The sequence below is a fragment of the Cetorhinus maximus genome, chromosome 9 (assembly GCF_964194155.1).
Source record: "Cetorhinus maximus chromosome 9, sCetMax3.hap1.1, whole genome shotgun sequence".
NCBI lineage: Eukaryota > Metazoa > Chordata > Chondrichthyes > Lamniformes > Cetorhinidae > Cetorhinus > Cetorhinus maximus.
In genome coordinates this window covers 37,458,120-37,602,298 of record NC_135887.1, presented here as the reverse complement: position 1 = coordinate 37,602,298, position 144,179 = coordinate 37,458,120, and the positions used below count along the sequence as shown (strand labels likewise).

Below are 144,179 nucleotides of genomic sequence, written 5' to 3'. Positions count from 1 at the left end.
AGGGACAATGGTTAGATTCTCCCTTGTTGAAGATGGTCATTGCCTGGCACTTGTGTGGCGCAAATGTTACTTGCTACTTGTCAGCACAAGCCTGGATATTGTACTCTCTGCCTCTATTTGTAAAGCAAGCAGAAATGGCCAGAATTGGACAGTCTGTATACAAATATGCCAAGATTTTCCTCTGTTGTGTCCTGGCTCAGTTTCTCCTTTCTGTCTTTCAACTGCAAGGACTCCTGTTGAGAGGAATGTACGTTTCTCAATACAATTCTTGTGGACATGCAATATAAATCTAAAAACATAATTAACGATAAAGGCTTCATTCAGAAATGTCATTTACAGGGAGGTGGTGGCATAGTGGTATTGTCAATGGGCTAGTCCATAGATCCTAGAGATCCTAGATCCTCTAGATCCTAGAGATAACAAAAGATATTCACTTAACAGAGCTGTTAGAAAGCATGCTTCAGAATCGCCGGTTCTATGTTGAACTAGGTGGGAAGCGCAGCAGGTGGCGTATTCAGTAGAATGGTCTTCCTCAGGGAAGCGTGCTTGCACCGCTGCTGTACAACATCTACACGGATGACCAACCTATAGACGGTCTCACACGCCGGTTTATATATGCTGATGACTTATGTGTCACTGCCCAAAGTACTGTTTTCAACACCGTGAAGAAAACGCTTTCTGAAGCCTTGGAGGGACTAACATCCTACTATGAAGAAAATCACCTTCGCGCAAACCCATTAAAGACACAAGTTTGTGCATTCCACCTCAGAAACCGTGAAGCCAAACGCCTGCTTAAAGTAACCTGGTGTGGAGCAACTCTGACGCATTGCGAGCATCCTATCTACTTAGGAGTCACCCTTGACAGATGCCTCACCTTCAAGAACCACATCGAAAAGACAAAAGCAAAAGTGAACGCACGAAACAACATCCTGAATAAGCTCACTAACACAAAATGGGGAGCAAGCTCGAAAACATTGCAAACCAGTGCACTTGCTCTTCGCTATTCCACTGCCAAATACGCCTGCCCTGCATGGGAAAGATCTACTCATGCTAAGAAGATGGATGCCATTCTGAATGCAAGCTGCCGATTTATCACAGGTTGTTTAAAACCAACAACCACCAACAGCCTATATATCCTGGCGGGTATCGCTCCCCCTGATGTAAGAAGAACGGTAGCCAGCAAGAAAGAGCGACTCCGTCAAACATCAGATGAGAGGCACACTCTACATGGTCATACACCTACACCCAGCCGTCTAAAGTCAAGGAAGAGCTTCATGAACAGTGTTGTTCCATTACAATCAACCCCATCTGAAGCCCGCATCGCCTTGTGGAAAGACCGGCTCGCCAGTCTCGAACAACCCCCAGCGATGGAAATTCTACTGGATGAAAGCCTTCTCCCAGGAACTAATTGCAACTGGGCAACCTGGAAGTGCCTGAACAGACTTAGGACTGGTGTAGGTCATTCAAAGGTGTCACTAAGCAAATGGGGATATACAACCTGCCCCACAACCTGTGAATGCGGAACTGAGCCACAGACTATGCAACATCTCCTGCAATGCCTATCGCTAGAGGAAACCTGCACTATTGCAGATCTTGCCGAATTCAACAACAAAGCGCAAAAATGCATCCAGTTCAGGCTGGGCCATGTATAGACTGTCTGTGGACACGATAAGAAGAATGGGCTAGTATTTCAGAGACCCAGAATAATGGTCTGGGGATCTGGCTTTGAATTCCACCATAGCAGATGGTGAAATTTGAATTCAATAAGAATCTGGAATTAAAAGTCTGATGATGACCATTGCTGATCATTGTAAAAACCCACCTGGTTCACTAATGCCTTTTAGGGAAGGAAATCTGCTGTCCTTACCTGGTTTGGCCTACACATTGCTCCAAACCTGCATTTAGGGAAGGGCAATAAATGCTGGCCTAGAATGAATTAAAAATTTAGCTGGCGTGCTAAACTTTTCTGACATAGATACTTTCCAAGTACTTTTCTGACATTGGCATTCACCCCAAAACATTGACACAAATCTTCCAATCAGCATCGGAACCACTGCATCCCACTTACCTGGATACCCTTAAAAAGGCCAAACCTCCAACGCAGGATCCCCTCAGCACAGGAATCCACGGAGGGACCTGTGAAGAGAATCAGTGCAGAGAACACACCTTCTTTTCATGACATCAATTCCCATATTCAGGTAAGTATTTCAAGATCCCAAAGCTTTTCGGTGTGTTAGGAAATGAGCTTGTGAGTGAAAAGATGCATGAATGGGTGAATGAATGAATGAGTAAAAGGGGGAGTAAGTGAATGCATAGGTGGGTGAGGTCTTAAGGTGGGTAGGTGGATGAGTGGGTAACTGGGTCAGGCAGGTTTTCCGGTGGTTGGAGGTCAATCAGTTAGCCAGGAGGGCAGCAAGGTGGTTGGGGAGGAGAGCATTGATAGGGAGGAGTGGGGGTGCGGTGTTGGTTATGGAGTTAACCAGCTGTTAGACCAGCTTTTAAACAGTCTAACATTTTCTGGGGTACTATTAAGGTAAGTCATGCAGAGCTGTCTAAAATCTCCAACTGCATCTCAGAGTCAGAGGCATTAATGCAGGGTTCCAAGCAGCAGGAATTGCCCATCAAAAGTTTAAACTTCCTGGGCAATTTCCACGTAAATCGGCATGTCAAGACCTCTGAAGGGTCCTGACATGCATCTTCGGTCTCCGATGATCCAAGACCAGTAGATTTGGGCTAATGTTATGATACTCAGGAGAAACTTTAGTCCAATTTAAACCATGTTATATTTAACTTGAAAGTGTTCACGGCTGACACTGGGTTGAAAAGTCAAAACATTTACGTTCCTCAATGTTGATGACATTCAATTGAAGACAAATTCTCCAAGCATGTAAAGTTAACAGTCTTGTTTAATTATTTAACAGTTTTCCTAATGTAAAAATGACTAGAAGATTGTTTATGATGAAACTTTCTGTTATTATTCTTTGCTGTAGCCCCCATTAAATATGCACTGGTGAAGACCATTGTTTTGCATTGCACGGACCAACTGTGATCTGGATACTGACTGGGGTCATTTTGACTTTGCGTGCTAATGTGGAATGGGTGATAGTGTATGGAGAGATGTAAAATGGACTGCCAATTCACTATAAACCAGCCCAACAAGTCAAAACTTCCTCTAATGAGTTCCAATTCAATGCTGGTAAAATGAAATGTTTCCTTCTTTGAAATTCTGTTGACTTTTCTTCCTCATATAGAACTATAAATAAAACAACTAATGAAGCAGCTTATGTTTGAACCTGACATATCATTCATAACATTCCTTACCAGAAACATCTGAAAATCCCACGAGATAAAAATAAATCTTTTATACTCTCACAATATTCACCTAAGGAATGTAACATGTTGAGATTTTTAATCAAGTCCATCTCTTTACCTTCATTATGTTTTCATTTTCGTGTGTGGAATGTTAATCACAATAAGAGGTTGTGGTGGAAGAATTAATCCAGGCTGGTCTCTTGGTGAAAGCTGGTTTACTTCCTAGTAGCTTTCACACAAAGTGTTCCAGCTGTACCTTTTTATTCTATTTAGATGGGATAATTATTGCCCATCACCTGTTTAACTAACAATTGGTTTTAACAAGATGATTGCCATATTAACATGGAACACACCTTGTAGTTTTGTGACAATGGTGCAAATCAATTAGGAAGAATTTTCTCTCTGCTTCTGTTCTTTTAGAAACAAATTCAAAAGTCATTTTTCACACCTAAAGGCACAGTAAATGGCAAAGAGTAGAGAAATGACCAGTTAGTGGCCCAAAATGTAATAATGTGGCAAAATATAGACAGGAGTTACGTTGCCATGGTGCAGAGTTAAGATGTGCCATGTGAAAACACCACAGGCAACATCTACATAGCTTTCTACCTGCCTATACCTATCATTGCTGTGTGTGTCCTTGTTATTGTTGGTTGCAAGTACGGAGGGGAAAGCCAACATTGGGAGGCCAGTTGAAGACCACCAGCACCTGTTAAAGGGCAGTGTATTCTGCTGGGAAGAGCTGTAGTGTTACCTCATAAGCCAATAGCTGAAGCAGGGACAGAGCAAGCACCAAGGTTCACTGGCACAACACTAAAGACATTGGTGCAGGAAGTAGAGAGGAGAGCATCATCCTTTTTGCTAGGAGCTTGGGGAAGGCAGAAATGGCACACAAGGTGCCAGTTTGCTGGACGGTGAGGTTGCAGAGGACTCAAATATGGACTGTGGTCAGCCAAGATGCCAAAAAAGCCGATGGACATCCACCAGAGATTGCTGGTACACTGGACAGTCTGCCAGATTGTTTGCCCACAATGTGGTGGAGCATAGAGGAGTTTATTTCCAACTTGGCACTTCAAGCTTGCTCTGTCATTCAATAAGATCAAGGCTGATCTTTTATCTCAACCTCCACTTTCCTGCTCTATCCCCATATCCCTTGATTCCCTTAGAGATTAATCAAATCTATTGACCTCAGTCTTGAATTTACCTAATCAGTGAACACCCTCAGTCCATGAACCAAATGATGTGAGGAAGGAAACACTAAGTGAAAGAAGTCATTGAGATGGAGGTTGTAAGAAGCTGTGGATTTTTGGAACTTGGTGAATGGGGAATGGGAGATTTGACAGAGGAACAGTTCTTTGATTAGTTGGCCTCTGAGAGCTCGGCAGATACGGGCTTTCTTGGTTGCTGACACTCTTCCCGCTCTTCTTATTCACACTTTTCATCCTCTTCCTATTCCTCCTCCTGAATTTCTTGTTTCAGGGATGATTATAAGGGCTAAACCCTGATGATAGTGAAGTTGTTGAACTCAGGATATGATGAACTATCTGAATGACAGCAGTCTGGGCTTCCATCAGAACTGTAACCACAGATTCCATAACTGAGGACCCTGTTTACTGAGTACTGATCAACCATGATCAAACAGGCTGAATGGCCTATTCCCTTTCTTATTCTATTTTCCAACCTCCTCTCCAAGATACCTGCCAGAGTTTCCTGTACTGTGGGACAGACATGTACCCAAGATGCATGTGATGTAGGTGTTTGCCAGGCATATGGAAAAAAGGTGCCCAACCATTGGCCCCACAAACTCCAGCTTGGCTTAGTTCTCCTGCACATTGCCTCCCCACAGGTTTCAGTATGGCTAGTGGAAGGCTATTGATCCACTCACCCTATATCTTTACTTCTTGTCCATCAGCAAACTTTCTACACATGCTGCTATATTTGCTCATATCCTTAGCTGGATTAAGAATTGTGACCCTGCCACCTGGGCATTAAAAACATTCTGGGCTCTCAGCATAACCCCACTCCATAATGTCCCATGGCCCATTAAAACACAAACATATAGTAAAACGCATGAAGTAACAGACCCATAGGGCGGAATCATCGCAGATTCACACTAAGTGCGGAAGCAGGCGGGTAAAACACGCCAGCCACAGTGGCATGTTTCACACTATATCATTCCAAACCTGTCGGATTAATTATGCGTTCCTGGCAAACACGCTATTTCCATGGCAGGCGGGCTCTCATTTGTCCACCACACCATCACCTCACTGCTTCATCATACCGGGCACTATATTTAAAGTGCAGCCACGCACACACATCTCAGTGCTTCCAGCCCACAACTACTGCAGGGAAGATGTCCACGAAAGGCAAAAAGACTGCAGCCCCCAGGTTTAGTGACACGTCAATGGAATGCCATTTGGATGCTGTGGAGGCCCACCATGATGTCCTCTATCCCTGCTCTCGCCACAGGATGGGCAATGGCGTGATCAACTAGGCTTGGGAGATGGTGGCAGTGGTGGTCAGTGCCAATGCTGCACAGAAGAGGTTGGCCATCCAATGCAGATAGAGGATGAATGATCTCATCCATGCAGCCAGGGTAAGGCAACCATCTCAGCACTCTAAACTTTCACACTCAAGCCCATCACACATTCACTGGCATCTCACTCACTGCCAGCTCAAGGGACATCGCCACCCATTCTCACACACACACCCTCACATCTCCATCTAGCCTCATCTCCTCTGGAGACTGCCTCCTCAGCCCTCACCATCTTGAGGCCACTTGCACAGATCAATATGTACCCCCCACGCACACCCTGGGATACCCTCCTTCCCCAGTACAGCCCTCGTCCTTCAGCCTCTTCCCTTGCCTGAGGCCACTTCTCCCCCTTCACCAAGCAAGAGCTTGCCGTGCAGCCGTTGCTGATCTGGTAGGTAGAGTCCTGCCGTGAGTCCCCCTAAATGTGATGTGGTGCTGTCTGCGAAGCCTGGCGCTGATGACTGCGAGTACTGAATGGAGTGAGGTATGCAAACAAACCTTGAAGTCCCGAGCAAAGTGAAGCCCACCAGGTGCACGTCGCTTATGTGCTGTTGTGAAACACATTGGTGTGTTTTCCTGCCAGCGTGGGCAGACGATTCAAGGGGGTGGAGCAGGAGGGGTAGGATGGTGGCAGGAGGGTGCAATTCCGGCAGGCGGGCCTAATAATGATATGCTCATGTATTACAATGAGGTTCCCGACATCTGATGGCGGAGAACACGGCCCGCCATGCGTGGGCTGAGCGGACAATCGCGAACTGTTTTCACACCATTGTGAAACCAAACACACCATCTTGTCCGCTAACGCCACCGAAGACGCCTGACGCCAGCAGGCACGGAAAATCTGAATGCTTACACAGCATTAATAATAAAGCACATCAAATCAGAATATACTGTGCTCCATATTTTCACAGAGGCGAACAGGGGGAAACCCTGGACACTGACCCAGTAGGTCTTTCTGATAATTTAATCCTGTTTATAATATTTCCTGCAAATTTTCAACAAGTCTATCATAGTACACTTTATTCAGCACCAGAAAAGTCCATAGAACACCTTGTATTCAGAACCATTGCCCTTGTATTCACACTCAGTCCTTGTCTTGTGGATCACCGTCATTGTGCTCATACTCCGGCTTATTGTTGAGGCTTGCCAGCCTTGTATTGAAATCACCACATTTGTATTCAAACTATTTTTTGTACTAGAAAATCAACTCCCTTGTACTCACACTGTCTGTTCACAGCTTCTGATTTTGTTTTTCTTCTCGTGTTACATAAGCTGGGGTGTTGAGCGTTTGAAGAAAATGAAAATCGTATCACATATGGAACTGGTAAACTGCCCATTAACTCTGTGTCTTTTTTTACAAAAGCAATATATTAATAAATATGGATGACACACATTAAGGCATAACAACATAGAAACCAGATTAAATTAGCCTATCTATCTTGCCTTCAATTTACCCTGTATTAGAATTGTATTCATGTTGCTCTCTTCTCTACTCAAACTTAATCATTGATTCCTTGTGCGACATGATGATCTTTTTCATATGTCAATGACTCCAGAGCAAAGGAATCAAGTGATATAAAGTTGTAAAGTTCTCAGTTATAATCACATCACTGCATCACTGGTTTTCTTCCTCTAATACTCCATGAGGGTTATTTTTGCCACATATTCAGGCACTAAATGGGTGCAGTGTTAATATGACGAATGTTTGAAAGTTGGGATTTAACACGTGATTTGGTCCTAATTGCAGATTTGAACTTGCCTGGGAGTGCTAACCAGAAACCTGCAGGTTTAGTACTCAAATGCTGACAAGGCATAGTTTACTTGGAGTATCTGTACTGCTTTATCTGACACACAGCAGCAGGTTGCCAGTTTAGCTCAGTGGCCGAGGGAGAGGGCGAACAGGTTCTTGGATGCTGCACTGGAGGCCCTGGTGGAGATAGTCCAGAGAAGAGGAGATCCCTTATACTTGCGGTGGGGTGACAGATGCCACCACATCCTTCAGCCCTCTCTCCTGCAGCAACTGTTCTGTTGACCTCATGTCCTCCTCCCATTCCTCATCCAGACCAAAGGGGACCGACCCCAAGCAAAATGCTCTTGACCAAGTACTCACTTTCTCCTGGTGACTCCCATGAGGTGTCCAATAAGGTAGAATAACACACCACTAACTCTTTTTTAGGTAAGGTACTCACAGAACATCCAGAATAAATGTTGTGCGAACGTTGGTGAAGTTTTGAATAAAGTGTCCCAGTAAATCTCCCGATGGGTTGCAGAGGTTCTCTACACAGCTCCAGCTGTGAGCGAATATGAAATGGTGAGTGCCCCTTTAAGTAGCACTTGGAAATCAACATTGATACTGTGTTCACTCCCAACCAGCAGGTCACTGTGAGGAGAGCATTAGATCATAAGACCATAAGACCACAAGATTATTTTTAGTGGAAACTACCAAAATGCCACGTATCCTCTTTAATGGATTCCAGCAGCATTTCAAGTGGCAATCAGCTATTTAATAAGCCTCTGGATGGCTGTCCGCATCCCTGATATAAACGGCTTTATAAAGATGGCCCCTTGTGCCAAATACAGGCTAAACCAGCATTTCAGCTCAAGACCCCATCTCGGCTACCTAGTTACTTCTTTAATTCCTAAAGTATTGAGTGATGATTTCCACCAGGGATCCAACCGTATGCTTCCCAAACTATTTATTCCAATAAGGGATTTCACTTCTTAGTCATCTGTGTGTGACGGCAGAAGATGTCTGGTACCCTGAAGCTGAGCAAATATCAGCCAGAGATAAAGAGAAGAGTGGGAAAATATAGTAATCATGACTGCAGTGCTTAAATGGTTAATCAGGCATTCTAGTTAAAAAAAAATGTTTAGCATGTTCTGTCCCAGTGTCAATATCAAATTACCAAATATCTCAAGCATGTGCATTGAGCAGGCTGCTGGAAGTACTGTGTAGGTGTGTCTATGCAAATACATTGGTCTCAGTCAGCATAAATGCAGAGGCTTCAGCGAGAGTTTAATCTGCGCTGTTTGAGGCAAGATGGCAACCAAACTGGGTGAGTCTGAGTTTCTACGTGTTCTCCTAAACAAAAGTATTCTGAAAATTGAGTTTATTTTGTTTCCAGTTTTCTCCTTTCCCAAGATGCTGACTCTTGTGGGCTGCATTTCTCCAGGTCCCAGTGCTCCTCAGTGTCTCACCCCAAGGGGATATGTTCCCTGTGTCAGTCTATATAATGAATGACAACAGATCATTTGAGTGTACAGTGCATCAGTCAACACCAATCATATCCTCACCAACATCCCCACGATCCATGACCACGACCATCTGGAAGGACAAGGGCAGCAGACAAATGGGAATATCGTTAGCTGGAAGTTCCCCTCCAAGCCACACACCATCCTGACTTGGAAATATATCACCTTTCCTTCACTGTACTGGGTGAAAATCCTGGAGCTCCCTCCCTAACAGCACTGTGGGTGTACCTACACTACATAGACTGCAGGGGTTCAAGAAGGCAGCTCACCACCACCCTCTCAAGGGCAACCAGCGATGGGCAATAAATGCTGCCAGCGATGCCCACATCCCATGAATGAAAAAAAAAATGTGCAAGCACATTGTAACATAGCAATCAGAAACAAGGAACCTAGATGACATTAAGTGCTGTAAATAGGTCCAAATGTCACTGGGTTAGAAAGTCCAGAATCAGCTGTCCCTGTACTTGTGATCTAACTGGTAAGTAAATGTAAATGTCAATGAGGACAGATTCAGGAAGGACTTAGGTGCCCACAATGAATAACCTATTGAACTCACTCTCCAAGCTCAGATATAAAGGATGACAATTTGGGCAAGATAATAGAAGGTGACAGGTGCTTGTGAGTGTATAACACCTTCAGGAGAGCAGCAAGGGAGGCGGGACGTGGCAGAAATAAGGGACCTTCACCCAAACTGTTAACGGATGAGAGTAGGGAAATTACTACCACTGTATCTGACCAGCCTTCTCTGCTGCTCAGAATGAAACTGCCTGAGACCAATGAAAGCTGTTCAATACGAGCATAATGTGCAGACCACATCTTTGTGTTTAAAATTTAAATTTAAGATTTTTCAGCAAAAAAGGAGAATTGATTTAATCTAACCGACATATTTAATTTAGCATGTTATTCTACAAACCAATTCCTTAAACTCCATACTCTCTCAAGCTGTCTGACGTGTACTTCACTATCTCACTCCACTCTTTCTGCCTGACTCTCCTCCTTTCTTTCTGACATGCAATATTTCTTTCTCTCTCTCCTGGCCTCAATATTTACTGAGGCAGGAGTTTGAAGCAGAGGGAGGAGTTATTGTTGGAAACCTGGAAGGGCAGGTTTCCTCAAACGCTGTGGAGTTTTAGCTCCAGGGCTTGTTTAACTTTGTTCCTCCAGGTTTCCTGCTCAAATGCCAGCCTGGCTGACAGGCAAAGGACTGCAGCTGCCAAGCAGGTACGTGTATCGGTGATATATAGGCAGAGATTGAAGGGAATGGGGAGGGAACAGATCAACGGTGGGAGCGGAGAAGGAGACTCTGGGAGGAGATCGTCATTTGTAAGGTGTGGGGCGGGGGGGTGGTGGGGATCATAGGTGGGAGAGATCATGGGAGAACCAGAGAGATCTTAGGGGGAGTGGAAAGATCACCTTAGACTAGAGGGACATGGGAGGAGAAGATAGTGGAGGAGGTCTGGTTTGGGGAGATGGTAGAAATTGGGTAGGAGTCGGTTTACAGGCTAGCTTAGGAACATTAGAAATAGGAATGGACCAATATGGCCCCTCAAACCCTCTCCCCCACCTCCCTCCTCTGCTATTCAATAAGATCATGGCTGATCAGATCTTGATCTCAACTTCACTTTCCTGCCTGTTCGCCATAACCTTTGACGCCCTTATAATTCAAGAAACTGTTTATCTCAGCCTTGAATATATTCAATGACTCAGCCTCCACAGCTCTCTGGGTACAGAATTCCAAAGATTCACAACTCTCTGAGAGAAGAAATTCCTCTTCATCTTTGTCTTAAAAGCATGATCAGTCCTTTAGCAACCCCCCGGAAACCAGCACATAATTCTCCATATAAATAAAATTTTCCTTTTCTATTCTTCCTACTTCACATTTTCCTACATTAAATTCCATTCACCAAAATTTTTGACCACTCACTTAATCTATCCTTTGGAGACTCTTTGCGCTAAATCTTCCAATGCCAACCATGGTGAATGTTGAGATATTCACTGCTGCTGCACACTGGGTTCCTTTGGAAGTCCTGACCTGTGCACCGATGCAGTAAATGCCCAGAGTATCAAAGGCTTGGGCCTTCTTTGTGATACTTACCCGGACACTTATCCTAATATTGTCCCGCTGTTAATTTCTGATATAGTTCAGTGACCATCTGCAGAGCCCACCCCACCACACCACCTGCACGCATCCCCCTCCCCACCACACATACCCAACCACCCCGCCAAACCCCAACCTGACTATCCATCCACCTAACTAGGCTGCAAGGACAAAAAACATTATGGCCCTAATTATGCGATATTAACAGGGGTGGGTTTTCTGAGCAGGGATGCAAGTTTTCTATCTGGAAGCCCAAAAGACCAGGTTTCCCCGCATGCTGCCAAGCCTCGAAGCCACAATGTGAATATTCTTTTGTCAGGAATCCCTGCTCAGAAGTTAGGATGATTGATGGGCGAATACGAACACACAAGTGGACATATGAATTAGGAATAGGATTAGTCCTTTCGGCCACTCGAGCCTTCTCCGCCATTTGATAAGATCATGGCTGATCTGATTGTGGCCTCAATTGTACTTTCCTGTTACTCTATATCCTGTTACTCCCATGTCAATCAAGAATCTATCTTACACTGTCTTAATTTAAACATTGCAGTGAGACAGGGAGCCCTCCAGAGCAAGCCACAGTTGCAGGTATGGAGTCTGCAGCTGCTCATGGGAGTTTTGGGGGAGGTCGATCTCATCATTTGGAATACTGTCTCATTATTTGTAATGCTGTTTGTTTTGTAAATCACAGGTTGTGCTTTGACTGCAATCATTTTTCTTGCATTGGGTGCTGTAAAATGTGAAGAGGAAATTGCTAACATGCATATGTTAGATAACGAAGAAAGGTTCACCCGAGCTCTCACACCAACACCTGGATATGGTTAGTATTTGAGGTCAATATTTTCCCTTATGATCTCTGGTAAGAGTTAATCACCAAACTTGGCTGGCTTGATCCAAAAAGTAGTTGTGAGAATAGAGTCAGGCTCCATCCCTCTCCCTGGCAACAGCCTGAGGTTAACCCAGTTTGTTTGCAATATTAGTGTCACTTTTGACCCCAATATGAGATTCTGACCTCATATTCATGCCATCGCTGAGACCATCTATTTCCACCTCAGTAACACTGCCTGACTTGGCCCTTGTCTCAGCTCATCTGCTGCGCAAACTCTTAGTCACAGTGTTACCCCTAGACTTGACAATTACAACGTACTCATGCTGGTCTATCCTCCATAAACTTGAGTTCATCCAAAACTCTGCTGCCCGTGTCTTAATTAATACCAAGTCTTGATGTTAAAATTCTCATCAAATTTCCTCTAAGTCTGGCCTTGAGCATCGCCAGTTTTAATCGCCCCATCATTGGCTGCCATGTCTCCAGTTGCCTAGGCCCTAAGCTCTGGAATTCCCTCCCTACACTTCTTTGCCCCTCTACATCGCTTTCCTCCTTTAAGACATTCCTTAACTCCTATCTCTTTGGCCAAGTTTTTGGTCATCTGTCCCGAAATCTCCTTAAGTGGCTCAGTGTCATACATTATTTTATAATGCTTCTGTGAAGAACTTTGGGACATTTCATTACGTTAAAAGAAATATATGAGTATAAGTTGTTGGTGTTGCTGAATAGATCAGAGCTACATTGCTAATAGCTCTACTACTGCAAGGCATTAGAATTACACCACAGGATAACATCGTAGGAAAACAACACAATTGAAATCCCTGTCCTCCACTATTAGCCAGGATATAACCCATGCATTTTAAATAGGTTAATACCTCTATTAAAATAGTGAATGAAGACATTCAAACAAATGCAAAAAGCTTTTCTACTTAATTATCCAACATTTCAAAGTTGACTCTTCAAAAGACATTACCAGACGACAGTGACTCTTTGAAGGCTGCACTGCCATGTGTATTACACTAAATAGCTGCAGCTGCCATACATGCCAGTGAATGCTGCAGTGCTGGTGTCTCATACTAAATGGAGCAGAAGAAATTAGAGAGATAGACCATCACTAGCAAATGTCAATATCTTTCTCAAATGGTTGAAAATTACAGTGACTATAGCAAAATCTCGAGTACTTAGGCTCCCTCCAGTTCTCTTTGAAATAAAGGACAAGAACAGGAATGCACTGCACCCAAAAAGATCACTGCTGTACACATAGAGTGATCCCAACATTCAGAAAATTGGATCCTATCCTTTAACTTTTATACACTCAATCACTCACCAAAACCTGTTAATTGATCACACTATAAGAGAGAGAGGAGTGATTATCGAAATGTTCTCCAAATTGAGGAATGTGACAGTGAGTTTCCCTTGGATGAAGGAATAGAGTTGGTTATCCAAGTTTGCAAATGGCCCTAAGCTATGTGAAACAGATTGCAGCCACTGTGAAAGATCCCTGGAACTTGAAAAAAACATCAACCATAGTGAAACCCTTGGCCAGAGGTGGGTTTGTGAATATGAAACCATGGCGTCCCCCATTGGTGATGCACAAATTGGGTCCTAGCCCTTCAGTGAAATCGTTCACTGGCACCCATCTCCCTACTGAGGTCCAAACTAATACTGGCAGCCTCTTCCCCTTTAATTAAATAGGCTGCAGATTGTTGCTGAGGTAGACTCTCCCTTTCCACTTTCACCTCTCCTCCCTTGGTCACCTCCTACATGCTCTTGCCCTCTCCTTTCCATTTCAACTCACCTTTCTTCTCATTTTCCCCATTCCATACTCCTTTCTGCCCATTCCTTTGCTCAGCCGTCCTTTCACCTCACCATTCTTTGTTATTCCTTTCTCCTGTTTTTGCCTCCTTATCCCCGTCCCGCATCTCCCCATTCTTTCCCCAATCCCTGTTCTTCCCTCCTGTCTTGGTTCCAGCCAACTGCTCACCCTATCCCCTTTACTCTTCCCCATTCCTCATTCCCTTAATTCTGCCCTCATTTCCCCTTCTACAGTTTTCCTACCCTTCATGTGCTACCTGTCTCCCTCCACCCTGATCCTGTCCCTCTTTCTGTACACCCATCCTCTTCATTTACCATTCCTCTCCCCACCCCATTTTTCTTCCTCTTTCTCCCTTCCTTGGTCATCTTTCCCTATCCCTTCCACCTCTTAGTCTGTCCCCATTCCTCCTCCTTTTCTCCCACACTTTGTGTCTTTCTCACCCTCCCCAACAGCAACACCCCCACTCCCGACCCCAGGCTTTGCCTTTTCTTCCTCCTTACCTTGTCCCAGTCATCTCCAGTCGCGCACTTCCATCCATTCCTCTGCACTCTCCTCCTCATCATCTTCCCACCACCCTTTCTCCTTTCAGCATCAAATCAATAAAACAATCTTACATATTGCAGGTTATCCTAAGGATTGCAATGGTGTCAGTGGTAAAAGCGGACTTCATGTTATCAAACCTAAAGGATCCCCCCCACTTGTTGTGTATTGCGACATGAGTACAGACGGTGGTGGATGGACCATGATTCAAAGGAACAATCGGATTACAGAAATTAACTGGGCAGAATACTGGACAGCCTACAAGTATGGTTTTGGCAATATCCTTCGGGATCACTGGCTGGGAAATGAATATATATACAAGATCATAAGGCAGGGAAATTACAAAATAAAGTTCTTGCTGAGGGATAGGTACAATAAACCGCGTTTTGCTAATTATGACTCATTCGCTATCGGAAATGAAGCAAGTGGTTACAGATTGAGCTTAGGTCGATACTCAGGAAATGCAGGCAATGCTATGGTAGGAAATCCGAACACTGTTGTACATGATAATATGAAGTTTTCAACATTGGACCGGGACCAGGATAGGTCATCGTCAAACTGTGCAAAATCTTGCAGGGGCGGCTTCTGGTTTAATAATTGTTACAGGGTTAACCTGAATGTAAAGACATCAATCTACTGGTATGGCTTGTGCAATGGCAACTGCAAGTCTTCTCAGATTCTGATCAAGCCTGACAATGTGTGTAAGCGGTATAATTAACACAAGTGACATAGAACTGATGAGTTCCAGGTGATCCTTCATCCTGACGAATGGAAAGAAGTCCTGAGTGCCTTATACAGGCATGGCTCTCAACTCTATGTCTGTGCATCACTCTGGCCCACCTCGGTGCTCTCCGTTTGAAAATTATTTCTGACCTGTCTTCAAAACAAGAAAGCAAAATAATTGGGTAGATTTTTCTTGTATTGGGATTTACCTAAAGTCTCTTCTGGGGAGCTGAATTTGTGTGTGAAATGCCTGATTTAGAATGAAGTGAAATCAAACCTGTGAACTGACAGCTAGCTGTAACTACAATTGCTCAAAAAATCAGAAATCATCACAAACAAAACAAACTCGAAGGCCACTCTCAGGTTTCTACCAGTTTGGATCTTTGTTATAAATGTAAATCTGTAATTTCTCAAAACTATCTTCAAATGTTTTGACACATTCAATGAGCAGTGTAATTTTGTGATGGTTGTTTGACTGTGTTCATTTTTGTCACCGTAAATACCAACTGTGGGCAGGAATAAGACCCAGGATTGAAAATCAGACGATGTGTGAATATGTAGAGCTACAAGTCTGACTATTTACAGAAATTGGTGTTTCATTCTGTATTTAATACTGATTAAAATGCTTATGGTTACAATAAAATTGACTTCAATATCCGCTGATGAATTGAGTGTAATTTCCGCAGGACTGGGGTACACGGATTAACTAGTTAAAACTAGTTAAAAACCATTCATTAAAAAATTCTTTCGAGTTATCAACAGTCACAGATTGCAACTCTTCCGAGTACAATCACAGTTCTTGGTTTCCGGGAGTGGGACATGAACCCACAACCCTCTGATTCAAAGGTGAGGGTGCTATGAACTGAGCCACAGTTGACACCTCAAACCATTCATTAAAAGAGTGCACCTTTCTTTTGGCATTAAATTGGCAATCCCACTCAAAGAAGGCATTGAATAGCTGATGTGAGAACTGGAAACAAATCACATTCAGAGACAGCCTTGGGATTTTTGTGATGCCAAGTGGGATTAGACATGCGATGTCCCAGGTGACTGTGTGGAGTTTGAATGTTCCCCCTGTGTCTGTGTGAGTTTCCATCGGGTGCTCCGGTTTCCTCCCACTGTCCAAAGTCGCGCTGGTTCAGTGGATTGGCTACAGTAAATTGTCCCCCACTGTGTGCGTGTGAGTGTGTGCCCTGTGATGGACTGGCGTCCCGCCCTGCGTGTACCCTGCCTAGCATCCATTGCCTGTCAGGATAGGCTCCGACTCCCCGTGACCCTGAATTGGATAAAACGGTTCTGGAAAAGCGAGTGAGTGTCCCAGGTGAACACTGCCCAATTCCATTCTGTCACGCAAATTATTTTTACGCAACTCAACATACAACACCACACCAAATACTGGACATATATTCATCCGCTAACGGGAAAGTAGTGGAAAAGGTGCTGGAGATATAAGCAACATCTCACAGTTTGCAATGCACTGCTAAATAAGGGAGGTCACTGAGGTTCTCTCAAAGAGACACAGCTTTCTCTCATTCCCTCTTTCCAGAGACAAGCATGCAAAACAAGCACCAGAGTTTGCAGATTGCAGGCTTTTCAATTGTGTGTGGGACCACTGACTGCATGCACAATGCATGCACCCTGTATCATTAACTGGAAGGGATTCTATTCCCTCAATGTGCAGCTGGTGAGTGACCACAGGCATTGCATCATGCCCGTTATACTGAAGTCACAATGCCCCCATTTTGTGATCGTCCTCTGTGCCAGTTGCATTTGAAGCACCACAACAAGTCAAATCCTGGCTACTGAATGACAAGGGTTACTCCTGATGATAAGGCTCATGATTCTGGTCCAGAATCCACACACAAATATAATGAAACTTCCCTCACTTGTATCCTGGAAATCTACACCATGTACAAAAGAAGTGGAAATCTTGCATTCGAGCTTCTATTCCTCTTTTCCCATGCACTTTCACCTCATGAATTGGTGTACATTGGCATAAGGACACAAAGTGACGGTTGAACTCTGGACTGCACTGAGATATCATTTGTTCGCATCTCACAGGTCAACCAAGAGACAAGCCTTACTATTTCACATACAATTCTTTTCTATTTTTCTATATGACTTCTTGTGAATCAATTCTAATTTCATTTTTTACATAGCTGCTACTCAGCATGCTAATCCATCCTTTTTGCTTACCCACATTATGTCTTCTGTAAATTAACTCACCCTTGTACCCTGCACCAATTGGCTTTTTTTTGCAGATTTCAAAAGACATGTGTGGGCAGTTTGTCCCATATGCATCAAATCTAATGAATCAAGATTGTTAAACTTGGGCACATATCCCAAATATGGTATAGAAATGGTTGCTGGTTTCCTTCACAGCAGACTTGGACTGTTTATGAACATTACTTTTACTGCGACTACGAGACAGAAACATTTGAAAAAGCTACAAGACTTTCAACAAGCCTTGGCCTTGTCCTGCAGGTTGATTTGAGTAGGAACAGATTTGGCCCGAGAGGAAGAAGTTGGTCTTGATTTTCCTCGATCTGAATTATTTCCCTCTCACTCATTTTGGCGTAAATTTGGTGCAGTAAACAGAGTAAAATATGTACTTAAAGACAACCATCTTGAATTTTTTCCCAGCCCAAAAAAATTGCAACCATATTCTCGCCACAAATTCCTTTAAGGCCCTCTGGGTGCCAATTCTACCTTTAAATGAGGCCAAGAGTAACTCCTTCATCCCATTTCCTTCCACTTGCATCCCAAACCATTACGACTACTATATCACTTATCCCTGAGGCAGACACCATGTTAAGGAGGCTGTTTCAGTTGCTGCTGTTGAAGGTTGGTGTTTCTTTGCCTGCATAGTGATATTTTAGGCATTAAGTCAGTACTTTTGCAGCTATCTTTACTCAGTTCTACTCAAAGTAGTGCTTTGTACCTTATTCATGGATTTTTCAATGGAAATAAGATTACTTTGATGTTATGCAGAGGAGAGAAAAATGCATGGAACAGACAATTTTAGATACTCAGAATCATGCGCTACCGAAGTTCTGTCCTCCCTACATGCAGAACCTCATATATCATGGCTTATAGACCAAATAATTCTTACCTGGGCATGCTTACAGTTTAATAAAGGAGCACAAGCAAGGGAAGAAGTGGAAATGAAGAGTCAGTACAACTTATAGTCAGGTTTTCAAGAGATAAATGTTGACAAACCAAATAAAGTCACTTCCCTCATGCATGTGCTTCTCTCCGCTCCCTTGAACAAGCTCATATACTCCAACTGTGTGTGATCAAGCTTCCTTCATGTGAAAGCATTGGAAGGGGCACTATGGAAGATAGTCAATTGCCACACTTTGGAGAGACAGCTAAATCTGCACCCACTCCTTTTAGTCCATTTATGATGGACACAGGTTCAGAGATTCAAGTGGCTGAATTATCACAGACCAAATTTTCCCATTCAGGCCTTGGAAGTCCTTTGCAGGTGAAGCTATCCCTCACCCATAAGGCACCTACTGAAGAATTGGTAACTATCTCTCTGGAAATGAATAATGTTCCTTGAAGTTTTTCCTGCCATCTTGATGCTGCAACAATTTCTCAGACTGTCAGCATCTCAAGGAGGCCTGCATGTCCTGAGGACCATGGAGCAATGTGCTGTGGATACATGTAGGAGACTCCTCCTATTTGTCCATATACGTGGGAATTGTAAGAGGTTCCCGTTCCTTCTTTACAAACAGTTCTTATGCCCACTAAATCCCTAGTACAGATACCTCTACAATTCGTTGAAATAACACAGAAACCACACCCTCCATAAAAATAAACAACCCCTCCCCAAAACACCCTGGGGTTTGATTGTCAGACCACAAGCTCACAAAAAAAAAGACCTTATACAAAAATTCCCCAAAATTAATGCAAGTACCCCATTTCAAATCCTCCTGCAGCTAGTGGAGTTAGCACCTTCAATTCCCAGCTGAAACCTTCTGCGAGTTGACTGCTATCCCCCTTTAGCAAAAACGAAGTCACTACGATTTGTTTAAATCTGGTAAAATGCAGACAAAAATGCTACACTTTTGCCCCAAAACCTTTCAAAACCCTCAGACCAATATCACTATGATTTGGGTGCAATAAAACAACAAACTTATGGTTGAGCAAAATCTTGTGTCTGTGTATTTTTGTTCTTCGTAAATCCTAAAGTCCAAGAACTGCGTGTCAGGAGGAATAGGGACCTCTTACAGAAAACTCTCCGCTGCTTCCACAAGAAATCAATGTTCCCAATTCATGGACCTTTTGAAGATTGAGCACTGAATACTGGGTCCACTGGCACCCCAGCTGAGGGAAGTTGTTTCTCCCCGCTTGTGGAGGAACACTCTCTCCTTACACTCACTGTGCTCACTCATCCACAACAACTCCTCTGACTAATTCCTCACTAGTGGGTGTTGCTGTGCTGATCCTTGGCAAGGTAAAATGCCAGGACAGAATTGGTGAGGACATGGCAGCAACTTTGAAGCTGGAAGTGCTTGGGCAGTAATTGGAGTGGTTGGCCTCTTGATCTGAAAGACAGGAAAGTTTGTTTAGCTAAGTAAGCAGGGACATTTCCCCTTGAATAAACAGCAGGTTTATTTGTAAGGGCATCATAATTCTTCAAGGTAGGCCATGAGGCTGAAACTACGTAGGAGTATTTTCAAACTGTACCAACTGTTTCTTGCCAGCACACCTTCAACAAGTCAACAAATGCCAAGTGAACTGGGAGAGTGAACTGATTGGAGGAGATGTGCAAGTTTTTGGAGAGATGGCCCTTTGCAGAGTTGGGTTTCCCTGACACCCAAAACTGAGATAGAAAGTTGTTTTTTCATTCTTTCACAGGATATGAGTATCACTGGCAAGGCCAGCATTTAATGCCCATCCCGAATTGTCCTGGAGGTGGTGGAGATGAGTCACCTTCTTGAACCACTGTACTTCATGTGGTGTAGGTAGACCCACAGTGCTGTTAGGTAAGAACCTCTAGGATCTTGACCAGGTGGTGATGAAGGAACAATGATACTTTTCTAAGCCAGGATAGTTGCAACTTGGACCGAAACTTGCAGGTGGAGGTTTCTCCATTCAACAGCTGCCCTTGTTTATCTAGGCTGTGAAGGTCACAAGTTCAAAAGGTACTGTTGCTGCTGCGCATCTTGAAGATGGTACACACTGATGTGATTGCCCCAGTCCTGGAGGGGGTGAAAGCTTAACCTGGTGGATGGGGTGCCAATTAAGCAGGATGCTTTGTCCTGAATGGTGTCAAGATTCTAGAGTCTTGTTGGGGCTTCATTCATCCAGGCAAGTGGGGAGGAACTGGATTAACGTGCCCCTATCAGGCCTGTTTTCCAAGGGGTGGGGGGCAGGTTAGATAGGGCAGGTGCCTACACCAACACTTGCCCGCGCATCCCTGAGCTCTCCCCCATAACACAGTATGTGGACGGGCACTGAAATTGGCAGCCCATCTGTCATATTTAAATAAATAATCAAGGGTTAATTGAGTTTGTTAACAAGCCAATTGAGCCCGATAATATGCTGCCCACATTATAATATGGTTGGCATGGACATCGGGTTGGAGTGGGCAGGGCATTTTTATTAAAAAGTTTATAAAAGGATGGGAAAGAAGGAGCGGGTACTATATTTGGGTGTTGCCCTTTGTGCATTGGAGGGGAAGTGGGGGCAGCCCTTCTAAGATAGTATACCGCTTTCTATCCTACCCACCTGCTCTCTAAAACCCAACCCCCAAACCTCCGTCCCCTCCCTAAACTGGCAATCACTCCTCACCCTGTACCCTGGACTTACCTCATTCTGGGATCCATTGGGTCTTTATCTTGGAACTGGTTGTAGTCCCGGCCACGCCCACTGCTGAGTATTGGCACTGCTGGAACTGCTGGAGATGTTGGACACTCGGATAGGCCAGCAGCTCCTGAGGCCAGGGCTTCCTCCCCACTGAGGGGCAGAAGTCCCACTGTGAGGCAATGTAGGCCACCCACAATGCGTAATGGCTGTGTGGCAGGCTAGCGTGGAGGGAGTCAGCCTCCAGCCAACTTTACTTCCAGGTGGTCAAGTCGTCACACCTCCCCGTGTAATATACAGCCTGGGGAGTTAGGAATTGATTAATTCACTGCAGAGTTCCCAGCCTCTGTCCTGCTCTTGTAGCCACAGTATTTAAATGACTGTTCTAGTTAAGGTTCTGGCCAATGGTGATCCTCAGAATGCTAATGGCAGGGAATCCAGTGGTGGCAACACCGTGAAAGTCAATGGGAGCTGTTTAGACTCTCTCTCATTACAGGTGACCATTACTTGGCACCTGTGTGGTGCAAATCTCACTTTCTATTTATCAGCCCAAGCCTGGATGTTGCTCAGGTCTTGCTGCAAGTGCACACAAACTGCTTCATTCTCTGAAAAGTTGGAAATGGAGCTAAACCTCATAACATCTGACTTTCTGACAGAGACAAAGCCATTGATGAAACAGCTGAAGATTGTTGAGCCTAGGACACTGCCTGAATTCCTACAGTAACGTCCTTGAGTTGAGATAATTGGCCTCAAGCATCTTCTCCAAACATCTTCCTTTGTGCCAGGCATGATTCCAACCTGTGGGCAGTTTCCCCTGGTTCCCAGTGACTTCAAGTTTACCAGGGCCTCTTGATGCCACATTCAGTCAAATGCTGCCTTGATGTCAAAGACGGCCACTCTCACAGTTGGAATTCAGCTCTTTTATCCATGTTTGAACCAAGACTGTAATGAGGTCTGAAGCTATGTGGTCTTGGTGGAACCCAAACCCAGCAGTAATGAGCAGGTTTTCACACAGCTGCTGTTTGATAGCTCTGTCAACAACATCACTTTGCTGATGATTCACAGTAGATTGATGGGGTGGAAATTGACCAGATTGGATTTGCCCTGCTTTTTGTGGCAGGACAGAACTGGGCACCCACATTGTCAGGTTGATGCCAGTGATGCTGTCCTGGCTAAAAGCGGGACTTATTTGTTTTTTATTCATTGATGGGATGTGGGCATCGCTGACTAGGCCAGATTTATTGTCCATCCCTAATTGCCCTTAAAAAGCTGGTGGTGATCTGCCTTCTTGAACCACTGCAGTTCCTGAGGTGTAAGTACACCCACAGTGTTGTTAGGGAGGGAATTCCAGGAGTTTGATCCAGTGACAGCAAAGAATGGCACTATGTTTCCAAGTCAGGATGGTGAGTGACTTAGAGAGGAACTTCTAGGTGATAGTGTTCCCATGTTCCTGCTGCCCTTGTCCTTCTAGATGGTAGTGGTCGTGGGTTTGTAAGGTACTGTCTAAGGAGGCTTGGTAAGTTCTTGCACTGCATCTTGTAGGTGGCACATGCGTCGGTGGGGGAGGGAGTGAATGTTTGTGGATGGGATGCCAATCAAGCTGGCTGCTTTGTCCTGGATGGTGTCAAGCTTCTTGAGTCTTGTAGGAGCTGCATTCATCCAGGCAAGTGGAGACCATTTCATCACACTCCTGGTGGACAGGCTTTGCGGAGTCAGGAGGCGAGTTACTTGCCACAGGATTCCTAGCTTCTGACCTGCTCTTGTAGCCATAGTGTTTATATGGCTAGTCCAGTTCAGTATCTGGTCAATGGTAACCCCCAGGATGTTGATAGTGGGGGATTCAGTAATGGTAATGCCATTGAACATCAAGGGGCGATGGTTAGATTCTCGGTTGTTGGAGATGGTCATTGCCTGGCACTGGTGTGGCGCCAATGTTACTTGCCACTTGTCAGCCAAAGCCTGGATACTGTCCAGGTCTAGCTGAATTTGGACATGGATTGCTTCAGCATCTGAAGGGTCATGAATGGTGCTGAACATTGTTCAATCATTAGTGAACATCCCCACTTCTGACTTTATGATGGAAGGAAGGTCATTGATGAAGCAGCTGAAGATGGTTGGGCAGAGGATACCACCCTGAGGACCTCCTGCAGTGATATTTTGGGATTGAGATGATTGACCTCCAACAACCACAATCATCTTCCTCTGTGCTGGGTATGATTCCAACCAGCAGACAGATTACCCCCTGATTCCCATTGACTGCAGTTTTGCTAGGCTCCTTGATGCCACACTCGGTCAAATGCTGCCTTGGTGTCAAGGACAGTCACTCTCACCTCACTTCTGGAGTACAGTTCTTTGGTCCATGTTTGAACCAAGGTTGTAATGAGGTCAGAAGCTGAATTACCCTGGCAGAGCATAAACTTAGCGCCAGTGAGCAGGCTATTGCTAAGCAAGTGCCACTTGATAGCACTGTTGATGACCCCTTCCATCACTTTACCGATGATGGAGAGTAGACTGATGGGGCGGTAATTGGCTAGGTTGGATTTGTACTGCTTTTTGCGTATAGGACATACATTGGCAATTTTCCACATAGCCGGGTAGATGCCAGTGTTGTAGCTGTACTGGAACAACTTGGCTAGGGGCGCGGCAAGTTCTGGAGCACAAGTCTTCAGTAATATTGCCAGGATATTGTCAGGGTCTGATCCATTGGTTGTGGAATCACTTAGCTCTGTCCATCACTTTACTGTCGGTAATCAGTACTATCGTCAGAATATTGCCAGGGCCCATAGCCTTTGCAGCATCCAGTGCTTTCAGCCATTTCTTGATATCACGTGGAGTGAATCAAATTGGCTGAAGACACCTTGAGGGGACCTCTTGAGGAGGCCAAGATGGATCATCCATTCGACACTTCTGGCTGAAGATTGTTGCAAATGCTTCAGCCTTATCTTTTGCACTGATGCGCTGGCCTCCACGATCATAGAGGATGGGGATATTGGTGGAGCCTTCTCCTCCAGTGGGTTATTTAATTGTCTACCACCATTCACGACTGGATGTAGCCAGACGGCAGAGCTTAGGCCTGATCTGTAGGTTGTGGAATTGATTAGCTCTGTCTACTACTTGCTGCTTATGTTGTTTGGCACGCAAGTAGTCCTGAATTTTAGCTTCACCACGTTGACACCTCATTCTTAGGTATGTCTGGTGCTGCTCCTGGCATGCCCTCCTGCACTCTCCATTGAACCAGGGTTGATCCCCTGGCCTGGTGGTAATGTTAGAGTGGGGGATGTGCCGGGCCATGAGGTTACAGATTGTGGTCGAGTGCAATTCTGCTGCTGCTGATAGTCCACAGCACCTCGTGATTGCCCATTCTTGAGTTGCTAGATCTGTTCAAAATCTATCCCATCTAGCACAGTGGCTGTGCCACACAGCACGATGGAGGGTATCCTCAATGTAAAGATGGGACTTGGTCTCCACAAGCGCTGTGTGGTGGTCACTCCTACTGATACTGCCATGGACAGATGCATCTGCGGCAGGCAGGTTAGTGAGGATGAGGTCAAGTGTGTTTTTCCCTCTTGTTGGTTCCCTCACCACCTGCTGCAGACACAGTCTAGCAGTTCTGTCCTTTAGGACTCAGCCCACTCAGTCTCTGGTGGTGCTATCGGGCCATCCTTGGTGATGGACATTGAAGTTCCCCACCCAGTGTACATTTTGCATCCTTGCCGCCCTCAGTGCTTCCTCCAAGTGGTATTCAATGTGAAGATGTATTGATTCATCAGCTAAGGGAGGGCAGTAGGTGGAAATCAGCAGGAGGTTTCCTCATCCATGTTTGACCTGATACCATGGCACTTAATGAGCTCCCAGGGCCACTCCCACCTGTATGTACACGCTGGGCTGCCATTTCTGGCGGGGCTCTCCCGCCAGTGGGACAGGACATAACTAGGGATGATGATGGAAGAATCTTGGATATTGATTTGAGAAGCTTGATGCTGTGGGTATGAATATGTCAGGCTGTTGCTTGACTGATCTGTGCGGGAGCCTTCCCAATGTTGGCACAAACTTGCAGATGTTAAATGAGGAAACTTTGTAGGGTCAGCTGGGCTGGGCATCCCTTTGTCATATCTGGTGCCTAGGTCAAGGCGGGGTGTTCCATCTTTTTTTTAGAGTTTGTTTAATAGTTTGACACAACAGCTCGGCCATTAGAGGAACCACACAGGCCTAAAGTCACTGAAAATCCAGGGGAAGGGCGGCAAATCTCCTTTCCTAAAGGACATTCGTGAACTAGGTGAGCTTTTGTAACAATTCTGTCGTCTGTATTCTTGCAGCTGCTGCTACTCACAGCTGTTTCTCCTTCAGCCATCTTGCTGAGAAGTGATGCTGCTCGTTAATCAGCGAGGATTCTGGGAGGAAATTGCCGTTTCACATTGGTGAATTTCAGGATTATTCCCCCAGTGAGGTGAATCTAGTTAGATATTGTTGTGATGAAGCTCTATGTGATAGTAGGTGACTGGCATCATCTCATGTTGCAGGCTTCAGATTTTAGATTATAAGAATTGATAGGGGAACACTGGGACTGTGAGACAAGGAAAGGGTCCAGTGTCCATGGCAGAAAGCAGGCTGCAAGATGCGGTTGTATCTTGGCAGGTGAAGGATTATAGACGAACAATTTGGGAGTTAGGATATTGACCCAGGTAGCTTTTTTTTCTCAAGAGCAGGATAAAAGTACATCTGAGGTAGGACAAAGTTAGAGGTGAGAGAGAAAAGTTCAAGATAGTAGGGGGTGGATTATTGTAGAATAGTACAGTAGGATTGGCCACACTGCTACAATCAGTGACACTGATATGGTAAATCCAATGAGAGGAGAGCTGGGAAAAATGGAAATGGAGGAGGAGAAGAAGAGAAGTGAAAGAGAAAGAGAAGGGCAGAGAAGAGAAGTAGAGAACAGAACAAGAAGGAAGAGGGGGAAGGTACAAAAAGGGTGTGGGGGGCGGTGGGGGGGAGGGGGGGGTGAAAGAGGGCTAAATGACATAGGTAAATGTATAGATTAGGTGTGGCCAGGGTGAACATGTGTACAAGGGTACCAAGGCCTAATGCAGCCAGCTGAGGGACTGGGAGCAGGGGAGGGGGAGTTACATGGAAACCAAAACCACAGCGCCAGCTGCTCCCTTAGTTTTCAGCACTTTCTATTTCTGATCATTGCAGCAACACCAATGGAGAAAGGTCTTACATCAACACAATGATAAGCAACTGGTTCCATGGTAAGTCGTTAATGTTTGCAAATCAGGAAACAGTTAAAGGTATTAGATACAGCAAAGGCCATGGGCCTTCACAACATCCCAGCTGTGGTACTGAACACTTGTGTGCCAAAACTACACTCAACTGTAGCCAAGCTGTTCGCGTACAGCTTTAAAACCAGCATCTGCCTGACATTGCCCATGTATGTACTGTCCATTAAAAGAATAAATCCAACATGGGGAATTACTGCCCAAGCTGTCAACTATCAATCATCAGTAAAGTGACGGAAGGTTCTGTCAACAGTGCTATCAAGCAGCATTTACACAACAAACCTGCTCATTGATGCTCTATTTGGATTCTGCCAGGGCTGTCCAGCTCCAGACCTCATTACAGCCTTGATCCAAGCACAGACAAAAGAGCAGAATTCAAATGGTTATGTGAAAGTTACTGCCCTTGACATCAAGGCAGCACTTGACTGAGTTTAACACAAAGAAGCACTAGCAAAATTGAAGTCAATGGGAATCTGGGACAAAACTCTCTACTCTACTGGTTGGTGTCATACCCAACACAAAAGAAGATGATTGTGGTTGTGGAAGGCCAATCGCCTCAACCTGAGGACTTTGCTCCAGAAGTTCCTAAGGCTGGTGTTTGAGTTCCACACATCTTCAGCTGCTGCATCAATGACCTTATCCCCATCATAAGGTCAGAAGTGGGGATGTTCACTGATGATTGCACAATGTTCAATACCTTATTCACAATACCTTAGACAGTGAAGCAGTCAGTGTCCGCATGCAGCAAGACTTGGACATTGTTCAGGCTTGGGCTGTTAGTGGCAAATAACATTCACATCACACGGTGCCAGGCAATGACCATATACAGAAAGAATCTAGCCATGTCCTTTTGGCATTCAATGGCATTACCATTGCTGAATCCCACCCCCACTCCACCACTGCCAACCAACCCCCACACCAAACTATATCCTGGGAGATACCATTGACCAGATACTGGACCAACTGAGGTGCCGCGCATTCAGGCGAGAGCACGGGGAAGTTGCTTTTTCCCGACTGGCTGGCAATGCAGTGCCGGGCCAAGGGCTGCCCTGTGGTTGGTGAGTTGGGAGGGGGTAAGGCCTGCACGCCGGTTGAGGGGATGAGGATGGTGAGGAGGACTTCGACGGGGATGAGGGTGAGGAGGTCCTCGAAGGTGACGATGATGGTGACGAGGCCATCGCACTGGCCAGATGAGGCAGGCATAATTGGGAAGCCCTCAGACCTGCTAGATTCGTGGAGGATGATGACAACATGCAGTGAGGACCCCTCCATAGATCTTCACATAGCCCCTGTGAATGTCTGACTCCTGTCTGGCTGAGAGCAGCTCACTTGTGCTTCATGATCAGGGCCATCTCAGAGACGCATCCATGAAACTTTAGATGCACCTGATGCTGTGTCCACATGCAGCACCTCTGTCCTTCAGGAGCTGGTGGATAGCATCACTGGTCGCAGATGCTGGTGTGATGGGGGCCAGCCCCACCTTAAATGTACCGAGAGCACACAGAGAGTATGAGAGAACTCTGTGGCGCCTACCCACTACATTCTGGCAGGAATGACCGAGATGCAGGCATTAATAATGTTTCCAGGGAGTGTAAGGCTGGACCATCACTGTGGTCTGAAGGCCTCACAGAGCACAGGGAAGAGGCCCTGGACTGAGACACCTGCCTTTATCTTGTGCAGAAAGATTTCACATCTGAGTAACAAGAACACTGCTCATCAGAACAAGGGGCCATAGTCAGGGAGGAGGTTGTTGGGATTGGTTCTACGCGAGCCGGGCATCGTGGTGGTCCTTTTGGCTTACGCCGATGACGTGCTCCTTATGTCTAGTGACCTGGCTGACCTGCAGAGGATGCACGAGTGCCAAGATGTCTACTCTGCCGCATCTTCTGCCAGGATCAACTGGGGTAAATGTTCTGGATTCCTAGTTGGACAGTGGCAGATGGATCCCCCACCCGAGGAGCTCAGGCCTTTCACTTGGAGCAGGACCAGCCTCCTCTACCTGGGGGTCCATCTCTGCCCTGCTGAGGAATCCTGGCCGGCGAACTGGCAGGAACTGGAGACGAAAGTCACCACTCGCCTGCGGCGCTGGACAGGACTGCTCCGAGTGCTGTCTTACCGGGGTCGAGTTCTGGTCATAAACCAGCTGATTGCCGCCATGTTGTGGTGCTGGCTTGTCATTTTGACCCCTCCCCCGGATTTTGTCACGAGAATCCAGAGAATGCTTGTCGACTTCTTCTGGGACAAAAGGCTGCACTGAGTCGCTGCTGAGGTTCTGAGTCTTCCGCTTAGGGAGGGCAGTCAGGTGCTGGTGTGCCTACGCACCCAGGTGGTGACTTTGCGCCTTCAGGCCCTGCAGCGATACCTTTACATTGAGCCCCCTCCGAGATGGTGTGCCCTGGCGACGTATTTCTTCCGCCAGGTGCACGGCCTGAATTATGAAGTGCAGCTCCTGTTTATAGAGCTGAGGGGCCTTCGTAACTCCTTACAGGTATTGCCCGTCTTTTACCAGGACCTGATCAAAGTCTGGAACATGGTCGCCTCGCGACGCAGCTCTCCCCCGTCAGGAGTAGCGGCTATCATCAGAGAGCCGCTGCTCAGGAATCCGCCCCTCCGTCCTTTTCAGTGTCTGGCAGAGAGGAGGGCTATGGCTGCCGTGGTGACCAGGATCGGGGATGTGCTGGGTGGCGGAGGAGTGGGCTGGATGCTTCCGCAGGAGGTGGCGCGTTGCGCATCCGTGGACTTCCGGCTCGCGGCCATTGCCATTCAAGATCTTAGGACAGTTGTGCTCGGCCCCGATGTTATATTGGGTCTCGAGGTGGCTCAGGTGTATGGTGGTCTTCCGCCTGAACGTTCCCCTGTTCGGACAGAATTCCACATTGGCCCCAAGCCCCGAACCCTCCCTCGGGTGCCGGTGCCCCGCAATATGAGCTGCCTCACTGAAATGCCCTCCGTGTCCTTTAGCACGGCACGGAGGAGTTTCCTGTACGGGTTGCTGCCGCACTCCCTTCACTTCCTTGCCCTCGCCGCCGCCCGGACACGCCCTGGCGTGCCTTGTTGCCGTCCGGTGGTGGAGGTCCCCAATGGGAGGCCCTCTACGGAGGTGTCCTCCCGCTTTCCATCGGGGACCTGGGGTGGAGGGTGCTGCATGCAGCAGTCCCCTAAAATCGTAGAATGTGTCGGTTCACAGACTCCCAGGATACCTGCCCTTTTTGCGGTCTTGTGGAGTCCGTGGACCATGTTTATATAGGGTGTCTTAGGCTGCATTCCCTTTTCAGTTATTTAAAAAACCTTTTGTTACTGTTTTGTTTGCACTTCAGTCCCACGCTCCTGATCTACGGACACCCGGTGCGGAGGGGGGCCAGGAGGGAGGAGGACCTCCTCGTGAAACTGCTCCTGGGCCTGGCCAAGTTGGCCATTAACAGGTCCAGGCAGCGGGCGATCAAGGGGGTTGTCCAACCCACCTGTCTGCCCCTCTTCCACGGCTACGTTCGCAGCCGGGTGTCCCTGGAGAGGGAACACGCGGTGTCTGCCGGCACCCTCGAGGCCTTCTGTGCCCGGTGGGCACCGGGGGGGACTGGGGTGCTTTATCGACTCCCTTAACCACATTTTGATTTGATGTATGTAAGTTTTCTTTAAACTTTGTCTTTGGTTTTACAGCTAACCTAACTTAGGGGCTGTGTTTACTTTATCCCTTATTTTGTTAATTTAGTTTATTTGTTTGACTCTGATAGAGTTACACCTTCTTAATCCGTCTGGTGTGGGCGGAACTCGTTCCATCCTGCGCTCGGACGGGGTCCGCGTACTGGTACTTTAACAACCTGCAGCTGGAGGACGAGTGGTTCCTGGACTTGGTCTGTCATTTCTGGGCTGGCTGGAGAAGGAAGCGGGGAGGTTTCCCCTCCTCGAGGCTATGGTGGGACGTGGGCAAGGCTCACATCCGCGGCTTCTGTCAGGAGTACGCGAGGGAATCGACAAAGAGGCAGAAATCCAGGGTCGAGGAGTTGGAGAAGGAGGTGCTCGATCTGGAGTCAGGTCTCCGTCAGCCCGACGCGGACCCGGCCCTGCGGCTGGTGTACGATGAGAAGAAGGGCGCGCTGCGGGACCTGCAACTCGCCAGATCCCGGGGCGCGTACGTGAGGTCGCGGATCCGGTTCCTCCGGGATCTGGACCATGGCTCCCCCTTCTTCTACTCACTGGAAAAAAGGCACGGGGTCCGTCAGCAGCTCCTTACGCTGCTGGCCGACGACGGATCCCTTGTCTCGGATCCGGAGAGCATCAGGGCCATTGCCTGAGACTGTTACACTGCCCTGTTCTCTCCGGATCCGTCCAGCGAGGACGCTTGCAGAGTTTTGTGGGAGGACCTGCCGCAGGTCGGCCCGGAGGGCGCTGGAAAGATTAACTCTCCTATAAGTCTGGGGGAGCTGACCGGCGCCCTCGACAACCTCTCCAGGGGCAAATCCCCGGAGCTGGACGGGCTGATCGTGGAGTTCTTCAGGACGTTCTGGGATGTCCTGGGGAACGACTATGCGGGGGTCCTGGGGGAGAGTATCGCAACCAGGGAGATACTCTTTTCATGGCGCAGGGCGGTCATTGCCCTGCTGCCAAAGAAGGAGGATATCCACCAACCTAAGAACTGGCGCCTGGTCTCCCTCCTCAGCACGGATTACAAAATCTTTGCCAGGGTCATGTCTTCTTGCCTTGGCTCCGTGCTGGACCACATGATCCACCCTGACCAGTCCTACACTGTCCCGGGCTGCACTATTTTTGATAACATCCATCTGGTCTGGGACATTATCCATTATTCCCAGAGGGCTGATCTGTCGAGCGCCTTCCTGTCTCTTGACCAGGAGAAGGCGTTCGACAGGGTGGATCACGAGTATTTATTCAGGACTCTGCGAACATTCGGGTTTGGGACACATTTTGTCGCCCCAATCCACCTTCTGTACACTGCCGCAGAGTGTCTAGTTAAAGTTAACGGGTCCCTATGGCGCCCCTTCACTTTGGGAGAGGAGTGCGTCAGGGCTGCCCCCTGTCTGGCCAATTGTATTCTATCTGCGTGGAGCCTTTCCTGCGTCTCTTGCGGAGGAGGTTGTCGGGATTGGTTCTGCGCGGGCCGGGCATTGGGGTGGTCCTCTCGGCTTACGCCGATGACGTGCTCCTAATGTTTAGCGACCCGGCTGACCTGTGGAGGATGCACGAGTGCCAAGAGGTCTACTCTGCCGCGTCGTCTACCAGGATCACCTGGGGCAAGCGTTCTGGACTCCTGATTGGACAGTGGCAGATGGATCCCTCCACCTGAGGAGCTCAGGCCTTTCACCTGGGGCAGGACCAGCCTCCTTTCCCTGGGGTTCCACCTCTGCCCTGCTGAGGAATCCTGGCCGGCAAACTGGCAGGAACTGGGAAAGTCACCGCTCGCCTGCGGCGCTGGACAGGACTGCTCCGAGTGCTGTCTTACTGAGGTTGAGTTCTGGTCATAAACCAGCTGATTGCCGCCATGTTGTGGTACCGGCTGGTCACGTTGACCCCTCCCCCAGACTTCGTCACGAGAATCCAGAGAATGCTTGTCGACTTCTTCTGGGACAAAATGCTGCACTGGGTCGCTGCTGAGGTTCTGAGTCTCCCGTTTAGGGAGGGCAGTCAGGTGCTGGTGTGCCTACGCACCCAGGTGGCGACTTTCCGCCTTCAGGCCCTGCAGCGATACCTTTACACCGAGCCCCCTCCGAGATGGTGTGCCCTGGTGACATATTTCTTCCGACAGGTGCACGGCCTGAATTATTAAGTGCAGCTCCTGTTTACAGAGCAGAGGGGCCTTCGTGGCTCCTTACAGGCATTCCTTGTCTTTTACCAGGACTGATCAAAGTCTGGAACATGGTCGCCTCGCGGTGCAGCTCTCCCCCATCAGGAGTAGCGGCTATCGTTAGAGAGCCACTGCTCAGGAATCAGCCCGTCCGTCTGTTTCAGTGGCTGGCGGAGAGGAGGGCTGTGGCTGCCGGGGTGACCAGGATCGGGGATGTGCTGGGTGGCGGAGGAGTGGGCTGGATGCTTCCACAGGAGTTGGCGCGTCGCTTGTCGTAGATGTCCGGCTCGCAGCCAGTGCCATTCAAGAACTTAGGACAGTCGTGCTCGGCCCCGACGTTATACTGGGTCTCGAGGTGGCCCAGGTGCATTGTGGTCTTCCGTCTGAGCGTTTCCCTGTTTGGACAGAATTCCACATTGGCCCCAAGCCCCGAACCCTCCCTCAGGTGCTGGTGCCCCGCAATATGAGCCGCCTCGGGGAAATGCCCTCCATGTCCTTTAGCACGGCGCGGAGGGGTTTCCTGTACGGGCTGCTGCTGCACACCCTTCACTTCCTTGCCCTCGCCCGCTGCCCGGACACGCCCTGGTGTGCCTTGTTGCCGTCTGGCGGCGGAGGTCCCCGTTGGGGGGCCCTCTACGGAGGTGTCCTCCCGCTTTCCACCGGGGACCTGGGGTGGAGGGTGCTGCACGCAGCAGTTCCCTATAATCGTAGGATATTTCGGTTCACGGACTCCCAAGATGCCTGCCCTTTTTGTGGTCTTGTGGAGTCCGTGGACCATGTCTATGTTAATTGTTGTAGGCTGCACTCCCTTTTCAGTTATTTGAAAAACCTTTTGTTACTGTTTTGTTTGCACTTCAGTCCCACGCTATTGATCTACAGACACCCGGTGCGGAGGGGGGCCGGGAGGGAGGAGGACCTCCTCGTGAACCTGCTCCTGGGCTTTGCCAAGTTAGCCACTAACAGGTCCAGGCAGCGGGCGATCGAGGGGGTTGTCCCACCTGACTGTTTGGCCCTCTTCCGCGGCTACGTTCGCGGCCGGGTGTCCCTGGAGAGGAAGCACGTGGTGTCTGCCGACACCGTCGAGGCCTTCTGTGCCCGGTGGGCACCGGGGGGGCTGGGGTGCTTTATAGACTCCCTTAACCACATTTTGATTTGATGTTTGTAAGTTTTCTTTAAAGTTTGTCTTTGGTTTTACAGCTAACCTAACTTAGGGGCTATGTTTCCTTTATCCCTCATTTTGTTGATTTAGTTTATTAGGTTGGCTTTAAAAGAGCTACACCTTCTTAACTTTCCTAACCTTGCTGCTATATCTTGGTGCTCCCTGGACATCCACAGCAGAGGTGGAGGCAGCCTGCTGACTGCAACGCCCTGTCTGTGATGACCTTGGCGGGCATCCTATAGAGGGCCGAGACCTGGAGGGCCCTGACCTTCTTTAGGGGTCTTGCTGTGTGGCAGTGGCACCTCCTTGGCCAGTGGAGCTGGAGCTGCTGGGGTCACAGGGAAAGGGGCCGGACACTCTGAGAGTCACTTGGGTGGATGGCCCCGGGATGTGCAACTGCTGATCCTCCTCCCTATGGGTGCCCGAGGGCCCCTGGCTGATTCCTTGAGGAGAAGGGGAAGCTGGAGTGGGATCGAGCTGCCCCACACCCCTCTCACATTGACAATGTTGGAGGCTAACTATGGCGTCAGCGATGGAGTTAAGCCCGAGCAGCGGTGCAGGACCGATGTCCTGGACCAATGTCTCCAGGGCGGCCTCCATTTCACCAGTGTTGACCTCAGTGTGTTGGCATGCCGGCGCTATCACCTCAATCTGAAGGCAGGCGGACTCCTCCATTGTGCCTTGCAATCTGAGGAGTGCAGCGGACATCCCTTCCTGATGTTCCCGAGCTTGCCTTTGCAGCTCCAGCAACTGTGACATGACCGAGTCCAGAGGCTCGTCATCTGTCTCAGATTTCTGGCATCCAGCAGTCCTCAGAGTGCCAGAAACCTGAGAGGTCCCTGCTGCTACCTGCTGTGCATCAGAAAGTGCGATGTACTCACCAGGTTGTGGTCCCGAGGCTACTCTAGAACTAGGTCCCACCGAGGTGTGTGTCTCTGCACTGGTGGAGGGTGTGGGTGAGCGCTGTGACGGGACTTCAAATGGAGTTTCAGCAGATTCATCTTCCAAGGTGTACTTGGGGCTTGATTGGAGGCCTGCGTCGTGGGCTCAGTCGACTGTTTCCCAGATGTGCCTGCAAAAGCAAGGGGAGATAATTAGTGCATGGCAGTGGCCTGTGAAACAGGACACATCACCCACAGCATGGTAAAAGCAAAATACTGCGAATGATGGAAATCTGAAACAAAAACAGAAAATGCTGGAAAAACTCAGCAGGTCTGACAGCATCTGTGGAGAGAAACACAGAGTTAATGTTTCGAGTCTGTATGACTCTTCTTCAGAGCTCTGAAGGACTCGGAACGTTAACTCTGTGTTTCTCTCCACAGATGCTGTCACACCTGCTGAGTTTTTCCAGCATTTTCTGTTTCTGTTTCACCCACAGCATGGCTGTCTGATGGATGTTGCACTGCTGGATTCTCACTTCGTAGTACCCTGCCGTCAGCACAGGAACAGTCCAGATCTTTGCTGGCAAGCAGTATGACTCTATTTTCAAAGTGTGTTAGAACCTTGATGTCGGGCATTCCTCCATCAGTCTGCGACCTCTCCTTCTTTTTGTGTTGCAGCTTGTCCTGCATGAATACAGATAGAGAGAGTGTAAGCAGGACACATGCCAGGTCAGATGATAAGTATGCCTGGCGTGTGTGGGTGGTGAGTGGTGCCATGGATGGGATGAGGACAATGAACATGTGTGTGAGAGAGTGAATAGTGATGTCCCTTGAATCGGCAGTGAGTGAGATCTCTGTTGATATGTGATGAGTTTGTGAGTGTGTGAGTTGAGAGTGATGAGAAGAGTGACTTACCCTGGCGGAATGGAGGAGATCATTCATCCTCTTTCGGCACTGGGTGGCTGTCCTCCTTTGCAAGGCATTGGCAATGACCACCTCTGCCATCATCTCCCAAGGCAGTTTGGTCATGTTGTTGCCCCTCCTGTGGCCAGAGTGGGGGTAGAGAACATCATGGCGGGCCTCCACAGTGTCCAAAAGGCGCTCGAGGGATGCATCACTGAATCGAGGGGCTGCAGTCTTCTTGCCTTTTGGGGCCATGTCTTCTGTGTGGCAATACTGGGCTGGAAGCGCTGAGAGGTGCGCGCGTGGCTGCACCTTAGATATGGCGCCCGGCATGAGGAAGCGGCGAGGGGCGGTGTGGCGGGCAAAAGAGAGCCTGCACACCATAGAAACGGCGTGTTTCCCGGGAATGCATGATTAATGAGGCAGGTTTGGAATGATACGGCGCGAAAAGCCGTCATTGCAACCAGCGGGTAAAACATTCTTTTTCCCGCCCACTACTGCACAGAGACTGAGCAGTGACCAGATTTGCACTTTCTGGCTTCTGAGTTTTGTGCCGATTCCTATGCTGCATTGCTGCCCTCTGCTGGCTGTGTGGATATTATCACCTTGTCACTAGCAGCAACTTGTATTTGTCTACCCTCTTTAACATAATATAATGTCCCAAGGTGTCTCACAGAGACATTATTTTTTTTTAAATGACAACAAACCACATAAGGAGATATTAGGGCAGAAGCTTGGTCAAAAAGTTAGGTTTATGGAATTCTTTAAAGGTGGAAAGTGCAGTAGAGACTTGTAGGGGTAGTATGTCAGAACTTAGTGCCTAAGCAACTGAAGGCACAACCACCAATGGTGGAGCAATGCTGGAGATGCTCAACAGGCCAGAATTAGAGGAGTACAGATATCTTGGACAGTTTCAGCAGCAGGAGAGTTGGGGCAGGGGTGAAGTCAGGCGATGCTACAGAGGTGGAAATAGACAGTCTTGATGATGGCATGAATAGGTGGTTACAAGCTCAGCTCAGGTTCAGATATAACACCAAGGATGGGAGCTGTCTGGTTTGGTCTCAGATAGTTGTCTGGGGGAGGGATGGAATCAGTGGCGAAATAACAAAGTTTGCAGCAGGGATTGAAGACAATGTCTCAGTCTTTCCAATATTTAATTGGAGGAAATTTCCTCTCATCTAGTACCGGTAAATGTAGAAACTGACCTTGTGTTTTCGGGTGATGTCACCGAGGGGCAACATGTCAATGAGAAATAGCTAGAGGCCAAGGATAGATTCTTGGGGGATGCCAGAGGTAACAGTGTGGGAATGGGAACCAAGAGGATTTCACTGCACCACCTCCTGGTTCTGCATCCCTAATATTCATTCTGTTTCTCCATCTTCGTACGTGTTCTAGCCTCACTTCCCACCGCTGTCTGATTCCCCATTTCTTTCATCATTTGTGCCCAATCTTACTCTCTACAACTTTTGTTACCTACCTGGCCTTTATACATCCCTCCTCCGTCACACAGAAACTATTTTTCACGGCCTTCTGTTGTGCTGCAATACTGGGCCATTTGCAGTGTCTCCTCTGTCCTTTAGTATCTCCATTTACCCCTTTCATATCAATCATTGCTCCTATTCAGCCTGATTGTTAGCTTCATCAATGTTCGACAATCCATTCATTGTGCTGGCTCATGGCCTTCTCAATTCCAACATTTCTCTTCGTCACTATTCTCAGCCTTCTCCTGCATCCTACAATCTTCATTTAACAGCTTATCATCTTGATCCCTGCCTCTTCCTGTCCTTTTTAATTCTTTCCCATCCATCTTTCTCCTCCAAGCTTCATCTTTTCCCACAGTTTATAACCCATCCCTACTTCCCCTCTTTCTATGTGAAGATATATGTTATGACCAGGAGATAATGAAAGACTTGGTTTGCTTTTACTATTCAGCTCATTTGTTCTTGTTTAAAAAGAAAGTGAAATTAGAACATAAGAGTAGGAGGAGGAGTAGATCATACGGCCTCTCAAACCTGCTCTTGATCATGGCTGATCTTGGGTTTCAAATCCACTTTCCCATCCAATCCCCATTTCCGTTGATTCCCTGAGAGACCAAAAATCTGTCCTTCCCAGCTTTAAATGTACTCAACGACGGAACATTCACAACCCTCTGGGGTAGAGAATTCCAAAGATTCACAATGCTTTGAGTGAAGAAATTTCTCCTCAACTCAGTCCTAAATGATCAGTCCCTTATCCTGAGACTGTGTCCCCTTGTTCTAGGTTCCCCAGCCAGAGTAAACAATGTCTCAGTGTCTACCCTGTCAAGTCCCTTCATAATCGTCAATGTTGCAATAAGATTATCTCTCATCCTTCTATCCCCCAGAGAATATAGGTCCAATTTACTCAGCCTCTCATCTCAGGACAATCCTTTCATCCCAGGGCGCAATCTAGTGCAAGGGTTGCCAACCTTTTCTTTAATGAGAGCTGCTTCTGATGAATGAAAAATATCCCGAGCTACTAAAACATATATTGAGAATATACTGATTGATAAGGGTACATATTAGGCCAGGGATCACCAACACTGCTTCTGGAGAGCCCCAGTGTGGCAGGTTTTATAGGTCACCAATTTAAGACTTGGATTAATTTCATTGTGATCAATTAAACAGATGATTTGTTAAATTAAGTAATTTAAAGATCATTTGGGACCAAAATCTGATTGGGAACACCTGTAAGTTCAGCCGTCAAGGACCAGAGTTCCCTTAATTGAACAGATTACTTGCTTCATTGAGCAATAACTGACAGGTGTCCGCAGTCTTTAGACACAGGGGACCTATACGATGAACTGGATTGGGGTTCTATATTATTAAGGTATTAAGCTATTACAGTTGAATTACAAAAATGTATATTTAAAATGAAGAAAATTGATACTTAACCTTTATTTCAATGTGAAACTTGACACTGCATGGTGTCCGCCAGTGCTGTGTAATCTGGTGTGTATCCTGAGAGGGCAACTCTGATGGAGTCACTCAGATGCTCGTCGGTCAGACGCATTCGAAATTTGGATTTGATGAAGTTCATGTTGGCAAAGATAAGCAGAACCAAACAGGGAAGCCACTTTCATTGCTGCTGTGCAGATGTTACTGTACTCCTTGGTATCCACAAGACTCCAGAAATTAGTGGCAGGTTGCCTTGATTTCAGCTGAATGTCACTTTAAAGGCTGACAGTCTCCATTTCCATAGTGACACAATCAAGGTTAAACAGCACACTAGTTTGTTCAGAAATGTCACTAACGTCAACTTCCATGAAGGGGTTTGAGGTAGATATCACGCAGGGCTCCAGTACTAAATCTGTCATTGAACTCTTGGCTAAGCCTGGTTAGGAGGTCACTGTATTTGTCATTGTCCAGGAGCCTAATAGCAGCTTCATTTTCTGCCAGTGTTTGGAGCACAGAAGGAAAATGTTGCATTTTCCTCTTGTGCACCTGCTGTACCAAAAGGTTAAGTTTCAACTTGAAAACTTTCACTGCACTAATCATGTCAGCAATTGTCTTTCCTTTCCCTTGCAATTCACAGTTCAGGGTGTTCAATTTCTCTGTCACTTCTGTTAGAAATGCCAAATCAAGCAGCCACGCAATGCTTGATAATTGGGTGGTATCTTCATTTCTTGGCTTCATAAAAGCTTTGATTTCTGGCAAAAGTGAAAGAAATTGACACAGTCTGTCTCCTCTGTTAAGCCACAGTCAATGTGCAGCAAAAGATGGCCATACTCAGCTGACAGTTTGTCGAGGGATGACTTGAAGCTTCGGTGCTGTATGGCCTTTGCACAAATCGAGTTAATGATTCTAACAGGAGACATCACATGATCAACCCCATTACTCTGGCACAAGTTGCCTGTTGATGGATGATGCAGTGGTAGTTCAAGAAACGAGGGAAATCAGGGTCTGCTTTACAACTTGCAGTGAAACGGGCATGACGCCCAGTCTTTGCTGGTGCGCCATCGGTTATTGCCACTAACTTCTCCAATGGCACATTCTTTTTTGCAAAATAATTCTTGACCTCATTGCAGATATCAACTCCCCTGGTTGTGGATTTCAGAGGCAGCAATGTCAAGAATTCCTCTTTAATGGCGAAGTCTTCAAGCACCATTTGAATGAACACTGCCAACATACTGAAGCAGTATTGCTTGATTCATCCCATTGAATAGAAAACCACTTGCACATACTTAAATCCCTCTCTAGCTGCTCCATCATGTCGGCCCATAATGCAGATACCCTTCTTGCCATGATGTTTGTTCCTAACTGCATGTCTGAAGTGGCAGACATAGGGCTGAATTTTGCACCCCGTCTGGGGCGGTTGTGCGGGGGCGGGCGGCAGCGAGCGCGAACCCGATCGGCGCCCCCAATCAGGTGCGCGCCGCCATTTTACGCGGGTGGGCCAATTAAGGCCCGCCCAGCGTGACGCTCGCCTGGAAGTGCTGAGCGCTCCCTGAGTCGAGAGTGCGCTCTTTCAAGCATGCGCGAGAAAGAGCACAGAAATCCCTGAGGTGCCTCAGGGAGATTTGTTTAAGTTTAAAATTTCTAAATAAAGTATTTGAAAACGTTTAAAACAGTTTTATGACAGTGTCACATGAGCAGGGACATATCAATGATTTTTTAAAATGTTTTATTGACTTTTTAAACACTTCATGAAACCTCATCCCACCCATGGATGAGGTTCCATGAAAAATGCGAAGGCCGCCTGGTCTCTTCACCTGCCCGGCAACCTTAAGGTGGGGCGGGCAGCCCATTTAATTATTTAAATTAGTTTTTAACTGGCCTTAATAGGCCTTTGACAGTTCGGTGGGAACACAGCCAAGTCGGCTGTGCGCCCGCCGAACTGAAAATCTAAATGACATGCGGTGACGTCAGGACGCCCGCCCAACATCACCGCGCGTCATTTTACGCATCGGCGAGCAGGCCCTGCCCCCACTTGCCGACCGGAGATTTCAGCCCATAATTTCGAGGCTGTTTTTAAAATCTTTGAATAAGGACTCGGCCATCAGGGTCATCGCACCCTTCACAATCACACCGTCTATAAATGTTGCCTTGTTCTTGGTCAAATAATGAGCAGCTTGAAAGGTGCCTCTGTTGCCACATTCACTTCCTTGGCTGGTTTCGTAAAAATAGGTTGCTGTCTCTGCACTACATCTTTTAGTTCAGTTACGTTTTGTGACCATAGACTGTTTCCTGTAGGAAAATCCCTCTCAAAATGCTTGCGCACTGTTGCAAAATGCCTCCCGACATTTGCTCTTTTATCACACTGCAACTCTGACACTGCAGATTAAACAGGCGCGCTCGTCTTTAATGCTCGAAAACAAAAAATCATTCTCTCACTCTTGATGGAAATAGTACGTCTTTTGCCTTTTATCGGATGGACCTGCCTCTGGACCCATGATGTCAAAAAGGGTAGATTATTTTTCCTGCCGCACATGAGCCAGCAGGGCTGTGCTAGTACAGATGGTCCTGGACTTATATCGATCCTCACTTACAGCAGGTCGCAATTGCCACCCATGTTATTACTTACAGTAGTCGGACTGGCACTTACGGCATGATGCTGACTCAGGCACCAGTGTCCTTTACAAAAGTTGGCAAACTAGTTAGCTTGTGGTGGAAATATAATTATACGACTTGAATCTTTTAATACTATTGGTTATTTTTCCAAATCTTAATGCGTGCTACTCTTTGCAGGTGGTGAGCTATCAGTCCCTCATGAATGATGTGTTGGTGGCCCTGCTAAACTGCCTCCAATGCAAGTATATCCTCCCTTAAGTATGGAGATCAAATTGGCATGCAATATTCCAGGTGTAGTCTCACCAAAGCCCTGTACAATTGTAACAAGACTTTCTTTGTTCTTGTACTCCAAACCCTTTGCAATAAAGGCCAAATGCCATTTGCTTTACTAATTGATTGCTGTATCAGCATGTTAACTCTCTGTGTCCCTTCTACAAGCATGCCAAAGTCTCTCTAAACATCAATATTTAAAAGATTCACACCTTTTAAAAAATATTCTGCTTTTCTCTTCTTATGATCAAAGTGAATAACCTCACACTTGCCCACATCACACTCCATCTGCCACCTTGCTGCCCGCTCACTTTGCCTGTCTATATCTCTTTGCAGCCTCGTGGTGTCCTCCTCACAGCTTGCATTGCCACCTAGCTTTGTATTTTCAGCAAACTTAGATACATTACTCTGTCCTTTCATCAGGTTGTTGCTTGATGATTCTGTGGGACAGCTCTCCCAATTTTAGCCCCCAGATGTTATTAAGGAGGTCTTTGCAGGGTCGACAGGGCTGGGTGTGTCGTTGTCATTTCTGGTGCACACAGGCTAGTCAAGCAGCAGCCTGACGCACAATGTACATTACAGGCAATGTCGCAGACACCACCATCATCATCCCTGTGTACATCCTGTCCCACCCACAGGACAGACCTACCAGAGGTTTCAGCACAGTGGTATATGGTCAGTGGGGGAGCTGCCATAGCAGTCCTCAACATTGACTCTGGACCTCATGAAGTCTCGCGGCATCAGATCAAACATAGGCAAGGAAGCCTCCTGCTGGTTACCACCTACATCCACCATCCACCCCCCTCCCCCCTTTTCCCCCCTCCCCCCGCCACCCACCCCCCACCCCCCCACCCCCCCGCCCCCCCAGTGCTCCTCCATGTTGAACACCAGATGGAAGAAGCACCCGAGGGTGGCAAGGGTGCAGAATGTACTCTGAGTGGGGAACTTTAATGTCTATCACCAGGGGTGGCTCAGTAGCACCACTACTGACTGAGCTGGTCAAGCCCTAGAGGATGTACCTGCTAGTCTGGGTCTGCAGCAGGTGGCAAGGGAACCAACAAAAGGGAAAAGCATACTTGACCTCATCCTCACCAATCTACTTGTCGCAAATGCATTTGTCCATGACAGTATTGGTAGGAGTGGCCATCACACGGTCCTTGTGGAGACAAAGACCTGTCATCACATTGAGGATATCCTCCATCATGTTGTGTGGCACCACCACTGTGCTGAATGGGATAGATTTTGAACATATTTAGCAACCTACAACTGGGCATCCATGAAGCACTATGGGCCAACAGTAGCAACAGCATTGTACTCAACCACAATCTGTAATCTCATGGCCCGGCATAACCTCCACTATACCATTACCAACAAGCCGGGTAGGGGGGATCAACCCTGGTTTAATGAAGTGTGCAGGAGGCCATACCAGGAGCAGCACCAGGTATACCTAAAAATGAGGTGTCAACTTGGTGAAGCTCCAATACGGGACTACTTGCGTGCCAAACAGCATTAGCAGCAAGTGATAGACAGAGCTAAGCGATCCCACAACCAACGGATCAGGTCTAAGCTCTGCAGTTCTGCCACATCCAGTCAAGGATGGTGGTGGACAATTAAACAACTAACTGGAGGAGGAGGGTCCACAAATATCCCTATCTTCAATGATGGGGGAGCCCAGCACATAAGCGCAAAAGGCTAAAGCATTTACAACCATCTTGAGCCAGAAGTTCCGGCCGGATGCTTCATCTCATATAAGACCCTGAGGGGTCATGACATGGTGGATGTGGAAAAGATGTTTCCTCTTTTGGGAGAATCTAGAAGAAGGGGTCACAGTTTAAAAATAAGGGGTCACTCATTTAAGACAGAGATGATGAAAAACATTTTCTACATTTTCTCTCAGAGGTTTTTGAGTCTTTGGAACTCTCTTCCTCAAAAGGTGGCAGAGGCAGAGGTATATCTTTAAGGTAGAGGTAAATAGATTCTTGATAAGCACAAGGCTGAAAGGTTATCAGGGCTAGGTAGGAATGTGGGGTTGAGGTTAAAATCAGATCATCCATGATCTTATTGAGTGGCGGAACAGGCTCGAAGGGCCGAGTGGCGTACTTCTGCTCCTAAACTATATGTTCATATCACAGCCTCCTCCTGAGGCCCCCAGCATCACAAATGCCAGTTTTAAGCCAAGTCGGTTCACTCCACGAGATATCAAGAAACGGCTGAAGGCACTAGATACTGCAAATGCTATGGGCCCTGACAACATTCCAGCAATAGTACTGAAGACTTGCACTTCAGGACTAGCTGTGCCCCTAGCCAAGCTGTTCCAGCACAGCTTCACCACTGGCATCTACCCGGCTATGTGGAAAATTGCTCATCTATGTCCTGTCCACAAAAAGCAGGACAAATCCAACCCAGCCAATTACCACCCATCAGTCTACTCTCAAACATCAGCAAAGTGATGGAAGGTGTCGTTGACAGTGCTATCAAGTGGCACTTACACAGCAATAACCTGCTCACTCATACTTAGTTTAGGTTCTGTCAGGGCCACTCAGCTCCTGACCTCATTACAGCCTTGGTTTAAACATGGACAAAAGAGCTGAATTCCAGAGGTGAGGTGAGAGTGACTGCCCTTGACATCAAGGCAGCATTTGACCAAGCGTAGCATCAAGGAGCCATAGCAAAACTGAAGACAATGGGAATCAGGGGGAGAACTTTCCACTGGTTGGAGTCATATCTAGCATAAAAGAAGATGGTTGTGGTTGTGGGAGGTCAATCATCTCAGGCCTGGAACATCGCTGCAGGAGTTAATCAGGGTAGTGTCCTAGGCCCAACCATCTTCAGCTGCTTCAGCAATAACTTTCCCGTCAACTAATGTCAGAAGTGGGGATGTTCGCTGATGATTGCAAAACATTCAGCACCATTTACGACTCCTCAGAAACTGAAGCAGTCCATGTCCATATGCAGCAAGATCTGGACAACATTCAGGCTTAGGCTGATAAGTGGCAAGTAATATTCACGTCACACAGGTAATGAGCATCTCCAACAAGAGAGAATCTAACCATCTTCTTATTCAAAGGTGTTCCCATTGACCATCGCTGAATCCCCCACTATCACCAACCTGGGGGTTATCATTGACCATAAACTGTACTGTGTAGTATAACATGTTAATAGATGGGATATGCTAATATATGACGTAAATGATGACGTATTATCGACATTAGTCAGTCATGCAATAGAGCAGGCTTATCCAACCCATGGCCTGCTAGCCGGATGCAGCCTGCAAAGCCACTCAATGTGGCTCCTGGAGCCAGTTTTCAAAATGCCGGTAAGTGGAATGGAAGATTCTGAAAGGAGTTGCTTCTCTAATCACAGGTTGTTCCTCTCCCGCGTTTACTGCTGATCGACTCACAAGTGAGCCAAGTCTTCATTCTCCTTGCAGTTCAATCATCCTGCAACCTACATGCTGCTACCAGGTGCTAAAGAAAGCTCTCATGTCTCCAAGACGTCTCCCCTAAGGGTTGACAATACTGTGGGAGATTGAATCCTCCAGGGCTGTGACTTGGGGAGGGGAAGAGGAGAAGTTGGAGTTAGCTAGAATCTGTAGTTGTAAGAAGGGGAGTTACAGAAAAATAATGTAAATAGTTAAAGATATAGTTTCATGTTGTTAAAAAGTAGGATAGTATATTGTACTTGGGATGAGGTGTAGTATAAAGGGTTAACAGATGGGATATGCTAATGTATGATGTAGATGATGATGTTTCACTGTCACTAGTCAGTCATGTGTTAGACGCTCAAGAGAGAGGTTGGTATCATGCCTAGGAGCAACATGCCTACTTTGTAACCTGTTTAGATGTAGTCCTAATAAACAAATGTTGAGCAGATACCAGAGTATGTCTACAGCCTGTCCAAGAATCAAGTCCTATGCCTAGAGTCTAAGACAGAAGGACCCAACTCAGAACAAACTGGACCAGCCATATAAATACTGTGGCTACAAGAGCAGGTCAGAGGCTAGGAATCCTGCAGCAAGTAATTCACCACCTGACTCCCCAAAGCCTGTCCACCATCTACAAGGCACAAGTCAGGAGAGTGATGGAATACTCTCCACTTGCCTGGATGAGTGCAGCTGAGCAACATTCAAGAAGCTTGACACCATCCAGGATAAAGCAGTCTGCTTGATTGGCACCACATCCATCACCCTAAACATTCTCTCCCTACACCAGCAATACTTTGTGGCAGCAGAGTGTACCATCTACAAGATGCACTGCTGCAACTCACCAGGACTCCTTCGATACTACCTTCCAAACCTGTGACCTCTACCACCTAGAAGGACAAGGGCAGTCGATGCATGGGAACACCACCACCTGCAAGTTCTCCTCCAAGTCACTCGCCATCCTGATTTAGAGCTATGACCCCTAATTTCCGTGGAATGGCACTCAGAGTCGGATTGCGGATTGCCACTCCGCTCCTAGTTTTTTACCTTGAAATCCAGTCACTCCTTTCTCTCCCAACCTTCCGACTCAAGCTGGGCGAGAACTGTCTCATGCAGTGAGTTCCCAAGGCCTTCTGTTGAGGGCAGCAGACTCAGAGGTAGGAAGCCGCGACGCTAACTGCTACAAAGCAGGTAAGGTTAAAGGTCCGATCATTTTGAGAAGACAGGGGGAGGGTAAGTGTGTATGGTAAGTGGGTAAGATTGGGGGCTGGGGAGTGGGTTGAGGGGGGTGGGGGTGCTTGGATGGATCAGGTGGTCATTGGGAGGTAGGGTGGACAGTGGGGAAGGGTTGGCTGGTTGGGTGGTCAGTGCTGGGTGTCAGGCGGTTAGATGGTCAGTAGGGGGTGGTCGTGTGGTCAGTTGCAGGGGTCAGGTGGTCAGTGGGGTGGGGTCAGGTGGTGCAGGGGTCAGGTGGTCAGTGGGGGCTTTGGGTGGTCAGGAGAGGTGTCAGGCGGTCAGTGGGGGGGTCAGGTGGTTGAGAGGGGGTTGTCAGCGTGGGAGGTCAGGTGGTCGGGTATTCAGTTGTGGTATGGGGGTCAGGTGGGTCAGGTGGTCGGGGGTGGTCAGCGGAGGGGGTGGGAGGGAGCAGTCAGGGGGTCCTGTGGGGAATCGGGGGAGTGGAAGAGGGTCCTGTAGAGGGTCAGGGGCGTGGGGGGGTCTGTGGGGGGTTGGAGGGAGTGGGTCAATACTATAATTACCTAGAAATTCAAAGTAGTTTTAATTCTTCTAACTTTTCCTGGGTAACTATTACTGTAAGACAGTCGGAACCATCTGAAGTTTGTGATTTAAATCGAGTATCGGATGGTTCCCATTGCAGGGCAATTACCAAACGGAACTTCCCGGGCAATAGCTGTGCAATTCTTACCTGTGGATTTCTGGGTCGGGTGGGTGGGGGGTGATATTGGTGGCGGAGGAGGCTCCCTAGCGCATCTTTGGAGTATCGCCCAGTTATGACAGCCCGGAGCTCAGAAGTTACAGGTCTATATCACCAGTAGTACATTGTCGCTGGGTCAAAATCTTGGAACTCCCTCCCTAACAGCACAGTGGGTGTACCTACACAACATGGATTGCAGCAGTTCAAGAAGGTGGTTCACCTCCACCTTCTCAAGGGCAATTAGGGATGTGCAATAAATGTTGGTCTAGCCAGTGGTGTCCACGTCCCATGAAACAATAATTATTTTAAAAGTCATTAATATTGATTGTAAATAGCTGAGGCCCCAGTGCTGACCCTTGATGCATTCCACTAGTCCCAGCCTGTCAACTTGAAAATGCCCCATTTATCCATACTTTTTGCTTCCTGCCCATTAACTAATTCTCTTTCCATGCTAATATGTTACCCCCAACTTCAGGAACTCTTGTGTATTAACTTTTTGTGAGGTACCTTAATCAATGAGGAAAGGCAAGTGTGAAATTGGACTTTTAGGTGCTACAAGGCCTTTTAAACTACCAAAATGGAATCCAGGTGCACACTTCCAATGGCAAGTGTGATGAACCCCCAATTTGTAAAGCACTTTGCGACGCAAACCCAATGACTGCTGGGAGCATAACACATCATTATGTCAATCAGCATGCAATATGATTTGATGCCGATGCTGCCACCAGCTGCTTCCAGGCATGGAGGGCCTAGTAGGCCTCTTAGCATTGAGGATGACTGGGAAAATGAGCAGAGGCTACATAGAGCCTGAGAAGCTGTTAGAAGAGGAAGGATGAGGAAGCAGAGGAACAGGAAGAGAGAGAGGAAAGAAGGCTGCAACCTAGATTGCCCCTTTCTGCCCAGGCTGTACATGAACAAATAATTAATGAGAGATACAGGTAACCTCAACCTCAATTTCCCCATTAACCAATATCCATATTCCTTATCCTTCCTCTATCATTGACCAAAACATCGGCCTAACTCCCACAAAGAGACCACAAAACACACTCCCATCAAAATTTATAAAATTAAGTAATGTCAGAGTGCATAGAGAAATAAATTAAGCCCCCTTGTGCATTCCCTTAGTGCCTCTTCTGTATGCCTTTGCCTGTACTTGTGCTTCTGCAAGGTGCTTCACCAAGGGCTACAGTGTAGCTGGTGGAAGATTTCTGACTTTCACAGGGGTAGACTGCAGATGGTCTTGGAGGGCAACCTTGAGTAACTCTGAGCTTAGAAGGCTCAGCTTCAGACTACACCATCTCGACATGAGCTGCAGTAGCCTAGGCTGGCTGGCTAATGGGAAATAGCATGGTACTGGTGGAGTGGCAGGGTGGGAGCACAAACGCTGTCATCCTGGGAGAGGGTAGCATGTTCGTATTCCATGGGACCTCTGCTACTCCCCCAGGGCAGCAGCTCAGCAATCTTAGTAATGTGCTGATTGCTGGAGTGCTATGACACCCTGGAAGCTTCTTTGAAAAGTGGTTTCCAGAGCCATGATGATAGCAGTCTGAGTTTCTTTGGCAGAGCTCAGACATTAGGTGGGTGCTGTTTTTGCTGCAATGGAAGTTGAGCTATCACTCATCAGACACTACTACATGCTGCTGAAGGACGATGTTTGTTCCATGCTGGAGAGAATGAAAATGCAGTTTTGTGCAATAGCCCTGTGCCAAGCTGGGGCTGAATTCCTCCACACCTCTTGGCATTGAACATAAAATGCTGTAAAAATTCAACATTTCTGGCAGCATCTGTGCAGAGAGAAACAGGATTAAACTTTTGAGTCCGTATGATGCTTTTGGAGTTTGCTGATGGGGCGGTGTTTCTGGAGTTCACCGATGGGACAGTGTTTCTGGAATTTGCTGATGGGGCGGTGTTTCTGGAGTTTGCTGATGGGGGGCAGTGTTTCTGGAGTTTGCTGATGGGGCAGTATTTCTGGAGTTTGCTGATGGGGCAGTATTTCTGGAGTTTGCTGATGGGGAAGTGTTTCTGGAGTTTGCTGATGGGGCGGTGTTTCTGGAGTTTGCTGATGGGGCAGTATTTCTGGAGTTTGCTGATGGGGAAGTGTTTCTGGAGTTTGCTGATGGGGGCAGTGTTTCTGGAGATGGTGATGGGGCAGTGTTTCTGGAGTTTGCTGATGGGGGCAGTGTTTCTGGAGTTTGCTGATGGGGCAGTGTTTCTGGAGTTTGCTGATGGGGCAGTGTTTCTGGAGTTTGCTGATGGGGCGGTGTTTCTGGAGTTTGCTGATGGGGGCAGTGTTTCTGGAGTTTGCTGATGGGGCGGTGTTTCTGGAGTTTGCTGATGGGGGCAGTGTTTCTGGAGTTTGCTGATGGGGCGGTGTTTCTGGAGTTTGCTGATGGGGCGGTGTTTCTGGAGTTTGCTGATGGGGGCAGTGTTTCTGGAGTTTGCTGATGGGGCAGTGTTTCTGGAGTTTGCTGATGGGGGCAGTGTTTCTGGGGTTTACCGATGGGCCGGTGTTTCTGGAGTTTGCTGATGGGCGGTGTTTCTGGAGTTTGCTGATGGGCGGTGTTTCTGGAGTTTGCTGATGGGCGGTGTTTCTGGAGTTTGCTGATGGGTGGTGTTTCTGGAGTTTGCTGTTGGGGCGGTGTTTCTGGAGTTTGCTGATGGGCAGTGTTTCTGGAGTTTGCTGATGGGCAGTGTTTCTGGAGTTTGCTGATGTGACGGTGTTTCTGGAGTTTGCTGATGGGGCGGTGTTTCTGGAGCTTGCTGATGGGGGCAGTGTTTCTGGAGTTTGCTGATAGGGGCAGTGTTTCTGGGGTTTACCGATGGGGTGATGTCTCTGGAGTTTGCTGATGGGCGGTGTTTCTGGAGTTTGCTGATGGGGGCGGTGTTTCTGGAGTTTGCCGATGGGGGCGGTGTTTCTGGAGTTTGCTGATGGGCGGTGTTTCTGGAGTTTGCTGATGGGACAGTGTTTCTGGAGTTTGCTGATGGGCGGTGTTCCTGGAGTTTGCTGATGGGCGGTGTTTCTGGAGTTTGCTGTTGGGGCGGTGTTTCTGGAGTTTGCTGATGGGCAGTGGTTCTGGAGTTTGCTGATGGAGGCTGTGTTTCTGGAGTTTGCTGATGTGACGGTGTTTCTGCAGTATGCTGATGGGGCGGTGTTTCTGAAGTTTGCTGATGGGGGCAGTGTTTCTGGAGTTTGCTGATGGGTGGTGTTTCTGGAGTTTGCTGATGTGACGGTGTTTCTGCAGTATGCTGATGGGGCGGTGTTTCTGAAGTTTGCTGATGGGGGCAGTGTTTCTGGAGTTTGCTGATGGGCGGTGTTTCTGGAGTTTGCTGATGGGGCTGTGTTTCTGGAGTTTGCTGATGTGGCGGTGTTTCTGGAGTTTGCTGATGTGGCGGTGTTTCTGGAGTTTGCCGATGGGGCGATGTTCCTGGAGTTTACCGATGGGGCGGTGTTTCTGGAGTTTGCTGATGGGCGGTGTTTCTGGAGTTTGCTGATGTGGCGGTGTTTCTGGAGTTTGCCGATGGGGCAGTGTTCCTGGAGTTTACCGATGGGGCAGTGTTCCTGGAGTTTGCTGATGGGGCAGTGTTTCTGGAGTTTGCTGATGGGGCTGTGTTTCTGGAGTTTGCTGATGGGGGCAGTGTTTCTGGAGTTTGCTGATGGGGGCAGTGTTTCTGGGGTTTACCGATGGGGCGGTGTTTCTGGAGTTTGCTGATGGGCGGTGTTTCTGGAGTTTGCTGATGGGCAGTGTTTCTGGAGTTTGCTGTTGGGGGCGGTGTTTCTGGAGTTTGCTGTTGGGGCGGGGTTTCTGGGGTTTGCTGATGGGCAGTCTTTCTGGAGTTTGCTGTTGGGGGCGGTGTTTCTGGAGTTTGCTGTTGGGGCGGGGTTTCTGGAGTTTGCCGATGGGGGAGCGGTGTTTACCGGGTTTGCTGATGGAGGCAGCGTTTCTGGAGTTCGCCAGTGGGGGCGGTATTTCTGGAGTTTACCAAAGGGGGCAGTGTTTCTGGAGTTTACCGGTGGGGGTGGTGTTTCCGGAGTTTGCCGGTGGGGGCGGTGTTTCCCGCCTGTGTAGAGGGTCTCGCGCTGGGTTTGAATACCGCGGCTGCGCCGGGAGACGGTTGAAGGGAGTGGAAGCGGAGCAGGGGCAGGCGGGATAACCGGAATAGCACATTTACCGAGGGTAGAAGTGCGCCTGTGAGTACCCGAGAGAGGGGGTGAATGTCACAAATATCATAATGTTGGGGAAATGACAGGCAAGTGAATGCAAAGCGGCAAGTTCTGGAAATGCCGGTATGGTGGGAACAGCTGAGACCAGGTCCCTAAATGAAGGTTCCCTGTCTGCCCCCGGCCTAATGCATGTGTATTTGTATCTCAGTAAGTGGCTGCCAGGAGGTGTGAGATCTACCGACTGATTCCCCTACCCCTTTGGGTGTCTTCCCTCAATCATATGTGCAATCGCCGCCAAATTGATGCTGAGGTTCAGGTGACTTTTAGCGGGGATTGACACTTGATGCATTGATTGGACATCCCTCTGCAAGCTTAGCCCTTGGAAATGAACGAGTTAATACAGAGTGAGGTGCTTCAAACCAAAACTCAACATATTCTTCGAGCTGGACCCAAGCACAAACAGCTGGCACTTTCCCACTTGAGTGCAGCCCATGTAACCACCTTGTCCAACACTTAAAACAGAAAATGCTGGAAACACTCAGCAGGGGTGGCAGCATCTGTGGAGAGAGAAATAAGAGTTAACGTTTCAGGTCGTGTCCTTTCATTGACATTAAGCCTGATTCTGTCTGCACAGATGCTGCCAGACTTGCTAAGTATTTTCAGCAGTTTCTGTTCTTATTTCAGATTTCCAACATCAGCTGTATTTTGCTTTTGACCTTGTTCAGCACCATCGTCCAGGGCTCCAAACACCACTCCTGGACAGAAGTTCATTGTTAGTTGTACCAAACCAATGTTACTCTGCAGTTTCTGATATTTTGGGAAGGTCAAATGTAGGTTCAGTGATTGCTTTACTCAGTGCTGTACTATGACCAAGTGTGACCTTGAGCCCTGTGTTTGTTGCCTCCTGAATTCTTCATCCCACTCCCATTCTGACCTCTGTCTTTGGCCTTCAGCACTGTTCCATTGAAGCTCAGTGTAAGGTTGATAAATAGCACCTTACCTGTCTACTAGGCACTTTTCTATTGAATTAAACTTCAGACTTGATCACAGCTCCTATTCTCCTTGATGGTGATAAAGTAGGATATGTACACCATGCTTCTGTGGATGGTGGCAAAAGCAGAATGGCCTGGTGCTGACCTGTCATTTCCTTCCACCGGACTCCAGGGCTACTGGTGGTTGATCCGTTTTGCCAGCTTTTAATGCATCTTCTCCAACTCAGCTGCCTCTTTTAACAATTCACATCAGTTGGGTTTCATATGCCTTTTATCCTTCATGTAACCATTTGATACAGAGTAGGCTATTCAGCCCCTTAAGCCTTTTCTGCCATTAAGTAAGATCAAAGCTGATCTGTTTCGCAACTCCATCTACACATCTTGGCTCCATGTTTCTTAATACCTTTGGCTAACAAAAATATCTTGATCTCAGTCTTGAAAATTGCAATTGAAACAACATTCACAGCCCTTTGAAAGTTCCAGGTTTTCACTACCCATTGTCTGGAAAGAAATGTTTCCCGATTTCACTTCTATAATGTTACCCTAATTTTAAGTTTATATCATCTTGTTCTCATAGTCATTTTGGTATAGAAGGAGGCCATTTGGCCCATCAACTCAGCTCTCTGTAGAGCAGTCCAGTCAGTCCCATTCCCCCGTTTTATCCCCATGGCTCAGCAAATTTATTTCCCTTGTGTAGATTGCCTTTTAAGATCATTGATTGCCTCCGCTTCCATCGCCTTCATAGGAATTCAGGTCATTCCAACTTGCTGCATTAAAAACGTTCTTCCTCACATCCACCAAGCATTTCTTGCCCAAAACCTTAAACCTGTGCCCCATGATTCTTATACGATTTATCTAAACCTGTCACACCTCTCCTCTTGATCTACTTTGCTCCAAGGAGAACAATCCCAGCTTCTCCAACTTAACCTGGTAGCTAAAATCCCTCAACCCTGGAACCATTTTGGTAAATCTCCTCTTCACCATCTCAAGAACCCTCACATCCTTCCTAAAGTGTGATGACCAGAAGTGGATGCAGTACTCTAGTTGTGACCAAACCAGAGTTTTGTGAAGGTCCAGCCTAACTTCCTTGCTCTTGTTATCAATACCTCTTTATGAAGCCTAAGCTTCTATCTGCTTTGCTGACTACTCTCTCAATATGTCCTGCTGCCTTCAAAGATTAATTCACATGACCTCGGGTCCCTCTCTCCTTGCACCCTCTTTAGAACTGTGCCATTAGGTTTATACTGTCTTTCTCTCTCCCTTCTGCCAATATGCATCACCTCACACTTCTTGATATTAAATTCCATCTGCTACTTGTCTGTCCATTCTGCTAGTCTAACATTGTTCTGTTGCAGTTGCCTGGCATCATCTTCACTGTTTGCCATACCTCCAAGTTTGGTATCGAAGCAAATTTTGAAATTTTATTTTGCTTTCCATTATCCAAGTTACTTATATATATCAAAAAAAAAGTGGTCCTAGCATCGACCCTTGGGGAACAGCACTGTCTACTGTCCTCCAGTCTGCAAAACAGCCATTTACTGTTTTCTGTCCTAAGCCAATATTTTTTATACAAGCTGACCCTCCTACTCCATGAGCTTCAATTTTGGTAATCAGCCTTTTATGTGGTACTTTGTCAAACACTTTCTTAAAATCCATCTGGACAACATCCATTGCATTCACTTCATCAACTTTGTTACTTCAAAAAAATCCAATTAGATTAGTTATACATGATCTGCCTTTTACAAATCTGTGCTGGCCCACCTTAATTATCTCAAACCTCTCCAAGTGCCTGTTGATATATTTTCCCTGATTATTGTTTCTAAAACCTTACCCACCGCCCATGTTAAATAGACCAATCTGTAGTTACTAGGATCGTCCTGACACTGTTTCACGAATAAGCGTGTCACGTTTGTCACTCGCCAATCTTCTGGCACCTCCCCCATATCTGGGTAAGATTGGAAGATTATGGCAAGCTCTTCCACTATCTCCGCCCCCACTTTCTGTAGCAATTTTGGGTGCAAGCCATCCGGACCAGACGACTTATCCATTCACAGAATATCACAGTGCAGAAGAGGCCCTTTGGCCCATCGAGTCTGCACCGACATGTGAGAAACACCTGACCTACCTACCTAATCCCATTTACCAGCACTTGGCCCATAGCCTTGAATGTTATGACATGCCAAGTACTCATCCAGGTACTTTTAAAGGATGTGAGACAACCCACCTCCACCACCCTCCCAGGCAGTGCATTCCAGACCGTCACCACCCTCTGGGTAAAAAAGTTTTTTCTCTCATCTCCCCAATACCTCCTGCCCCTCAGCTTGAACTTATGTCCCCTTGTGACTGACCCTTCAAATAAGGGGAACAGCTGCTCCCTATCCACCCTGTCCATGCCCCTCATAATCTTGTACACCTCGATCAGGTCACCCCTCAGTCTTCTCTGCTCCAATGAAAACAACCCAAGTTTATCCAACCTCTCTTCATAACTTAAATGTTTCATCCCAGGCAACATCCTGGTGAATCTCCTCTGCACCCTCTCCAGGGCAATCACATCCTTCCTATAATGTGGCGACCAGAACTGCACACAGTACTCCAGCTGTGTCCTCGCCAAGGTTCTATACTCCAACATGACCTCCCTACTTTTGTAATCTATGCGTTGATTGATAAAGGCAAGTATCCCATATGCCTTTTTCACCACCCCACTAACATGCCCCTCCGCCTTCTGAGATCTATGGACACACACGCCAAGGTCCCTTTGTTCCTCAGAACTTCCTAGTGTCATGCCGTTCATTGAATACTTCCTTGTCAAATTATTCCTTCCAAAGCGTGTCACCTCTCACTTTTCAGGGTTAAATTCCATCTGCCACTTATCTGCCCATTTGACCACCCCGTCTATATCTTCCTGTAGCCCAAGACACTCAACCTCACTGTTAACCACCCGGCCAATCTTTGTGTCATCCGCAAACTTACTAATCCTATCCCCCACATAGTCATCTATGTCGTTAATATAAATGATGAATAATAGGGGACCCAGCACAGATCCCTGTGGTACGTCACTGGATATTGGCTTCCAGTCACTAAAGCATCCTTCTGTCATCACCCTCTATCTCCTACAACTAAGGCAGTTTTGAATCCACCTTATCAAATTACCCTGTATCCCATGTGCATTCGCCTTCTTTATAAGTCTCCCATGTGGGACCTTGTCAAAGGCTTTGCTGAAATCCATATAAACTACATCAACTGCACTACCGTCATTTACACACCTGGTCACCTCCTCAAAAAATTCAATCAAATTTGTTCAGCATGACCTCCCTCTGACAAAGCCATGCTGACTATCCCTGATCAAACCTTGCCTCTCCAAGTGGAGACAGATTCTCTCTTTAAGCATTTGCTCCAATAGTTTCCCTACCACTGACATGAGACTCAGTGGCCTGTAGTTCCCTGGCTTATCTCTACAACCCTTCTTAAATAGCGGAACCACATTAGCTGTTCTCCAGTCCTCTGGCACCTCCCCCGTGGCCAGAGAGGAATTAAAAATTTGGGTCAAAGCCCCTGCGATCTCCTCCGTTGCCTCCCTCAGCAGTCTGGGACACAAATCATCTGGACCTGGAGATTTGTGCACTTTTAAGCCTGCCAACACCTCCAATACCTTGTCACTTCCTATATCAAGCTGCCTAAGAAGCTCGCAGTCTCTGTCCCCAAGTTTGATACCTTCATCCTCATTCTCTTGGGTGAAGACGGATGTTAAGTACTCGTTCAACACTCTACCGATGTCCTCTGGCTCCACCCATAGATTGCCCCCTTGGTCACTTATGGGCCCTACTCTTTCCCTGGTTATCCTCTTCCCATTGACGTACTTATAGAATACCTTGGGATTTTCCTTACTTTTACCAGCCAGAGCTTTCTCATATCCCCTCTTTGCTCTCCTAATTGCTTTCTTAAACTCCACCCTGTACTTTTTGTACTCCACTAATGCCTCTGCTGATTTGCTTCCCTTGTACCTGCTAATAGCCTTTCTTTCTTTCTCATCTTATCCTGAATATCTCTGGTCATCCTTGGTTCTCTGGGCTTGTTATTCCTTCCTATCACCCTAGAGGGAACATGTTAAGCCTGTACCCTCCCCATTTCCTTTTTGAATGCCCCCCACTGCTCCTCGTAGATTTCCCCACAAGTAGCTGTTCCCAGTCTACCTTGGCCAGATCCTGCCTTATTTTACTAAAATCCACTCTCCCCGAATCCAAAACCTTTTTTTTGCAACTTGTCTATTTCTTTGTCCATAACAAGCTTAAATTGTACCATGTTGTGGTTGCTTTCGCTAAAATGCTCCCCCACCACCACCTCAGCCATCTGTCCGGCTTCATTCCCCAGAATTCGGTCCAGCACTGTTCCGTCCCTTGTTGGACCCTCTACATATTGACCTAAAAAGTTCTCCTGTACACATTTCAAGAAATCCACTCCATCCAAGCCCTTTACACCATGTCTAACACAATTAATGTTGGGAAAGTTGAAATCACCTAATATTTTATTATAAGATTCTAAGTATCTTAAGTACATCCAGCTATCCATTACCTCTACTATCTCAGTTTCTACCAATATTTTGTCAGCATCCTCTTAATAAACACAGATACAAAGTACTCATTAAGTATTCTAGCCTAGTCCTGCATCTCTAAGCATATATCACCCTCTTTATCCATGATAAGATCCACCCTGCCTCTGACTTTCTGTCCACGTAGAAGACTTTTGCATTCCCTTTAATGTTACCTATCAGCCTAAGCCTATTCACATATTATCTCTTCGTCAGTCTTATTTTTCTTTTCACTTCCCCCATCAATATTGTATTTGGCCTCGTTCTCACTTGAAGAATTCACCTGGCACGCCTCATAGACCCACTTTTTTTGTTTCATCATAATCTCTAGCAACCTAGTCATGCAAGGATGGATGAGTCCCCCATCTTTTCCCCTTTTCGGAATATACCTGCACCTGAATCATTACTACACACACACACACACACAAAGATCACCCATTGTTCTGTCACAGTTTTTCCTATCAGTCTTGGCTAATCCCCTGTCACCCCATTGAAGTTAGCTCTCTACCAATTCAGGTGTTCTGCTTTGGATTATTCCTTGCTCTTCTCCATTACTAATCTAAACCTTATGATATGATGATCACTCTTACCCAAGAGTCCCTGCACAGACACTTGTCCACGTCATTCCCCAGTATCAGATACACCAATGACTCCTTCCTAGGTGGACCAGGATCATACTGGTCAAGGAAGTTCTCCTGAACACCCACTCACTTTTCCAGAACCGTTTCATCTAACTCCGGGTCACGGGGCGTCAGAGCCTATCCTGACAGGCAATGGGCACGAGGCGAGGTACACCCACGATGGGATGCCAGTCCACCACAGGGCACATACTTGGGGACAGTTTACCATAGCCAATTCACTGAACCAGCACAATTTTGAACGGTGGGCGAAAACCAGAGCACCCGATGGAAAATAGAAAATGTTGGAAACGCTCAACAAGTCAGGTACAGCATCTGTGGGGACAAGTGAGAGCAAGTTGCATAATATTGGATTGTATCCCCTTGAGTTTAGATGATTTACAGGTGATTTAATTGACATCTTTAAAATGATTAAGGAATTTTAGAGTAGATACAGGCCCAGTTCATGATCGTGTTGGAAAAAGAGGATGCTCCTAGAGGAGCAGGAGTAGGCCATTCGACCTTTCGAGCCTGCTCCGCCATTCAATAAATCATGGTTGATCTGATTGTAACCTCAACTCCACATTCCCGCCTACACCCGATAACCTTTTAACCCCTTGTTTATCAAGTATCTATCTGCCTCTGCTTTGCAAATGTTCAAAAACTCTGCTTCCACCGTGAGTTCCAAAGACTCTTAGCCCTCAGAAAAAAATTCTTCTCATCCCAGGCGACCCCTTATTTTGAAACAGAGAACCCTAGTTCTAGATTCTCCAACAAGAGGAAACATCTTTTCCACATCTACTCTGTCAAGACTCCTCAGGATCTTATATGTTTCAATCAAGTCGCCTCTCTCCTAACTCCAGCGGATATAAGCCTAGCTTTCCAACCTTTCCTCATAAAATAACCCGCCCATTCCAGGTATTAGCCTGATAAACCTTCTCTGAACTGCTTCCAAAGCATTTACATCCTTCCTTAAGTAAGGAAACCAATACTGTACACAGTACTCCACAAGAACAGGATCCATTTGGTTAGAGTTGAGAAGCAAGGGTATGATCATACTCTTGAGGGTATTCTATAAGCCTCCAAATAGTGAGTAGTGAGAGAGAGAGAGGAGAAAATCTGCAGGGAAATCATAGAATTGTGCAAAAACTATAGATTGGTGATGCTGAGAGACTTTTAATTACCCAAACATCGATTGGCATAATGTTGGAGTAGCAAGAAAGGAAGGGAAGGAATTTCCAAAATGTGTTCAGTATCTGTATGTTCTGGGCCTGTATCTACTCTAAAATCCCTTAATCATTTAAAAAATGTCAGCTAAATCACCTGTCAATCATCTAAATTCAAAGGAATACAATCAAAGATTATGCAACTTGCTCTTACTTTTCCCCAAAGATGCTGTGCCTGACTAGTTGAGTGTTTCCAACATTTTCTATTTTACAGGTTTCCAACATTTAGCATACTTTCTTTTTTGTTCCGTCATAAGTTTTCATACTGTCCTCACACGGCATGATTTCAAGTCCCATGTATTTTCAAATAATTTTTTAAATGCACGTCACATCACCAAAAATGACACGAATAATTTTTTTATGTAGCAAGTGGTTAGCACCTGGAATGCGCTGCTTGCGCGTTTTGTGCAAGCAAATTCAATTATGGCTTTGTAAAGGAAATTGGATAATTACCTGAAGAGGGAATTTTCAGGGCTCTGGAAAGGGCAGGGAGTGGGACTAGCTGAACAGCTCTTGTAGAGAGCCAGCAGGAACAAGAAGGGCCAAAGGGCCTCCTCTGTGCTGTAACCGTTCCATGGTGATCCCTTGGGTTTATTTAAGCCATTTGCCCTATCTCCCAACTTTACTGCATCTTCGGACTGAATTGAATTATTTCCTTGTGATTTCGAAACATTTGGTTAAAATAATATAATTGATAAAAGCAGAAAAATGCTTATGCTACCTGTATGACAGTTCTCTGCTGTGTTAATGTATATTTTAACGGGATTGACACTCACATTAAAGTTGCAGACATAGGAATGTCAGTTGTATTAAGTGTTCATTTCCAACTTACACCAATGGCAATTTCTAAGATCTTGTAGAAAGTTTAGCAATACCATCTGCTGCCCAGAACAGCTCTTTTTAACATTAGTTAATCTTGTTAGAACTGCTGCAAACTCTTCTCTTTCTTAACTGTTGCTTCTGCAACAGTTTTCTTTTCCTTCTTACTGCAGCTTTGGAGCTGCCACATAGACGACAGAGAGTAGCATGAAAAAGATGTGGAAATTAGACAGGTCACTTACTAGATGTGGATTTAGAAAGAAACATGGGAGCGGCACATGAAGTTGGGAGGTGGGCTGCTGAAATAAAAGTTGACAGATTAGCCCATGCTATATGTTAGTGGAATATTCTTAATTGTCCTTGGTGGTGGCTGTGCCAGTGTTCTTCAGATAATTGATTGCAGGAGAGATTTGTATTATGCAACATGATGTTGTGGCAAATATAACAATAGAAGACAATGAGTAAGAAAATGAGACAAAGCAAAGATGTTCATTTATGGACTTCACATCGAGTTTTTTAATTTGAGAAATCAAGCTAGAATTCAGATCTGTGGTGCAAGAGAGCACTATTGGCAGCAGCTTGTATTTATGTACTGCCTTTAATGTAGTAAAACGTCCCAAAGGTGCTTCACAGGAGTGCATCAAACAGAATTTGACACCAAGCCACATGTACCTGCTATAAGATATTTTAGATGATTCAGAATCAGTGATTCCAGTTCTCTATGTTCTGCAGTTCATAATACATGATGTTGAAATTCAGAGTGCATCAACTTCCAGTTGGTTGTATCGAGTGAGCTGCAGCATATTGAAAGAATCGTTGGTTCATATCACTAATTTTAACTGTTGCTGTTTTCCCCAATCTATAAGTTATGATGCCCTATAGCATGGCCAACAATATGGGCTTCTTTATTCTGTTGCCTTCTGTTTGTTGTAACTGCCAACTCAAACTACATATTTAAAATATTCATTTGTCTTTTTAAAGTAAAGCATAAATTTTAGGATATATTTTTAAAATTTTAAAGTGCGTCCTCAAAGTTTAACTTTTTTTTCTTTTAGTGTGTAACATAGTATGCTTGGCAATCATGATGAAAACTGAATGGGGTTGGAGCTGCCAACCAAAGTAAGAAAAAAGGGGGTGTGAATAATCAGTTGCATCCGTACAGATTCACCTCTAAATAGTCTTAAATAATAATAATTAGCTACATTCCTACATACAGACTTTGAGGTTCCTTTATCTGACCAATACCATTCTGAATGGAAGTTCAGAATTCACTTTTCATTTTTATTCTCTGCTCACAGTTGGCCTTTAACATAGCCTTTACCATTTTTAACAAGCACACTTTTGCCAAACTTTATACTGCATAGTGATCTAAAAGCTTTTAGTTATAATTCTTGTTTTTGTTTTTCGATATACTATCCCTTCCTCCTCCAAACTCGTCTTGAATACAATCTGTGTAGAGTTTGTAGATTTATCTTCAAGCATGAGACCAGCATCTCTTTTTTTTTCATATATAAAATATAAATTTATATACACACACTCACCCAGATTTACTACACCACCACCCTCAACTCCAAGGCTATTGCTATGCTGTTTGATTGCCTGTCTGACAAGCATTTATGGATTAACTTCTGTAAAACATCTCGGAGCACTTCCCTATATCAAACTCTCAATAGGAGGAGTTCATGTTGATTTTCTCTTTTACTGTCCAGTTGAATGGTTTGTCACCTCTTTGGTTCCAATCTCATTTGCCCAATTGTAGCCAGAACATTTCAGTGAAAGACTTTTCTTCCCACCCTGCTGCCTCACGAGGCCTCCAAAGATCCAACCTTGTCTGCCTTCTCTTCATCTACATACTGTCCTGTAGTTACATTATGCAGTTCATGTATTGTAGGTACACCCACAGTGCTGTTAGGGAGGGAGTTCCAGGATTACCAGCAGATCTTCTATGAGGAATGTCTCAGGGCGAACAACATTAATGTGGTCTGTACAAAGTATACAAGGACACCTTAAAAAAAGAGACTTGCAAACTTCTGAATTGCAGACCACCTCTCTTCGGAAAACACTGCAGCTAACCAACCCATGTGGAGGCAAGCACTAAACTTGGTTCAGCACGCTTTGAGGATCATAAAGGCAAACTTGCAATATCCAACGTGCCTAGATGTGATCAACCTGCAGAAGTTCCCACAAGCACCAATGATGACAAAATTAATTACCAGTTCTGTGGACATCCATGCCAAACTCGCACCGCGCTCTTGTCCTGAGTGGAACCACGGGAGACGATGAAGTCACCTACAGCTTGGACACAATTGAATAACGAGGAATCTCCTCCAATTTAAATTAAGTAGCATATTTTCCTAACTTATTTTACTTACTCAGGCACTAGAAGTTTTGTATAAAAACAAAAATATCAATTACTATACTCCTACATTTAAATTCTTGCATTTAATGGATCTCTACTGTAATGATGACGTGGTTAGCAGCTAACAATTAAGTCCCAAAAGATAGACATGAACAAACACATGAATAGAAATGTTTTGATACTCTACATGTTAATGACTTGAATGGAGGTAGCATAAGAAAATCTTCAAGTTTGTAGGTTACACCAAAATATAAATCTGAATAAGGAAGTTATATCAGTTCATTTCCATGTTGCAATTTCTATCAGTGCAAGCAAATTATGTTGGTGTTTAGCTTCCATGTGAGCAGCAGTCCAAAATACCGTGTGCTCACTCATGTTTCCAGATCTGTTTGCTCCTTTCTTTCAACCACCTATCCAATCTCTTCATAAATTTTGGCATGGTCTCTGCTTCAATCACTGACTCCAGTAGTGCATTCCACAGCCTCTAAGTAAAAATTTTCTCCTGTTCTCTGTTCTAAATCTCTTACATTTAATCATTACAACCGTTTGGTACTGAGGAAAGGATGCAGAGTACTAGACTAATTCCCAATTTCGATCACCTTGGTTATCAAGATAGATGAAAAGAATTGGACTGGCCACTACGTAACAATGTGGAAAATTTCCCAGATATATCCTGTCGACAAAAAACAGGACAAATCCAATCCAGCCAATTAGCAATGTGATGGAAGATGTCATCGCCAATACTATTAAGTGGCACTCACACAGCAATAACCTGGGCCCGGATTTTCCGGTCTCGTGAACGACGAGCATCATCATGGGCAAGACAGGAAAAGTTGGAGAGTAGCCAAAGACTTTTGGCTGGTCTCCAAATTTTCCCGTCCTGCCCACGATGATGCCCGCTGCTGGCAGGACCAGAAAATCCTGCCGCTGGTCAACGATGCTCAGATTGGGTTCCACCAGGGCCACTCAGCTTGAGTCTCATTACAGCCTTGGTCCAAACATGGACAAAAGAGCTGAATTCAAGAGGTAAGGTGAGAATGACTGCCCTTGACATCAAAGCAGCTTTTGACACAATCCAGGAGCCTTAGTAGAATTGAAGTTAATGGGATTCGGTGGAAAACTCCACTGGTTGGAGCCATGCCTAGCACAAAGGAGGGTGGTTGTCAGAGGCCAATCATTTCAGCCCCAGGACATCACTGCAGGAGTTCCTCTGAATAGTGCTCAATTTACATGGCTCCCTGCCAAACAATGTCTTGATTTTAAGATTCTCTTTCTAGTTTTCAAATCCTCAATGGCTTTGCCTCTCCCTATGTCTGCAATCTCCTCCAACACCACAACCCTCCGAGATATCTATGCTCTTCTAATTCTGGCCTCTTATGCATTCCTAATTTTAATTGCTCCACCATTGGTGGCTGTCCCTTCAATTGCCTAGGCCCCAAGCTAGCTTCCCTACACTCTCCGTCTCCCTACCTCACTTTCCTCCTAGAAAACACTCCTTAAAACCTACCTCTTTTGACCAAGCTTTTGCTCATCTAAACTAATATCGCCTTATGTGGCTCAGGGTCATACGTTTTATCATGCTCCTGTGAAGCGGCTTGGGATGTTTCACCATATTAAAGGTGCTTTATAAATGTCCTAAGCCCAGCCATCTTCAACAGCTTCGTCAGTGACCTTCCCTCCATCTTAAGGTCAGAAGTGGGAGTGTTCGCTGGTGATACCACAGTGTTCATTATCGTTCATGACTTCTCATATGCAGTAAGACCTGGATAACATTCAGGCTTGTGCTGATGTGTGATGTGAATGTTATTTGCCACACAAGTGCCAGGCAATGACCGTGTCCAACAAGAGAGAATCTAACCATCTCCCTTGACATTCAACGGCATTACCATTGCTAAATCGCCCACTATCAACATCCTAGGAATTATCATTGACCAGAAACTGAACATATAAAAACATATAAAAACAAAAGCAGGTCAGAAGCTGAATAATCTGTGATGACCACCTGATTCCCCAAGCCTTTCCACCACCTATGAAGCAAAAATCAGGAACGATGGAATGCTCTCCACTTGCCTGGATGAGTGGAGCTCAAGAAGCTCAACACCATCCAGGACAAATCAACCCGCTTGATTGGCAACCCATCCACCCCCTTAAATAATCACTCCCTCTATCACTGGCACAAAATGACTGCATTGTGCAGCATCTACAAGATGCACTTCATCAACTGGCCAAGGTGTTTTTCAACCTCAAAAACCTGTGACCTCAGCCACATTGAGGGATAAGGGCAGCAGGTGCATAGGAACACCATCACACGTTCCCTTTCATTATCACTGGGTCACAATCCTGGGACTTCCCACCAAACAACACTGAGTGTGTAGGTACATCTCACAGATTGCAGCAATTCATTGAGGCAACTCACCACATGAGGGCAGCTTGGGATTTGACAAATGCTGGCTTTGTCAATGTTGCCAGCATCCTTTGGATGAATAAATGAAAAAAGCTCTGAAGAAGAGTCATACGGACTCTCAACCTTAACTCTGTTTCTCTCTCCACAGATGCTGCCAGACCTGAGTTTTTCCAGAATTTTCTGTTTTTATTTAAAATGAGAAAAGCATTCATTTCATAACAAAATATTTGTGTTATTATAAAACAGGATATCCCTCTGACCTACTGTGAGCTGTCCAACAGGAGAACTGTTGGTAGTAATAACCTATTTATTCAACTAGATCCATTTTACAATGAAATCCTTCAAATGTGCATCAGTTGCCTCTTCAAAATAAACAATATTTCTTCCACAGCCATTAGTGCAGGTGCCATGGCTTCTTTTCTGTGCATCACACCATTTCATTGTTGCTTCTCTGGAGGTCAGATTTAACCTTGACTTTACTCTTCAGTGTCACAAACCATGCCTAAGCTAAAGCTATTGAAATTAGTCTTGCTGTATCCAGATCAAGAGGTATTCTGCCAGATGTATAGCTTTATTACTGTTCTTCCTGAAGAAACCTATGATATTGCGATATAGTTGTGTGTTCTTACATTTGCAAGCCATTCTTCTGATTCTCTCAGGAGTTACAGCCTGGGTAAAGAAGTTTTCCTCAGTGTTGATTCATAGCTTTTATTCCCCACAATTAATGGAGCAGTATATTCTACTGATTTACCACATAATCACTTACATATATTTGTGTATCTCCATCCTGTTTTATGTTGGTTGAAGGCAGTTTACAAGCAGGGATTTTGTATGGAGCTTCCTTTGCTCTGACATCGTGAAAGGGGTGTTCTGTCCTTATTCATGATGCCACAGTAGGGAGTGCAGCCCACAATCGATTGTTCTCTTTCACAAAGGAAGAGTTTTTACCTCAGAGGTGTGCTTCCAAACTGCCTCCAATCACTAGTCGGAAAGTAAAAAAAAAAAGAACGACTATTAAAAATAAGTGCAAAGGTAGATCATTTTAAAAGAATTTATGGTTATGGTGTAATTCAGTAAAATATATTTTTTTTCTGACTTATTATTATTTGATTGTTCATTGTTGTTGATTCTCCCACTATCTTTCAATTGAGAATATAATGAATTTAGAAGAAAAAGGTTTCACAAGTGTACTTATAAGAACAGCTCTACATTCTGCATATCAATATAGTTTCCATTTAAAATTGATATAGTTTTTCTCATTTTAATTCATTGACTAAAAGTATCAACAAGAAGGCATGGGATATGATGACAGCTTCTGTTTTATGCCAAAGATTGGGAACGTATTATGTGGTGTGCAAAGGCTGGACATTATTGGCTGGATGTGTTATTTCAGAAGTGAAACTGCAGCAGTCTGCACAGTCAGACCCAACAGTTAGTAGTGTTATATACATTCTGAAATATTGTTTCAGGATTTTTTTTTTAAGGAATGATGAGGTTGAATGTTTTTTTAAATATTCGCTAAGGTGTGGTAATGCTGGGATATGGAATATATTTTGACTTTATAGGCATTTAGTGATCGTATTAAGCACTCGGAAGGGGTATTTAATGTTGAGATTTGCCAAGTGCTGGGTTTGCCAGTGATGCCAATATCCTGTAGATCAAATAAATGGGGGAAAAAAATCACTTTATACCAAAATATTCCTGTTACTATAAAATAGTGTATCCTTCTGACATACTGTGAGCAGTACAATAGGAGAACTGCTGGTAGTAATAACCTATTTATTCAACTAGATCCATTTTACAATGAAATTCCTCAAATGCGACCTCTATCAGTTGCATCTGCAAAATACGCAACATTTCTTCCACAGCTATTACTGCTGGTATCATGGCTTTTCTTGTGTGCATCAAACCAATTCCTTGTTGCTCTGTTTTATTTTCATTTTTTTTTCACTTTTTTGTAAAGAAGGTGCCCCCTCCATTATGAAATACAGTCCAGAGAACTGTATGCATTCTGTTACTCCCTGTAATGATTTCTTGATGTCAGCAAGTTTTTTCTACACTGTTGTTGGGAACACCATATTCACCATCTGGGTTTCCATCTGCCAGGCATGGTATTGGAAGGCTTTGGTCATCCATCCTGTTGACCTGAAGATAGCCTGCAACAGAAATGCACCAACCAGTTCAATATATTAGGTCAGTAAACTTTATTTATTCTCTGTTTAGCTTACACTCCAAAACTTCACCCCCTTGTGAAACTTCCCTTTAATTGTCCCCATCACTTTAAAGTTTATTTGTGCACAATTTTTCATTCCCTTCAGATGCCTAAATCTATAACTAAATCTGTGAATACATATGCAAATAGATGACCCAAGAAATTGGACCAACCAGTTGTTAACAATTTAGAGTTGAATTGCATCCGGAGATAAAAATTGGGCAGTCAAGGATTTAGAATTTCAAGGCTTTATAGTTCACTTGTGTTAAATAAGCAGAGATACTACCCAGGGGACCAGCCTGAGTGACATGATTGTTTGCCAATCAGAAGTACATTAATTCACTGTCAGTAATTAGCCTAGCTGTTCAGTGGCAAGTTAGTTGAAATGCTATAAATTCTGCTTAACAACCAAAAATTAGTCAACTGAATGTTTCCATTACAAAAATATAAATAAACTTCTGCAGCTCTTTGGTAACACCAACTGAAACCTCAAAAAAAAACATGTTTTAATATGAGCTGCACATATTAAAACAAAAGAACAAGGATATCCTCCGGGAGTCCACTGGCAGACTGACAAACTCCTATTTGATGTCAAAGCGTGAACTTTAATGTTGCAATAATTAGTAGTGTTTCCAAAGCATACAGATTCTGAAATGTAAGTACATTAAAACCACCTAAAAGATATCGAAGGCTAAAGTAGTTGTAACATGAAGTATGAAAGCAAGGGACAAATATCATTTAGAAACAAAAAGATACCAATTCAGAATAAGGTGATAAATCTATTGTGTAGTTTAATCGAATAAGATCCAACTTTGAAGGAGTTTGTTATTTTGTATAAATCATTCTTTTTCTCAATAGTTTTTTAAAGGAAAATTCAATGAAGCTTCTCCAATATTGCTACATGGTGTACTTAGCTGTTGAGCTATCCAGGCATATGACCCAGAAAAGTCTCAGGTTATTTGAGGATAGTCGTCAGGTAGAGGGGCTGCAATTGGTCTTGCTCCCCTACAGAAGTGGAGGTGGAATACTGTTGATGTTCATACAATATAAACTTTTGTAAAAGTCGAATTTCCCAGACAGGTTTCTTGGCATAAGTCAGGGGATGGAATTTCACAGGGGTAATATTTTTGAAAGATTGATATGCGTGCTTGATTTGGACCCAAAGAAGATAGTTGCAATGGAATAAAGTAAAAACCAACAACAGTAAAGAATTCGTATTGATTCTCTAACAATTACTTATTTTATAACATTGCAAACTATACACATTTCATCCAACTTGATATAAACACACCACAATAAATTAACTACACTTCACATTGAAATCCTTTAAAATCACTCTGATCACTATCTGAATCACTGGACAATTTGTCCTAATGGCCTGGTTGTACAACAGCATCATTTGGATCTTCCTTGTCTTCATCATCATTGTAGTGCCGGTAACTTTGGCAGCATCATCCACAAGTAATCGTCCTCTTTACTGTTGAGCGCATTCTATATTCCACATTTTAGAGATGATTTTTTGACAATATTGGAATCAAGTTCATTCCACACATCTATGACCATTGATACAGTGTTGCGGGTGAGGGTGCTCACATATCTCCACCCTTGGTGAATATTTTTTTGCCTTTCAACATCCAATTGTTCCACATCTCTCAGATACTGTCCTTGAGAGGTTTATTTATATACACATCCAAGGGCTGACCAACACTCATAAGATTGCCAGGAATAACTGGCATGCTGGTGTTAGTTGATCTCACATCATGAATTACATCGTTGACAAGATGGAATTTGAACATGTCCCAGACAAGCAAATGTTTTTCTTTGCATAGTCCTCTTGATCTCAAACTCCACACTATTTTAATCCATTTCTTGCAATCACCTTCATTGATACAGCCTTTTTTGTGAACATGGATGACAATGCCTTTCTGAAATTTCTTTGGAGAGTTTTGTGTATGAATATCACCATCGGGTTTAATTTTGTGTCTTCTAGGTGAGACCACAAGCTCAGTTTTTCTCTACTCACCCCATCCACTGACATTCACTCCCTCCTCCACCAACACACAGTGGCACCAATGTGTACCATCTCCAAGATGCACTTCAGAAACTCACCAAGGTTCCTTAGGCAGCACCTTTGAAACCCATGACCGCTACCATCTAGAAGGACAAGGGCAGCAGGCAAATGGGAACACTACCACCTGGAAGTTCCCCCTCCAAGCCACTCACAACTTGACTTGGAAGTATATCACCGTTCCTTCACTGTCGCTGGATCAAAACCCTGGAACTCCCTCCCTAACAGCACTGTGGTGTACCTACATGACAGGGACTGCAGTGGTTCAAGAAGGCAGCTCACCACCACCTTCTCAAGGGCAATTAGGGATGGGCAATAAATGCTAGCCTAGCCAGCAATGCCCACATCCCATGAATGAATAAAAAATAGGAAAGGGTGATCTCTGAAGATATAGTGGGATGGGGTTATGATCGTGGGATGGGGTTATGATCTTGAGCTGGGGTGATGAGTTGCATCTGCAATCATTGAAGGGAAGCAATATCATGGACCTCTGCAACAGTAGGCAGTGTGTCGGTTCTGGAAATTGTACCTGGAGGTGAGGCAGGAATGCAATGGTGAGGAGGAATCCATTGCAGTGAACAAAAAGAAGTCTTTGGTTTTGCAGTCATTTTTGTTTCAGTGAGTAATGGACCTGTCTAAGGTCAATGATTGAGATTTGTCATGTTCTTTTTTTTTAACCTATTTTTCATGGAAAAAAGGCTTAGACCTGAGTTATTCCTGAATGTGATTTTAAGTTAAAGCTTGCTTCATAGGGGTTAAATTTACTGGTGAATTCTGAAACCAGTATCCCAGAGACGATGAAAGATAGTTTAACATAATTGTGACCATTCACATACATTGTTATTTATTTAATTCTGTTTACTCAAACTTAGCAGGAGCCATTTCCAAGTGGAAGAGGGTAGACAGTTAACTAAAATCTTGCATGGCTTCAAAAAAAACATAGCAAACTGCACTAATATAGCACCTTTAATGTAGTAAAATATTCAAAAGAGGTAGTTTAAGAAGTGTTTTAAAGAAGCAGAAGAAGTGGGAGAGGTTTAGGGAGGGAATTCCTGAGCTTACGGTCTAGACAGCTGAAGGCATAGCTGCCAGTATTGAGGTGATGGAAGTGGGGAATGACAAGACCAGCACTGGAGGAAAACAAACTTCTCAGACTTTTCTTTATTTGTTCTTAGGATGCATGCATTGCTGACAAGGCCAGTAATTATTGCCCATCCCTAATTGCCCTTAAGGAGGTGGTAATGAGCTGCCTTCATGAACTGCAGCAGTCAGTGTGGTACAGATACAACCACAGTTATGACGGGAAGGAGTTTGACCCAACAATAGTGAAGAAACTGCAATATATTTCCAAGTCAGGATGGTGTGTAACTTGGAGGAGAACTTGCAAGTGACGGTTCCCATGCTTCTGCTGCCCTTATATTTCTAGGTGGTAGAAGTTGAAGGAGTCTTGGCGAGTTGCCATTGGCTGTAAAGCACTTTGGGAGGTTCTAAAGGGTGCTATACAAATGCAAGTCTTTTTATTTTCATCAGAAGATTGTGGGGCTGGAGGAGGTTGCTGTTAATTGTATATCAGTTGTAGTTAACTATGCAGGTGGAGGGTATCGATCAGGTTGTTACTTGAGCACAAAGAGGAGATGCTTACTGAAGCTTGCATGAGGGTTGAATTAGGAGGTATACATTTAGATTTATTCAGAGTGAAACATTACAAGCTGAGTAAAGATTGGCTCTGGTTTCATGCTTCACCTAGCTGTCAGGAGTTTAACAATTAGCGAGATAGGGAGAGGCAAGACCATGGAGGGATTTAAAATGCGAGTATTTTAAAATCGAGACTTTGCCAGAATGGGATCCAATGTAGGTCAGCAAACACAGGAGTGATGAATGAATGGGACTTGTTACTAGTTGGGATACAGGCATCGGAGCTTTGGATGAGCTTAAGCTTATGGAGTGTGGAAGCTGGGAAGTCTGCCAGGAGAGAATGGTCAAGTCTGGAGATAACAAAATCATGTATGAGATTTTCAGTAGCTGATGAATTTCAAACATTTTGACGTTTGGCTGGATTGCCTTGGCAGCTATGGAAACATTTCAGAACTTTGTCTCTAGGGAAAATTTGTGTTTAGTCACCTTCTTCTACTGAGTGGCAAATTGTAATGACCTGTGAAAGGAACAAGGTTGATAGGCTAAAGGATATTTCTTGTTTCATATCTTAACATTAATAAATGGCTAGGAAGAACTGTATATCTTGTAAATACGTGACTACAGTTTGGAAATCCTAAACACACTATGTTCTATTATATCAGATCTGAAAAATTACTACCAAACAAAAACTATGAAATGAATTGAGCTATATTCTTTGTCGGTGCTTGTTTTGCTTCTAGATTTGATACATGCTGATTCAAATTATTAATATTGATACCTCCATGTAAAAACCTAACTTTTAGTTCTGTGTAAATTCTCTCTTCCCCATCCCCATCCCAAGCAAAAAATGTCACTTCTCAGTTTACGGGACTGGGTGTCAGTTTTTTCAGGGTGTAAGGGTAGCGTAACACACGGTGTGTTAGTATGAATTGTAATCATCAATCATACTTGGGTTTAAATTCAGTTTAAATGATGGATGAAAGTGTCTTTCTGGCAGTTGTAAGGGCCTCTACATGAAATGAGCTTGGCAATCTGTATCAGGATCCCAGTGATTGAGAGTCCATAGCAGCAGACTACTATAAATTAGCTGCAATTGTCACAAAATTATCATTTTCACTCCAAGGCTTTATTATGGAAGTAGTACAATGAAAGATCCTCTCCTGAGTTTGGGAGGTAAAGCACATTAATGGACGATATTAGGAGGAGCTGCACTTGGCCTGTGCTCTGCTAAGCCTAGGAACACTTATTGATGACACTGATGCTAAAAGGAACTTGTGTTCAACTCCTCCACACTGACATCCTTTGCATTGCAGAGCACAAAATCTAAATATGGGTGCAGAAATATTTCAACATGATTCACAGAAAGTACTGTTGGTGAGCAGCAAGTATCATGTGGATTTATGTGTAACAGGCCGCTATTAGGAAAAGCTACAGTTCTAATGTAATTTTGTTCTGTAGTAATGGCTATTTAGCAAATGACATAAGGATTCAGACTCCACAGTGCCTGAGAGTCTTTGAGGTAAGAAATGTAGAAATGAGAACATCTGATTCTGGAAGCAGCTTGAGCATTAACATTTGTCATCTGTGCATTTATATCCGCAGTTTCTATCCACCTGTGAAAGTGATGATGAAACATGTGAAATTCCTTTTGACAATGCAGCTACTATCTATAGCAGGTAGGTCAGTTTGGAGTTCCATTAGTTTTACAGTTATGTATGGAAATACTTTTAATTGTGCAATAAAATTTTCTCTGCAACTCCTTAACATAAACACATGGGAAGAAATCTTCAAAAGTGACAAAACATTCATTATTATAGTGATAAAATTGCATAACTTCAAGTTTAAATTCCTTTTGGGCATAGTCAACATGGATTTATGAATGGGAAATCATGTTTGACGAACCTGTTGGAGTTTAGAATTGATAAATGAGAGTCAGCAGACATAGTATACTTGGATTTTCAGAAGGCTTTTGATCAAGTCCCTCACAGGTTGATTAGCAAAATTATGAAATGAGATAGGAGGTAATATACTAGCATGGATTAAGGATTGGTTAACAGGCAGAGAACAGAGTAGGAATAAACAGGTCATTCTCATGTTGGCAGGCTGTGCTTGGTGGATACTGCATGGATTAGTACTTGGGCCCCAGCTGTTCACAATATATATCAATGATTTCAATGTGGGGACCAAATGTAATATTTCCAAGTTCGCGGATGACACAAAGCTAAGTGGGAATGTGTGTTGTGAGGAAGATGCAAAGTGGCTTCAAGGGGGATTTGGACAGACTTGGTGAGTGGGCAAGATGGGATATAATGTGGAAAAATGTGAGGTTATCCACTTTGGTGGGAGGAACAGATGTGCAGAGTATTTCTTAAATGGTGAGAGATTAGAAAGTGTAGATGTACAATGGGACCTAGGCGTCCTCGTCAATAAGTCACTGAAAGCTAACATGCAGGTGCAGCAAGCAATTAGGAAAGCTAATGGTATTTTTTTTTACGCATTCATGGGATGTAGGCATCGGTGGTTGGGCTGTCATTTATTGCTTGTCCCTAATTGCCCTTGAGAAGATGGTGGTGAGCTGCCTTCTTGAACCGCTGCAGTCCATGTGGTGTAGCTGCACCCACTGCTGTTAGAGAGGGGGTTCAAGAATTTTGACCCAGTGACAGTGAAGGAATGGTGAGATATTTCCAAATCAGGGTGGTGAGTGGCTTGGAGGGGAGCTTCCAGATGGTGGTGTTCCCATGTGTCTGCTGCCCTTATCCTTCTACATGGTAATGGTCTTGGGTTTCAAAGGTGCTGTCTGAGGAGGCTTGGTGAGATCTTGCAGATGGTACACACTGCTGCCACTGTGCGTCGGTGGTGGAGTGAGTGAATGTTTATGGAATGGGTGCCAATCAAGCAGGCTGCTTTGCCCTGGATGGTGTCAAGCTTCTTGAGTGCTGTTGGAACAGCAAGTGGGGAGTATTCCATCACACTCCTGATTTGTGCCTTGTAGATGTTGGACAGGCTTTGGGGAGTCAGGAGGTGAGTTACTTCCTGCAGCATTCTTAGCTTCTGACCTGTTCTTGTAGCCACAGTATTTATGTGGCTAGTCCATTTCAGTTTCTGGTCAATGGCAACCCCCAGGATGTTGATAGTGGGGGATTCAGTGATGGTAATGCTATTGAACATCAAGGGGCGATGGTTGGATTCTCTCTTGTTGGAGGTGGTCATTGCCTGTCACTTGTGTGGTGCGAATGTTACTTGTTACTTGTCAGCCCAAGCTTGGATATTGTCCGGGTCTTGCTGCATTTTGACATGAACTGTTTCAACATCTGAGGAGTCACAAATGGTGCTGAACATTGTGCAATCATCACGAACATTCCCACTTCTGACCTTACGGTGGAAGGAAGGTCATTGATGAAGCAGCTGAAGATGATTGGGCCTCGGACACTACCCTGAGGAACTTCTGCAGTGATGTCCTGGAACTGAGATGATTTGACCAACAACCACAACCATCTTCTTTTGTGCTAGGTATGATTCTGACCTGCAGAGAGTTTTCCCTCTAATTCTCTTTGACTCCAGTTTTGATGCCACACTCAGTCAAATGCTGCCTTGATGTCAAGGGCAGTCATTCTCACCTCGGGAGTTCAGCTCTTTTGTTCATGTTTGAACCAAGGCTGTAATGAGGTCAGGAGCTTGGTGGCCCTGATGAAACCCAAACTGAGCATCAGTGAGCAGGTTATTGTTAAGCAAGTGCTGCTTGATAGCACTGCTGATTACTCCTTCCATCACTTTACTGATGAATGAGAGTAGACTGATGGGGTGGTAATTGGCCTGGTTTGATTAGTCCTGCTTTTTGTGTGCAGGACACATCTGGGCAATTTTCCACATTGCTGGATAGATGCCAGTATTGTAGCTGTACTGGGACAGTTTGGCTAGGGGTGCAGCAAGTTCTGGAGCACAAGTCTTCAGCATTATTGCTGGAATATTGTCTGGGCCCATAGCCTTTGCAATATCCCTGCATTCGGCCCTTTCTTGATATCACGTGGAGTGAATCGAATTGGCCGATGATTGGCATCTGTGATGCTAGGGACCTCTGGAGGGGGACAAGATGGATCATCCATTGGGCACTTCTGGCTGAAGATTGTAGCAAATGCTTCAGCCTTATCTTTTGCTCTGATGTGCTGGGCTCGGCGATCATTGAGAATCGGGATATTTATGGAGACACATCCAGTTAGTTGTTTAATTATCCACCACCATTCACAACTGGATGTGGCAGGACTGCAGAGATTAGATCTGATCCGTTGGTTGTGGAATCACTTAGCTCTGTCTATCACTTGCTGCTGATGCTTTTTGGCACACAAGTAGTCCCGTGTTGTAGCTTCACCAGGCTGACACCTCATTTTTTAGGTATGCTTGGTGCTGCTCCTAGCATGCCCTCTGATGGTGACTCCTACTGATACTGTCATGGACAGATGCATCTGCGGCAGGCAGGTTGGTGACAATGAGCAAATATGTTTTTCCTTGAGGTCAAGCACGTTTTCCTCTCTAGTTGGCTCCCTCACCACCTCCACAGACCCAGTCTAACAGCTATGTCCTTTAGGATTCAGCCAGCTCGGTCTGTGGTGATGCTATCAAGCCACGCTTGGTGATGGACATTGAAGTCCCCTTTCCACCCTCAGTGCTTCTTCCAAGTGGTGTTCAACATGGAGGAATACTGATTCATCATCTGTGGGGGGTGGAGGGTGTGGCGCGCAGTACATGGCAATCAGCAGGAGGCTTCCTTGCCCGTGTTTGACCTAATGCCATGAGACTTCATGGGGTCCAGAGTCGATGTTGAGGACTTCCAGGGCAACTTCCTCCCAACTCTATACCACTGTGTCATCACCTCTGCAGGGATGGTGATAGTGGTGTCTGGGACATTACCTGTAAGGTATGATTCCATGAATTGCTCGGCTAGTTTGTGAGACAGCTCTCCCAATTTTTGCACTAACTAATCCCCAGATGTTGGTAAGGAGGACTTTGCAGGGTCGACAGGTGCCCAGGTTGATGCCAGGTGGTCCATCCAATTCCGTTCCTTATTGACTTTTTAGTAGTTTGATGCAACTGTGTGGCTTGCTAGGCCATTTCAGAGAGCACTTAAGAGTCAACCACATTACTGTGGATCTGGAGTCCCATGTAGGTTAGACCTGGTAAGGACGGCAGATTCCCTTCCCTAAAGGACATTAGTGAACCAGATGGGTTTATACAAAAATTCACCATCTGCCGTGGTGGGATTCGTACCCCTTACATTAAGAAGGATATTATTGCCATAGAGAGTGCAACAAAGGGTCACCAGACTTGTTCCTGGAACGGCAGGACTGTCCTATGAAGAGAGATTGGGGAAGCTGGGCCTGTATTCACTTTGAGTTTCGAAGAATGAGAGGTGATCTCATTGAAGCTGACAAAATACTTAAATGGATAGACAGGGTAGATGCAGGTAAGATGTTTCCCCTGTTTTGGGCATCCAGAACTAGGGAACACAATTCAAAATAAGAGGGAAGCCACTTAGGACCGAGATGAGGAGGGTTGGGGAAACTCAGTCATTAAGTGTGTTTAAAGCAGAGATTGACAGATTTCTAAATGCAATGACATAAGGGGATATGGGGATAGTGTGGGGGGAAAAGGCATTGAAGTGGATGGTCAACCATTTTGAATGGTGGGTTAAATAGTGGAGCAGGCTTGATGGGCTGAATGGCCTACTCCCGTGTTCCTAGTTTTATATGTAATTTGACAGGCCCTATAATATTTGGGAAAGGTTACATAATCATTTATGCATTAATTTATGTTGTCAGCTTCCAAGCCACTACTCTGAACAGTAGGTAGATGCTGAGAGTGCATCAGAGACAATGCGGTAAGCAGATCTCATGGAATATGAAAGAAATTACTAAAATTCTTCTACCTCTCCAGAGTGGAATAGCCCATTTGGAAACAAAGTTATCTTTTAAGTATACATTTTTGGTGAATTTTGTCCATCAATTAGTGCTGGGCAGTGGGAATTTTTAAATTTTTGAGCCCTAATTTCAGCATCATCTATGTCAAGTATAGATGGAACAGGTTACGTGTAATACAGGAATAAACATGGAAATAGGTCATTTGGATTAACCAGTCCGTGTTACTGTTTATTCCACAGTGCAAGCTAGCAGTTTTAATCACGTTTACCCACCCTGTTCCATATCCTTCACCATCTTTTCCTTTATCCACTTACTGAATCTAATTTTGAATGTGTTCAATGGTTTCTGCCTTGATCACTAAACCCAGAAGTGAATTAGACAGCTTTGGAACTCTGTGTAAACATTATTCTAACTGAAGTACTAACCCCTATTTTTGAAGAACAACTAGTGTGATCTTCCATTAACCACAATGGTCTTCAAAGTAATTAAAATTGTTGGTTGCGGACATACAGGCTGTAGGAAACAGCACAAACTAATATCATGTAGATATTTTGGAACTGATGGAGAACATTTATTTTGGGAATTAGATGTAGATTAACTCTTGAAACATAGGTTTAAAAGGACAAAATATTAATCTTATGTGAATCTAACCTTGGAAATTCATCTTTAATACAAAGGTAAAGCAAAGGTTAAACTAATCTTTATTTTACCCTAACAAAATGCCATCGATATTTCATAACAAAGGGCATGAAATCATGGGGGATGGGGGATAAGTTTCTGTTGGTAATTTTGATTTACTGTCATAAGTTAATGAGTTGACTGCCCCTGTCTCACTCTGGACATGGGCTTTTATTTTAATTAGTATTCTGGTAGCAGTTATTGAAGTTTCCCAAGACACATATAAGAAAGTATGATGTAAGTACTGTATATAACTCCATCATCCTTTCGGAAAATATCTGGAAAATTTGGGAGGTAATGGTCAATCTGATTTCACCCAATTCAGTTAAAGAAATTTATCATGCTGAAGCAAGAAGTACACCACTCCATTTCTCTCAATCACACCTGTTACCCAACATATCAACTATATACCATGATGCATGTTCTTTAATTAATTAACAGATTTTCAAACCCTTGAGAAAATATATCTGACAGTTAATTAAAGACAGTAGATTAAGTAGTATATGCAAGTAATACATGTTACATTTTGGAAAGTTGTGGAGTGAGTAATGGTAATGTTTTCATCAATTAATGTTATATGATGAGCTGCAGATGTCTCAGATTTACTTACAACCCACGTTTAAATAGACACTGCAATTGAGAATAGAGATTTGGGATAAATTACTGGGATTTATTTTTCTAATATAATCTAGATTTGAAATTTCCATGTTTATGTCCAATTACAAACTAACCCCCTTCCTATACCCTTCGGAACATGATTTCAACACGAGAACCTGTACCAATGTAATTCAATGACTATGTAACTTATTCTTATGGGTTCAACAGACTAGACTAAATTTATCTTCAGTACTAATTATTAGGCATTAACCAGCAAGCCCAATTATTGAAAATAGTAATTCTGTCTCTCTATCCACATACTCTCAATTTCATTTGAAGGATAAAAACAATTCCACCTTTTGAAAATGTGTAAAGTTCTACCGGTTACATATCTAGAGAACCTTCCCTGGATTACAGGAGTATTTGTAAAGTTATTGGGCACATCTTCCGGTCTGCGAGCGGGGGTGGGGCCCGCTCGCCAATGTGTCAAATGACAGGGGAATATATTGGGCGTGCGTTCTGACGTCACCCCGCGTCATTTAGATTCTCAGTTCAGCCTATTAAGGCCATTAAAAAACTAAGATGATTAATGGACCTGCCCGTCCAACCTTAAGGTTGGCGGGCAGGCCGGGAGCCCAGGCTGGCTTTGGAAAAAACATTAAACCTCATCCACGGGTGAGATGAGGTTTCAAGAGGGTATTTAAATTTTAATGAAATGTTTCAATAAAAGTTATGGACATGTCCCAACTCATGTGACAGTGTCACATGAGGGGACATGTCAGAGAAATTTTTTTATCACCTTCATTTAAAGTTTTCAATCAGAGCCGATCTCCCTGAGGCAACACTTTGCTGAGGTAATCCCAGCACAGCACTTCCTGGCAGACAGCATGCTGGGTGGGTCTTAATTGGCCACGTAAAATGGCGATGCTCCCCCGACTGGGGGCGCCGATCGGAAGGCCGCTCGCCTGCGCCAGCTCCCGCACTCCCCCCATTCTAGGTAATAACATCTTCCACAGAACATAGTGCCCTACTGTGCTTTTTAAACTAATGTAAAATAAATAAACTTAGGAAAAAAACGGTGACTGACAATTAGATATAGGAGAACCAAATCCCCATTGTCTTGGGATAAGAACCTGGGCTCAGCTGGTGTGAGGGAAGAAGTGAAGTGAAGTGCAGTACAGGCTAGGATATGTCAGGAGAACAACAAAGAACACTTAGAAAGGTACAGAATTCAAATGTTTGGGGTCTTGATAATGCTGCGATAGTGCAAAGCACTATATGTTTCAGTGACGTTTTTTTTCTTAATTTCTGGGATTATTGTTAACATTTCTCATGTATTTCTAATTTAACTAATCACATCTCCCTCTAGATGAACAATTGAATCAGATGTAAGTGTCAACTTGAACTACAAAGTGAACTTTTAATTTTACTAGATTGTTAAAGGCATTTTGTGCTTTTAACATGTAACTGATGTTTGAATAATTTAATTGTGAAAGTGTTAAGAGACAGCATTTATTTATTTAGCAAATTAGCACCAAAGTTACAATGTTTCAATCCCCTGGCTTTGTCTAGCCTTATGCTAAAAGATAAACAGCAAAAGTACATAGAAGATATTTAAATATATACAGGAACTTCCAGAAACATTTCAGTAGAAGACCCTGTAAACCACTACCACTGCCATTTCTGTTTGGTATTCATATTGGTGCCTCATTAATCCTGTCCTATTCTTTACAGTAGATGGATGCTGGACCCCACCAGAGACAGAAGGCAGTTGAAGAGCTTGATTACATCATAAATACATGTCCCATAATGTATTTTGTGGCACTCTTTGTCTCCTGTAGAGAAATGTCACACTTCTCTCTTACTCCTTTCCCTACCCTCCCACACATTAATTCATTGAAAAGTAGAATCCTTTAGTTGCATCTTAACAGGCAAGTCCTCTACAGTTATGCTCTGTAATATAGATATTGCAGTGGCACTCTTTCTATAATTTCTCTAACCTTTGATCTACACCACAACCAGGAAGTCTTTGCATTTTATATGCTTTCAACTCATTTTTCCTTGATCTATAATTCTTGAAGAGAAACCTAAATATTAAAGTCTCAGATAAAGTATAGATACCAAAAAAATCCTCTCAACATAACCGGCTAAGTGTGCCATCTGTTTGTTGTATCAGTTTTCTACATTTTTTCATTCTTTCACAGGATGTGGGTGTCACTGGTTAGGCCAACATTTGTGCCCATCCCTAATTGCCCTTGAGAAGGTGGTGCTGAGCCACTTTCTTGAACCACTAAAGTCCCTGTGGTATAGGTACACCCACAGTGCCATTAGGAAGGGAGTTCCAGGATTTTGACCTAGTGACAGTAAAGCAATGGCGATATAGTTCCAAGTCAAGATGGTCTGTGGCTTGGAGGGGAACTTGCAGGTGGTGGTGTTCCCATGGATCTGTAGCCTTTGACCTTACAGATGGTAGAGGTCGCAGATTTGGAGGGTGCTGTTGAAGGAACCTTGATGAATTGCTGCAGTGCATCTTGTATATGGTACTCACTGCTACCACTGCATCGGTAGTGGAGGGAGTGAGGGTTCAAGGTTGCGGATGGGGATGCCAATCAAGTTGGCTGCTTTGTCCTGGATTGTCTTGTGTTGGAGCTTTTGAGTGTTGTTGGAGCTGCGCTCATCCAGGCAAGTGGAGAGTTTTCCTTCACACTCCTGACTTGTGCCTTAGATGATCAGCTGGATTTGGAGAGTCAGTGAATTCCCAGCCTCTGACCTGCTCTTGTTGCCACAGTGTTTATGTGGTTCTTCCAGTTCAGTTTCTGGTCAATGGTAGCCACCAGGATGTTCATAGTGGGGGATTCAGAGATAATAATGCCATTGAATGTCAGTGGGAGATGGGTAGATTCACGCTCTTGCTGGAAATGGTCATTGCCTGGCACTTGTGTGGTGTGAATGTTACTTGCCACTTATCAACCCAGGCCTGAACATTGTCTAGGTCTTGCTGCATGTGAACATGGACATGTCTCAGTATGTGAGGAGTCGCAAATGGTACTGAACATTGTGCAACCATCAGCAAACATCCCCACTTCTGACCTTATGATGGTGGGAATGTCATGGATAAAGCAGTTGGAGATGGTTGGGCCTAGGACAGTAACCTGAGGAACTCCTGCAGTGATATCCTGGGGCTATGATTAACCTCTAGCAATGACAGCCGTCTTCCTTGTGCTGAGTATGACTCCAACCAGTGGAGAGTTTTCCCCCTTATCCCCATTGATGTCAATTTTGCTAGGGCTCCTTGATGCCACACTCAGTCAAATGTTGCCGTGATGTTAAGGGCAATCACTCTCACCTCACCTCTTGAGCTCAGCTCTTTTGTGCATGTTTGCACCAAGGCTGTAATGAGCTCATGAGCTGAGTGGTCCTGGCGGAACCCAAACTTAGCATGAGCAAGCAGGTTATTACAGTGTAATGTTGCATCCACTGTCAATGACACCTTCCGTCACTTTTCTGATGAACGAGAGTAGGCTGATGAGGTGGTAATTGGCCAAGTTGGATTTGTCCTTTTTGTGGACAGGACATATCTAGGCAATCTTCCACATTGTCAGGTAGATGCCAGTGTTGTAGCTGTATTGGAACAGTCAATGGCTAGGGGTGTGGCTAGTTGTGGAGCACAAGTCTTCAATTCGACTGTCAGAATGTTGTCAGGGCCCATAGCCTTTGCAGTATCCAGTGCGTTCAGCCATTTCTTGATTTCATGTGGAGTGAATTGTATTGGCTGAAGACAGGCATTTATGATGCTAGGGACCTCGGGAGGAAGCTGAGCTGGATCATCCACTAGGCACTTCTGGCTGAAGGTGGTTGCAAATGGTAAAGCCTTGTCTTTTGCACTGATGTGCAGGGCTCCCCCATCACTGAGGATGGGGATATTTGTGGAGCCGCCACCTCCTGTTAGTTTTAATTGTCCACCACCATTCACAAATGGCTGTGGCAAGACTGCAGAGCTTTGATCTGATCCACTGGTTGTGCAATTTCTTAGCTCTGTCTATTGCATGTGGTTTCCGCATGTGAGTACTATTGTACTGTAGCTTCACCAGGTTGAGACCTTATTTTTAGGTATTCCTGGGGTTGCTTCAAGCATGCTCTCCTGCACTCTTCATTGAATCAGGGTTGATCCCATGGCTTGATGGTAATGGTACAGTGGGGGATGTTTCGGGCCATGAGGTTACAGATTGTGGTTGAATACAATTCTGCTGCTGATGGCCCCAGTTTTGAGTTGCTGGAACTGTTCTAAATCTATCCTATTTAGCACAGCAGTAGTGCCACACAACACAATGGATGAGGACTGAGTGATGGTCACTTCTACCAATACTGTCATGGACAGATAAAAGTAGATACTGTGATAGGTGGATTGGTGAAGATGAGGTCAAGTAGGTTTATTCTTCTTGGTTCCTTCACAACCTGCCGCAGGCCCAGGTGAGCAGCTATGTCCTTCAGGACTCAGCCAGCTCAGTCACTAATGGTGGTACCAAGCCACTCTTGTTGATGGACATGGAAGTCCCTTACCCAGTGTCCGTTCTGTCCCCTTGCCACCCTCAGTGTTTTTTCCAATTGGTGTTCAAAATGAAGGCATACTGATTCACCAGCTGAGGGGGTAACCAGCAGGAGGTTTCCTTGCCCATATTTGATCTGATGCCATGAGACTTCGTGGGGTCTAGAGCCAAACTTGAGGACTTCCAAGGCAACCCCCTGGGTTACTTAAAATTATCCCAAGTTTTAACTGTAGCACCTGATTCAATACATCTATGACATTGGTTTGAAGCTTTTAGTCAAGTTTGAAATTGATTGTTAGCAGTGACGCAAAATTGGCAATTGTGAATTGGTATCCATTCTAAAGTGGTGTGGCATAAAATCCAATTCACTATCACTTGTGATGTCATTGAAGACCATTGATCAGCCCTTGATGTCTGTCTACCTCTCTCTTTGTCGGTCTTTCTTTTGTTTGAAGCATGGTTACTAAGTTTGCACCACCTCAACTATAGCATCAGAATCAACATACTTCTAATCATGGTTGGATGCTTTGGTCCTGCCTACCTCTTTTTTTTTTCAGGTACCAAACACTTTGAATTTCTCAGGAATACAGCATGGACAGCCAGTCAGAACAGCTGTACTGTGGTTGAAGGACACCTTCTAATTTGACACCCCCGCCCTTTTTTAAATCACCAAATTACTAGGATTCATTATAGCAATCCTTAAGGCTATCTGTAAGATAGTTGATCATTTAAACCAGTTCTTGATGTTGATCCAGTGTGCCAGTTCATAGATTGTATTCAGGACAGTTTCTTAGATCAATGTGTTGTGGAACCAATGAGGGAACAAGCTATTTTCGATCTGGTAATGTGTAAACGGCCAGGATTAATGATCTCAGTAAAAGATCCTCTAGGGAAGAGTGATCGTAACATAATGGAATTTCATATTCAGCTTGAAGGTGAAAAACTTAGGTCTGAGACTAGTGTCTTAAACTTAAATAAAAACAATTACAAAGGTATGGAGACAGAGTTGGCTAAGGTTGACAGGAAATAGATTACAAAGTAAGATGGTAGATACGCAGTGGCAGGCATCTGAGGAGTTATTTCATAATTCTCAACAAAGGTATATTCCATTGAGAAAGAAAGACTCTGCGAGAAAGGTGAACCATCCATGGCCAATGAGGAAACTTAAGGATGGTATCAAATTTAAAGGAAAGGCATACAGTGGTGGAAGATTGTAGAAGTGTAGAAGATTGGAAAAAAATTAATCATCCGTAAAGGATGACTAACAAAGATGAAGAGGAAGAAATTGAAGAGATTGAGAGTAAACTAGCAATACAAAAACATACAGAGCTTCTACAAGTATATAAAATGGAAGATAGTATTAAAGTAAATGTTGATCCTTTTAAAGAATGAGACTGGGAAATTAATAATGGGAAACAAGGAAGTGGCAGAGACTTTGAACAAATATTTTGTATCTGTCATCATGGTAGAAGACAAAAGCATCCCAATAAAAGGAGATCAGGGATAAAAGGGACAGTTGAACTTAAAATAAGCATTATTACTAGGAAAAAAGTACTAGGTAATTTTATGGGACTAAAGGCTGACAAGACCCTTGGACCTGATGGACTGCATCCTAGGATCGTAAAAGAAGTGGCTGCAGAGCTGGTGGAAGCATTGGTTGTAATCTTCCAAAATTCTCTAGATTCAGGAAAGGTCCCAACAGATTGGAAAACTACTAATGTAAGGCTCCTATTCAAGAAAGGAGGGAGACAGAAAGCAAGAAACTATAGGCCAATAAGCCTAACATCTGTCATTGGGAAAATGTTGGAGTCCATTATTTAGGAAGTGTAGTAGCAGGAGAATTTGGAAATCAATATATTCAAGTGGAGTGAACATCGTTTAATGAAAGGGAAATCATGTTTGACAAGTGGACATAATGAGCAGGGTTCATAAACAGGGACCAGTGGATGCAGTGTATTTGGATTTCAAAAGGCATTCTATAAAGTGCCACAAAAAGGTTACCACACAAGATAAAACTCCGTGGTGTTGGGGGTAATATATTAACATAAATAGAGAATTGGTTAATTACCAGAAAGCATAGTCAGGATAAATGGGCTATTTTCAGGTTGGCAAATTGCAACTACTGGGATGTCACCAGGATCAGTATTGAGGCCTCAACTATTTACAACCTCTGTTAATACCTTGGACGAAGGGACCAAGTATGTTGTAGCCACATCTGCTGATGATACAAAGATAATTGGAAAGTAAGTTGTGAGAAGGACATAGAATCTGCAAAAGGGTATAGATGGGTTAAGTAAGTGGGCAAAAATTTGGCAGATGGAATATAATGTAGTAAAATGTGAAGTTATCTGCTTTGGTGAAAAGAATGGAAAAGCAAACTGTTATTTAAATGATGAGAGACTCTGGAATGCTGCGGTATATGAAACACAAAATGTTAGCAAGCAGGTACAGCAAGTATTTAGGAAGGCAAATGGAACTTTGGCCTTTATTACAAGGGGGATATAGTTATAAAAGTGGGCAAATCTTGCTACAGCTGTACAGGGTATTGATGAGACCACACCTTATTTAATTAAGGAGAGATATAATTGTGCTTTGGAGGCAGTTCAGAGAAGGTTCACTAGGTTGATTCCTTCTTTGATGGAAGTAAATAATTTTGGTGATGGATAGGATATAGATTTCAAGGTCAAGCAGTTAAGTCATCTGCCGAAGGTGTGGATGAGTAGAGACTCCTAGGGTTTAAACACGCAATTCCTTGAAAAATTGAGGGCAGAACTGTAAAAAAAGCTTATAGCATTTTGGGTTTCATAAATAGGAGGCACAAAGGTCAGTAGCAAGGAGTAATGGTAAAGCTGTACAAAGCAAAGGTTAAGTCATGGTTAGAGTAATTTGGAGGCCCCATACTAGAAAGGATATTAAAGCAATAGGGAGTATATAGATTTATCAAAAGGAAACCAAGGACCAGAAGCTACAATTATGAGGAGAAAATTCTAAATATTGGGACTATTCCACTTAAGCAAATAAGGCTGAGGAAAAGAGGTTTTTAACATTATGAAATATTTTGATGAGATGAATAGGGAAAAACTTTCCCAAAAAGAGTCAGTTGACAAGATAATTATAAATGAGGAAGGGCATTCTGCCATTTTACTAATCTTTCCAGAGATACCCTAAAGTTGTCTTATGGTAGCAGCCAATTATTTCTTAAACAATTCCAGAATTTTCATCTCCATTACTCTGCTCAGGAGCCCATTCCATATAATGATCACTACTTGTATGAAAAGGAGCTCTCAGATACAAGTCCTAAGTTTGTATTTTATTAGTTTAAACCCATGCCCCCATATCCTACTTTTTCAGTTTAATTTTCTAAATTTTCCTTTTCCATACCATTTACTATCTCATTTATGCTTCCAAGGTTACATTTTGTTTGTCTCCTTTCAAAGCTAAAAAGCTCAAGGTTTTCCAGTACTTCACAAATTTAAAACTGCCCCTTACATGCTATTAAAGCATAAATGCTTTGCCATGTGGCAATGTATCTTCTAAGAGAATCTGGATAAACCTTCTGGGCTTTTATCAGTGCTCAACAATCATCATTCTTTCACCTAAGATTCATGCCATCAGCCTGGCACTCCTTTATTTCTAACATCAAACTTGACCTTCATCTGTTCAGAAAATAGTTCAGGGCAGCATAGATTAACTTGCCAATAATCTATGTATTTCAAAATGCCTTATTCTATAACAAAGAAGCATGTCTTATCAATCATCCATTGTGAAGGCCATCATTCCTTACCCAGATGATTTGAACAGAAGTTTTCCAGGTAACTTAAGTTGTTGCCTGGATACTGACCTTTGCTATATCTACTGCTGATTTTTGATTATCAGTAGCTTTTAACTGACAATTGAGCAGCTGGAGCTCACCATGAATGTTTTTCTCTTTTGTTTTACTTCTATGGTTTCTCTTCCACCCAGAGCAGAAAATAAAATAGGGCAAAGCCACAGTACTTCCAATGGCTACCGGTTGTTCCCTGTGCATTGATGTTGTAATAGGATCTGGTTATCCTTGTGAGAACCACTTCTGCACCAAAGATGCATAACCTTGCTGAGGCTTCTTCCTGCTTATGTGAATCTCCACTTTGTATAATATTGAAAACTACAAGTTTGTCCTGTTATAACCTTGTCCTGTTTGATAAACATTGGTTACAAAGCTGTAGGTTTCAAAAATTTTGCAGTGACAAATCTTTCCTTTTAGAACTTCCAAAAATGGGCCTATGTCTGCTTGCCGTTAAAATGTTTCCATGCTACATGGAATCCAACAACCTTATTCTTGTGAGATCTTAATTGAGTTCTCAGTGCCTTCTATAGTTTAGCTTTCAAACTGCACTGAGCTAGAAATTAGAATGCACTTTGTCCAGTTTTTGGGCACAACAATGACAAATTTTGCACTGGAACAGTTCATGCCCAATTTGTGTCCAATATTGAAGTGAGGGTCCTGCTCCTGTTTCACGATCCATTTGCTAAATTCATAAAGACTAGTTGGAGCTTGTGCTGTACAAGTTCTGACTAGTTTTTGTCGATCTACAGTGATATAAGCAGAGGTCCTTGAAGGGACTGCATGAGACTATCAAAAAAGCCAAGTTTATTTATACTTACCTCAGTTTGGAGGCTGAAGATGCAGGAGTGCTTTTCCTGCTTCCAAAATGATACTTTAGATTGGCATGGCATTCAAAGCAGATGAAATTTGGGTGGTTTTGTGAGGCCTCCTCAGGTCTCTGCCTAGGTGCACGTATCATTCCCTGAATCCATTTGGCATTCAAAACTGAGCTTAAACCAATTTCCACCCCAGTTTTGAGATGGGAGTGCTTTCAATCAAATTCCTTTATCTCCAGCCCTTTAGGTAGAAGGCTTTCCTGGGCACCTCACGAGTGTGTTTCCTTCATATTTTGAGACCCATTTTCTGCTTGTCTTTACAAAACAACTTAGAATTAAAGTTTCAATCTTGTCTTGTGATTTCCTTTTCAAACAATTGTTTTGATGTTCGCAAGGTTTGTTTTATTCAAACTGAAGAGTTCTGAGGCATCCAAGCAGGCACTTCCCCATTCAGATAGTATATTTCATTCACCTGCATCTCTACTGTTAAATCCCTTTGCCCTTCACCTAAACCTGATTTATTTTGCCTTATTGGTTTCGTGCATCCCCTACTGAAAAGAATGTTACAGAATTAGTGAAGCACCAACATAAAAAAAAGAAACAGTTCCTCACCAAAGTACACCATTTTTAATTTTGTTTGTCACTAATCCTTATACACCCTCTCGACCCTTCCCTGCAATATTCTTTCTTCTGGTTGGCCTAATATCTTCCTCCTAGATTATTTTGTCTGGTTTCTAGATCACTAACTGAAATGCTGCAGAAAGGTTCGAGGCTGGTGTATGAACAAACCACAAGGGATTATGGGAAACCAATTGGTGAGACCCTCAAACTTAACTGCCTGCTTTCTACAGCTGGGGTCTGGCATCTACGATAAAGAATGTGACATGGGATTAATGAAGCCCAATGCTCTACAAAGCACCTTTACCAGGCAAGTAAATGAATATCCCTTTTCCTGGCAAAAATCACTTACAAAAATTTAATAATTATGTTGTCAGTTTTGCTTTAAGCCCGGTGCCAAGAATGTACTCAAACTAGGGATGTATTCACCTTTGCACTTTTACATATTGAGGGCTTTATTCTCAAAGGATTCTCCTTTACTACTGTTTTTATTGCAGCCCTCACTAGCAGACCAACTTTATTGACTATATTAACTATATCTGCAATGTGGAGAACATGCATTTAAATTACATTAAGTCATGTTGGTGATGTGTTAGAATGAAGGTTCCATAAATGGAGCCAGTCATTTTCTTTTTATGCCCCATCCGAAAACAAATGATGCAATCAAAAGCCATGATCAAACAGAATGATTGGGCAACTCTAAAAAAAAAAAGTACTTGCTCCCGTTGGTTCTAGAGAAATTGAATTCCTGCAGCATGCAACAAATGGCTGAATAAAGAAAATCTGGTTGGCCTAACAAGGAGCCTCCCCTGACCTCTTTTTCCATCCCAACCCTGAATGACATCCACTAACTCCCCTCCCAACCACTTACCTAAATGTAGGGGACTGTTCCTTTGGGTTTGCAGCAGCAGCCTGCTGTCATCTGAAATCTCACTTCCACCCACTGGCCAGCCAGCACTTCCCTTGATATTTGTCGTTGACCTTGGCCCCTGAATATATGCCTCCCATTGAGTTAAAATCAGCCACAGGATTCTTCACATGGAAACTCAGTACAGATTTACATGAATTCACAATCTCAAAAGGAAAAAGCTGCCTTCACAGAATACAAAACAGCCAATTGTTTATTTCAAAAGAACTGGCAAATGCCCAGATCACTGCCATACATTGCTGAATTGAGCATTTCAGAAAACTAGAAAAGTTTCAGCAGGCAGTCAGAGTTACGAGGAAAGAAAGGCTTCATTGTCAATAAATATACAACACCTGTTCATGTCATCCAGCAAAATAAAAGACCTTGGCTCAAAATAGTGCAGAACTTGATATCTTGGCAGGGTCCTTGGAGCATCAATCAAGTAAAAATGGCATAAACATGACAATTCAAAAAGGTGTGGGCCCTGGTATACCTTTGCACAGCCAGGTCTGAGAAGTTCAACAATAAATACAGTCTGCAGAAAGAGAAGCAATCCACACACCCATAGATGTTAAATGGGATGGCTCCCCAGTATACTTGTACTGATCTAGACCCACGTGGTACACCAATCTGTATTCGTAGTAAAAGGAAGCAAGGAGAGAGTATACCTACAAAAAGGCTCCAAACATTGTAAAAAGTGCAACGGTCTTTCTTGCAAGTAGATATGACAATTGTTAAACTCTGTTTCTTCAATGCATGCTTCAGCTGTTTGCCTTGGGCTCTGAAGCTTCAAAGCAAAATAGCAGTTAAAAAATGAAGCAGAGCCTCTGAAAGGTAGTCAAAAAAGTTTCCTGTCAGGTTTTACTACTTGATTTACTTGAACTTTTCAAAGAGTGGAGCCAAAAAACCACATGTAGCCTTCAATCCAGGATATTAAGAGTATTATTGACCAACACTGCAGACACCCATTGGAAGACAATGTGGAATTCCAAGCACTGAACCTATGACAAACACAAGCTCATATGCAACAGCCAAACTCTCCCCACAGGGAGGAGACAGGTAGATAGGGCATCAAAATAACTCATCCAGAGTTATTTCTTCAATTCCTGACCCATGCGGCTGTTCAGAGCTAGCCCTATTTATATCTTTGAATGTCTGCTTGAAGGTTGTATGGCTTCTCTTTTTCTTGGTACCTTAATTTCCATAGAAATTTCCTGTTACTCTGGCCTCCATTGTGCTGCACAAAGCATACTCTGAAAAGACATAAGCCATTATAGTAATCTAATTACACTAGCTGTACTTTATGGCCATACAGACCAACATCAGCTTGCCTCACAGGTGAGATCTGCTCTTGCAGTTAAGGGAGTCTGAAGTCAGATTCTACACCTGAAACTAGAGTACAGATCTTTCCAACTGGCAGCATGTATGGGGATTGTCACCATATAGGAAAAGATTTCCCACTAATTGTAGTAGATAATTTGGGTTTTTTTTAAGTTCCCATAATACATCCAATAAAAAGGCTTTGAGCAGAAATTTATTGAATATACTTCTCCAATATGTAGCATACATCATAATTTGATAATACCTCCAATGTTTGTGTGGACTGGAATTAAAACAAATTTTCATTTATGTATCCAATTGTGCTTTCTCCTTCGTTCTTTATTGGGAGAATTCATGTCTATGTCTATCAGCATCTCAAGCCCATCCTACGTTTTTTGGTTTGGCTTGTGCTGTAATTAGATCATCTTTTGAAATATTATACAATGCAGGAATATGAGATCATACATAACTCTGTCCAGCACAATGGAGTTGCACCCATCCAGACAAGTGAAGAATATTCCGTAACACTCTCGTAGCTGGTAGAGAGGCTTTGGGGACTAAAGAGAACTCCCTGCAGAATATCCAGCCTCTGATCTGCTCTTGTAGTCATGGCATTTAGGATGTTGATAGAGAACTTGCTAATGGTAATGCCATGATAAAAGCAAAAAACTGCGGATGCTGGAAATCCAAAACAAAAATAAAAATACCTGGAAAAACTCAGCAGGTCCGGCAGCATCTGCGGAGAGGAAGACAGCCAATGTTGCAAGTCCGCATGACTCTTCAACTTCAACAATGGTAATGTCATGTTGTCTAGGTCTTGCAACATGTAGAAATGCACTGCCTCATGGGGAATTGTGAATGGAACTGAACACTGCATTCACCAATGAACCCTAATCATAAAAAACATTGATGAAGCATGCTAAATATGGTTGGGCCTAGGACGCTGCCATGGTGAACTCCTGGAGCGATGGAATAGGCCGATATAATTGGCCTCCAGTGACCACAACATGAAAGTTTACCCTTGATACCAATTGACTTCAGTTTTAGTGGAACTCCTTGGTGCCATAGTTTGTCGAAATCTGTCTTAACACCAAAAGCCTCACCTGGAATTCAGCTCGCATCCAAATTTGGACCAAATGAGGTCTGGACAAAGTGATTCTGGTGGAACTCAAACTGAGAATCATTGAACAGCTTACTAGTGAAGTAAGTGTTGCTTAATAGCAATGTTGACAATTTTCCCATCACTTTGGTGAGTAGCAGTGTTATTGACCTGGTTAGATTTGTCCTGCTTGGACAGAAAATACCTGGCTGATTCTTCCACACACACTGTTTGGTGCTAGTGTTGTATCTGCACTAGAACAGCTTAACTAAAGATGTGGTTTGTTCTGGAACACAGGCGGCTGGCATATTGTCGGGGTCCATAGCCTTTTCTTTGTCCTATACACTCAGCCATTTCTTGATGTACCCTGGAATTAATCGAACTGAATACTGGTATCTGTGATGGTGAAGACTACAGGAGCCTGCCAAGAAGGATCATTAACTTGGCAATTTTAGCTGAAGGTAGTTGCAAATACTTAGCCTCTTTTGCACTCAAATGCTGGGTTACACCACCATTGCAGATGGGGATTTCATGGAGCTTCCTTCCCCTCCCTCCCTCCATTTAGTTGTTTAGTTACCACCATTCATGACTGTATGTGGCAGGACTGCAGAGCTTTGACATTGTATCATTTGTATTTGAGAAATTTGCATGGTGATACATATTTAAAGAAGTACACTGAACTTTAACAAAAACAAATGGTCAATCAACATATGTAAAGAGAAAAATGTGTTAACAATTAAGGATAATCCTTTGAGGAATTTTGCTATTTAGATATTCTAATGTTGCTTGTTAGAAAGTCTGGATGTTGGATGATGAAAGGATTAGTGTTTGCTATGATATTTTCCAGTTAAATAGCCATCCCACACTTAGTATCTCGGCTTATGCATCAAAAATAGTAATTTAAACATGGAACTGGAATATGATCAATTCCTGCGGAACTATAATCTGCCCAGAGTCTGCATCTTCAGAAGAGAAAGAGGAAAAATGAGAATACTGAGGGAGAGGGAACTTCATTTACTACAGAATGCAAGCCCTCAATTAAAACATATTGTTAAAGTATCGTGAAATATGTTCAGCAACATGTGTACAAGAAATCGTTCAAGGAATTTGTTTTTAATTATAAAATACATTTAAGCTTTGTTTATAATTTTTTTTAGATCACAGTGTTTGTTTTCTAGTATTCCAGGTGAAAGCCATAAAAGATATTGAAGACTATTATGAGAAGATAAAGAGGTCTGCTAATGGAAGAATTCCTGCTGGTGGTTATTACGAGAAGGTAAAGAGGAATATAGATGACGATGTAGATGACGATGAGGACTATGATGAGGATGATGATGACGAAGATATTGATTATGAGGACTCAAGGAATAAAGCTAAGCGACATGTGCACAGAACCAGAAAAGCATTAGATGAAGAAAGGGAGAAAAGAGAATATGAGTATTATTCTCGTGGGAAATTTGCCAGGGATATTGATGACTATGTGCGTTAGCTACAGCATTAGTGGTCCATTGCTTTGTCAGATGCTCAAAATGTAATTTGTCCATACAGTGTCTACCTAAAAGAAGTAATAAGAGGAAATAAAGATTTCTACATGTCTCCATTTGATTTTCTTAGTCATACAGTTTACATTTATAGTTTAAGCTTAGTGTTTGCTGTTGGTGACCTGATCACTTTTATTGCAGAATTCATTTGGTTTTGAGTGTGATCTTGAAACACACTTGTATCATGCGTTGTGTACATAAGAAGCTTAAGGGACTTTAATCTCAAATCTACAGAAGAAAAAACTCCCTCCAACTGATGTTCACATTTTACAAATCTGAAAATCGATTGAGATTTCTGCTCGAAGCAAAGTGATTTCAAGGATGCTTCTAAGCTCTGGCCTAAGTTGCCATATTGAAAAGGATTGCTGGATAATGTAACCTCTCAATATATGTAGGTAGAAATTTGGCAGAAATCTATTCATCATGTGCAAATAGGGTTAATTCTGCATTTCTACACGATTAGCAGGAAGCTACAAGTCAGAGTGCTGTTTGCAAGTACAGCCCTCTGCTGGTGGAACAGGATGGTGGAATCACTCCTCCAATCCACCTTGATAATCAATAGCAAATCATTTAGTTAATAAATAGTAAGTAATAACACCAGAGTTGTTAACTTGCAGTGTAAAGATTATGTCTGAATGATGTAAAGAGCTCTGGCAGGAGCAAAAGTGAATGCAAAACATATATGCAGACCGGTCTATCACACTTGCATGTGGCGTTTGTGTATAAGTGCACCTCACACTTAAATGTGTTAAACATCATTTTCAAAATAGCAACAAATCACAGCCAAGTACATTTGTGTTCTGATTATGTTATTAGATTAATGAGTCAGAGAAAATGAGTTCAAATCCCACCATGATAGTTTGAGAATTTGAGTTAAGTTTTTAAAAATTTGGCAATAAAAAGCTGGTATCAGTGAAAATGACATTAAAGCTGTCAGATTGTCCTTCAATATCGTTTAGACTGCTGTCTTTACCCAGATTGGCATATATGTGACTCCAGTCCCTTACAATGTGGTTGATTCTTAAGTGTTTTAGTAAGCCACTTAGTTGTATCAAAGAGTAGCATTTCAAAAAGGTGGCCTACTATCACATTATCATGGCAACCAGAGATGAGCAATAAATGCTATCCTCGCTAATAATGGTCACATCTGAAGACTGAAAATTTTAATTGAAGGAGTAAGAAATCAACAGATGGCAAACACGAACAAAAACTACCAATGAAGAAGTACAAAAAAGATACGGAAACTACCAATCAAGAAGCAGCAGTCAGCAAGGAGAGGTGGAACCAATTAAATCATAAAATATATCCACACAATTCTTTTAACTGCCATCTTGTTTTATCGGGTAATCCAAAAGGATAGGACCAAAAATAAATTTGGCAACAAACATAAAGACTTTTTCATTCACAACAAAATGGTTAAATTACCTTTATAGTGTTTGAAATAACAACATTTTCTTTGAAATCCTGCCCTTAAGCATCAAGATCGAGTACAGTGATTCCTCGGTAAATTTGTAGTTGCATTCCTGAGAAGTGAATCATATTTTCCCATTACAATCAATGTAAAAGTTGTAGTTGAGTTCTGAAGAACATTTCTCATCAGAAAAAAAACATTGAAACACTAGACCCTATAAATTGAAATACTGTACATTCCCAAATTCCTATATTCATAAGTGAAATAACTTAAAAATAAATTTAAAAATATAAAGAAATATGCTGTTCCTACTTACATCCCACTCTCACCTTTCCCCTATTCAATCCCCACTCCTGACTCTCCCCAATTGCTGACTCTCCGTCTCCCCAACTCTCGCCGCTCCTCAACTTTCACCCACTCCCGAGTCTCTCCTCCCCTAACTCTCCTCCACTCGCTGACTCTCCCCAGCTCACATATTAACTAACATATTTTTCATTATATTATGGTTTATTGTAAAGTAGGTTTATGGGTGTGAGTGTAATGGTTCTGTCTATGTGATTTAATTGAATTAGTGTCAGATAGACTGCAATCTTGAAATTATCAAAAGAAGTTAGGGGTAAAAGGCATTTGAAATGCTAATGAGTAAAAATGGATGAGGGCTTGGCATATAGGATGTGAAAGAAATTTGCATGTTTAGATACTTGAAGGGGTTGTTTAGGTTTCAAAGGGATGATAGGATGTGTATAACTAACAAGATAAGCAAGACAAGCAGTGTGTTTATTTTTCCCAAAGGTACTGACCATATTGGCAACATGAAAGATTTTTTATATTATGGGAAAAGTAAATTTCCAAAGACATATAGAACAATGGAAATTACAGATTAAAGAGAGAGAAACATATAAAGAGGAATGGAAGACTTTTGGGGGTCCATGTAAGATGTAAGAGGACCGTGTAAAACAGGCCTGGAGTCAGCCACTTTAGCAGAAGTCTGCTGTGTCCAATAACTAAGGGTAGAGGAAAGCCTTTGGAATGCCACTGTTGAGTGGGTGCTGTGGTAAACTTGCTGGCTTGCTATTTAAATTTAAAATCTATTTTGGACTGTTGCCTTAAAGGGGGTATGTAGTTGGGATTCAGATTAATTACAAATTTTGGAATTTGTTTTAGTATTAAGTAACTAATCTTATGTATGCGCTTGAAAGCTTTTCTTTTGTTAATAGATATTTTAATTTAGTTTTTTAACATCTCATTGCTTCTGAATTCAGTGCACATATCTTGTAATAAATACAAATTGCATACCGTTGTGATAGCGTGACCACGTTTCCATTGTGGATTTGGTCCTCCTGACACACACCACCTACCACGTCATGACACTCACCAACTCTCTCCCGCTCCCAGACACACTCCCGCTCACTGACTCTCCTACTCCCTGACTCTATCCTGCTCCCCAACTATCTCCTGCCCCGTGACACTCTTCCGTTCCTCGACACTCTCCTGCTTGCCGACTCTCTCTGGCTCCTCGACACTCTCCGGTCCCCGACTCTCTCCGGCTCCCCGACTTTCTCCTGCTCGCTGAACTTTCCTACTTGACGACTCCTGCTTGCTGCTTCCCTCTTCTGTTTGCTGCTGTGAGTGAGTTCAGGAGAAATGTGGCGACAGGGAGCAAGTGAGGGAGCATTGTGAGCAGCAAATGGGAAGGAGGACAAGATCAGGAAGAAGAGTGGGAGGGGCAGCAAGCAGGAAGGACAGCGAGCAGAAAAGAATCAGCAAGTGGGAGAGTAGGAGACGTAATTTAATGCCCTCCCCATGGCAAGTTTGGTGGCAGGGGTTAATTTAATCATGTGAGAGGGTGGCCGTTGGGCAGCTCCACCACAATTAAGTCCATGACACAAAGGCCGATGGGCTGCCTTCTACTCTGCTGCCAATTGAGGCCCTTAAGTGGGCAATTAATGCCAACTTAAAGGCTTCATACTGCCACTGTTAGTATTATAACCCAGCAGTGGGTGGGGGTCATGCTATACAGGGACCTTGTCAAGCAAACCTGTGGGGAGTTTCTTGGCTTCCAAGCAGGCTCCCTTGTTCAAAGGCACTCAGAGCCTGATTGAGGGGCCCAGCATCAGGAAGGAAGAAGCACAGTGAGAGATACCCCTTGCCTTTGCTGCTGACCCCTCCCCTGTGATTCCCCCTTCCCACCATCACTCACCTGTGGCCTGGGATCCAGCGACCATACTAGGCCTATGGTGTGTTTCATATGGCATTAGCCACCACCTCACCAGTGCTGCCATTGTTCAATAGTGCTGCCAGCCTCTGCTTGGCCGGAAGATCTCAGCAGTCGAGACTTCCACCCCCCCTGGATCCTTGATCCCAGGGAAGACCTGTCATGTCCAGTTAAGTGCCTAAGTGACATTTAATTTGGCGGGCTTTCCCTAAAAGAGGAGATGCAGGGCTCCTGCAGGCTCTCCAACCAGTGGGTGAAACTCCTGTCGCCACCATTTAATCCAGCCTGGGGAGCTGGAGGACTGGTGCGCGAGAGAGAGGCAGGGAGTGGGAGAGAATCGGCGAGCAGGAGAGGCCGCTCCAAAATGGCGCCAATTGGGCAGAAGTTCCGTTGCTAAGTGCATGTACCGGCCCCGTTTTATCCACAAGGCTAAACTGGAACGATATTGAATGAAGCAACTTAAAACAGGGCCTTACTGTATATAGGGCTTCTCATAGCAATCACTATGTACTGAATGAAGAGGAAGCAGACTATACCAGAATGATTCAATGTGAAACAAAAACAGAATTACCTGGAAAAGCTCAGCATGTCTGGCAGCATCGGTGGAGAAGAAAAGAGTTGACGTTTCGAGTCCTCATGACCCTTCAACAGAACGTTCTGTTGAAGGGTCATGAGGACTCGAAACGTCAACTCTTTTCTCCGCCGATGCTGCCAGACCTGCTGAGTTTTTCCAGGTAATTCTGTTTTTGTTTTGGATTTCCAGCATCCGCAGTAGTTTTTTGTTTTTATGATTCAATGTGACCCTGCCAGGATGAATTACTTCCTAATTGTACTGAATACAGAATATTTTGAAACAGTAACATATAACATATGCCACTATTTTTAATGATTTAATAGCAAGACTGACCATTTACTATGCAAGATGAGAGGCTTGTAAGCCTAAACCTAATCAACGGCATTATAGAAACATAGGAGCAGGAGTAGGACAATTGGCCTGTCAAGTCTGCTCTGCTATTCAAACATCATGATTATCTACCTCTTACGCCATTTTTCCCCACAATCCCCAGGTCCCTTGATGTCATTAGTATCCAAAAATCTATTGATTTCTGTCTTAAACATGCTCCATGATTGAGTTTCCGCAGCCCTCTGGGGTAGAGATTTCCAAAGATTCACCACCCTCTGAATGAAGAAATTCCTCCTCATCTCAATCTTAAATGGCCTATCCCTTATCCTGAGACTGTGTCCCCTGGTTCTAGGCTCACCAGCAGGAACATCCTATCCACATCTACCATGTTTTGCCCTGTAAGAATTTTGTAAGTTTCAATGCGACCACCTCTCCAGTCTTCAAAATCCTCAATCTCTCCTTATAAGACAATCCCGCCATCCCAGGGATTAGTTTGGTGAACCTGCATTGCACTCCCTCTATGGCATGTACATCCTTCCTTAGATAAGAAGACCAAAACTGTACACAATACTCCAGGTGCTGTCTCACCAAGGCTCTATACAATTGCAGTAAGACATCTTTACTCCTGTACTCAAATCCCCTTGCAATGAAGGCCAACATACCATTTGCCTTCCTAATTGCTTGCTGCACCTGCATGCTAGCTTTTAGTAACTCATGAATAAGGGCACCCAGGTCCCTTTGAATACCAACACTTCCCAACTTCTTACCATTTAAGAAATACTCTGCCCTTCTGTTTTTTCTACCAAAGTGGATAACTTCACACCTATTCACATGATATTCCATCTGCCATGTTCTTGCCCACTCAGTTAGCCTATCCAAATCCCCTTGAAGCCTACTTGCATCCTCCTCACAACTCAAATTCCCACCTAGTTTTGTGTCATCAGCGAATTTGAAAATATTACATTTGATCCCCACATCCAAATCATTTACATAGATTGTGAACAGCTGTAGCCCCAGCACTGATCCTTGCAGTGCCACACTAGTAACAGTCTGCCATCCTGAGAATGACCTGTTTATTCCTACTCTCTGTTTTCCATCTGTTAACCAATTCTCAATCCATGCCAGTTTATTACCCGCAATCCCATGTGCTCTAATTTTGTTTACCAACCTCCTGTGTGGGACCTTATCAATAGCCTTTTGAAAATCTAAATACATCACATCCACTGGTTCTCCTTTATCTATGCTACAAGTAACATCCTCAAAAAGCTCCAACAGGTTCGACAAACATGATTTCCCTTTCATAAATCCATGTTGACTCTGCTCAATCGAATCATTATTTTCAAAGTGTCCAATTATCACATCCTTTAATAGATTCTAACATTATCAAGCCTAATGAATATTTGAATGGTAGCAGTGATTTTTCTTTAAAGAAAATGAGAAAACTAAGGCATGCATTTTGGTGTCCAACAAGGAAACAATGTGATTAATTACATATAACGTTTACATATTTCAAAACAGACATAGCAACAAATATCTCAAGTTGTACACCGTTCTCACTTATCTCAACTAGAATTTTAACCTTTAATTCTTATATCCTATCTACTCCATCCACTATGATTCCATTATACCCACAACGTCCACATATTCTGCATATACTAACTCTTTCTAAGTCAGTCACATATGCCACTGGACCTCCGCCAGTTCTCTATATTTCCATACGCTCAATCCCTTCTGCCTCATTTATGCTATACCGTTATTTCAGGATTGTCCAACCGCAGCCTGCGAGAAGCCCTTCAATGTGGTCCCTGGATCGATTGGTGAAAATGCCAGCAAGATGGGTCAGTGAGTTTGAAGATTCCTGCAGGGACTGCTCCTCCAATCACAGCCTGTTTCTCTCCCGCATTTGCTGCTGATAGGCTCAATGGTGAGCCTAACAGCAGCAAACATGGGAGAGAATCAGGTGGTGACTGGAGGAGCAGCAAACACTGGAAACTGTGAGTATGTGAAGATAGAGACACTCTGGAGCGTGCGGGGGGCCTCCACTCACCATGCTATGTGGCTCTTGTCTGCTTTCTTGCAGTTCTGGCCCAGCTCAGGCTGCATTCCTGGCTCTTGGTGCTCCTCTTAGCAGGCGCCCGCATTTGGGTGCCACCATGACTCAGGCCTCTCTCCAGATCTCTCCGCCACTCTCATCGCACCAACCCCACCGCCCACCCCAGCCAATTTTTTGTGAGAGTGAGTGTGTGTATGGGGATGGGTAAGTGAGTGAGTGTGTGTGAGGCTAGGTGAGTGAATGTGTGTGAGGATGGGTTAGTGAGTGTGTGTGTGTGCGAGGATGGGTGAGTGAGTGAATGTGTGTGTGAGAGGTTGGGTGAATGAGTGTATGTGAAGATGGGTGAATTAGTGAGTGAGTATATGTGAAGATGGGTGAATGAGTGAATGAGTGTTTGTAAGGATGGGTGGGTGAGTGTGTGTGTGTGTGAAATTCATGTTTAATGTTGTGCCAAACCCTATCTTTCTGAAATTTGCTCATTGGCCCCCTGAGCCTGAGAAAAATTGAAATGTGGCCCCTCAGGTGAAAAAGTTGGACAACTTTTATTTCCTTTCTGCTTTTTCCTTGACCTATGATTCCCTTAGATTTAGTATTGTTTTGGTATAGTGATGTGTGTTGTTTTCCCTCACCTCCCCTCCTCCCCCTTCCATCTGAATCTTTTTGATTATTCTTCATACATAAACATCTTCCTCCTCTATTTCCTGGTTTAAATAGTCCCCTCTATCAGTCACAACCCCAATTAAACTCCATGAGCCATTTTATTCTTCAGTATTGAAAAAGCAAACAGACACTTCCTTTATAATATCACAAAATATTTAGGGATGAAGAAAGACCACACTGCCCATCTTAATTCATGCATTCAGTGCAACCAAACACTTCCTCTCAGGTTGAATAGCCCAAGTTTCTGAAGTTGTTCCTCATAACGTAAACCACTGACACTAGGAATCAACCTAATGGCTTTTTCTGTGCTGTCTCCAGCATTTTAACGTTTCCCTTGTTTTTTTGGTGAGCAGAATTAAACATAATATGCAAGGTGTGGGAGAATAAAATACATATACAGGATAACAAAGGGTTAAGTGGTTAAACTATATAATGGAATATTACAACGAAGTGTCCTTGAAACTAGGCCCATCTGTTTTCTCACTAGCACATAAAATAATAGACTAGTCGCGCTATCAGCTACCTTCCCAGATTAATGGGTGCCAGATGGGTTGTGCAAGTGTCAGATATGGTTGTAAACTAAAAGAACTATTGTGTGCATGCCAAAAGATATGTACTTTTTTGCTATAACTATGTGTGTACTCTAATGCTTCTCAGAGTGCCGGCTAGCTCCGTTGTATGCTGCTGGGCTCTCCATGATATCATGATTCAATAAAGACTTCCAAGACAAACCTCCTGGCTCTGAGTGTTCACTCCGTTTTCCGCTACACAAGGTGAGCCCTGATCACATCACTTCACAGTTTGATCACAACTTCCATTGACTAGTTTTGGCTAATGTCTTAAATCTGTTGGCTTTATTAATTGCTACTCTCCATTGTCTGGATATGTTGAGAATTTAAGGCTCCCAAGTTCCTTTCAACTTTGTCCCTAACTATTAAACAACATTCATGTCTACATTGCCTTTTTCTCTTCCTATGTGTAATACTTTACATCTGTTTGCATTACATTTCAGCTGCCATACTGCAGCTCACTCACATATTTTGTTTAGCACCATCTCCCTTGATTCCTCCACTGTTGCTAAATTATCAGATGGCTTATCCAACATCCAGTAATGGGTGAGCAGAAATTTCCTCCAATTAAGTATTGGGAAGAGTGAAGCCGTTGTTTTCGGTCCCCGCTCCAAACTCCATTCCCTAGCTACCGACTCCATCCCTCTCCCCGCAACAGTCTGAAATTAAGCCAGTCTGTTTGCAACTTTGGCGTTACATCTGATCCTGAGATGAGCTTCCAACCTCACATTCACCGAGACCACCTATTTCCACCTCTGTAACAATACTAAACTTTGCCCGTCTCAGCTCACCCGCTTCTGAAATAATCATCCATGCCTACTTACCCTTAGACTCGACTATTCAAGCACCCCTGGCTGGTCTCCCACATTGTACCCTCTGTAAACTTGAAGTCATCCAAAATTCTGCTCTCCGTGTCTTAACTCACAGGAAGTCCTGTTCCCCATCAGTCTTGTACTCACCGACCTACACTGGCTCCCAGTCAAGCAATTTAAATTTTAAATTCCTCATCCTTGTTTTCAAATTCCTCCATGGTCACGCTCCTCTCTTTCTCTGTAATCACCTTCAGCCTCACAACCTTCTAAAATATCTGTGCTCCACTAATTCTGGTCTCTTGTGCAATCCCAATCATAATTGCTCCACCATGGGTGGCTGTGCCTTCAATTGCTCAGACTCCAAGTTCTGGAATTCCCTCCCGACAATTCCCTACCTCACTTTCCACCTTTAAGACACGCCTTAAAATCTACTGTCTCCTTATGTGTTCGGCTGTCATACTTTGTTTTATATTGTGCCTGCGATGTGCCTTGGGATGCTGGCACAATTGAAGGCAGGGAACATGTAAAATAAAATGGGTGGCTAGCCCCACCCTCCTTCCCGCCCGCTCCTGAGCTGTCCCCCATATTTTGGTGAGTGGGTCAGGTGTCAGTCAGCCCACTCACTCATTTTAGGCCCTTAAGATTTTTTTTGTCTTTCACAGGATGCGGGCATTGCTGGCTAGGCCAGTATTTATTTCCCATCCCTAACTGTCCTTGAGAAGCTGGTGGTGAGTCATCTTCTTGAACTGCTGCAGTCCATGTGGTGTAAATACACCCACAGTGCTGTTAAGGGAGTTCCAGGATTTTGACCCAGCAACAGTAAAGGAATGGCGATATGGTTCCAATTCAGAATGGGGTGTGATTTAGAGGGGAAGTTGCAGGTGGTGGTGTTCCCAACCATCTGCTGCCCTTGTCCTTCTAGGTGGTAGAGGTCATGGGTTTGGAAAGTGCTTTCAAAGGAGCCTTGGTGAGTTACTGCAGTGCATCTTGTAGATGGTACACACTGCTGCTACTGTGCATCGGTAGTGTTGGGAGTGAATGTTGAAGGTGGTGGATTAGGTGCCAGTCAAGCAGGTTGCTTTGTCCTGGATGGTGTTGAGCTTCTTGAGTATTGTTGGAGCTGCACTCATCCAGGCAAATTGAGAGCATTCCATCACACTCCTGACTTGTGCCTTGTAGGTGGTGCAACAGGCTATGGGGAATCAGGAGGTGAGTTACCCTTTGCAGAATTCCCAGCCTCCGACCGGCTCTTATAGTCATAGTATTTATGTGGCTGGTCCAGTTCAGTTTCTAGTCAATGCTAACCCCCACGTGTTGTGTAAATGTTACTTGCCACTTAGCAGCCCAAGCCTGAACGTTGTCAAGGTATTGCTGCATATGGATATGGACTGCTTCAGTAGCTGAGGAGGCATGAATGGTGCTGAACATTGTGCAACCATCAGTGAACATCCCAACTTCTGATCTTATGAATGAGGGAAGGCCATTGATGAAGCAGCTGAAGAGGGTTGGGCCTAGGACACTACCCTGAGGAACTCCTGCAGCGACGTCCCAGGAATGAGATGATTGACATCCAGAAACCACAACCATCCTCCTTTGTGCTAGGTATGACTCCAACCAATGGACAGCTTTCCCCCTTATTCCCATTGACTTCAGTTTTTCTTGGGCTCCCTGGACAGCTTCCCCCTTATTCCCATTGACTTCAGTTTTTCTTGGGCTCCCTGATGTCAAGGGCAGTCACTCTCTTGAGTTCAGCTCTTTTATCCACATTTGGACCAAGGCTATAAAAAGGTAATGAATGGAGTTGCCCTGGATGAATCCAAACTGAGTGTCAATTAGCAGGTTATTGCTGAGTAAGTGTTGTCTGATAACATTGTCAACAAACCCTTCCATCACTGCTGATGATTGAGAGTAGACTGGCTAATTGGCTGGGTCAGATTTGTCCTACTTTTTGTGGACAAGACATACCTGGGCAATTTTCCACATTGCCAGGTAGATGCCAGTGTTGTAGCTGTACTGGAACAGCTTGGCTAGGGGTGCAACTGGTTCTGGAGCACAAGTCTTCAGTACTATTGCCGGAATATTGTCAGGGCACATAGCCTTTGCAGTATTCCATGCCTTCGCTTGTTGCCAATTAAAGGCCTTTTTCCACTTCCGCCACCATAATACAGTGGGTGGGAGAAAGTGGAAGGAAAGTGGCCAGCAGCCCACTAATTTTCTAACTTGGGGGGGGGGGGGGGGGGATACTGGGACACCAGGGCACCCTTTGAGATCACCAACCCACCCCCCCCCCCCCCCCCCTTTTTGTGCCTCCCCTCCTGGCCTCTTAATCCCATAACCCTCGATTCCCTTAATGATTAAAAGTCTGTCTATCTCAGCCTTGAATATACTTAACGACGCAGCCACTACAGCCCTCCGTGATAAAGAATTCCATAGATTGACAACCCTCTGAGAGAAGAAATTCCTCGTCTCTATTTTAAACGGGCGAACCTTTACTCTGAGATTATGCCCTCTGGACCTAGACTCTCCCACAAGGGGAAACAACCTCTCAGCATCTACCCTGTCAAGCCCCCTAAGAATCTTATGTTTCAATAAGGCCAACCCTCATTCTTCTAAACTCCAATGAGTACAGGCCCAACCTACTCAACCTCTCATAAGGAAATCCCTCTATACCTGGGGTCACAGGGCATCTGGGTTCTGTGTCGACAGAGCAAGCCATGGCCTGACTTGACTGGTTCACTACGTTGATCCCAGTTGAAATCAGCAATGGGCGAGCAATACGTCCCTTCCCCACTACAGTTCACCCCCGAGGAATCCAAATCACTGATACAGAGTAGAAATAGTAACAGTCCCAACATAGGGCTTTGGGGTACCTCACTCATTCTTACCTCCACCATGCCATTCCCTATCTTAGCGGTGCCCTTCCTTTCCTATTCCTCACCTATTCCCAAGTTTTGCTCAGCATTGTCTCGAAGAAAATTAGTAACTTCCTTGTGCAACTTTCAGCAATTGCTTTTTGTCTGTTCGGATCACCCCTCCCCGGTTTTCAGTTCCTTAAATCTGCTGCTTCGGGAAAACCTCCCTTATTGACTTGTTGGAGAGTGAAACGGTCCCTGTGAGCTCCTCACCCTGTTTGACTCCTTTCGCTGGGGAATCTTGACTCCTCCCGTTCCTCGCCCGATATTCCAGTGCGCAATGCCCGAGGCGCTGGGATCTTGGGCTGGAACATTTGGCGCCAACTTGAAACTTTCATCCGATCGGAAATGAAGCAAAATCGAAACTTCTCTTTGCCTGGAGAGACCGGAAAGACACCCGAGGTATCGGACCCTCGTCATTTCCAAGTGGGCTGACAAAGGAGGATGGAGGCAGCAGGTAAATGCCTGTAACTATGTGAACTGGATAGTAAACGGGGTAAAGAAATTAGAATCCGCACCTGCCCTGGGTTTGGGAATCGGGCTGTTCCGTGAATTTAATTGTGAGAGTTTCGAGCGGATCCGGGTCGCTCTGAGCGACCGTTTAACGCTGATTGAAAAGTGAGAGAGTGAAATGTGCGGACGTCTCACTGAGAAACGGTGTTATCCTGTCCAAAACAGAAACAGAATTACCTGGAAAAACTCAGCAGGTCTGGCAGCATCGAGTCGAAATGTCAACTCTTTTCTTCTCCGCTGATGCTGCCAGACCTGCTGAGTTTTTCCAGGTAATTCTGTTTCTGTTCTGGATTTCCAGCATCCGCAGTAGTTTTTTTGTTGTTATCCTGTCCATGCCCGCCCTGATTTACTGGCCGGTTGGCCATTGCTAAGCCGTTCATTCCACTTCCGCAGACTCCCTGTAGGCTTTCGCAAGGCAGATTGGTTATTAAAAAACAGATGGCATGCTGGACAGGGCGCCTGGGTCTGGTGTCAACAGAGCAAGCAATGGCCTGACTCGACTGGCTCACTAGGTTGATCCCAGGTATAGAGGGAGTTTCTTATGAGGAGAGGTTGAGTAGGTTGAGCCTGTACTCATTAGAGTTTAGAAGAATGAGGGGTGGCCTTATTGAAACATATAAGATTCTTAGGGGGCTTGACAGGGTAGATGCCGAGAGGTTGTTTCCCCTTGTAGGAGAGTCTAGGACCAGAGGGCATAATCTCAGAGTAAAGGTTCGCCCATTTAAAACAGAGATGAGGAATTTCTTCTCTCAGAGGGTTGTCAATCTATGGAATTCTTTACCACAAAGGGCTGAAGCGGCTGCATCGTTAAGTATATTCAAGGCTGAGATAGACATTTTTAATCAGTAAAAGAATCAAGAGTTAAGGGGAAAAGGCAGGAAACCGGATCCTCAGGAAAGTGGAGTTGAAGATTATCAGATCAGCCACGATTTCATTAAATGGTGGAGCAGATGCGATGGGCTGAATGGCCTATGTCTGCTCTGACGTATTATGGCCTTATGGACTCCTTTGCCATTCAGCCTGAGGAATCCTCACTGAGACCAGCAGTCTAAACCAGGAAATGAAAATTAGTTTACTCAATGTCGGTTACATACAGAAAGAAAAAGGAAGATGGCATTTAACAGAGAGAGAAAAGATTTTTTTTTTAAATCTCCAAAAATAGTTAAAGTATGAGACTCCACATTTTCTGTCAGAACCCTGACTGTAAGATGCCAAGGATAGGGAGGCTCAAGTCGAAGTGGGTCAGAGGGATGGCAGGTGACAGGAGCTAGTGTCGTTATTACAGACGGAATAGAGATATCCAGCAAAGCTATCCCCTAATCCACCGTTGGTCTCCCTGATGTTGAGAAAACCACGTGGTGAGCAGCAAGCACAATGTCCTGGGTAGGGAGAAGGACAAGGTAATTCCTGTCTCTCCCAGAGGAGCGTTTGGGACCTTGAAAAATGGAGTGGCAGGAGGTAAAAGGACAGGTATTGTACCTCCTGCAATCAAATGAGAAAGTAACAGGGGTCAGATATGTACAGCAGTGGACCAGGGTGTCATGGTGAAAATGGTCACTGAAATGCTGAAACGAGGTAGAGGGAAGGATATGGTTGGTGGTGGAATTGCAGTAAAGGTAGCAGAAATGGCCAAGATTAATCTGTCAAATACAGAGACTTGTGGGGTGGAAGATGATAAGTAGATCTTCTGTGTTTTTTTTTACCAGTCTATCAATGTATCAGTTACTATGGAGCTCTCTCAGGAACCTAAACCTTTTCTGCTCGATTCACGTTATTAGATAACTGCTTATGTCAGTATTTTCTTTGGAATAAAACAATTCCAAACTGTGGCATTGGGTCTGAGGACCTCTCTTTGAGAGAATGAATTTGAGGGGATCTCAGAGAGAGCAGCTTGGAGGGGATCTTATTAAAAACTGCCCTGAGGGATCTCATGTGAGAATGATCTGAGACGGAGATCTCATTTAGAAGGTGGTCTGTCATTGAGTCAATCTCCAGGATCTTATTGAGAAAATAGATCTGATAGGGTAATTATATTAGGTGATTTCAACTTTCCCAACATTAATTGCGAGAGACATAGTGTTAAGGGCTTGGATGGAGTGGATTTCTTGAAATGTGTACAGGAAAACTTTTTAGATCAATATGTCGAGGGTCCAACAAGGGATGGCGCAGTGCTGGACCTAATTCTGGGGAGTGAAGCTGGACAGGTGGCTGAGGTGGTAGTGGGGGAGCATTTTAGTGATAATGACCACAACATGTTACAATTTAAGCTTGTTATGGACAAAGAAATAGACAAGTTGCAAAAAAAGGTTTTGGATTGGGGGAGAGTGGATTGTAGTAAAATAAGGCAGGATCTGGCCATGGTAGACTGGGAATAGCTACTTGTGGGGAAATCTACAGAGGAGCAGTGGGGGGCGTTCAAAAAGGAAATGGGGAGGGTACAGGCTTAACATGTTCCCTCTAGGGTGATAGGAAGGAGTAACAAGCCCAGAGAACCATGGATGACCAGAGATTTTCGGGATAGGATGAGAAGGAAAAGAGAGGCTTTTAGCAGGTATAAGGGAAGCAAATCAGCGGAGGCATTAGTGGAGTACAGAAAGTGCAGGGTGGAGCATAAGAAAGCAATTAGGAGAGCAAAGAGGGGATATGAGAAAGCTCTGGCTGGTAAAAGTAGGGAAAATCCCAAGATATTCTAGAAGTACATCAATGGGAAGAGGATAACCAGGGAAAGAGTAGGGCCCATTAGGAACCAAAGAGGCAATCTATGGGTGGAGCCAGAGGACATCGGTAGAGTGTTGAACGAATACTTCACATCCGTCTTCACCCAAGAGAATGAGGATGAAGGCATCACACTCGGGGAGAGAGACTGCGAGGTTCTTGAGCAAATTGATATAGGGATTAACAAAGTATTGGAGGTGTTGGCAGGCTTAAAAGTGCACAAATCTCCCGGTCCAGATGATTTGTGTCCCAGACTGCTGAGGGCGGCAAGGGAGGAGATCGCAGGGGCTCTGACCGGCCACGGGGGAAGTGCCAGAGGACTGGAGAACAGCTAATGTGGTTCCGCTATTTAAGAAGGGTTGTAGAGATAAGCCAGGGAACTACAGGCCAATGAGTCTCATGTCAGTGGTAGGGAAACTATTGGAGAAAGTCCTGAAGGAGAGTATCTATCTCCACTTGGAGAGGCAAGGTTTGATCAGGGATAGTCAGCATGGCTTTGTCAGAGGGAGGTCATGCTGAACAAATTTGATCGAATTTTTTGAGGAGGTGACCAGGTGTATAGATGAGGGTAGTGCAGTTGATGTAGTTTATATGGATTTCAGCAAAGCCTTTGACAAGGTCCCACATGGGAGACTTATAAAGAAAGCAAATGCACATGGGATACAGGGTAATTTGATAAGGTGAATTCAAAATTGGCTTAGTTGTAGGAGGCAGAGGTTGATGACAGAAGGATGCTTTAGTGACTGAAAGCCAGTGTCCAGTGGCGTACCACAGGGATCTGTGCTCGGTCCCCTATTATTTGTCATTTATATAAACAACATAGATGACTATGTGGGGGGTAGGATTAGTAAGTTTGCGGATGACACAAAGATTGGCCGGGTGGTTAACAGTGAGGTTGAGTGTCTTGTGCTACAGGAAGATATAGACGGGATGGTCAAATAGGCAGATAAGTGGCAGATGGAATTTAACCCTGAAAAGTGTGAGGCGATACACTTTGGAAGGAATAATTTGACAAGGAAGTATTCAATGAACGGCATGACACTAGGAAGTTCTGAGGAACAAAGGGACCTTGGCGTGTGTGTCCATAGATCTCTGAAGGCGGAGGGGCATGTTAGTGGGGTGGTGAAAAAGGCATATGGGACACTTGCCTTTATCAATCGAGGCAGAGATTACAAAAGTAGGGAGATCATGTTGGAGTTGTATAGAACCTTGGTGAGGCCACAGCTAGAGTACTATGTGCAGTTCTGGTCACCACATTATAGGAAGGATGTGATTGCCCTGGAGAGGGTGCAGAGGAGATTCACCAGGATATTGCCTGGGATGAAACATTTAAGTTATGAAGAGAGGTTGGTTAGACTTGGGTTGTTTTTGTTGGAGCAGAGAAGACTGAGGGGCGACCTGATTGAGGTGTACAAGGTTATGAGGGGCATGGACAGGATGGATAGGGAGCAGCTGTTCCCCTTAGTTGAAGGGCCAGTCACGAGGGGACATAAATTCAAAGTGAGGGGCAGGAGGTTTAGGGGGGATGTGAGGAAAAACCTTTTTACCCAGAGGGTGGTGACGGTCTGGAATGCGCTGCCTGGGAGGGTGGTGGAGGCGGGTTGCCTCACATCCTTTAAAAAGTACCTGGATGAGCACTTGGCACGTCATAACATTCAAGGCTATGGGCCAAGTGCTGGGATTAGGTAGGTAGGGTAGGTGTTTCTCACATGTCAGTGCAGACTCGATGGGCCGAAGGGCCTCTTCTGCACTTTGTGATTCTGTGAGAGTACTTCACTGAGTGTTTAGGCCTAAAGGATTCTCATTAAGTGAATGACTGAGGGAAGTGTATTGTGTTTAAAGAGATCATTTAGTGTAGTTCTGGATTATATGTATTGAGAAAGCAGCCCCAAAAGGATTTTATGAAAATGAGTGAAGGAAACACTGAGCAGATTGAAGAGGATCATATTGAATGAGTAGTTTTGAGGGGATCGCATTCAGGAAACAAAGAAAAGGCACGTACTGAATTGTGTTGGTTACTTGGCGAGGGCCAACAAGGATAGGAGGACCCTGGAAAGTACTGAAGATCTGAGGAAGCTTGGTGTGCATATCCACAGATCCCTGAAGGTAGCAGAGCAGGTAGATAAGGCGGTTAAGAAGGCATATGGGATATTTATCTTTATTAGCCGAGGCATAGAATACTAGAGCAGGGAGGTTATGCTGGAACTGTATAAAACGCTGGTTAGGCCACAACTGCATGCAGTTCTGGTCACCACATTTTAGGAAGGATATAATTGCACTGGAGAGGGTGCAGAGGAGATTTACAGGATGCTGCCTGGGCTGGAGGGTTGGAGCTATGAGAAAGATTGGATAGGCTGGGGTTGTTTTCCTTGGAGCAGTGAAGGTTGAGCGGGAACCTGATAGAGGTGTATAAGATTATGAGGGGCATAGATAGGAAAGCACTTTTTACATTAGTAGAGGGGTCAATAACCAGGGGGCATAGATTTAAGGTAAGAGGTGGAAGACTAAGAGGGGAGTTGAGGAGAAATGTTTTCACCCAAAGGGTGGTTGGAGTCTGGAACTCACTGCCTGAAAGGCTGGTTGAGTCAGAAACTCTCATATTGTTTAAGAAGTACTCAGATATTCACTTGCATTGCCATAGCCTCCAAAGCCATGAGCCAAGCGCTGGAAAATGGGATTAGTGTAGTTAGATCTTTGTTGACCGGTGTGGCCACGGTGATGGGCTGAATGACTTCCTTCAGTCCTGTAAACGTCTATGAGTAATTGCATGCAGTAAAGGCTTGAATTTTGAGGTCTGCAGCAAAGTGATGGCACTTGTCGCAGACCTCAAAGTAAGCTGCCCACGATGATCTAACAATCCCCCTTGTTCAATGTTAAGTTGAATTTGGAGTCAAGGCAAGGGGATTTCCAGGCATTCAGCCACAATATTGGCATCAAATAGGAATTCCCACAGACTGCAAACCAGAAAATAAAATGTACTGATTATCCTTCACTTTCAGAAATCTTACAGTGAGCGAAAAAAGGAATGGAAAATGCACTTTAGAAGCTGAAATATTAGAATCAAACTTTGAAAAATTACATTAACAAATCTATGGAATTTTTATCAATTGAAAAATTTGGCATTGCACAAATATAAAATTAATTCTCTGGGACAAAGAAGTTCTGACTTAAAACCCCAGTTACATCTCATTAGCAAGGCGTAACTTTCCCAGAGATTTTTAATAGGTCCCTGGATTACTAGTCCAGCAACAATACTGCTACGTCCTCCTCTACAACATGCCTCTGTCTAATAGGCGTTTTAGATAAACTAGTGATGATATTGGGACTATCCTTTTTACTATATGAATTATGTAGTCTGCAATTTAGATCTCATTAGTATACATTTGGTGAAACATTATATGTCCCAACATGCATTAGGCTGGGAGCTCCTTTATAAAGGTGCTATGTTGGCGTCTGTGTAAAGAAGCTGACAGGATATGCTCTCCTCTGTTCTGTGGTGACTTGTTCTGGTTAATGTTAATCACAAAACAAAAACTGTGTACAGGCTCTATTTTATATAATTTGGTTGTCTAAATTTTAGGAGTTTTCTGACACGCTGACTTTCAAAAAATTATAGTTATTAAGTACTTTTACTCTCACGATTTAAGGCTTCAGCACAATTAGCTGAACTCCATTGAGTCTTTTGCCCATGAACAGAAGCTTTTTTAAAATTCCTGCAACTGCCTCTCTCCCTCTCATTCTTTGCATTTTTTTCATTCATTCAAGGGATGAGGTGTTGCTGATGTTGTCAGCATTTATTGCCCATCCATATTGCCATTGAGAGGGTATGATGAGCCACCTTCTTGAATACAACTGAATGACTTAATAGGACATTTCAGGTGACTTTAAGAGTCATCCACTGAGTCTGAAGTCACATACAGGGAATGGGTAAGGATGGCAGTTTTCCTTCCCTGAAGGACATTAATGTATCAGATGAATTTTCATGATAATCTGGTAGCTTAATGGTCACCATTACTAATTCAACTTTTTATTCCGTATTGTATTTAGTTAATTGAATTTACGTTCCCACTGCCATACTGGGGTTTAAATTCATATAGCTGGATCATTAGTCCAGTGACATAACCACTACCTTGAAGTCCCCTTTTCAAAGAGTTTATTCTTTTATCCCATTAATCGAAAGATGACATTCAGTTAATTTTTGTTCAGTGAAGTGTAATTTCTGGCATTAGCTTCTGTGCCATATTGGAAATTCAGGCATGTACTATTTTTATGGTCAGAAAACGTGGACAATGTGCATCTGAATTTCTGATCTGATTGGGGAGATACCTTGCTGAGAGTGTAACCTTGTAAAATACTCCATTACTACAAACACACAGCATACACACAGCCACCTGCTTTCTTAGTAATAATCTGCTCATTGTAACTCTTTCGAGTTATCAACAGTCACAGATTGTAACTCTTTCGAGTACATTCACAGTTCTTGGTTTCTGGGAGTGGGACATGAACCCACAACCTTCTGATTCAAAGGCGAGGGTGCTATGAACTGAGCCACAGCTGACACCACAGTAATACTGGTTGTAATAATCTGTTCACTGAACCTGTATACTAACACAATTAGTAATATTCCATTCACTGCCCATTGTGCAGCAACACTCTACAAGTCCTTTGTTCACTGAGTCTGCGCTGTAACATTGTATGAAACCTCCACTCACTGATCCTATACAGTATCACAGATATTAATACTCTGCTCACTGATCCTGTATAGTAAGCAAAAGTTGTTTAATATTCCACATAATGACCCTGTAAACCTGTATCCAACTCACCTGTATTGAAGTCATCTACAAGTAGAGTAACAAAAACATCAAAGCTTATTGTCTTCATTTCAGACCAGAAATTGAAGCGCCTGAGAAAAGAATTACTGAATGGACTCAGCAGCGGTGTCATTGCTGATCTGGTGGATGAAATGCAAGAGTCAGGTGTGATCAATACCTCCGAATCTGAAGACATTCTCCAAGCAAATCAAACAACTAAAAACAAGGCTAGAAGTCTCATAGACACTGTTTCAAAAAAAGGAGTACGAGCCAGTGAAAAATTCATTGAGTGTCTGAACACAGTAGACAACGTACTATGCAAAGAATTGGACCTTTATCTGGTGAAAAGTAGGTGGCAGAAAAAACTAATTAACGTGGGAGCGGTGACTAAGTATGAACAAAGCATTCAGAGCAGCAGTAGGTTGATATCATGTAAAGTCAGAGGTGCATTCAATCCGCAGGGAGCTGTGTGCTCGCGCTATCAATCTCCCAACCCGCAGGGAGCTGTGTGCTCGCGCTATCAATCTCCCAACCCGCAGGGAGCTGTGTGCTCGCGCTATCAATCTCCCAACCAGAAGAGCTGTGTGCCCGCGCTATCAATCTCCCAACCAGAAGAGCTGTGTGCTCGCGCTATCAATCTCCCAACCAGAAGAGCTGTGTGCCCGCGCTATCAATCTCCCAACCAGAAGAGCTGTGTGCCCGCGCTATCAATCTCCCAACCAGAGGAGCTGTGTGCTCGCGCTATCAATCTCCCAACCAGAGGAGCTGTGTGCTCGCGCTATCAATCTCCCAACCAGAAGAGCTGTGTGCCCGCGCTATCAATCTCCCAACCAGAGGAGCTGTGTGCTCGCGCTATCAATCTCCCAACCAGAGGAGCTGTGTGCTCGCGCTATCAATCTCCCAACCAGAAGAGCTGTGTGCTCGCACTGTGACTCTACGACTCTATCTGGAACCCAGAGGGAAGCATAAGCCATGGTGCACAATGCTAATTACCATTTACAAAAAAGGAATGTGCGCACATCAAGTGAGCTTGGATCAGGATTGGTTATAATTCCCATTGTTTGGATAGCTATTGACTTTGACTGCTTTGGTTCACATAGGGAGAATGATTATAGGATGGTTATTATATACTAACTCATGTACATGGAGCAACATAAAATGTGTCTGTTAGGAGAAATGCATGGATTAGCTCCTTATCCGGGAAGTCCATTATAACTAAAAACAGACCTAGGATGCTTTGCTCAGTGGCTTTGACTGTACTGCAGGTAGTTTGTGAATTCTGTACTGATAGTATTTCTGTCCTTCTAGCGGATACATCAACCACTGTTCCAAAGCAAGCCCCCGTGAATTCATCAGGTGCTGTATCTTCTTCTATATTTTGCATGTGCCTTTGTTGAGTGATATGCACTACCTATGTCAGGGGATGGTGGTCTGGTGGCAATGTTACTGGGCAATTAATCTAGAGGCCCAAGCTAAGACTGTGGAGAGACAGGTTCAAATCCCACCATAGCAGCTGGTGGAATTTAAATTCAATTAATTCATAAATCTGCAATTGAAAGCTAGCCTCAATAATAGTGACGATGAAACCATCATCAATTGGTGTAAAACCCATCTGGTTCGCTAAGCCCTTCAGGAAATTCACCATCCTTAATCCTTACCTGGTTAGGCTTACATGTGACTCCAGACCCACAGCAATGTGATTGACTCTTAACTGCCCTCTGAAGTGGCCTAGCAAAGCCACTAGGTTATACCAAACCACTAAAGAAAAGTCAAACCAGGTGAACTGCAGTGGTTCAAGAAGATGGTTCACCACCACTGTCTTAAGGACAATTAAGGACGGACAACAATACTGGCCTTGCCAGTGACATCCATAGCCCATGAAGAGGATTTTAAAAATAATGTCCCCACTTAACTGTACATTGCCTATCTCTGTTCTGTTTGACAAAAGCAAGTACTGCTCAAAAATTGAAATAAAAACAGGAAATGCTGCAAATATTCAGTAGGCCAGGCAACATCTGTGGAGAGAGAGAGACAGCTAATGGCAGGAGTTTAATGGGGCAGCAGTGGCCCCCATCCACCGGCTGGAAAGTCAGGGCAACTGTGACTTCTTCCCCTCCAAAGTATAATGTTCTTCCGGCCAATCGGATGGCTGGCAGCTCTATAGTCCCAGCAGTGACCACTGGGAGCAGTGGTCACTGCTGGGACTGCAGCAGTCCCAGAGCAACCAAGGTGGAGGAGGCCCTGGGGTGCAGCTAGGTGGGATCAGTGCAATGAGGTGGGTGGGTGTGGTGGAATGTCAATTATGAGGGAGTTTCAGCAGAGGAGGCCCTTGCTACTGGGAGGGGCCTCCTGTATGCATAGTCTACCTGATCAGGAGGGCCCCCCAGCACCTCATGCCCACCCTCAAGCCTGCAAGGAGGCCACAAGGGTATAGCTGGCAGTCTCCCCACACAGCGAACTGCTCATCCGCTGCTGGAAAAATGCTAGCAGTGATGGGAAAAGGCCCTTATATGGTCATTAATTGGCCACTTAAGGGCCTTAATTGACTTAATGGCAGCCAGGCTAGCGATGACATGAAGATGACAGGCATGGTACCTCCCTCCATCTCACATGATTTTACAATCCCCCAGCCTCCCAGCACACTCCATGGGGCCCCATAAAATCCTGGCCATCCTTTCAGGTTGATAAATGTCACTGACCTGAAACCTGAGTAACTGTGTTTCTCTTGATACAGATGCTATCGGACCTGCTGAGTATTTCCAGCGTTTTCTCTTTTTATTTCTGTTCTGGTTGAGTTGGTCTTGCTGGCAGCTGTAATTTCTGGAGTTTTACACAATTTCCAGTCCCCAGTGTTATTTCACATCTGCAATCAGAACAAGCTGGAGGTCTTGTGACGCAGTGGGTCATGTCTCTACCTTTGAGCTGCAAGCTCCAGATTTGAGTCCCACTCTGGGACTTGCTGGCCACAGAAGGTGTGTTCATAATGTGGTCCAAACAGGTTGATTAAAAACCTGTAATCCTTCCACCATGCCTATGGCAGGTGGTAAGAGTGGAGAGATTCCTGGTCAGCTCTGCTGCAGAAGGCAACAGCAAACCACTGCAGTACCTCGCCAAGCATAATCATGGAGCAGCATGTGTGGAAGTCTGTGGTTGTCAATGCCCTCTTCTGGCATGGAACAAGAGAGAGAGAGAATCAGAACAAATTTAATTCATTTTTCATGAAACAAAATGCTGCTATTTTAAATCTGTGTAATGTGTGAGTTTAGCATATTCCATTTAATGGAAATTTTTGCTGAATCCATCAAATTTTTAAATGTTTGCTAAGTTGTCCCTGGATAGTAAGTTTGCTAGTGATCACTCCAGTCCTCCTCCAATTCTATTGTGGGGCTGGTGTGATAGTTTAATGCCTTTGTTTATTCCATTTTTTAAAGTAAGAATCTGGATATTCTAACTCACATTGAGAACAGTTAGTGAATTTGGAGAGGAACTGAGTGTAAATTACTCATAGAAATGGAAATCTGAAACTTGTAATATTATTGTCCCAGGAGTAGTACAGAATTCATCAATTGATTTAACTTGTATTTAGTCCTTTTTAATGATTCTCTACCCACTCTATACAACTAACAAAACACCAGAATAAAACCACATTGTCTGGATTAATGCCTGATTTAACCAGGGAAAATCTTAACCAATATGCATTCTGCAGCCCTTAATTGGCAGCATTCTATAACCAATCTTTCCAGCAATTTTTTATTCGCAGGCCACGACCTGTCCAGCATGCAGTCACTGCCAGCCCTTGACCCATCCGGTATCCAGTCACTCCTGGGCCATGACCAATTCAGTAACTAATTAATCCCAGGCCAGACACACCCAGTAGCTTGTTACTCCCAGTCTTGACCTATCCAGCAGCCAGTCACTCCCAGGTCTTGTCCCATCCAATAGCCTGTCACTCCCAGGCCATGACCTGTCCACCACCTTCGCATCACCAGATCTTGACTCATCCAGTTTCCAGTCACGCCTAGACCATGACCCTTGCAGCCACTGGTCACTCCTAAGTCATGATCCACCTAGCAGTCAGTCATCTCCAACAATCAATTTCTCCTGGTCTTTTCGAGCTGTTGATATCTCCTGGTGCTTGCCCACTGCGGTCGCTTGTCTCTTCCAGGCAAGATTATTGTTTCACTCCACTCAAAAGTCCTCATTACAGCAAGTTCCGTCCAAAGTACTTTCCAAAGTACTCCAAGCCTTTGCTGCACCCAGTTGTACACCTCCTCTACATAAGACCTGAATATCTCTTTCTGAGCATTGCATATATTTGCATTGGTTTATGACATTTAGTGAGATAAAGCCCTCTACCTATCAGTTGTTAAAGTCACACAGTTGTAACTTAAACAACTATGAGTGAGGCACAGTGCAATTTTTTTTTTGTGATTAGCTTTAGTCCATGAGCAACCTTGGGTATCTCTCTCTCTCTCTTTAGAAAGCGACAAGTGGTTATTGCTCAAGGGGGACCACTCCACATCAAGCATGGCTGACCAGGAATTTATCCTGCTCTTACTGCCTGCCATGGGCATGTTAGAAGGATTAGGAGGTAGATTGTCACATCATGAAACTTCCTTCCATTGTCAGCAAGTTCTGGTCTTGAACCTAGAGTTTCTTGCTTAGAAGCAAGGGCATTGCATAATGAGCCACAAAACCTCTGCACATTATGTATGGATTGATGTATGTGTAAATTACACACCTGCCATGATATCCATCAGCAGATTTCTTATCACAAAGTTTATTGGTATTGCATATACAGCACTGATATTAATGTATTCTATTTGAAACAATGATTGGACGAATCTGAGTGTACATGTACTACCTGTTTGTAAATTGCAGAAACATAGAACCTTTTATTCTATTTCTGTGCTTTACAGATGTTGGATCAGTCCCAACCACTACCACTCCAGCACCAGAGGTACCCATGTCTGTTGGGTGGATAACTCCATGTACACAGCAGGACTATGATCAGCTTTCCCAGAAGACGGGAGAGGTACTGCACTGACATCCTGAGCTAGCGTAATGTTGCTGATAGTGAGATACACTTAAATGTGCTGGGGTTGATTACTGCAACCCTCACAGTTCGAGAATTGGGTCCTGAGGTTAATGAAAACAAATTGAAAAGCAATTGGACCCAGTTCTGTGTGATGTTTAAGATAAATCCCCCTCACATAGCAACATTAAAGCATCCACTGGCACTGAACTGCATTGCCTCTTTAGAACTATAGGACATTCATTTGTCTAAATTAATGGATTTTGGGTGAGTTAAAATCAAACCCTATATCTAGAGGTTCCACACAGAAGAACCCATCTGGCCCAGCTTGCCTCTCTAATACGAGTTTCATACCAGAACTGAAAAAAAACAAACAAATAGAAGTTAACTTAGGACTGGGCTAAGTTATAGTTAAGACCTAGAGCATATAACTAAATTTAGCAAAATTGAACGAGGCTATTATCAAGATTAAAAATTATAAATAGACAATTAGGTGGTATTTCAAAACTGGAAAACTTAATTAGTTACATAAAATACAATAGAGATGGCAGGGTGGGCGATGTGTTGCAGCTGTAGCATGTGGGATTGGTGGACATCAGTGTGATCCACAGCAATCTCTTCTGAATAAGTACGTGCAGTGTGAGGAACTGCAGCTCAGAGTTGATGAGCTGGAGTCCGAGCTTCAGGGAGGGAGAAAGTTTCCAGGAGGCAGTCATTCCACTTAGGTTAAATACTTCAGATTCAGTCTATGGTTAGGGACAGGAGGGTATGACTATGAATGAGGCAGATATTGGGATCCAGAAGGCAGCACTGGAGGAGCTTAGCCCTTGTACTTGTCCAATAGGTACAAGATTCTTTCGTCCACACAGGATGTGGGCAGGGACTGCAGGGAGCATGAGCAAACTGACTACAGCACCATGGTACAAGGAGCTATTCAAGTTAGAGGAGTAAAAGGGAATGTAGAAGTGGCAGGGAACATAGTTAGGAGTCTAGATACTGTTCTGTGTAGCTGAGAGTGTGTTTTTCATAGGCTGTTTTGCCTGGCTAGTGCCATGGTTAAGCCACCTCCTCAGGTCTGCAGAGGAACTTGGGAGTGGGAGGAGAAGGATCCAGTTGTTATGATCCATGTAGGTGCCAATGACATAAGGAAGACTAAGAAAGAGTTTCTGCTGAGGGAGTTTGAATAGCTAGAGGCTAAATTAAAACCAAACCATGAAGGTTATAACCTCTGGAGTACTACCTGAGTCATGAGCAAACTGACTTCGAGTCAATAAGATCAGAGAGTTGAATGCATGGCTCAAAGATTAGTGTAGATTTAATGGATTAATTAAATTAATTAATGGATTTCAATTCATGGGGAACTCCGCCAGTACTGGGGAAAGAGGGAGCTGTACCATTGAGATGGGCATCACTTAAACCCTGCTGGGACCTTCTTGCAATTTGAATAACGTGGGCTGTAGTTAAGCCTTTAAATTAAATAGATTTAAATAGGGCAGGGCAGGGTTCAAGTGATGGGAAAGTTAGAAAGTTGAAGAGAAAGGACAAAGACCATAGTGCAGGTTAGCGATATGGGTAATGATGACCAGCCCGTAACAGGGAGGGATAGAGTGTACAAAAATAAGAATATGTACCAACAAATAGGATAATTCTAGGGAAAAATGGTAAAAAGACAAAATTAAAGGCTGTTTGTCTGAATTCATGCAGATGTCCAACAAGTTAGATGACTTGATAGTACAAATAGAAATAAATAGGAATGATCTGATAGCCATTGCAGAGATGTGGCTGCAAGATTACTGGGAATTGAATATTCAGGGGTAGACTCATAGACGTTTACAGCACAGACGGAGGTCATTCAGCCCATCGTGTCGCTGCCAGTCAGCAAAAATGACTACACTAATCCCATTTTCCAGTGCTTGGCCCATAGCCCTAGAGGCTAAGGCAATGCAAGTGAATATCTAAATACTTCTTAAATGTTATGAGAGTTTCTGACTCAACCACCCTTTCAGGCAGTGAGTTCCAGACTCCCACCACCCTCTGGGTGAAAAGATTTCTCCTCAACTCCCCTCTTAGTCTTTTACCTCTTACCTTAAATCTATGGTTTAAATAGGGCAGGGCAGGGTTCAAGTGATGGGAAAGTTAGAAAGTTGAAGAGAAAGGACAAAGACCATAGTGCAGGTTAGCGATATGGGTAATGATGACCAGCCCGTGACAGGGAGGGATAGAGTGTACAAAAATAAGAATGTACCAACAAATAGGATAATTCTAGGGAAAAATGGTAAAAAGACAAAATTAAAGGCTGTTTGTCTGAATTCATGCAGATGTCCAACAAGTTAGATGACTTGATAGTACAAATAGAAATAAATAGGAATGATCTGATAGCCATTGCAGAGATGTGGCTGCAAGATTACTGGGAATTGAATATTCAGGATTACTGGGAATTGAATATTCAGGGGTAGACTCATAGACGTTTACAGCACAGAAGGAGGCCATTCAGCCCATCGTGTCGCTGCCAGTCAGCAAAAATGACTACACTAATCCCATTTTCCAGTGCTTGGCCCATAGCCCTAGAGGCTAAGGCAATGCAAGTGAATATCTAAATACTTCTTAAATGTTATGAGAGTTTCTGACTCAACCACCCTTTCAGGCAGTGAGTTCCAGACTCCCACCGCCCTCTGGGTGAAAAGATTTCTCCTCAACTCCCCTCTTAGTCTTTTACCTCTTACCTTAAATCTATGCCCTCTGGTTATTGACCCCTCTACTAATGGAAAAAGTGCCTTCCTATCTACCCTATCTATGCCCCTCATAATCTTATACGCCTCTATCAGGTTCCCCCTCAACCTTCGGTGCTCCAAGGAAAACAACCCCAGCCTATCCAATCTTTCCTCATAACTCAGCCCAGGCAGCATCCTGGTAAATCTCCTCCTCTGCACCCTCTCCAACACAATCACATCCTTCCTATAATGTGGTGACCAGAACTGCATGCAGTATTTCTGTTGTGGCCTAACCAGCATTTTATACAGTTCCAGCATAACCTCCCTGCTCTTGTACTCTATGCCTCGGCTAATAAAGGCAAGTATCCCATATGCCTTCTTAACCACCTTATCCACCTGCCCTGCTACCTTCATGGATCTATGGATATGCACACAGAAGGTCCCTCTGATCTCCAGTACTTTCCAGGGTCCTACCTTGCCTTGTTAGCCCTCCCCAAGTGCATTACCTCACACTTATCCAGGTTGAATTCTATTTGCCACTGCTCTGCCCACCTGACCAGTCCATTGATATCCTCCTGCTGTTTATGGCTATCCTCCACTATTTACCAACCTAGCAATTTTTGTGTCATCCATGAACTTCTTGATCATACCCCCTACATTTAAGTCCAAATCATTTATGTACACAACAAACAGCAAAGGCCCCAGCACCAAACCCTGCGGAACCCCACCTGAAACAGACTTCCAGTCACAGAAATATCCCTCTACCATCCCCTCTGCTTCCTGCCTCTCAGCCCATTTTGGATCCAATGTGCCACTTTGCCTTGGATCCCATGGGCTCTTACTTTCTTGACCAGTCTGCCATGAGGGATCTTATCAAAAGCATTGCTAAAGCCCATGTAGACCACATCCAATACATGACCCTCATCAATACTCCTGGTTACCCCCTCAAAAAATTTTATCAAATTTGTCAAACATGACCTTCCCTTAACAAATCCATGCTGACTATCCCTAATTAATCCATGTCTCTCCAAGTGCAGATATATTTGGTCCCTCAGAATTCTTTCCAGTAACTTCCCCACCACTGAGGTGAGACTGACTGACCTGTAATTTCCTGGTCTATCCCTTCCTCCATTTTTTAATAATGGGACAACGTTAGCAGTCCTCCAGTCCTCTGGCACCTCACCTGTGGCCAGAGAGGATTTGAAATTATTGCCAGGGCCCCTGATATCTCTTCCCTTGCCTCCCTCAACAGCCTGGGATACATCTCATCCGGGCTTGCGAATTTATCCACATTTAAGGCCTCTAAACCCACCAGTACCTCCTCTCTGTTAATTTCCTCTAATATTTCACAGTCCTCCACCCTGATGTCTATACCTGCTTTGTCCTTTTCCATTTTGAAGACCAACACAAAGTATACATTGAGACTGCACCCACGTCTTCTAGGTGCACACACAGATTACCTCTATGGTCCCTAATTGGCCCTACTCTTTCCCTAGTTATTCTCTTGCTCTTTATATATTTTTAAAAACTCTTTAGGTTTTCCTTTATTCTACCCATCAATGCTTTCTCATGCACTCACTTAGCTTTCCTAATTGCCTTTTTAAGTTCCCCTCTGCACTTTTTATACTCCTCTAGGGACTCTGCCACATTGAACCCTCGGTATCTGCCATAAACTTCTCTTTTTTTCTTAATCCTAACCTTTGTATGTCCCTTGACATCCAAGGTTCTTCGGACTTGGTCTCGCCCCCACCTCCTTTTGTCTTTATAAGAACATATTTGCCCTGTCCTCTCACTGTTTCCTCCTTAAATGCCTCCCACTGCTCTGACACAGTTTTATCTGCAAGTAGCTGCTCCCTGTCCATTTGGGCCAAATCATATCTCAACTTAATAAAATTAGCCTTTCCCCAGTTTAGAATTTCTATTCCTGACCCAACCTTATCCTTTTCCATAACTATCCTAAATCTAACTGAGTTATGGTCACTATCCCCAAAATGCTCCCCTACTGATACACCTTCCACCTGCTCGGGCTCATTTCCGAATATTAGATCCAGAACTGCCTCCTCCCTTGTTGGGCTTTCTATGTACTGGCTAAAAAAGTTCTCCTGGATGCAACTTAAGAATTTTACTCCCTCCCTACCTTGCACACTCAAACCATCCCAGTTAATATTTGGGTAGTTAAAACCCCCTACCATTACTGCCCTATTATTCTTACACTTCTCTGAAATTTGATTACATATTTGATCCTCTATATCTCGCTGTCTATTTGGGGGCCTTTGGTACACACCCAACAACGTGTTTGCCCCTTTTGTGTTTTTTTACTTCTACCTTCAGATCCTTCCAAAATATCATCGCTCCTCACTGCTATAATTGATTCCTTGATCAGTATTGCAACCCACCCACCCCCCCCCTCCCCTCCCCCGCCTCTTCTATCCCCCTCTCTATCTCGTCTGAATACCCTGTAACCAGGAATGTTGAGCTGCCAATCCTGCCCTTTTAGCCAAGTTTCGGTCATAGCTATGATATCATACTCCCACATGCCTGAATGTGCCCTCAGCTCGTCTGTCTTATTCCTCAGTCTTCTTGCATTAAAATATATTCCATTTAACCTTGCCAAACTTACTTATTTCTTATCTAGCCTATGTTTCTTCTGCCTCCCAGACTCATTTACTAGCGTTTTAACTTCTAATTCCATCTCAGCTTTTCTCCCCTCTGAACTACTTGTCAGGATCCCACCCCACTTCCAATTTCATTTAAATCCGCCCCAACAGCATTAGCAAACCTTCCCATGAGGATGTTGGTCCCGTCCTGTTCAGATGTAACCTGTCCAACTTGTACAGGTCCCACCTTCCCCAGAAACGGTCCCAATGCCCCAGGAATCTAAAGCCCTCCCTCCTGCACCATCTCCCCAGCCACACATTTATCTGCTCTATCCTTCTGTTCCTATACTCACTACTGTGTGGCACCAGGAATAACCCGGAGATTACTACCTTTGAAGTCCTGCTTTTCAGTTTCCTACCTAACTCCCTAAAGTGTGCTTGCAGGCCCTCATTTCTCTTTCTTCTTATGTCATTGGTCCCAACATGGACCACGACCTCTGGCTGTTCACCCTTCCCCTTCAGAATGCCCTGCAGCCGTCCCGTAACATCCTTGACCCTGGCACCCGGGAGGTAACATACCATCCTGAAGTCAGGTCTATGGCTGCAGAAGGGCCTGTCTTCTCCCTCACTAACAAATCCCCTACCATTATTGCCCTTCCACACTACTTCCTCCTGCCCTGAGCAGCTGGACCACCCGCAGTGCCATGGCCTTTGCTTCGGTTGGCCTTCACAGAGGAACCGTCACTCTCACTGTTTTCCAAGGCTGAAAATAGGTTTGCAAGCGAGATGCACTCAGGGGATTCCCTCACTACCTGCATGGCCCCCTTCTTCTGTCTGTAAAAGTAAACAAAATAAATTGAAGCCATGGCAGGACAGCTTGGTCATGTGGAAAGCATGTCCTGTAATATGTGAGAAGCCATGGACGCTTTCGATGTCCTAGATGACCACATGTGCAGGAAATGTCACCAGCTATAGAACCTTGAGATCCAGGTTTCAGAGCTTGAGCAGCGGCTGGAGTCACTGTGGCGCATCCCTGAGGCTGAGAGCTACGTGAAAAGCATGTTCAGAGAGGTGGTCACACCACGGCTTAGGAGTCTGGAGGTAGAAAGGGAATGGGTGACTACCAGGCAGTCCATGAAAACTAGGCAGGTAATGCAGGAGTCCCCTGGGGCCCCACTCACAAATCAGTTTTCCGTTTTGGAAACTGGTGAGGGCAGGATCCTCAGAGGAGTGCAGTCAGAGCTAAGTCTGTGGCACCACGAGCGGCTCAGCTGTACTGGAGGGGAGGAAGGAAGAGCTATAGTGAAAGGGGATTTGCTAGTTAGGGGAATAGACAGGTGTTTCTGTGGCCGTAGAAATGACTCCAGGATGGTATGTTGCATCCCTGGCACCAGGGTCAAGGATGTCACGGAACAGCTGCAGGACATTCTTCTCGGAGGGTGATCAGCCAGAGGTCGTGGTCCACTCGGTACTAATGACTTAGGTAGGAAAGTGGATGTGGTCCTGAAAACAGACTTCAGGAAGCTAGGAAGGAGATTGTAAAGCAGGACCTCTAAAGCAGTAATCTCAGGATTACTCCCGGACCCACGTGGAAGTGAGTATAGAAATAGGAGAATTGAGCATTTAAACACGTGGCTGGAAGGCTGGTGTAGAAGGGAGAGCATCAGATTTCTGGGCCATTGGGACCAGTTCTGGGGAAGGTGGGACCTATACAGGCTGGACGGTCTACACCTGAACAGGATTGGGATGAATATCCTCGGAGGGAGATTTGCGAGCGCTGTTGGGGGGGTGAGGTTAAACTAGATTGGCGGGGCGGGTGGGAACCTGAGGGCAAAGTCAGAGCAGGGAAAGAGAGATGGAGAATTAGTGAGTGACTCTGAAAGACAGAAGCACAGGTTAAAAAGTGTACAGCACAGGAATTTGGCAGTGCTAAAGATATATATGTAAATCCAAGGAGTATAGTAAATAAAGCCGATGAGCTGAGGGCAAATAGATACATGGCAACATGATATTGCTATAACAGAAACTTGGCTTAAGGAGGGGAAAAATGACAGTTCAACATCCCTGGATATAGAGTTTTCAGGCAGGATAGGGAGGTGGATAAAAAAAGGTGGGGATGTAGCATTATTGATTAAAGAATCACTACAGCTGTGAGGAGGGATGATCTACTAAATGAGGCATAAAATGAGGCCATATGGGTTGACCTCAGAAATAAGAAATGGGCAGACACACTGCTAGGAGTGTACTACAGACTGCCAAAAGATGGAAGAGAGTTAGAAGAGCAAATATGTAGGCAGATAGGTGAGTGCAAAAACAATAGGGCAGTAATTGTAGAGGACTTCAACTACCCTAATATCAATTAGGATATGAGCAATGTGAAGGACACAGTGGACGCAAAATTCTTGAACTGCATTCAAGAGAATGGGCTTGTTGCGTACTGGTTAAAACCAATGAGAGCAGGCGCAATTCTAGATTTAGTCTTAGGAAATGAAGCTGGGCAAGTGGATGAAGTAGCAGTGGGGGACCATTTTGGAGATCATGACCATAATACAGCTAGATTTAGCATCATTATGGAAAAGGACAAAGATAGAACAGGAATGAAAGTTCTAGATTGAGAAAAGACAAATTTTACAAAGCTTAGAGGTGAGCTAGCGAGAGTGAACTGGATACAACTATTAGAAGGGAAAACAGTGTCAAATCAGTGGGAGGCATTCAAAAGTGAGATTCAATGGGCACAGTGTAGACATGTCCCCACAAAGAAAAAGGGTGGTACTGCCAAATCTAGAGCCCCCTGGTTATCCAGAAGCATAGCGGCCAAGATAAAGCAGAAAAAGAAAGCTTATGACAGTCACAAAAGGCTTATACTGTAGAAAGCCTAGAGGAATATAGAAAGTACAGGGGTGAAGTAAAAATGGAAATTAGGAAAGCAAAGAGGACACGAAAAAATATTGGCAGGTAAAATCAAAGAAAACCCAGGGATGTTTTACCAGTACATTTAAGAGCAAGAGAATAACTAAGGAAAAAGTAGGGCCTATCAGAGATGTACATGTAACTTGTGGGTTGATGCAGAAGATGTGGGTAGGGTTCTCAATGAGTACTTTGCCTTTGTCTTCACTAAGGAGAGGGATGATGCAGACATCCTAGCTAATGGAGAGGAGTATGAAACACTAGGTACAATAAGCATAGTGAGAGAGGAAGTACTGGAGCGACTGACATCGTTGAAGGTGGATAAGTCACCAGGACTGGATGGATTGTATCTCAGGCTGTTAAAGGAAGCCAGGGAGGAAATAGTAGATGCTCTGAGGATCATTTTCAAATGCTAACTAGATACAGGCGAGGTACCGGAGGACTGGAGGTCTGCAAATGTTGTACCATTATTTAAAAAGGGTGTAAGGGATAGGCCAGAAAATTATAGACCAGTCAGTCTGGCTTCAGCGGTGGGAAAATTATTGGAATCAATTCTGAGAGACAGGATAAACTGTCACTTAGAAAGGCACGGATGGATCAGGGGTAGTCAGCATGGTTTTGTTAGGGAAAGATTGTGTCATAGTAACTTATTAGAATTTTTTGAGGAAGCAATAAGGAGGATTGATGAGGGTTAGTGCAGTGGATGTTGTCTACTTGGATTTTATTAAGGCATTTGACAAGGTCCCACATGGCAGACTGGTCAGGAAAGTGAGATCTCTTGGGATATAGGGGAAGGTGGCAAGTTGGATCCAAAATTGGCTCAGTGACAGAAAACAAAGGATAATGGTTGATGGATGTTTTTGCGAATGGAAAACGCTTTCCAGTGGTGTTCCACAGGGTTCAGTGTTGGGGCCCTTGCTGTTTGTTGTATCTATTAATGATTTGAACTTAAATGTGGGAAGTATGATTGGGAAATTTGCAGCTGACACAAAAATTGGCCGTGTAGTTGATAGTGAAGAGGATAGCTGTTGTCTCCAGAATGATATCAATGGTTTGGTTGAGTGGGCGGAGAAGTGGCAAATGGAATTCAGCCCAGAACTGTGTGAGGTAATGCATTTGGGGAGGGCAAAGAAAGCAAGGGAATACTCAATAAACGGGAGGATATTGAGATGTGTTGGGGAAGTGAGAGACCTAGGAGTGCATGTCCACAGGTCCTTGAAGATGGCAGGACAGCTGGATAAGCTGGTAAAGAAAGCATATGGAATATTTTCCTTTATTGGACGAGGTATTGAATACAAAAGCAGGGCTGTACTGATGGGACTATATAAAACGCTGATTAGGCCACAGCTGGAATTTTGTGTACAGTGCTGGTCACCACATTACAGGAAGGATATAATTGCTCTGGAGAGAGTACTGAGAAGATGTGCAAGAATGCTGCCAGAGCTTGAAAATTGCAGCTATGAGGAAAGATTGGATAGGCTAGGGTTGTCTTCCTTAGAACAGAGGAGGCTGAGTGGTGACCTAAATGAGGTTTACAAAATTATGAGGGGCCTAAATAGGGTAGACGGTAAAGACTTGTTTCCCCTAGCTCAGGGATCATTTACCAGGGGCATAGATTTAAGGTGATTGGTAGAAGGATTAGGATTAATCTGTTCTCTGTCCAAATGGCTTTATGCAAAGCATTATACAACTTTGATCCTTCTGATTTTGAGTGTTTTGCTAGCATATCTAAGAGGAAATGCTATAATTGTAGATTTGGGTAATATTATTGGATTGATTTCGTGTTTGGAATGCGTCGCAGGCTAGATATATGTTTTGATTGGTTAAGTATTTGGGATGTGCCTCTTGATTGGTTAGATGTCTGAGATGTGTGTCTTGATTGGTTAGGTGTTTGAGACGCATGACTCAATTGGTTCAACCTTTGGGTGTGTAACTAGATTGGTTAGATTCTTGGTTTATGTGACTGGTTCAATATCTGGGATCTGTGGTTGGATTACTTAGATGCTTGGGATATGTGACTGGATGTAATGGATACTTGGGATATGTGTCTAAATTTGTTGGATCTTTGAGATTTGCAACTGGATTGGTTCAGTTTTGGATTGGGTTGCCTGACTGGATTGATGCTGTAGCTAGCATTGCAATGTCTTTGGGTAATTCCATATTATTAAAGGCTAAAGTCACAGCTATAACTTTTTTTTTAGGTATACAAGATATTGCCAAAACAGAACAGGAAACGTCTGGCCCTGCTGATTAATAACATTGATTTTGAGAAACCTGAAATGACAAGGCAAGGTGCAGAGGTAGATGAAGAACAAATGCAGAAACTGCTGAATGGCTTTGGATACCAAGTGGAAAAACACAATAATTTAACAGCAGAGGTAAAGTTTAATGTTTGAAATGTTCTATTCAACTTAGTGTTCACAGTAGATCTCCCTCTGTATTCGGCTTGACTGCATTCCACAATATCCTTTCCTCGGAGTGGGGGAGCCCTGTAGGTAAGTAAAAGCCATTTCCATTGTCCATTGTGATGATTGAATTGCATTGTCTATTAAGAAAGATCTGATGGCTATACTGGCTCAGGATTAATTATTTTGTTTTCCCTTTGCATTGCATTGAGTTAACTTTATGGTTTAGAAAGTCACAAGGGGCTGTTGATGAACCCTTCTGTGCTTCACAGAATAGATCAAAATGTTTTACATGACCAAACTGCTCTTTTTTTTATCATACTAGTTCCATCCAGGTAGCGATTTTTTATCATACTAGTTCCATCCAGGAAGCGAGGACTCTACAAACCTGCATTCTGGAGAAAAGGCATTTCACGCCAAACAGCAAAAATTATTCCATTAGTCAGTGATGCAATACTTTAGTGCACAAACCAAATATAATTGGAAAATTTTATCTATCATGAAATATGACATTGGAAAGCCTAGTCCAATACATATGATAGCTAAATTGAGACCCTGTTCTTCAGAACAAATAGCTGTACCTTCCATCTCTAAGTTAACTCTTGGACCATATAGCTACAGACTGCACTTCTATGGGGAACATCTGATAATTGTCCCACTTTGGGTAATTATGTCCTCAATAAACTCACTGCATAAACTTTTGCTACATAAACTTCTATCTTCCAGCAGTCTCCACTCTAATGGGCATTAACTTTCTAATTGTGAAGAACTGCACCACAAAGAATCCTGTGCCCATATACAGAACAAATATACATACAATACATACACTTTTAACATAAAATGTAGAACTGGGTTATTCCTGCACTTCATTTACCAAATGTCCTGCAGAGTTCTATATAGCGCGGGAGTTTACGGAACAGTTAGAACCTGTAATAGGCATGTTTATGAATTCAATGAGTCCTCAAAAGTTTGAGCTATTATCACATGTATTTGAAATGAATAATGTACTTTTATTATAAATAGAACCGAGTGGAAATCAAGATGCATAGGTCCTGTTCAAAAATATTGATGTAGCATGAATTGTGTTTCAGGGAATGGAGAAAGCGTTGATGGCATTTTCAAATCGAGAGGAACACATGCAGTCTGATAGCACCTTTATTGTTCTCATGTCCCATGGACTCCGAGATAAAATCTGTGGCAAACTTTACAGTGAGGAGACGGAAGATACTTTTCACATCGACAATGTCTTTAACATTTTAAACAACAAGAACTGCAAAGGACTGAGAGGGAAGCCCAAAGTCATCATCATCCAGGCCTGTCGTGGAAGTGAGTGTCCCTCTAAAACCTTTTACAATCTGCTCATATGCAGTGTAAATTGAAGGGAATAATAGGAACGGTGTATAAGATAGAGAATAGCTAAAATAGTATATATGAAGGAGAAACCCCTAAGTATGTTATCGAGAACAGAAGCCCTATATATACCATAGGGATAGAAATCCCTTTGTGTATTAGAGAGAGAATCAGGTCCTGGGTATGTTAGAGATATTGATAAAGCTATGATAATGTTATTTTGTATAATGGTAATTTATTCAATAAACACGTTTGCAGCCTGAAGACTGAATTGCAGTGTAACTTGCATCTTAAAATTCATATACAGACTAAATAATCAGGTTAAAAAGACAATCTTGCGTGTCAAAAACAGACAATTCGGCAGGTAACAGGGAGGTGGTGGATGGGATATTAAAAGAAGGGTAATGTTGAATTAAAATTATGTTAAAATTACAAACCAGTGTGCCATTCCTACATTACAGAAACTGATGTAAGACTAGCAGTTCTTGTGTATATAAGAGAATAGCCTGTATATATAAGACTAGCAGTTCTTGTGTATATAAGAGAATAGCCTGTATATATAAGACTAGCAGTTCTTGTGTATATAAGAGAATAGCCTGTGATCATATGTATATTTCAGAGAATAACAGACCTGTGTTATAGAGAGCAGCAGCTCTAGTATATGATACAGTATAGAGATTAAAAGACCAGCGGGGTTACTTTTGACCAAAAGCTGATTATAGGTACTAAGTGCTTGCAGTGCAAATAAAACTAGCGTGTTTGAAAGTCTGAATTTAGCATACAATTTGGTCCTAATTGCTGATTAGCATAATTTGAACTCGTCTGCAGTTGCTGAACCAGGTTTAGCACTCAAGCACTGATTAGACACAGGTATTGTAGTAGGAACCATACTACGTAGTGAGAGCTCCTCGCACTCACTTCCCCTGAAGGTGTGGAGTGCTCTGGTTTACATACAGAAACAAGTGCATGGTGACTCAGGAATAAAGGAAGGGGCACACAGCTTCTCGGTCGCAACACTGGAGCTCCTGGTGGAAGAGGTCCAGAGAAGGAGGAATGTCTTGTACCCCAAGGGGAAGAACACCTCCTGATGCTCCTTACACTCCTCTCCCTCTCCTGCGGTAGCTACCTTCATGTCCTCTTTTTCCATTCCTCATCCAGACTAATGTCAGAATTTTCCGTGCCTGCTGGCATCTGGCGTGTTCGGTGGTATGAGCAGACAATATGTTGAGAACCGGTTTGCGATCATCTGCTCTGCCCGCCAATGGCGGGTCGCGTTTCCTGCCGCCAGACATCGGGAACCTTATTGTAATACATCAGCATATCATTATAAGGCTAGCCCACTGGAATCATTCGTTTGTTCCCTCCCCCGCCCCCCGTCGGCCCACTGGATTGTCTGCCCGTGTCAACTTGATTGCCCGCACAACAGCAAATAAAAGGCGTGCACTTGGCAGGCTGCACTTTGAGGGGAACTTGGAGGTCAGTGCACAGTAATGTTGAAGAGCACTCACCTGGGTCACCTGTTGGACTTCAAGGTTGATGCATGGGGTAGGGGGGGTTATCCTGAGATTAAGGTGACTTGGGGGTGGGGGTGACAGTCAAAGCTTGGGGCAGCTGCCGCAAAGGAGCAATGGGGAAGGGTCGCTGCCTAAGACCTTTCTGCCACAGTGCACCGAGGGACTGGGAACTGTTTAAATCCCCTCGGGCTGTACAGCTCAAAATGAACATCTGCAAATGATTGTAATATTCATTTATTGTATTGATGCATTTCATGATACACGTTGTAAAAGTTGAACCTGATTGTATTTTTGTGATGGTGATTTTGAAATGGTTTGAAATGTTGTTGAAGATATTTTGTGAATAAAGTATATTTTTGCAAAAAAAAAGTGGGGGTGACAGTTACCTTGTGGTTCAGGCACATTGTGGGGAGGGGGGCAAGGGCTGCCCTGCAGTTGAAGCGTGCTGAGGGGGGATGGGCTGCCCTGCAGTTGAAGGTAGCGCACAAGCACGTGCGGGGTAGGGGTGGGCGAAGGAAGTGGCCACTCATTAGGAACATTTTGTATAAAGTGATCATTCCTCTGCAGCTGAGACAGTTCAGGCACAGTCACATTGACATGATTGGAGTCGGATCTCTAGCTTCTCTGCCCACTCAAGCAGCAGAGAGGCATCAAAGTGCCACCATGTGCTCCAGAGATTTTTACTCCTCGGACAGAGACTCCAAACTAATGAGCGTTTTAGAAAACTGTAGAACAGTTGGATGACTGGGCAAATTGTACAATCTCCTTGCTAAAGCTGGCCATGGAGCAGACACTGGTGGAGGTGCTCACAGACCTTTGCAATGTCATCATCCCAGTTTGGACTAGTCTCCCCCATGGTTCAAGCTAACAGTACAGCCTTGCAGCATGGGTTAGGAGAATGCCTGAGCTGAGAGCACAGCGTGCAGTCCAATGGGCAAAGCTGCTGCTAATCGGTCGAGCGGAGTGAGGCAGAGGTGGGTGGGGTTTCGGGCAGCCATGCAGCACACTAGCCTCTGACCATCCAAGTGGTGGCCAGCACCCTCCAGGATGCGTTAAGGGACCTTCAGACATACCAAGAGAGTTTCTTAGAACATCCAAGCTAACCTATGCATCTCTTCCTTTCATCCTGCAGGAGGAGTACATCAGGATCATGCCTTGTAGCTTACAAAGAGCAAAGACAACAGAGAAGAGAATGACGGAGGCACCTGGCTGCGCAGAGGGAGGAGCAGCACCCTCTGGAAGAAGGGGTGACTGGGCCTCCTGCACACGCTGCCAAAGCCACAGCGAGCCATCATTGGTCAGCGCCTAGCTAGACCTCGGGTCTGTAGATGCCGCCTTTCATTCCTGCAGATGACCAAGAACCAGTGTCGCCGAAGACTGCACATGTTTGGAGAACTGGTCGGTCACATCTGCCAGCTCCTGCAGGATTTGGTGCAACGGGGACATGGAGGGCAACGGGGACATGGAGGGCATCCACTGCCAGTGGCCATAAAAGTGATCATGAAAGTGACCTTAAAGGTGCTGAAAGCATATAGAAAGAATGACGGAACTCTGTGATGCCTGCCCACTACATTCTGGCAGCAGTGACGAGCACCATTGAGGTGCAGGCATCAGTAATGTGTCTAGGGAGTGTGATGCCAGACCATCACTTTGGTCTGAAGGCTGCACAGAGCACAGGGAAGAGGCCCTGGACTGAGACACCTGCTTTTATCTTGTGCATAAAGGCTTCACACAAACACTGTTCATCAGAACAAGTAGCCATAGGTAGAGAGACATTCTTGGGAGTTTATTGACAATAGTGAACATTATGTACAAGTGACTAACACCCGTGCCCAGGCTGTGCAACTGCATCTTCTTCACTTTCCTAACCCTGCTGCTACACCTTGGTGCTCCCTGGCAATCCACAGCAGAGGCGGAGGCAGCCTGCTGACTGCCAAGCCCTGTCTGTGATGACCTTGGCGGCTGTGATGACCTGTGGAGGGCCGAGACCTGGAGGACCCTGGCCTGCTTTCAGGGTCCTGCTGTGTGGCAGTGGCACCCTCCTCGGCCAGTGGAGCTGGAGCTGCTGAGGTCACAGGAAGAGGGGATTCAGATGGGCCGGTCAGCCCTGGAGTTACTTGGATGGATGGTCTCGGGGATACACCTGCTGATCCTTCACCCTAAGGGTGCCCAAGGGCCCCTGGCTGACTCCTTAAGGAGAAGGGGTAGCTGGAGTTAGATCGAGCTGCCCCACATCCCTCCCACATACACACTGTTGGAGGCTAACTATGACGTCAACGATGAAGTTGAGCCCACACAGCAGTCTCCATGGCAGCTGCCATCCTACCAGTGTTGACCTCGGTGCATTGCAATGCCGGTGCTATCAACTCAGCCTGAAGGCGGACAGACTCCTCCATCCTGTCTTGCAACCTGAGGAGTGCAGCGGACATCCCTTCCTGTTGTTCATTAGCTTGCCTTTGCAGCCCCGGCAAATGTGACATGACCGAGTCCAGAGGCTCGTCATCTGTCTCAGACTCAGCAGATTTCTGGCTTCCTGCAGTCCTCCAAGTGCCGGACACCTGGGAAGTCTCTGCCACCACCTGCTGTGGACCAGACAGTGCGATGTGCTCACCAAATTGTGATCCCAAGGCTAATTTAAAGCTAACTCCCACCGAGGTGTGTCTCCCTGCACTAGTGGACGGTGTGGGTGAGCGCTGTGACTGGACTTCAAGGAGGGTGCCTCCAGATTCCTCTTCTGAGGTTTCTTTGGGGCTTAATTGGAGGCCTTTGTCGTGGACTCCGTCGGCTGTTTCCCAGATGTGCCTGCGAAAACAAGAGGAGATAATTAGTGCATGGTAGTGGCCTGTGAAACAGGACACATCACTTATGGCAAGGTTGTCTGATGGATGATGCACTGCTGGATCCTCACTTGGTAGATCACTGCCGACTTCACCGTTAGCACAGGACCAGTCCAGATCCTCATCGGCCAGCTGGCTGGCTCTGTTCTCAAAGTCTGTAAGGACCCTGATTTTAGATATCCCTCTACCAGTCTGCGATGAGTAGAGATGGAGGAAGTATAAGCAGGATGCCTGCCAGGCCGGATGATAAGTATGCCTGGCATGTGTGGGAGGTGAGTGGTCCCATGGACGGGATGAGGACAATGAAGGTGCGTGTGTGAGAGTGAATGGTGATGTCCCTTGAACCGGCAGTGAGTGAGCGCCCTGTGGATGTGTGATAGGTTTGTGAGAGTGTGAGTTGAGAGTGATGAAAAGAGTGACTTAACCTGACGGAATGGAGGAGATCATTCATCCTCTTTTGGCAGTGGGTGGCCGCCCTCTTTTGCAGGGTGTTGGCACTGATCACCACTGCCATTGCCTCCCAAGCCAGATTAATGAGGTTGGTGTCCATCTTGCGGCCAGAGTGGGGGTAGACGATATGACAGCGGGCCCCCACTGCATCTAAAAGACCCTCGAGGCCATGTCTTCTTTGCAGCAGTCATGGACTGGAAGTACTGTGAGGTGTGCGCGCAGCTGTACTTTAAGTATGGCGCCCGGTGTGCTGAAGCAGCGAGGTGATGGCATGGTGGGCGAATGAGAGCCTGCCCGCCATGGAAACAGCATGTTTCCCAGGAATGCATAATTAATGCGGTGGGTTTGGGACGATGCGGCGTGAAAAACCACCATTACAACCAACAGTTAAAACCTAGGGCGCTACTGCACTTCGAGCAGAATTGTCCCAGATTTGCTCTAAGGGTCTCCTAGCAAGATGCCCATGTGGAAGCACTCTTTCTCCTGATGACTCTTAAAAGATGAAGTAGCACAGCACTTCCTCTTTTTAGGTGATGTCCTCAAAGAATTCCTGGGTTAAAATATTGCTAGAGTGTTGGTGATGTTTTGACAAAGTGTCCCAGAAAGCCTCCTGATGTGTTTCAGCGGTTCACTTGTGTTTCAGCGGTTCACTTCACAATGCAGAACGTGAATGTGAATGGTGAATATCCCTTTAAATAGTACTTGAAATCCACATTAACACCGTTTTACTCCCAGACTTCTGGTTGCTGTCAGGGGACCCTCCTTAATGAGCAAAGACAGGCATTAAGTGGCAATCAGCACTTGAATGGCCCTCCAGGCAGCCATTCATAACTAGTTTATGAAGATGTCATATTGCTCAATACGTAGGCTAAACTGGCATTTCAGCTGAAGACTCCATCTTGGCCACCTTGGAGGACTTTTAGTACCTGAACATACAGCCAAAAATTGCCCTCCTCCTTTGTATCCCTCCTCCCCACCATGTTTATTCTACAGAATAAATTCAGGGTACATTACAGGCAATAACAGCTCCTGTATTCATTAATCTCCACTAAATGTGATTGATATTAGATCTTCTGTTGATAAATTTTATATCCTTAGATTTGTTGAATTTGAAAGTGAATGGCAGTACAAAGTGTATTTTCAGATTTTCATGTTATCCAGAGATAAGCTTAAAATCCTGGTATTGAATTATATTCCGTTTCAGGTAACAGCCATAATACTGACCTTAAAGGCCGCAAATGTTTTTCATTTAAGAGAAGACAATTTTGCATTGACTGTCAATTAGAATTTCATTGCTGTTAATCATTAATTCAAAATTATTACGTCCTTTGAAAATATTCGACTCCGCCTTAAGTGTACAACAATTAAACAGAGACAAGGAAAGGTGGTCAGTCAATAAAATTATCGCATAGAGCTGTGACTTATCTGGTGTTACTTTGTAAGCAACTTAATTGAAAGGAAAAATAACAATGTTAATCAGTCATAATTTGGGTGGTGTTCAACTGAAGTGGGTTAACATCCTTGAGTAATTTGTGCGGTTTCTTTGCAGCAAACCTTGGTCATGCCTATGTCAGTGATTGTGTAAAGCCCAAGTCCCCTACAGACTATGAAGATGACGGTCCCTTTTACCAAGTTCACAAAGAAAGTGACTTCATCTGTTTCTGCTCCACCACCCCAGGTAACTGCACATAACCAGCATAAACAAGCTCTACTTCTCAATAGCATGGCCGACAGTTCACTTCAGAGAATAGTCTCATGTGGTACAGTTGTTAAGATAGCATCATTTTCCACATGTACGCTGACAACACACAGATCTACCTCACCAGTTCTCCCAGCCCCTCCACTGTCCCTAAATTGTCAGAATGCTCATCCGACACTGGCTGAGCAGAAATTCCCTCCAACTAAATATTGGGAAAACTGAAGCCATTGCCTTCAGTACCACCGCAAACTTTGCTCACTATTTATCGACTTCTCCCTAGCAACTGTCTGAGGCTTAAACAAACCATTTGTAACCTTAGTGTCATATTTGACCCTGCAATGAGCTTCCAACCATGTATCCTTACAATCACTAAGACCTCCTATTTCCACTTCTGTAACATCTCCCGATTCTGCCCATGTCTCAGCTTATCTGCCGCTGAAACCCTCATCCATGCCTTTGATACCTCTTGACTTGACTATTCCAACACGCTCCTGGCTGGCTTTCCATGTTCTACCCTACAAAGAACTTGATGTCATCCAAACCTCTGCTGCCCTTGTCCTAACTTGCAACAAGTCCCATTCACCCATCACCCCTGTGCTTGCTGACCTACATCAGCTCCCAATTAAGCAATGCTTTGATTTTAAAATTGTTATCCATGTTTTCAGATCCCTTCATAGCCTCGAAGCTCTCTGTAATCTCCGCTAGCCCACAACTCTCCAAGATGTCTGCATTCTTCTAATTCTGGCCTCTTGAGCATCCCTGATTTTATTTACTGTGTCGTTGATGTCTTCAAGCTGTGATAGGCTTAAGCTCGGGAATTCCTTCCCTTCGCCTCTCTACGTTTATTTCTTCCTTTGAGATGCTCCTTAAAACATACCTCTTTAAGCTTTTGTTCATCTGAACTAATATCCCCTCATGTGGCTTGGTGGTATATTTTGTTTTATAATGCTCCTGTTAAGTATGTTTGGACATTTTATGACACTGAAGGTGCTATAGAAATACGAGTTGTTGTTGTGAGACACCAACAATCAGAGAGACAGCAGAGATCAGAGAGCAACAGCAATTTTCCAAGAGAAATGATAGGGATCTGAGAGGTTAGTTCAGCGCAAGGGCTGAAATATGCTCATGCCCATTTAAGATAAATTTCGATTTACAGCAGCTGTTTTCAAGATTGAAATGGGCCTGTCACTTGGAGAGAAAAGGAAGGGAGAAGTCCCATACCATAATGTTAGAGCCATGGTAAGGACATTGTGCTGAGGCCCCCACCTACCCTCTCAAGTCAATTTAAAAGATCTCATGGCACTGTTTCGAAGAAGAGTAGGTGGGTTCTCCCCATTTTCTTAGCCAATATTTATCTCTCAGTCAACCTTACTGACAGATTATCTGGCCTTGAGCACCGAATATCTGTTGACACTGTGTTAGTGCAGTATTGAGAGAGTGCTGCATTGTCAGAGTGCTGCCGTTTGGAAGATATGTTAATTTGAGATCTTGTCTTCCCTCTCATGGCACTATTTGAATTTAATTGGTTATTTATCTCATTGCTGTTTGTAGGACTTTGCTGGGTGTAAATTAGCTGATGCATTTCCTACATTACAACAGTGATTATACTTTAAAAAGTATTTAATTGGCTGTAAAGAGCTCTGATACGCTTTGAAATGATGAAAGATATTGTAGAAATACAAGTCTTTTTTTGTAGGACGGAGTTGTTTAGTTTAATTGTAATGATAAATTGAATGCCGGGGAGATAAAAACAAAAAGCTACTGCGGGTGCTGGAAATCCAGAACAAAATCCAAACAATCCAGTTCTGTTGAAGGGTCATGTTGGACTCGAAACGTCAACTCTTTTCTTCTCCACCGATGCTGCCAGACCTGCTGAGTTTTTCCAGGTAATTCTGTTTTTGTTTTGAATGCCGGGGAGTGTTGTTTCATTGTTTTTAGATATCAGAAAGTGATTTCAAATATATTTACTCCTAGAGTGTTATCCTTTATCTTCCTTGGGAGACAGGATAAGTTTGAAAAGTGCATGACATTGTAAATTGGAATGGCTGTATCAGACAGCCCAGGCGGAGGGCCTAGTCTTATTTAGCATTCCAGGTTCAATGTCCAAAATCTGGCACCCTCAGGACTGAGACCGTGCCAGGTTTCGGATTTTCCTGAATTTTGGATTACCCACTGGATCAGATGAGAGCAGGCAGGTGATTAAGATAAGCATTTTGCTTTCAAGTTTCTGAACTGGCCTGAGGTTGTTCCATCTTTTGCTTCTGAGGTCAGCAACCCCTCCTGGATACCTGTATTAACCCTTGATATATTCTTGGTGAGGCGAGTTTCTGGTATTTAATCCCTGTATTTAATGCCCAGGCTTCAGAGTGAGGGTGCCAAAATACTCTTCAGTGGTTCCAGTGATTCTAAGGATGTGACTTATGTAAGCACCCATATAACCACATATTGTATTTCAAAGAGTTTGCAATTAATCATTTTTTTTCCCCATTAACTGTGTTCTTTGGGCTAAGAGTAAAATGTCCGGTTTTCGGACAATTCTAATTTTCAGACAGCTGGATTTGGGTACTGTACCTGTATTGGATGTTCTTGTATCAGGTGTGGTAAATGCACTAGTCAAAGCAACAGAGTGATTCTAAGTCTACAAGATTGATGGGTTCACCAATAATCTGAACAGTAGGAAGAAAGTGGCATAATTCAGGGGCCAGTTGAATGTTGTGGCTGCTTTCCTTTCACTCTTATGGGTGACAGGAATCCTCCTTCCATTACCTACTAATGCTATTGTCCTTTTTGCTTTGCAGAAAATGTGTCCCTTAGGCACGTTCAAAATGGAAGCATATTCATCCAGAAGTTAGTCGATGTAATGAAGCAAAATGCATCGAAATTTGATGTCGAGGAGCTTTTCTTCAAGGTGAGGAAGCAAGACAACTATTGCAGGGACTGAAGGGATGACTAGGGAATGGGAAATGGTCCTCTATGCTATGGACCAATCCCTACCCTAGAGTTTGGGCAGATACCTGCTTGGTGGGCTCTGCCAATGCTGCTGTCTAATCTAAAAGCAAAATACTGCAGACGCTGGAAATCTGAAATAAAAACAGAAAATGCTGGAAAAGGAACATTAAATATAGGGATTAAATACCAGGAACTCGCTTCACCAAGAATATATTGCAGGTTAATACAGGAAGTTGATAAAAGTTTCCCCTCATATGTTGGATATGACTGGACTTGCCTCAGCTTTCCTCGCCCATCTCCCCATCAGCAACAGGATTGCATAAATAGAGAGATCATTTGAGGAGGAAAATGTGAACTTTCAACCACCACTCCCTACCCAACCTATATTGAATACCAGAAAAAAATATTACTAAAGAAATTATCTTTCCATCACACTGTATCCAAAGTTCACTGTTCATATGTGACCCCTACGGAGTCCAACATTGGAATCTTAATGCTGGAATTAGCTGATTAATGCTTAAACGGTCTGGTTTATTGCGAGGCAAGTGGTAATACAAAAGTTAGTATTTAACATGTTGGGTTATTTCTGTGTTCCACAAATGGATAGCTGTGATTAGGGCCAGGATTTTGCCCTTGTCAGGCGAGCACGACGGGCGGGCCCGGGATCGGTGGCGAAGCAGACCGCCACCTGCGATCGGGCCCCAACATCATTGCGCATATTTTACGCTCGAGCAGGTCGGGCACGCGCCTGCCCACTCGGCGCAAATTTCAGCCCCAGGGGTGCAGTGACTATGTGGGAAATCAAGAGGTTTCCTGACTGCCAGCAGGAATGGTTCCATAGGCTGCGTTATTGGTGCACAACACCCCCCTTTTACTGTAAGAATCCCGAAGAATTCCTCGCCCTTTCATCGGAGCCAGTCTGCCCCCGAATGCGGTGCTGCCGAGCTATTATGTGTATTTACATGGAATTTTGCTTCAAAGCATCTTTGAAGTGAGTGACATCTGCAGTAAAACGAGTGTCGCTGTAATGCACACAAATTGCCTACGACAGCCCATGACCATAATGACTTTCATATGACATTAGATAAATGGCAAACTACCCTTAGTTCAAAATATTTTAAAAATTCAAGTTTTCCCATATGTATCATGTTTGGTGCACCCAGACAAAGAAGTCTGTGGAGTCCCTCACTTGTCTGGTCTTCCCCCACTGCGTCCGAGAAATGTGAATTCAGTCTCATTCTACATCCATTTTAGTTTTACACTAGCATTTAAACAGCAACGTTAGAGTGACAGCATGCAGTAGGAGAAGTACAGGGACTGGAAGAGCATGACGAAATGGGCATATGAATGTAAGAATGGAGAATTGTGAACAATCAGAAATAAGATAATAAAAGATGGGGGAATATGGAAAATATGCAGCAGCATTACTATAAGGAATAGGAACATGTTTGAAATGGGAGCTATATTGTGGTGCCATGCTAAGCAGTAGCGAAGCCCATCCACAGGTTGGTTCGCCCTGTTGGGAACTGTTGCCGTAAATCTTAGTTGGTAACTGGAACTGTGTGACTTCTCCCCTTTCAGGTCCAGCAGTCATTTCAGACCTTTACCAGACAGCTACCTGTGAAGGAGAGAGGCACGCTGATGAAGAAGTTTTACCTGTTTCCTGGCATTTAACACATCAGTTCCCAGAAGCAAACCTCTACGCCTGACCCCAGGTCCTGCAGCAGAATTACAGAGCATGCCTGGAGATCAAAATTCCCCTCAGATCTGTGACTTGCATGCATTCAGCACTTTTTGGAAAATTATTTTTTTAAAGCTTTCATTGCGGTGATGGGGTATTGTGTGATGTTGCAGGGAGGTTATGCTTTACAGAATAAGCTGAGAATTATATATGGTGCCTAAGGATACAAGTGCCAGTTGCTTCAGATCCTAATTATAATCATACTAAAATAATTAGTGCTTTTATTTGCTTTGCTAGAGGGTTAGTATATTCCTTCACCAAGTCTCAAGCAGGGTCACGGTAGATCAGTGCATTGTTAGTGTGTGCAATTTACTGTTGCATATATGAATACCAGACTATCAAACCTGCTGAGAAAACCTACTATTTGGGAACCTTCTTTGTCCGCAAGTCAATCCAAATTCAAGGGCAAAGGTCATCCATCTAACCTCTGCTGTTAACCTACCCACTCTGGTATGATGTTTCTGCTTTCAGGAGGTACTAGTTTTAAAAGTATCAAGACTGACTTTTTTGAGAGGATTTGTCCTTTTCTTGGTCTCTTGGCATTTTTTCTGGGGTTGGGTGTTTATTTGCTTTCCATCGCTAGTTTTCAACTTTCCATGCTACCAGTCGGGGCACCTTGCTCATTGAACTGCTTATGCCATCCTGCCACCTTTCTGCACAAAACGCTACAGAAAATGGCCATTTTCAAACTTTGATACCAGCAGGAAATGCAGGAGCCACTTTAAGAAGCAGCACAAGCACATTTCTGTTTCTTCCCAGCAAATCCCAGCCTCTTTACTTCCACTGCATCATAGGAATAGGGGTAGGCCATTCAGCAACTGAAACTTGCTCCACCATTTAGTTGGCTAAAGAAGGATATACTTGCCTTAGAGTATGTGCAACAAAAGTTCACTAGATCGATTCCCTGGAATGAGCAAACTCCTCTGAGGAGAGATTGAGTAGAATGGGCCGAGATTATGTGGAGTTTGGAAGAATGAGAGATCACCTCATTCAAATGCATAAAATTCTTCGAGGATTTGACAGAGTAGATGCTGAGAGGCTGTTTCCCCTGGCTGAGGATTCAAGAACTAGGGGACAGTGTTTCAGAATAAAGGATCAACTAAGATGAGAAATTTCTTCACTCGAAGAGTTCTGAATCTTTGGAATTCTCTACCCCAGAGGGCCAGAAGGGATGCTGACCCGCTAAATATATTCAAAACTGAGATTGATAGACTTTGGGCAATAAAGAAATTAAGGGATGTGGGACAAGGTGGGAAAATGGAGTTGATGTAGAAGTTCACCCATGATCATATTGAATGGCAAAGCAGGGCCACATGACCTACTCCTGTTCCTATTTCTTGAGTTCTAATGTTCAATTAGACCACAAGTGGTCTGTACCTGAATTCCATTTACTTGCCTCAGCTCCATATCTCTTGATACCCTTATCTAACAAAACTATATTGATCTCAGTCTTGAAATCTCCAATACACCCAGTAGCCAGTCATTTGGGGATGAGAACTCCCGATTTTTACAACCCTTCGTGTGAAAAAGTGGCCTTCCTCTCATTTTAAAATTATGAGCTCTCATTCTTGATTATCCCACCAGAGCAAATAGTTTCTCCTTATCTACCATATTGAATTCTTTTAACATTTTAAACATCTCACTTGCATCATCCCCTCAATCTCCTGGTACTCAAGGGAGTACAAGCCAATTTATGTAACCTGTCCTCATGTTTAACCCTGTAAGTCATTCTGGTGAATCTGCACTGGACCATGTCTAAGGCCAGTATATCCTTCTTAAAGTACAGTGGGCAAAACTGAATGCAGATGAGGTCAGACCAAGGCTCAGTATACAACATGTAATTTGCAACGCGAGTGTATAATCAATATTTACATGAGGATACTCCAAAAACTCTTTAATCCTACAGTTCAGCTGGGGAGGTGGGGTTGGTGTCAATGCCAGGCTTTGGCAGCAGAGGGCAGTCACTGCCAAATTTTGCTATGTGGGGTCTCTCATGAAGGGAGGCCTGCCATTGTCTGTGTTTGCATAGCTGTCATGTGCTGCAGACCCCAACCCTTTTTTATTATCTTCAGCGAAAGTCACTCAATCCAAAATTTTTTCAACAAATCCAAAATTTTTTCAACAAATCCAAAATTGTTGAATCCAGCAGGTGTATTCTCATTTTCACTGACCCATCTGAATGTTGAAAAACCCTGTACTGTTGTTAGTTTAATTCAATCACTATTGTTAGCATTGAATGTTTTTTAATGTTTCTGCTTTTTAATAAGTTGAGATATTATTTCCATTTCATTAATCATGGTCTAGGTCATTTTAATTGTTTTAGTGTTAATGCTGTTAGAGAAGATTCAGAAATCTAGCAATAACCATATTCTTGGGAAATAAAACTGGCTGAAATGTTTGTTAATTTTTCTTTTCCTAAAAATGTGTTTTATCGTTTTATACAAGAAATTTCCATGTTTGAGCTCATGGTTTGATACAGAGTGTAAACTATGCTACAGACTGCACCATATTGTTAGGTATAGATATTGAACATCATGTTACACAGTTTTATGGTGGGGCTACTCAGAGTCAAGGGTGGGATCCTTTACTGCCAGGGAGTTGGGGCTCATGGAGTGCTAATGGATCTTTTACACTTGTAGACGGGCACAGCATCAGTTTAATGCCCCATCCAGAAAATCGTAAGTACAAGGCAGACACTTCTCCCCAACTCAAACAGTACTTCTCCATGTTGAATATTATTTGGAAGAAGCACTGAGGCTAGCAAGGGCAAAGAATGTACCCTGGATGAGAGACTTCAATGTCCATCGCCAAGAGTGGCCCAGAAGCAACACTATTGACTGAACTGACTGAGTCCCGAGGACATATATGTGCCAGACCACACCTGTGGCAGGAAGAAATGGGAAAAACCTCCTGACTACGTCACCACTAATCTACCTGTTGCAGATGCAACTGTTCATGACAGTATTGTTAGCAGTGACCACTGCACAGCCCTTGTGGAGACGAAGTCTCATCTTCACACTGAGGACACCCTCCATTGTACTGTGTAGTACTGCCATTGTGCTAAATGGGATGAACAGAATCCCATGAGGTCCCATTAGCAGCAGAGCATTCCATTTGTCTTCCTAATTATTTGTTATACCTACATGCTAACATTTTGTGATTCATGTACAAGGACACCCAGATCCCTCTGTATCTCAGCATTCTGCAGTCTTTCCATTTAAATAATCTGCTTTTCTATTCTTCCTGCCAAAGTGGACAACCTCACATTTTCCCCCATTCTACGCCATCTGCCATTTTTATGCCCACTCACTTAACCTACCTATAATCCTTTGCAGATTCTTTGTGTCCTTCTCACAACTTATTTTTCTCCCTATCTTTGCATTGTCAGCAAATTTGGCTACAGTACACCCGATCCTTTCAACCACATCGTTAATTCAAATTATAAATAATTGAGGCTCCAGCACAGATCCCTGTGGCACTCCGCTAATTAATTTACTAACCTGAAAATGACTCATTTATCCCGACTCTCTGTTTCCTGTATTTGGAGGTAATATGTTAGCGTGGATCCTCTATCCACGTTAATATATTACCTCCATACCATGAGCTCTTCTCTTGTGTCATGACCTTCTTTGTGGCACCTTGTTGAATGCCTTTTGGAAATCCAAACACACTATTCATTCCCCTTCATCCACCCTGCTTGTTACATCCCCAAAGAACTTTATTAAACTTCTCATTTCTATAAGACAGCAGAGTGGAAGAGCAGGAGAGGTAGCCCTGATGGTAAAGGATGATGTAAGGACATTACTGAGAAAGGGTCTTGGCTCAGAAGATCAGGAAGTAGAATCAGCGTGGGTGGAAATTAGGAATAACAAGAGTCAGAAATGCTGATGGGAGTAGTGCAGAACCATCCTAATAGTAGTTAACTATTGGACGGAGCATTAAATAAGAAATTATTGTCACAAAGGCAATATAATAATTGTGGGTGACTTTAATCTTCATATAGACTGGACCAATTAAATTGGAAAAGTTAGCCTAGAAGGTGAGGTTGTAGAATGCTTTCATAACCATTTCCTAGAGCAATATGTTGTGGAAGCAACTAGGGATGAAGCTATTTTAGATCTAATATTGTGTACTGAAGCAGGGTTAATTAGTAAACTCAAAAGATCCATTGGGGAATAGTGATCATTATACAATTGACTTCATCTTAAGTTTGAAAACAAAATACTCAAACTACAAACAAGAATCTTAAACTTTAAAAATGTCAACGACCTAGGTTTGAGGGAAGAGCTGGCTAAGGATGGTTAGGTAAATAGACTAAAAGGCATGGTGGTAAATAAACAATGGGAAACATTCAAAGGAACAATTCAAGATGTTCGACAAAAATACATTCCATTGAAAAACAAAATCTCAGCAAAGAAGATGCATCCGTGAATTACTAAGAAGGTTAAGGGTGGTTTTAGATTAAAGGAAAGGGATTACATTATTGCAAAGAAAAGCAGAGTGTCTGAGCCTTAGGAATGTTTAGAGACCAGCAAAGGGACACCAAAAAGTTGATAAGGTGGAAAATAAAATATGAGAGTAAACTAGCCAGGAATAATTTAAAATGATTTAAGAGGTTTTACAAGTGTTTGAAAGGAAGAGAATAACTAAAGTAAATGTTGGTCCCCTGGAAGCAGAGACAGGAGAAATTGCCCTGGGGAATGAGGAAATGGCAGAGACATTGAACAAATATTTTGTGTCTCTTTTGATAGTAGAAGACACTAGTTGCATTTCAGAGAGACAGAGTAACCGAAGGGCTAAAAGGTGCCAGGAAATTAAGATAATTAACATCAGTGGAGAAAAAGCACTTGAGGAATTTAAGGGACTAAAATCCGACACGTTTTCCAATCCAAGAGTTTTAAAAGACATAGCTGCAGAGATAGTGGATTCACTGGTTATAATTTCCCAAAATTCCCTAGATTCTGGAATGGGCCTAGCAGATTGGATGTTAGCAAATGTTACACTGCTATTCAAGAAAGGAGGGAGAAAGAAAACACAGAACCACTGGCCAGTTATCCTGACATCAGTCATTGGAAAAGAACTGGAATCTATTATTAAGGAAGTCTTAACAATGCACTTAGGAAATCATTGTATTATCAGACAAAGTCAAATGGTTTTATGAAAGGGAAATTGTGTTTGCCAAGTCTATTAGTTTTTTGAGGATGTAACTATAGTAGCGTTGATAATGGGGAACCAGTAGATGTAGTTTACTCAGATTCCCAAAAGGCATTCATTCGATAAGTTCCTGAACACAGGATTAATATGAGGCAAGATAAGGGCTCGTGAAGTTGGGGGTAATATATTAGCATGGATAGAGGACTGGTTAATGGATAGGAAGCAAAGAGTAGA

At 44.2% G+C, this 144,179-nt stretch overlaps 3 protein-coding genes and 1 long non-coding RNA gene across 10 annotated transcripts; 3 read left to right on the top strand and 1 right to left on the bottom strand.

The window, feature by feature from the left end:
- Window positions 1-8,778: 8,778 nt before the first annotated feature.
- Window positions 8,779-15,758, top strand: LOC144684573 (fibrinogen-like protein 1-like protein). The gene is made up of 3 exons (XM_078548525.1): window positions 8,779-8,901; window positions 11,887-12,015; window positions 14,461-15,758. The coding sequence occupies exons 1-3, from the start codon at window positions 8,886-8,888 to the stop codon at window positions 15,093-15,095; spliced, it is 780 nt and encodes a 259-aa protein (XP_078404651.1). The 5' UTR covers window positions 8,779-8,885; the 3' UTR covers window positions 15,096-15,758.
- Window positions 15,759-50,124: 34,366 nt separating this feature from the next.
- Window positions 50,125-91,076, top strand: LOC144684575 (uncharacterized). Of its 6 annotated transcripts, none has more exons than XR_013577529.1 (4): window positions 50,125-50,271; window positions 70,764-70,837; window positions 86,254-86,464; window positions 90,659-91,076. XR_013577529.1 is itself a non-coding variant. In XM_078548530.1 (4 exons), exons 3-4 carry the CDS (start codon window positions 86,440-86,442, stop codon window positions 90,967-90,969), a joined length of 336 nt encoding a protein of 111 aa, XP_078404656.1. In that variant the 5' UTR covers window positions 50,127-50,271; window positions 70,764-70,837; window positions 86,275-86,439; the 3' UTR covers window positions 90,970-91,076. The 6 variants fall into 6 exon arrangements, 5 of the variants coding, with proteins under 5 accessions (XP_078404656.1, XP_078404655.1, XP_078404657.1 ...); XM_078548530.1 differs by having other exon boundaries at window positions 50,127-50,271; window positions 86,275-86,464; XM_078548531.1 differs by lacking the exon at window positions 50,125-50,271 and adding an exon at window positions 64,838-65,439 and having other exon boundaries at window positions 86,275-86,464.
- Window positions 63,254-102,894, bottom strand: LOC144684576 (uncharacterized). Its single transcript, XR_013577530.1, has 3 exons — window positions 102,771-102,894; window positions 92,447-92,544; window positions 63,254-65,402 (listed from the first exon to the last, which is right to left on the bottom strand). It is a non-coding gene; the product is annotated as an uncharacterized LOC144684576 (long non-coding RNA).
- On the top strand, window positions 102,660-142,527 carry LOC144684574 (caspase-1-like). Of its 2 annotated transcripts, XM_078548527.1 has the most exons (10): window positions 102,660-103,014; window positions 110,672-110,944; window positions 111,905-111,952; window positions 115,516-115,631; window positions 126,048-126,224; window positions 127,343-127,577; window positions 133,952-134,080; window positions 136,900-137,009; window positions 138,632-138,765; window positions 141,431-142,527. In XM_078548527.1, exons 1-9 carry the CDS (start codon window positions 103,002-103,004, stop codon window positions 138,722-138,724), a joined length of 1,194 nt encoding a protein of 397 aa, XP_078404653.1. In that variant the 5' UTR covers window positions 102,660-103,001; the 3' UTR covers window positions 138,725-138,765; window positions 141,431-142,527. The 2 variants fall into 2 exon arrangements, with proteins under 2 accessions (XP_078404653.1, XP_078404652.1); XM_078548526.1 differs by lacking the exon at window positions 141,431-142,527 and having other exon boundaries at window positions 102,661-103,014; window positions 138,632-141,195.
- Window positions 142,528-144,179: the final 1,652 nt, after the last annotated feature.

What these genes read in the sequence shown, in the direction of transcription:
- LOC144684573 (XM_078548525.1), top strand. An exon ending in CACACCAACACCTGGATATG is followed by an intron (nt 12,016 to 14,460) that starts GTTAGTATTTGA and finishes TACATATTGCAG; the next exon opens with GTTATCCTAAGGATTGCAAT.
- LOC144684574 (XM_078548527.1), top strand. An exon ending in AGCCCCCGTGAATTCATCAG is followed by an intron (nt 111,953 to 115,515) that starts GTGCTGTATCTT and finishes TGTGCTTTACAG; the next exon opens with ATGTTGGATCAGTCCCAACC. An exon ending in ACAATAATTTAACAGCAGAG is followed by an intron (nt 126,225 to 127,342) that starts GTAAAGTTTAAT and finishes ATTGTGTTTCAG; the next exon opens with GGAATGGAGAAAGCGTTGAT.
- LOC144684575 (XM_078548528.1), top strand. Translation starts at nt 65,414, where the DNA reads ATGCACCAACCAGTTCAATATATTAG. An exon ending in CAACCAGTTCAATATATTAG is followed by an intron (nt 65,440 to 70,763) that starts GTCAGTAAACTT and finishes TTATATCCGCAG; the next exon opens with TTTCTATCCACCTGTGAAAG. An exon ending in GCAGCTACTATCTATAGCAG is followed by an intron (nt 70,838 to 90,658) that starts GTAGGTCAGTTT and finishes TTTGTTTTCTAG; the next exon opens with TATTCCAGGTGAAAGCCATA.